We start from the raw sequence: 143578 nt of genomic DNA on the forward strand, positions 1-143578 counted from the left end.
ATTACCTCAAAGAGCTGACTTTAAGTTTTCCATATTGCATTCAGGAACACTAGGTCATTTTTTAAAATCATCATTTAAATTAAGGTCATGAAAAAGATGCATAGTAAAAAAATTCTAAAAAATGTTTGAGGAAGTGTGAATACTTGGGAATTTTAACACTGTTCTTTTGTGTTCTAATTCAGCTACTATTTTGACACCTATTTGAACATTTGACTGGGGACTTTTTTCACTTCTGGACGAACTTAATCGATGAAACTATCAGAAATAGAACCAAGTTAACTTTTAATAAGCTTAACGTTATAAATCCATGTATGTACTTAAGGTTTAGTTTTGGGATTCTTATTTCTCTTTATAGTCCTCTGTCAGTCACATTTCTTTCAAGCCAGGCTTTTTCTAATGATACACATATTGTTAAATTTTGGTTATTAATATATTTGCAAGAAGCTACTTCCTATTGACTTAATTTTAGCTTTTGTTGGCTATCTTCCTCATGTTTTATGATCTGTTCGATTTAACAATTTGTCATCCTACTTAACAATCATGTACATCTAGATTCACATGCACCAAATATCATCTAGTAAATTATTAATTTTTTTAACTGATAAAAGTCAATTATTTCAAAGAAAATCAGCCCTACTTTTGAGGTTGAAATAGCACAACTTGTTCATGTGTTTTTTCTAATCCTAAGCAGACCCATCCACACTATGAGACTGACACATGATGGGGCACATGGACTACGTTTTTTCTTTAATTATCCAAGACAGTACGCACTCACAGGAGGAAAAAACGGTGTCATTGTCTGTACCCAGTGGTAGGAATAACTTTAAAGGTTTAAGTATTTTTCATACATTTGAATTTTATTCTAACTCATGTATGCTTACAAGATTGTTTTTCCTTTTACAAACAAACTTTCCCTTGGACAATTCTGAAAGGCTTCACTAGGGCTATAGTCTATGGGGCTGCAAAGAGTCAGTCTCAGGCAACTTAGCACAGCACAGCACATCCTTATATAAATCTTCAATATCAAACCCTAATGCATTTGCAATCATGTCTACCCTGTCTCAGGCTTCCCAAATGTCATTCGTCAGACCCCTCTGATATGACTGAACCCTATAATGAGTGCACATCACCCATTCCTTCCCTATCGTCTGGACTTTTGTTGCCAGGCCTTGTTTAGTTGTCTCTCACACACACTTTGTTGTTGAGTTGCTAAGCTGTGGTCAACTCTTATGCAAGCCCGTGGACTGTAGCCCACCAGGCTCCTCTGTCCATGGTTTTTCCCAGGCAAGAATACTGGAGTGGGTTTGCCATTTTTGTCTCCAGGGAATCTTCCCAATTGAACTCACATCTCCTGCATTTGCAGGCAGGTTCTTTACTACTGACACTTACACCTTTAATCAAGCTACAGTATTTTCTATCTTAAACAAAAATGGTGAACACAATTTAACATTTTCTTGGGAACCCAGTCGTCAAATGACAGCTATTCAGTAGAGCATAATAGATCTGTGAAAGAAAGTGAAAGTCACCCAGTCATGTCCTACTCTTTGCGACCCCATGGACTATACAGTCCATGGGATTCTCCAGGTCAGAATACTGGAGTGGGTAGCCTTTCCCTTCTCCAGGGGATCTTCCCAACCAGGGATCAAACCCAGGTGTCCCACATCGCTGGCGGACTCTTTACCAGCTGTAGGAGTGTGTATTCTACCTCTGCCTCATTTCCCTGTGTGACCTCATGCACATGACTTACTTCTCTGTGCCTCTGTTACATCATTTATAAAATGGAGTAAGCAGCAGTATGTATTCCACAGATTTCAGAAAGATCAGATAGGAAAGTTCACAAAAAGCATATCCTGGTTCATGGAAACTTCTCAGGAAGTTAAGGCCATTACAGTGACTCCCATTTGCATCGTCACCACTATGATTTTATCACTACCACCCTTCCTACCGTCAGCAGCAGCAGCAGCATTATTCTGGTTGTGCAGTGCTAGCCTCACAGGTCACAGAGGTTTTTCAGCCTGAGGCCTCCTTCACCTGCAGGTCGTCAGCGTCCGTCCAGCTGACCTGCAGGTAGCGCTCTAACTGCACTTCCTCTTCTTCGAAAATGTCTTTGAAATAGTATGAGTGGGGTAATCAGAAAATAACTTATTGAATTGTTAATAATCCAATAATAGAAACTTGAACAATGAAAGCTATGAGAGAATCTAAGAAGCCTTCCCATGAATACACTTCATGAGCTTTAGTACATGAGCTTATATGTTGGCAACATACAAGTCTTATTTTTTCAACTCTTGGTTTAAACTGGGACCCACATAGAGGAAGTACAAAGATTCTTTACCTCCTTGATAAGTGAGGGAATAATTGCTTGTCTGCTTTGGTCCCCACTAGGCTCCAAATATTGTATATCAAACCTTTTCTGTAGTTGTAACTGAATTCCACCCATGCACAAAACAGCATTACTAAGTAGAAAAACTTCTTTAAAAAGTGAAATCTAGCTCTTTCCATATGAGGATTGTCTTAAGCAGAAAAGTTGCTCTAGTTAATTCATAATAATCCATTTGTATCAACAAAGAAGTATTTTGTCCTCCTGAACCAAGGAGATGGAGAAGGAAATGGCAACCCACTCCAATATTCTTGCCTGGAGAATCCCAGGGACAGAGGAGCCTGGTGGGCCGCTGTCCATAAGGTCACACAGAGTTGGACACGACTGAAGTAACTTAGCGTGCATGCATGCATTGGAGACGGAAATGGCAACCCATTCCAGTGTTCTTGCCTGGACAATCCCAGGTGCGGGGAGCCGGCGGGAGGCACTCCGCCCGTGGCAAAGGTCATGAGGAAGGAGGCTCAACATATGCAAAGGTGGGATCGAGCCTCAGGAGTCGAGCCCCTGGAAATCCTCGAGCATCTACCCCCATAACCAGAGCCTGCCTACTTTACTACTTTGTGCTCTCACCTACACCTCTGACTTTACGGGGGGCTGTCCCCCACCACCTCTTTCGGAGAAGGAGTTAACTTAGAGCTCCAGTGAATAATAATTCCTGGGCATGATAGGAGTGTTTCAACCTACAAACTCCTCTGAAGGTTCTCTAGCCTGCCTGACAGGCTTGTCCGGCCACATGTGATTGCTCACAGCCTCCCAACCGTGAGAGGCACGAGATGCTTTAAACCTTCTAAAAACAGGTTCTTTAGAGAAGTTAGAAAATTATTAGTATAAGTATAGTGGGCTGATTAGAAATTGTATTGGTGAAGGGTTTTTCATTTGTTGAGCCAATGTTTGTTGCTAAGTCTCCACATCCCCTGCCCTTACACACATTAATTAATATATAGAAGAAATAAGTATTAACCTTTGATATTAATCACGTTAGATAGACCTTAGGCTAAGTAAATTCTTTCCTTAATTAAAACCCACTACACCCTCACCCTATAGGAATGTAACTTTATTTGGGTGGCGTCTGTTTTAAGAATAATCACCCCTGGGGAAATAAGTGTCCTGGTTGACTGACCGCTGTCACAAGGAGAGGGTCATAAATTGTCAGCAGGCCCCCTGGCCAGAAGATGATGTAACACCACTAAGACCTCTGTATACATTTGTATGTAGCACCTGACTTTGATAAAAGTCAGGACTGCTGACCCTGCGTGACTTTTGCATAACATCTCAGTGTATAAAAGTAGACCATGGAAAATAAAGAATTGGGATCAGTTCCTCAAAAGACTGGTCTCCCCATGTCTCTCTCTCTCAAACTCTGGCTGAGTCTCCATCTGGAGCGTGGAACCCACCATGCTTACTAATTATGCCTGGGCTTCTAAGATCCGACCGGGGAGGCCTCAGTGTCTCCTCTCCTTTGGGAGAACGGAAGGATGCCTGTGGCCTACGTAAGTGGTGCAAGCTTCTTGTCTTGAAGTTTTATTGGTCTCCCGCGTAAACCAAGCTACTCAGCCTCTTTTTTCCACTGAATTTTCCTACTGAGCTATCCTCATTCTAGTACTCTTTATATCTTTAATTAATATCTAATTGAAGCTATTGTATCCTGATCTTCGCCGAAGCCGTCCCCGCTTCGAACTCCCTGGATCAGCCAGGGCTGGACCTGGGCACCCAGGGACAGGGGAACCTGGTGGGCTGCTGTCCATAGGGTCACACAGAGTTGGACACGACTGAAGTAACTTAGCGTGCATGCATGCATTGGAGAAGGAAATGGCAACCCACTCCAGTGTTCTTGCCTGGAGAATCCCAGGGACGGGGAAGCCTGGTGGGCTGCCATCTATGGGGTCGCACAGAGTCGGACACAACTGAAGTGACCTAGCAGCAGCAGCAGCAGCAGCAGCAGAACCAAGGAGATAGAGGATTAAGCCATGGAGAACCAAACTTAGAGAGTGATTGCTTTTCTGTGTAGATATACTGGCTCAAAATTCTAAAATGATGAAAAAAGTTCTTGAAAAATATCAGTCTCAGGAGTTTTCAGGATATTTCAACATCAATTCCTGAAAAATTTTTCCTTTTATGTCTTTGAACAAGCTCTAATCTTTCAAGTATCACTAATTCACATACACATCACATACAAAAACTTAGCTATTTAATAAGAGCAGGCATGATAGAGAAGCATCTTGCAAACAAGATAGAAAATACCTTCTTTCAACTGTTCTCAAGTTTCCCTCCAAGGTAACCAAATTAACAATAACTTTATGCAGCATTTATGAAATTTTACATGTATTTGGGGGTAACAAGAAGAATGCTTTTTATGAACAGTTTAATAAAGGTGTATGTATATTTCTTTTTTCTTTCCTTTTAAATACTCAGTGCAATTCTACTTAGTGTACGTCATAATTTAAAACATTGGCAGCTGTTCTAATGCCTGCAAAATCTTTTTAAAGCCACAAATTAAGAAAAAAAACATACTTATGTATTCAAATGGATGAAAAAGTTTTCAGTGAAATATAGGGATTAAATTCTTGTTGACAGCCATTAAGTAAAATCTCATTTCAAAAATAATATGTTATTACTGATTTCTGCATACTACGGTTGTTATGTTTAAGATCTAAACTATTTTTTTCCCCTTGAGTTGTTGGCAATTATCATTTTTGCAACTTGTTTCTTTATGCTAGAAGAATTATACTAGAATTCTTAGCTTTGTCTGAGCTATCTTGAAACCAACTCACCTTTTCTTTTAATGCTACTCCAAAAATAGAGTAGATCAAGACATATAAAATATATATATATATCCAGGGTAAAAATGTAACATTAGGTGAATATTAAACAACCAGAGTTATATAGAGGGGCAGCTGCATTTGTAAATGTTCTGAGATTTTTTTTCCCCTTATTGTCCAGTGTGAGAATGTTTATATTAATATTCTAGGAATAATAAATCGAAAAAAGGAAAAAATGAGAGAAAATACCTAAATTTATACCATAATATCTGAGTAACATGGAGGAATGATAACAAGCATGTGTGATAGGTAAAATAAACTAAATCCTTACCTTAACTCATGAAAAGTCAATAAATAATGTCTTAAAATGAAGCACAATATACAGACGTTCTTTAAAGCTAATGGAGGCAGACACCAAAGGAATCAGTTTGAGTCATTTCAAACTGAATAAGATGAACTATGTGAGAATGTGAATTAATGATCAGCGTTGGCTAGACAGAGAAAAATCTAGTTAGATGATCTGTTTTTTTCTTATAAAAAACAAACAGAAGATGCTTTACAATAGGTTAGCAATCCAAATCACTAATAACAAATAAGTATTTTGCAGGCAAAATAAACGTTTCTGTTGGGTTCATAAAACCCAGAGTTAGAAGTTCCTTGCAAATGAAATAGCAGCACTTCTTGCTTAGCTCAGCTATATACAAGGCATTTTTTGTCAAAGTAGTGATTCAAACCACTCAGTAGTTCTGTTGCATTTCCCACCACAGGTGCAATTCCACAAAGGGCTAAGCTCTCATTTATCACTTAGACAGGTATTGGACAGGGGAGCCAGTCGTCATGAATGGATCATAAATGTACAGTCATATGAGTCATGTGAAAAATAATGTAGCTATGGATCATGTGATATTCACCCTGGGCATTCAAGTAGGTAGAAGACCAGTAAGTACTGACTGAACACTCTTACCCTCATTTATTGAATGCTTCACCAACCTCCTCAGAACATATTTTCTTCCTGGGTTCACAAAACTATTTCTCATCTTCTGTTAAGTCCTATTCCCCACTCTTACCCCCTAGCCTTCTGATCCTATTTAAGTGTTAACTTCCACTACCTCCAACACTTCATGATTATTCATAATCTAGAATCACATCTTTCATGAGATTTCTTGATACATCTATAACCAGCCTGTTTTTACTTCTCTGAAACCCTTTAGCCTTTTCACTTTTTAAGTCCCTTTTCTAAAAGTCAAGCACCTGCTTTGAGCTCCACAGCCTCCTAGAGGTTAGAGTCTACAAATAATTGAGGCTTTAGAGCAAGGAAGTGCTAATTAATAGACTTTATTCTAGATGAACTCTTTAGGAGGCTGGGGGGAAGAGGGGAAGGTAAGATAAAGGTCTAAGTTGTAGCTGAGGTAACAGAGAAAGAAAAGGTGGAATATTTACTAGTGCTCTCTATATATTGGTTTCAGAAAAAGACTTTTCTATTCATGTAAAAATGGCTATATTTTCCTCCCATTTTTTACTTTCATTAAGAATGTTAAATGTGGGACCTACATATGACTTGGTAGTCACATGATTTCTATTTGTGAGGAAAGTTTTGACCTTGCAAGAATTAGAACTTTATAACCTGAATTTATTTTGTCCTCTAGCAGGAAAAAAGAACACATTACCACAACAGACCTCTTGAGTATCATTTTCAAACTAATGCATTCAACTTCCAACAAAGAGCAAAGGATAAACAATTAAACATAACATGTAACAGAACTCTTATCCACCTGCCAACAATTAAACCCAGTAATTAAAAATTGTAGGAGAATACACATAAGCATATCCTCAGCATATCTTCTGACCACGGTCAAAGGGGGGAAAAATCTTTCCTTGTACATTCCCTTTCCTATTTCCCAGGCAGCTTTTCTTGATATTAAACAGACATGAGACTCTGTCAACTGTGTTTCACCTTTTAAAAATTTAAAAAAAAAGGGAAATCCCATCTTTTTCCCTCGGGAGGACTATTATATACAGATGAATGTATTTTGTTATTTAGTTTAATAAATGCAGCGTTCAGAACAGATGTTAAAGCTTGAAATTGTCCAGAGAAAAGAACAGCTCAGGTGGCAATAATGCAGCCTTCTCACCTGCTGTGCTTTCTTCTTTGTCTTTGGAAGAGCTACTTTCACAGGTGAAAAAGTATTACAGTATTTATAGCCACTCAAGTCCTCACCACTGGACTGACGCTGCCAAACAGGGTGCTAATTAGTACCAGGAGTGGAGGTGGTGATGCTGGTTTTATGACACAGTCATCTGGCCAGTAAATTGGACAAAGAGAAACAGCACATTTACAGGAGCACTGCAAATTCAGCCATGCAATGGTAAGGGGTGACTGTGAGGATCTGTTTTCTAAAAAAAAAAAAGATGGATTTTTCTCAAAACCAGCCTATTTGGCCTTTCCATGGCTGTGCTTTTCTGTGAATTTTCTAATGCACTACTTAAATCACCATAATCTGAAAGGATTTCTTTAGAGTACATCTGTGAATAATGGTATGCATGGGATACTTGAATATTTGTCCCCTGAGTATTATAGTTTATAAAACAATAAATCTCACTGTAAACAACAAACTGTTTTTGCAAACTATAGAGCAGTAAAACTGTAAAATCAAATCAAATAATAATTATTTTGGCATCATTAATAAAATTCATTATACATATTGTATAAATTTTAAGCAGCTTTATTTAGTTTAAAACAAATCTGCAGTTTATAAATGTGGCCAGTACATCTACATTGTCTTCATTGATTTGGGATCTATAGTAGCTGTGATAAAAGGAAAGTATTATATTAAATACAATGGAGGAAATTAACTCATTACTAGGAAAGTTTCATTCACACTTCAAAGCATGTTATTGTGGTTAAGAACAAGAACTTTCAGCTCCAATGATTTGAGGCTAATTTCACACACTTACTATGCCATTTGGGCTACCCTGGTGGCTCAGTTGGTAAAGAATCTGCCTGCAATGCAGGAGACCTGGGTTCAATCCCTGGGTCAAGAAGATCCGCTGGAGAAGGGAATGGCAACCCAGTCTAGTTTTCTTTCCTGGAGAATTCCATGGACAGAGGAGCCTGGTGGGCCACTGTCCATGGGATAACAAAGAATCGGACACAACTGAGTGATATGGTTTTTAATCAATTACTAAGGTAATTGCTCTAAGCCTCACTTTCCCCATTCATAATACCTACTTTTGGGGGTTTGTGAAAGTAAATGAGAAAATATATAAAGCAATCAGTAGAGCTCCTGATGCACTATAATTTTTATTAAATAATAGATATTATTAAAACTATGAACAGCTATAATGAAGTCACAATGCTTTCTCCATTGTTTCATCTTTTGAATGTAAGGTTTCAAGTTTATCCCTGGTTATTTTAAGATTAAATGATATTAAACATATTAAACATTAAAGATATTAAACATGACAATATATGCAAAATCATTAAAAAATTATAAAAAAACCTACATATATTCTACCATTAAGGAATATAAAGTGTCTCATTTTCTATTCAAAAACTAGTTTTTAAAGACAAGTGTTCCAAAAGTAATTTTTATTGTCACTTTCCTTCACCTTGCACACATTTAATTCTCCCAAACCATCTTTCACAAAAGGCAAAAATGTGTTTCCAGAGAAACATAAATGCATTCTGGCACCAGAAAAGGTAAGGGCAAAATGACTCATTGTATTTTAAGGAGCAGGATGGTGATGATTTCAAGGAATTTGTGCAGTTCATAAATATACACCAATTAACATATCAAGTTCAATGCTTAAAACTACATCTCTGAGAGGTGTTGTCATGTGAAACAGCAAAGGGAACAGGGTGAGGGACTCAATTCTCAGTGGGTATGTTTCTTCATGCTCCCAAAAGTACTATATAGTCATAGCAGGTATGACAAGAAAAAAAAAAACACCTACTATAATAAAGCATGTCATGCATTTCTATCAGGCCAGAAGAACTAGGAACTAAAGAGCATCTTAATGAGGGTGAAAGAGGAGAGTGAAAAAGCTGTCTTAAAACTCAACATTCAAAATACGAAGAGCATGGCATCCAGTCCCATCAATTCATGGCAGATAGATGAGGAAAATGTGGAAACAGCAACAGATTTTATTTCTTGGCCTCCGAAATCACTGCATATGGGTACTGCAGCAATGAAATTAAAAGATGCTTGCTAACTGAAAGGAATACCATTACAAACCTAGACTGCTTATTAAAAAGACATCACTTTTCTGACAAAAGTCCATTTAGTCAAAGCTATGGCTTTTCCAGTGGTCATGTATGGATGTGAGAGTTGGACCATAAAGAAAGCTGAGCACTGAAGAACAGACGCTTTCAAACTGTGGCACTGGAAAAGACTCTTGAGAGACCCTTGGACTGCAAGATCAAATCAGTCAATCAGAATATTCAGGAAATCAACCCTGAATATTCATTGGAAGGACTGATGCTGAAGCTGAAGCTCCAATACTTTGGCCGCCTGCTACAAAGAGCCTACTCACTGGAAAAGACCCTGCTGCTGGGAAAGATTGAAGGCGGGAGGAGAAGGGGCCGACAGAGGATGGGATCATTAGACAGCATCATCACCAACTCATTAAGCATGAGTTTCAGCAAACTCCCAGAAACCGTGAGGAAAAGGGAAGCGTACCGTGCAGTCCATGGGGTCACAAAGAGTCGGACACGACTGCGTGACTAGACAGCGACAAAGAAGAAGCAGAGTAACCGTAAAAGCTGAGTAGATTTGGAAGATTTAATCACTTGACAGATATTAACGTCCAAACATGTGCCAGACACTGTGCAGGAGGTAGAGACAAAAGAGCGAGCTAAAGAAACACAACTAGATTCAGAGCTGTGAGCAAAGCATCGTAACTACCCTCAAGAATTACAATTGAAAGTAAGACGACTGGAACAGACAATTCATTCTGAGACTTTAAATCTTGAGATTACCAAATAACCCATGCAAGATTATAAAATCCAGTAGATTCTAAACAGAATAAATATCACACAAATGCAATCATTTACAACCTTATTTTGAATCAAACATGATTTGTCTATAAAACCAAACATGAGGACAAAACAATTGGAATGTTAATCAATTTGTCAAAATTAAAAGTGAAATACAGCTCAGAATTGATTTACTAGATTTCCTGTAAGAGCTGAGCTTTTCCAAGGAATTACTCTAACCCAAGCTATGGGAATAGAGAGGTTCCTTATTTCTCTCAACTTGGCTTTGAATCTCTGCAAAAATTCCCACCCATGTCAGAGTTTGTTGCTGGACACTACATTAATTCCTACTCTTTGCTTTCGGTAAAAGAAAATTGCAAAGTGACTGCTGGTATTTTTTTCCCAATAAAACTTCAGCATATGTGATTACTGTTCAATTTAAAAGTACATAAAAATGAACCACGGAGATTTTTAAATGTATATATCCCTGTTCCCTACCTTTAGGTTTCCTATCAATAACTTACTAAGTCTAAGATAGAGTCTTGGCATCTGGATTTTTTGAAGCCCAGTAGGTGATTCTGACTCACATTCAGAATTAAGAATCTCTATACGACAGCCCAAGGAAAAAGTTTTCAAAAGTGTTCTTCCCTCCCAGGACTTATCCTGGAAAAAAACTGGTATGGAAAAAGCGGCACAGCCCATCATGGACAGCAATACTCATTTATATACTAAAGAGGTATGTAGTTTTATGCACTGGACTGGGCTGGTAGAGGTCAACTGAAGCCAAATTACCTGACAGAATCTTATGTGCACTGTTACATCCATCATACCCTGCCTTCAAAGACAGCTGGTTGATTTATTACATCCCATACAACAGAATATTCCAATGCCATCATCAGACAGTGATGTTCGTCATAAGAAAGACTAGCTCACACATGTGAATTCAGATAATTAAATTATTTACTTCTCCTGAGAGTCAATTCATGAATCATCATCTTAAAAAGTCTGAGAACTAACCACTTTGAAAAATTCCTGAGTTTATAAGAGAGACTCAGTTCCGTGTGTTGGTACATTCCATTTCTCAGCATAGAAACTTGCATATTGCTCTGCTTATCATGTACAATGAAAACAACTACAGAACAGCATCTTGAAGGAAAATATATGATTTTCTGAGCATATTATTTGGCACAGAGAACAGCTGCAGCCAGTGATTGATAACACAGTCATCTGAGACCCACTTAATGGAGAAGAGGCTGAGAAGACAGAACAAGAGGCCAACTCTCCATAAAGCTGGGGTGACCCGGGAAGTCTGCCCTGTGACTCTGCCACAGTTGAAAGTGTTTTATTGTCATTAACCAAGTGACGTTAAAGGGGCATGGTGAAGTCAATTAAATCATTTGGCCTGATCGTATAAGAATATGGATAAATTATCTGAAAATCAGGTGCTTGAAAGTCAGGTGTCTGATAACGGATTGATCTAAAGCTTCATTTGTAAAAAGGGGGCACTTTTTAATTATTGTAACCCCCATAATAAAAAGGTTGGTTATATCATATTATCTGTCATTTAAATATTTTTTTAAAAGGCAGTATCAGTGTATCTTTTGGCAGACACTATGCCAGTTGTGTTATGAAATGATTAGAAAAACAACAATGGGGTGGGGAGGGGATAAATTAAGAGTTTGGGATTAACAGATATATACTACTATATGTAAAATAGACAAAAACAACAAGGACCTGCTGTATCACACAGGAAACTATATTCGATATCTTGTAATAACCAATAATGTAAAAGAATCTGAAAAGCAACACACACTCACACGTGCAATGGAATCACTGTCTGCTGTACACCTGAAACTAGCAGAGTTGTAAATCAACGAGGCTTCAATTAAAAAGTACAATAAACTACACAGATCAATTATTTATCAAGTCGCTCTGTCATGTCCGACTCTTTGTGACCCCATGAACTGCAGCACGCCAGGCCTCCCAGTCCATCACCAACTCCTGGAGTTCACCCAAACTCTTGTCCATTGAGTTGGTGATGCCATCCAACCACATCACCCTCTGTCATCCCCTTCTCCTCCCACCGTCAATCTTTCCCAGCATCTGGGTCTTTTCCAATGAGTCAGCTCTTTGCATCAGGTGGCCAAAGTATTGGAGTTTCACCTTCAACATCAGTCCTTCCAATGAATATTCAGGATGATTTCCTTTAGGACGGACTGGCTGGATCTCCTTGCAGTCCAAGAGACTCTCAAGAGTATTTTCCAACACCACTGTTCAAAAGCATCAATTTTTTGGTGCTCAGTTTTCTTTATAAGCAATACAATAAATAATTTACATGAAATTATAGCACATAATCATCACAACCATATTACATGTGTTCTATCTAGTATTAGCTCCATTTTACAGAGGAAGAAATTGAGACTTAGACTATCAGTATGTCCAAGATCACAAGACTAATAACTGGTGAGGCTGGGATTTGAATCCAGGGAATGCGTCACTGAGACTAGCTTCAATAAAATGAGGGAAAAATTGAAAACATATCATGAAGAGACACAAACAAAAGCACAATTCATAGAAATGTGTCATTTTTATAAATTAAAAATTATTTTCCCAAGTACAGTGAGGTAAATATCAAATCTATGATTGTTTTATACACATAATTCTGGCACAAGGTGTAGGCAGATTCAATTCTGCCTTGGATGTGTTTCTTTATGAAGAGACTATTTTATCACATGTAAGTGTAAAGAGCAATTTAAAAGTCAAACTGGACTAAATTATAACATTCATGAATGTGGAATACCCTTGTGATTTTAAAACATGCCTCCACATCAACATGCCTCCTTTTAAAAGGTGAAGATTTATATTCAGTATTTTGTAATAACCTATAATAGAAAATAACCTGAAAATATAATATATATCTCCAAATCACTTTGCTGGACATCTGCAATTGACACAATATTGTAAATCAATCATACTTCAGTTAAAAAAAAAAAAAGAATCGGTAGAGACTAATTGGAGAAGGCAATGGCACCCCACTCCAGTACTCTTGCCTGGAGAATCCTATGGATGGAGGAGCCTGGTGGGCTGCAGTCCATGGGGTCGCTAAGAGTCAGACACAACTGAGAGACTTCACTTTCACTTTTCACTTTCACGCATTGGAGAAGGAAATGGCAACCCACTCCAGTGTTCTTGCCTGGAGAATCCCAGGGACAGTGGAGCCTGGTGGGCTGCTGTCTATGGGGTCGCTAAGAGTCTGACATGACTGAAGTGACTTAGCAGCAGCAGCAGAAGCAGAGACTAATTGCTTTGCTCTAGAATATGAGCTGGACTTAGTGACTGCCTTCAAACAAGAGAAATGAAACTAAGATATTAATAGATAAACATGGCAGCAGAAGTAACAGAGTAAGACTTTCAAGCCTAGGGCATATAAGGTCTCTCTCTTTCTCCTGCTCCCTCTCCCTTTCCAATCACTCTCTCCGGAAGCCAACGAACATGCAAGGAGGAAACAACTCAGGCAGCTCTGGGGAAAAGTCCAGAAGGCAAAGGACTGAGGTCCCCTGCCAGGAGCCTGAACAACCCGGCCAGCCACATGAGTAACCCACCCGGGACATAAATTCACCAGTCCCAGTCGAGCCATCAGGTGATTGCAGACCAAGCCTACTCCATAACTGCAATTCACTGAAAAACCTTGAGTCAGAATCCCTAGCTAAGATGCTCCCAAATCTCTGACCAATAGAAACTCTGTAGGATGTTTTCCTGAGTTTAGCTGCTAAGCTTGTTATGAAATAACGTATGACTAGAACAATAATATTGTCTACACAATCAGCTTAGTATCATATCACAGGAGGAAGTTGCTGTCCCTCTTTGTACCTCAGTATTCCTCACTGAGCCTCATTTATAGATGAAGTCCCTTACCTATAAAATGAAGAATATATACATACCTCTTAGAGCTGCTGTGAGTATTCAGTGGACAGTTCACAAATACTTGTTAGAGGAGTTCCCAACAGAAGTGAAGTGAAGTGAAGTCACTCAGTCGTGCCCGACTCCTTGCGACCCCATGGACAGTAGCCTGCACCAAACTCCTCCATCCATGGGATTTTCTAGGCAAGAGTACTGGAGTAGGTTGCCGTTTCCTTCTCCAGGGAATCTTCCCGACCCAGGGATAGAACCCAGGTCTCCCGCATTGTAGACAGATGCTTTACCGTCTGAGCCACCAGGGAAGTCCCAACAGAGGAAGCCTTAAATAAAACTTAGCCATTATTACTAATGTTGATAAAACATTTCTCACTTATCCTTGGAGTCTGAATGGGACAATGTCACCATGGAAGAAAGGAAAGTTGAACTCTCTACCTACCAGTCTTGGCTCTGCTTCTTGACTTCACCCCCTTCTTTCATCTGCACAGCTTTTATTTCTCATCTTACATGAGACGTGGTAAAAGAATACTAATTGTGATATTTCTTCTACTTTATGTTACTTCTTAAAACTTTTCCCATTTGGGCAGCTAAACATTTGGCATACATGCAAAATTTGGGAGAGCAGAACATAGAATAAACTTTGAAGTGTCAAAAATCTAAGGTGCAGGCGGCTTCAAGGATATAAAGAATATAGAAGATAAAAGTAAAGCTTTCTATCTCCATGAAGAAGAGAAGCAAAGATAGCTGAGACATTGATGTGTCCCTAAGAAAGTTACCTGTACGCTAACCACGCCCTTTAATTTGGACCAGATATACAGAAGGGGAAAAACCAATTCCAAAGAACTGTGAGGAAATCTAGATTATAGAGAACTACCTCGCTTCCCAGGAAAGCGCAGAGAGGTGGAAAGACCTCAGAATTTCCCTGCTTACGAGACATGGCACAAGAGCAGAGGCTGCCTGAACCCACCAGCTTCAACCTCAGATCATCTTATAGTTTCTGCTATCCACCAGAATGATTCAGGAAGCGAAAAAATGGAGACTCAAATGGGGACTCAGCTGACCACGAAGAGACCTCTTAGCCAAAAGCAAGATGGCACAGGCATAGTAATGATCTTGGGGGAAAATGCAAAGATCAATGACCCAATGAGATGAGGTACAGATCAGCAGATATTGAGCACCAAAAGGCTCCAGTCTTAACACATCGCCTGGACTCTTCAAAGTCCCCTAGCACTCAGACTCACACCAGGGAGAGATGAAAACTTCATTGACTTAGATTTTCTATTATCCAGTGAAAAAGGGAGGCTTGGAGTAGGTTAAAATAAGTAATAAAATGCAGTTACATTTCCAGCACACCTGATTTTGTAAACTGAGACTTACACCTCTACCAAGTAGATGGCAAAAAATTATTTCGAACCTCCATTTAAACACTTCTAGCCTCTTATACGTCTCGGAATATAAGTGAGATTGGCCGCTCTTTAGTTAGTCTTTAACTACTCAAAGTTCAAATTTTCTCAAATTCCCTGAAATTACACAGTATTCTCAGTCTCCTCTCCACTTAAACCTTTCTCTCAACAAGACTTTTTTAATACACGGATTTAAATAGCCTTTTTGCTACTACTGTTCTAACGTTATACTCACGTTTCTTTTTCATGTTTCTTTTTCATGAAAAGTCTGACATGTCATCAGCAGGAACGCTGTCTGGAGGGAGCGTAGGGGATTAATGCAGAAAACAGAGCCTAGGTTTTATATTTTCATTTGCCCTCAAGGGACCAAGCACGGTGCCAGTCTCTGCCACTTACTAACTGTGTAATTTAAGACAAATTAGTAACTGCTCTGAGCTTCAGTGATCTCCTCTGTAAAATGAGGGCAATGAACTGACCCTTGAACAGTCCAAGGAGATAATGGATGTATATAAAACTACTATGTGCTGTCTAATTTAGCTATTTAACAAATGAAAACTATTTTTGAACTGACCCAAAAGTCTAGATTGTCAAATCACCCTTGAACGAATTCGAGATCTCACCCAGAATCAGGAGGCAAGGTGAAGCAGGGAGAACTGTGGGATACCCCAGGCAGCTCTACCAGCCCTTTCTTTCTAAATCCCAGGAACTTTCTGACTCAGGGTAAGTTGAGAACCCAGAGAGGATGCCCTGTAAAGCCACAGACTCTGCATTTGTGTGCCTTCAGTAATACGAAAACAAGGACCTCAAGCTTCCTAGCATTCCATAGATAAGGACGCTCCTGCTAGTAATGGCAGCAGGAGGGTCGTCGGCATGTCTATAATAATACTGAAGTTGGTCCCTGGCTTCCTCTCCCTTCGAGAGAATCAGCTGGACTGGTACTCTGGTAGTTATTTGTCAGAAGAGAAATGGGTTGCAGCCCACTTGTTTTAATTCTTCCATTTGTACTATCTTGTTCAATCATTACTGAATCAATATTGAATTAATGTTCAAACTTAATGGAATCATAAAGTAATCTGTGACTAGAGTCCCTGACTATTTACTGCAAGTGAACACTTCTTTATACCTGGAGTCCTTCTCTCTTTTTCTTTTATGCAAATTATTACACACATTCGGGATTGTTTTCTCTGTAAATCAGTTCAGTTCAGTTCAGTTCAGTCACTCAGTCGTGTCCAACTCTTTGTGACTCCATGTACCCTGCAGCACGCCAGGCCTCCCTGTCCATTACCAACTCCTGGAGTCCACCCAAACCCATGTCCATTCAGTCGGTGATGCCATCCAACCATCTCATCTTCTGTCATCCCCTTCTCCTCCTGCCCTCAATCTTTCCCAGCATCAGGGTCTTTTCAAATGAATCAGCTCTTCGCATGAGGTGGCCAAAGTATTGGAGTTTCAGCTTCAACATCAGTCCTTCCAATGAACACCCAGGACTGATCTCCTTTAGGATGGCCTGGTTGGATTTCCTTGCAGTCCAAGGGACTCTCAAGAGTCTTCTCCAACACCACAGTTCACAAGCATCAATTTGTCGGTGCTCAGCTTTCTTCACAGTCCAACTCTCACATCCATACACGACCACTGGAAAAACCACAGCCTTGACTAGACAGACCTTGTTTGGCAAAGTAATGTCTCTGCTTTTGAATATGCTATCTAGGTTGGTCATAACTTTCCTTCCAAGGAGTAAGTGTCTTTTAATTTCATGGCTGCAGTCACCATCTGTAGTGATTTTGGAGCCCAGAAAAATAAAGTCTGACACTGTTTCCACTGTTTCCCCATCTGTTTGCCATGAAGTGATGGGACCGGATGCCATGATCTTCGTTTTCTGAATGTTGAGCTTTAAGCCAGCTTTTTCACTCTCTTCTTTCACTTTCATCAAGTGGCTCTTTACTTCTTCTTCACTTTCTGCCATAAGGGTGGTGTAAATACGTTTTCTCTGTAAATACGTTTAGGAAAATACAGCAGTCACGGGCGAGCACACACACGTGTGCACACACACACACACACACACACACCCCCACAGTGATTCTCCATCTGAGCAGCTAATGTATATTAATCAATATTCATTCCTTTACTGTGTCATATCTAAATCTGGGTTTGCAGAATAAATACAGAAAAATACTAATTTATGCAAATATACAGTTACTACTTACAGTGAAAAAATCAAAGTGCAGTGTGGTGGGAAACTATGTAAAGAAACTCACGGGAGACACAAACTTTGAAATTTTGTTTTATGCCAATAAAGCATAAAAATATCTGATTTTAAACAAAATTTTCCCTAGAGTAGAGATACGTGTTCACTTGTTTCAGCTCAAGTCTGTTCCCCTCAGGGTGGCTCTGATGGTGCTTTAGTGTTGATATAATGATGCCAGAGGAGCCTATGTCTGAAAATGAGCACATTTCCACCCAAGGACGTTTGAAGTACCTTTTACAAAAAATACTTTTTAAAGTACTTTCTAAAAGGTTTCAGCGAATTTTCATTACAGGTTTGTTTGCCCGTGGAATAGTCTTTTCTTTTACAAAGTGTGCTAATTTCTCTTCCCTAAATGATGTCACCCAATGATGTAGATAGCATTTGCCCTCCACCCAAGAAAAATCATAGGTACATAAAATTATTATAAATCATTTTAGCTTCTCTTCTATCCTCAACCTCAAAACCGCAAATGGGGGACTAGTCACTAATTCACAGATGTTGTCTGCAACATATTGCCAGACAATATGCTTTTGTTGCTGTTTTTAAAGATCTGGTTCTGGATTATGAGAGATAGTTAGCTGGAACACGTTCTCCACATCTGTGCAAAACTTCCGCGTTCCAGCACAGTGTGTGTCTCTCTTGTCTTTAGCAAGGTGTGTATTTTCCCTAACTTTTTAGGTTCTGACATCAGTTAGAGAGATGTAGAGACAGGATATCCGAACAATTAAAGGTAAATGATTCCCAAGCATTCTTTATCCATCTTAACTCTATGTCATCTGCTAAAAGAATTAAAAGTAATATTCACTAAAGCTTTGCTGTTTATGCAGATTATCTTTGACTATAAAACCTCACATAAATTACAATTTTAAAGATATTTGTTTGAAACTCCATGCTGGTGCAATTTGAGGGTACAGAAGTGCAAGGAATGGAATCTAGCTACAGTATGAGAATAAGGAATGGGAAAACAAGAATTTTGCAGAAAAATCGAGAGGATAAATAGTAGAAGTACATAAAGCATAGGAAAAATACTTTTCCAGGGTATTTAAACAAATTTAAAATATTGTATATATTATCTTTGTACAAAACTTTAAAAAACAACTGACTATTGACAAGATATCTTCTTTGGTCCAACAGTTTTATTAGACTTTCTTATTCTCCCTAGTATAATAGTAGTGCCTCATGGTAATCATATTAGTAGGAAAAAATACAGCTTCAATAGTGATGGGCTAATTTTTAATTTTTAGTAAAGTTATCTCTTTACTTTTTCATATACTGCTTCATTTCAGGTCAGAAGAACTTCGTCCTAAATCTAGATTTCTGGGCTGTTTTAGTCACTAAAAGTTTATGAAATAAATGAATGCATTAAATGTATAGTTCTCATTTAATGGATGACAAATTAGAGATAAGGCATTATTTTTATTACTTACTTGTGCATTTTTTTTCTTCTTTTGATGTTTAACTGTTAACGTTCATGAAATGCACCTATTATGGTAATGTACTGAAAACATTTCCCAAAAGTTGAGTTTTGACAAGAGATTTGGAAAAGAACAGGTGGCCTTCTTGCCAGATTGCAGGTGCAAGGAAGAAGGGACAAAGTTAAGTTAGAGTCAAGGGAACCAGGGGGCAGGTGTGAAAAAGAGAGAGAAAAGCAGCAAAAAGTTCACTGGAAGGAAACTGACAGATACAGAATGAAGAAAGGAAGCAAGCGATCAGAGCAAGCAGTCAGTAAAAGGAGTCCCTGCTGGGAGACATCTGCAAAAAACATCTGTAGACACGTCTCCATGACCGCCAGGAAGGGGGATCCCTGCCACAGAGACACAAAAACAGGCTTAACTACCTGTGGTATCTGGTTGAACGGTGTACACAACGCTCAGGGCACCAGGCTCTAATTATTCTATGACAACCCCAGTTCCACCCTCCCAGTGGAAAACAGATGTCAGAGCACTTAGGATTGATTGAAACAGAAGGAAATTCTTTGATTCAACTCTTTCCCCACAACAAACCTGCATTATTTCACCCTCATTTGTCTGAGAAAAAGAGGGGGAAAAAAAAACATTCCTTCCAAAGGGAGACAGGAAATGGTTCTGATCCTTTTATCACACACTGTTCTGCTTTGCCTTCGTACCCAAGGTTAGAAAAATTTTGCCAACACAGCCCTGTCAGGCTGGCACTGAATGCAACCGTAGGTACGACAGAGGTACTAGCAGCTGGGATGGTCCTGTCTCAAGTGCTAGAATTGATCACCGCACCAGCCGTCTGGCAGACTGAACAAGCCATTAGACGATCAGCGGTGAAAAGGACACCCCTTCTCTGCCTGCTGCCCCTTAAATGTCCTGCCCTTCCCAAGTTCTACATTATCCCATTTACAGTTCATTCAGGGCTAATGTAGCAGAGAGGAAATGTGTAGACGTCAGACACAGGGAAAGGAGGCTTGCAAATGAAAAAAAAAAAAAAAAAATATATATATATATATATATATATATATATATATATATATATTCTTTATCCTGACAAGTAGAGTTCACAGTTTCCAAAAAGAAAAAGAGGGCGTAGATTTGTGTGTACACGTTAGTTACCCCTGGCCCATCAAGTCATTCAATCAGATAAAAACTGCCCCTCGCAGAGTGAATGCATTTTGTGGGTCAATCACAGGCATGTCTGTGCAGATGGGCTGCTGTGGAGAGCCGGGGTCTCCAGGTCAACGATGAGCCCGATGCCGCCAACGGGGCCACTAGTGGCTTGCTGCTTCTGAGAGCTGGTGCTTTTGAAGTGAGGCCGGCTGAAAGAAACAAGCAACCACAGAAAATAAAATGGACCCCATAAGAGGCCTCGGCAAAAAAAAAAAAAAATGCACATACACAATTGCCTGATTGTGAGGCTTTACACTCAGTTACGGAAGTCCGCGTTATCTTAGTGACTTGCTGGGCTGAGCTGGAAAGTCACTAAACCTTCCATGCTAGTCAGTTTTCAATCTATAAAATAAGCTAATAAAAGCAATTTGATATAGAATAGTGTTCCATATAAGCAGGTGTCCTTGAAACCACTCACTTTATTTAAGAGATCAAATAGATTAGCTTCCTATTGACAGCCTCGCATGCTATCACAGAAAGTATCCATGAAGGACAACAGGCAAATGCCTAGGGCATTCACAAAACCAAAATTTACAATTAGCTGGAATTTGAGGAAGCTGCTTCTTTTCCCTTGCTCAGGCCCTCCAATGAGAAAAAGTCAAGGGTTCTAAACCCTTCGATTAGCAAAAGCATCAAATTCTTCTTTCCACACACATGTGCAAAGGTGGATGGATACACTGGGACAAAGAATTGAGACCAGTGGAAAACACTAAAATACTGCCCCATAAGCAATTCAACCATATACTTCTTCCACTCAAACCACTTGGGGCTCAGTGCGTAAGTATCTGGGAAATATTAAAAAGAGAAAAAGAAGATTAAAAAGGAAAGGAGAAACAAACACAAGAAGAAACGGTAGAAAAATGAATGAAGAATAAATAGTTTACGGAACACAAATATTCACTGTCCTTTCTTTCCCCTCACCCCTAGTAATATCTATTACCTCAAACTACTATCATTTCAGTTCAGTTCAGTTGCTCAGTCGTGTCCGACTCATTGTGACCCCATGGGCCACAGCACGCCAGGCCTCCCTGTCCATCACCAACTCCCGGGGTTTACTCAAACCCATGTCCATTGAAGCAGTGATGCCATCCAACCATCTCATCCTTTGTCGTCCCCTTCTCTTCCTGCCTTCAATCTTTCCCAGCATCAGGGTCTTTTCCAATGAGTCAGCTCTTCTCATCAGGTGACCAAAGTATTGGAGCTTCAGCTTCAGCATCAGTCCTTCCAATGAATACTCAACGACTGATTTCCTTTAGGATTTTACCTTCAATTCCCAATACATGCTGATTGATAAAGAGGTACATTTTTCAGAGCCAATCTGTTAAAATCTTACCATTGCTGATTTTACAGTCCTGTTTTTAGTCTTTTGTTTATTTGCTTTTGTTAATATGAACCATCTGTGTCTCTCACCGTGTGTTTTTAAATAAGCTGCCTAATTGTAGGATTTTAAATTTTTATATTTTGCCCTCAAGCCTGCTGCTGATCACTTTTGTCGAAATTGAATGTCTGCCCTTTAAAAGGTCATTTCTGAGATTTAAACCTGTTGGTCTATGTTATTACAGCAAATCTCACCCCAGATTGTTTGGTACTGTACAATAACAACCCACCCACTGCTGTGTGAAATGAATAACTAAGTCAAAAGCCACTATTTCCTCTTAGTTGTAAAGATCAACTTATAAACACAGCACATTTGCTGATTTTCCTTTTCCCATTTTTCAAGCATTTAACAAGTAATAGTCTGAAGAAAATTTACCAAGACAATTCCTTTCAGGTAACTCTTTGAAAGGTAGTATTTCTACATGGTTCAGTTCAGTTCAGTTCAGTCGCTCAGTCGTGTCCAACTCTTTGGGACCCCGTGAACCGCAGCACGCCAGGCCTCCCTGTCCATCACCAACTCCCAGAGTTCACTCAACTCATGTCCATGGAGTCGGTGATGCCATCCAGCCATCTCATCCTTTGTCGTCCCCTTCTCCTCCTGCCCCCAATCCCTCCCAGCATTAGAGTCTTTTCCAATGAGTCAACTCTTCGCATGAGGTGGCCAAAGTACTGGAGTTTCAGCTTTAGCATCATTCTTTTCAAAGAACACCCAGGGCTGATCTCCTTTAGAATGGACTGGTTGGATCTAACGATGATAAATCTCACCAATACACTCAACAAATTTTTTCTCCAATTATAATTTTCTTTGGCCTCAGAGATTCAACAACTAAATTATCCTTTATTTTTATTTAATGCAAGATAGTTCAATATTATTCAGTGGAAAGAGAATATATATGCTTTCTAAAGAGAACTGGAGAGAGTTTAAATTACAAGCTTACCAAAAAATCTATAGGCAAGTACAAAACAATAAAAATTTCAGAAATTTTTTTAAAAATTTAAGATATAAAAGCACTCCCCCCCCACCCCCACCCACCAAGAATATGGATTAGTTGTTAGAAATGTGTACTAAATTTACACTCTAGAAAGCCAGTGGTAAAGGACTATCAGGGGGAGCTATAGTGTTTTCTAATTCTTAATCATTTATTAGACACAGACCATCATCTTTTTCTTGATAGCTGCACAGTTATATTGAATACTGGAATTGTTTGATGTTCATAACCATGGCCTAAGGGGATCAAATGCTTTAACATTCAAGAAATGAAGTAAGGAGTCCAACAGTCCTATTTACTGGTCCAAAAAGTCTCTAATTTTAGAAACTAGTGGAAATAATAATATCAGTAATGTTAGAAATAACAAGTACCTAGTGCATTGGTCTGCATATTTTAAGAACATTAAATACACAGTTAAGGATTCTGAAAGACAACCACCTCAAGATGACAGGCAGATACTTCATTGCCATAACTTTTCTTATAGTATATACACTAAAGAGTGCAACTAAAAAATAACTATTTGTATCATTTTTGATACTCTAGAAATTACAAATATCTAAGTGCTGTTGTTCTCTTTAATTATTTTACCCAGTTCGATAATGTGGACAGGGATCCAAATATTAATAGAGTATTAATAGGAATTACCTTTACAACTATTTTACAAGAACACAGGTCTTATATTTTACTGGTATTCCATGGCCATGTTTCTCATGTTTGTTAAAGAGATGTAACGGCAATAGTATGAATTTGGAAGGCAGACAAATTTGGCTTTTGAAATACCTAAGTTCAGTACACCCTGTCTGATGCAGGTTACATTACCTAACCACTTGGCTTCTCTGTTTCACAGTAGGCACAGCAAAGGTAAAAACACAGACCTTGAAGGCTTTTGTGAGGGTAAAATTCATGTATAAAGCAGTATTCACAGTCTCTTAAACACAGTTGCTGCTTAAGAAATATTTGTCCATAAACAACCTCTCCACAATTACATAAAACGCAACAGCTGAATCATTTCTGAGTTTAATTCTGGAGATTATTTAACTAATATCGCTAGTGATAAGGGCAATACTAGTGGCAAGAGGAAGCCTTATTTTTTTATTACCACTATCAATGAAATTCTGTTTTATGTTCTAATTTCCTTGGCTCCTCTCTGCTTCAATTTTAGCTTCCTCCAATTACACGTAATCTCTATCCTTTCGCCATAACACAGTTATTAATAAGGGAGAGGTGGAAACAAAGGTAAACTAATGTCTTTTAGTATCAACAAAAGCATGCACTCCTAAAAGAATATCCAGCTATAAGTTAAACCAAATACTTTCAGCAAATCAGTATATTTTGAAGCTGTGGCATTTAATGACATCTCAAAAATTAACCTTTAAACTTTCTAATCGTATTACTAAATGACACCCAACACACACTATCATCATAACCACCAGCTTCTAAAACATGGCGATAGTAAAAAATGAAATGGATGTAAGAAATATATTTGTGTTCAGTTTTAAAGAGCACTTTTCTTTTACACATCAAAAAAGCCTCATCAATTTATCCTGCTTTATTTAGCAAAAACATACAGCTCCCCTTCTAAAAGTGTCTGATTAAAAAAAAAAGTTTTGCTATTAGGATGTTAACAAATAAAAGACCACTCTGAACAACATGCTGCTGCTGCTGCTGCTAAGTCACTTCAGTCGTGTCCGACTCTGTGTGACCCCATAGACGGCAGCCCACAAGGCTCCACCTTCCCTGGGATTCTCCAGGCAAGAACACTGGAGTGGGTTGCCATTTCCTTCTCCAATGCATGAAAGTGAAAGTGAAAGTGAAGTTGCTCAGTCATGTCTGACTGTTAGCGACCCCATGGACTGCAGCCTACCAGGCTCCTCTGTCCATGAGATTTTCCAGGCAAGAGTATTGGAGTGGGTGCCATTGCCTTCTCCACTGAACAACATAAACAGAGTTGAAAGTGAAGTTAAGGTGTTAGCCACTTGGTCGTGTCCGACTCTTTACAACCCTATGGACTGTAGTCCACCAGGCTCCTCTGTCCATGGGATTCTCCAGGCAAGAATACTGGACTGGGTTGCTATTTCCTTCTTCAGGGGGATCTTCCCAATCCAGGGATCAAACCTTGGTCTCCTGAATTGCAGGCGGATGCTTTACCCTCTGAGCCACCTACTGGCTCACATAAAACAGGGTTAACAACATGTAATAATGGTGTCAGTCAATGGTTCTCGTGGACAAACTTTTTATTTTAGAGGAACAGAAACCATCATACATTACCAGTAATAATTTCAATTATGTTTCTGGTAGGTTAAATATTTAAACATAAATCCAAATATAAACTCCTTACCTGAATATAAAAACACATGAATCAAATATGATCAAAGCTATACAAGCAAAAAATTAAACTCAATATTAACTTAATGTGATGTCTGACGATGCTTTGCTTTAGTCAGATTACCAGATCCAACACTACTGGCTGCCAGTCTTGGTTTCTCTTTCATTCAGGGTAACTGCACAATTGATTTGTGTAAGGACTTCATTTTCCCACTACTTTCTGAGATGCCTACTAGCCACACAGAGGGCATGATCAGAAGACAACTGGCCAGAGGAGTACAGGGGTCAAGGAAGTGGTTTAGGCTGGATATGTCAAGTTTATCATTAAACACAGATGTTGTGAGATCATGGGAAGAATGAAAGCACTTTGAGAAGAAGAGGTCTCACGGCCAAATAATCATGATACAAATCATAATGAAATAATGATTCAGACTCAAGAGAAATAAATGCCTTTGTGTGTCTAAGTCCCCCTGTTCCTTTCACCACCTGTTTATGGGTTTGCTTGTATCTTTATTTCAGATCAGCAAAGATTAAACTATAGGAAGAGGAGACTAGACTCTAAAGAACTGTCTCAGCTGATGACGATGGGGAGTTGGGAAAACCAAGGGAAGAGTGACAGACACTTTAGTCCCCTACCGTTGCCGCAAGTGTACAGGATTTCATTTGCTTCAAAATATTAGGGAGCTAAAAACTAGTTCACTCAAGGAATTGGTTCTGCTGTTAGAAAAAAATTAGTTATCATTGTATGTCAAGGAGAGGGTGGGATGTATGGAGAAAGTAACAGGGAAACAGTATACATATGGCTGATTCATGTTTACGTTTGGTAGAAACCAACACAATATTGTAAAGCAATTATTCTTCAATTAAAAGCAAATAAATTTAATCATTAAAAAAAAAAGAAATAGAGACAAACTTTATAGCAGGAAGTGTGCTGTGGGGATACATGACCATGGCTACTGAAACCCAGGACAGTCTGGAGCCCAGACAATAAAAACCCTGTAATGTGGTAGAATCTTCACACCAGTGTTCTGGATTTAGCTCAGCTAGGCTACCTATCTCCATTCATACAACTAGAGACGAAGCTTTCTCTTCTTCGTAACTTCTGTTTGCTCATAATTCTGCCTCCTCAGACCTCTGGCTTGTGATCATTACTCATCCCATGACATCTTTCAATTTTTGCTCCCCTTATTAATCATTAATTATTCCTGTATTTCCCAATCAGCCAAATCAAGAGGGCAGGAATCCATTATCTGCACAAGTCAGATTCTTTAGCAATGGCTGTGGACAGGAAAGACTGACCCAGGAGAGATTCCTAGTTTGTTACACACCATAGATCGACATCAGTAACTAACAATAAGCACAATTCACTCAACATATGCCTTCAATAAGAATGAAGACGAAAGTTTGCATTTTAAATAATTTACCAAAGGACAGTTACTTGAGGCACAGTATAAGAAAATAGCTGTGACAATAACTACTACCAAAATGAATTAATTTCATCCAAATATAATCCGATCTCAGTGATGTTTGCATGTATCACGCTGTCCATAATTTGAGAAGCAATTTAAACAAATCAATATAGCACACAGGTGACTTCTTAATAAGGCCTGATACATTTCCTACCTCAACTTCAGAAGATTTAAGGACCTTTTCAGATCACAGTCACTGGGATCACTAAGTCATATTCGAACAACCAGAGAAATCACAGCTGCCAAAAAAATAAAGTGAATGTACTATATGAATTTCTCAAAAACACTTCAAATTCATTTCTTTTCATAAGAATGGCTGAATACAAAGAAAAATAAATCAACACTTTGGCCACGGTAGAAATCAATTTTTAACAAACATAAATGCTCTAGTTTAGAAATGCCAGCTGAGGAATTAAGTGTGGGAGCTTCAAACTTAGATTTAATAAACACAAAACTTCCATCCCCACTGCTTCTAGGAACTCTAAAAATCTCCTAATCCTTTATATAGAAAAAGTAACTCCAGAAAAGGATAAATGTTTTTTTAAATATTTCAATCTCACAATGAACCGATTTGGGCAGGGTTTCTTTAAAAATTCTACTTTACAAGCGTGGTCATTAAACATGTAGAATGTGCAGTGGAGGACATCAAAGTTTGCAGGTAACAAAAAATCTTCTCAAGCAGGTGAGAATTCTATGTCTGATGAAAACCAGATTATATTTCAATTCATTATGAACACTGAAGCTCGGTGTTGGAAGCATTTCCATTTCATTCTCCTTTCCTAAAAAGTTAGGTCATATTTGTCAGTCATTGAATTTTGTACATTCAATAAGAAACTTCTGCTTAACATATATTTGTTCTGTTCACATAGAAGATTGGTATATAACATTTGGCATAATTAGCTAAGAGGCTGAAAAGAGAAACAAGTAAATCAAAAAGAAAAATCAGAATGTGTTTGGAGTCTGCTTGGGGAACCTATTACCTTGAGAAAGCATAAGTCATCTTTTGATACATACCATCATGCTGATGTAATGTTGTTACTGCTATTTTTTCCATCACTTCAGTGTATAACAGCAATATCACTACCTCCATTTCATTATACCTTTACAGCTATAATGAGGTTTTTTAATTATGCAAAGAAATTATGGATGGATATCATAGTCTCACCCATGAGGACAAGTTATGTAAATATTTTTATGTTTGTTGTTCCTTTTAAAAATCCATATTTGCAAAAAAATAAAAGAAGTACTTCATTGCCTGTTGATTATATAACACATGGAACTCATTATCCTCGAAATGTTATTCAAATTGGAACTCTGAAAAAGTCTGAGTTTAGGTGGATTCACACAGATTGACCCCATTACAAGCTATTTAAAAGATAATATTCTTGAGCTGGAGAATAATATAAAGACAGTACAGTGTCATCAGCTCTCCCAAATGTAGTTTGTGTGCTATTGCTATAAACCAAGAATCATTATATCATGAAAAGAATGTTACTGATTTCCATTCTTAATTCTCATATTTCACTGATTGAGGAAAAAAAGAGCTTTTAAACGCTTAAATAATCTTCCCAGTGTCTGATAAATGGTGGTAGAGTCTGCCTAGAAATTCGTGAGTATCCCTCTGATTAGAATTTAAAATCTAGAGGGACTGTGTTGCTAATTCAGTAAGCATGTTTCAAAACAAAATGAAAATAAGAAATCCTAGAAAATTTTGATAGAGGAAATGGTATCTTGAGTAGATATCATTTTAAGTGATGGTAAAAAAAAAAAAAACACACAAGTTCTACACTCCTCTGTCTTATAAACTTTATACCATAACTGTTTCATAATGCTTTAAAGCAAATGGGAAGATAAGCATTCTGTACTCGGGTAATGTGGTATTATTACCACTATCCAGAAACAGCCTTAAGAGATCACTGATCTTGCTACCTATGTAGTACAAGGGAAAAGAGGTAATCAATACTTAAAATAACATAAAATGAAACAAGAAATTATATCTGCATAAATTCACCATATTTCATGTCCGAAATTACAAACTACAGCTTCACAAGTGGACTCTCAGGCCTTCAACCTTGATTGTCTGACCCACTAGTGTTTTCTTTCCTATTAACTGAATTAATTACAAACATTTAAAAAACGGGAGATTTCAAAGAAAAATACAGATTTTTCAAATTCAAAAAAACTGACCGTACTTGGGTTGCATTTTCAAATGGTAACAATTCATAGAAGCTGAGTATCCACCCCATAAAGCAGATTCTACCCTCTTCAAGTATCCTAGTGCTGGGAGCCAGCAGGAGGAACTCCGCCGGTGGCAAAGGTCATGAGGAAGGAGGCTCGGCATACGCAAAGGCAGGATGGAGCCTCAGGAGTCCCCCTAGAAATTCTCGAGCATCTACCCCCAAAACCAGAGTCTGCCTACTTTCTGCTTTGTGCTCTCACCTACACCTCTGACTTTACGGGGGGCTGTCCCCCACCACCTCTCTCCGAAAAAAGAGTTAACTTACAGCTCTAGTTAATAAAGTTCCTGGGCGTGACAAGACTGTTTCAACCTACAAACTCCTTTGGAAGTCCTCTAGCCTGCCTGAATAGGTTCTTACAGCCACACATGATTGTTCAGAGCCTCCCAACTGTGAGAGGCATGAGATGTTCTAAACTGTCTAAATACAGATTCCTTTGAGCAGTTAGAGATTGATTAGAAATTGTATTGGTGAAGGGTTTTTCACTTGTTGGGCCAATGTTTGCTGCTAAGTTTCCATATCCCTTACCTGCTGTGTCCCTGGCAGTGTATTGATTAATATAATTGGTGTATAGGAATGTAAATAGTAGCTTTAATGTTTGTAACCTTGGGCCCTTGAGTTAATTCTTTTCTTGTTATAGCCCACCACACCTTCGCCCTATAGGAATGCAACTTTATCTAATGCTTTTGGAGGGTGGCGCCTGACTTTAGAATAATCACCTTTAGAGAAAAAGAAGTTTTCTGAAGAAAGGATCTTAAAATGTTAACAGGCCTCCTGGCCAGAAGATGATGTAATCACCTAAACTTTTGCATATAAGTTTGAAAGCCTGGCTTCAATTAGAATCAAGGACTGCTGTCCTTGCATGACTCTACCCCTTCCCCCATTATCCTCTATGCACAACTTAAGGTATAAAAACTACTTTGGAAAACAAAGTGTGGGCTTTGTTCACCGAAACTTGGTCTCCCCATGTTGTTCTTTCTCTCACCTTCTGGCTGAATTCCCATCTGGGGTGGGGAGGCTCGTCAAGGCTACTAATTTTGCCTGGGCTTCTAAGATCTGACCGGGGAGGCCTTAGTGTCTCCTCTCCTTCGGGAGAACGGGAGGACGCCTGCAGCCTATGGAGGTGATGCAAATTCCTTATTTTGGAATTTTATTAGCTTTCCACGTAAACAAAGTTATTCAGCCTCTTTTCTCCACTAAATTTTCTCACTGAGCTATCCTTATTTAACCACTCTTTATATCCTTAATTAATGTTTAATTAAGCAATTGTTTCCTGATCCTCGCCGACTCTGTCCCACTTCGAATTCCCTGGATCCATGGGGGCTGGACCCCGGCACCCTAGAGTCCCCATTACTCCTTATTCTTCATTCCAATATATTAACTGTGTGGACCTTGTATTCTTAAGACGTTGTAACCTGATTTGCAATCAATATCTAATAATTACACGTCAGGTCCCTTTGTTCAAATCCCTAGAGACGTATGCTATGGTTAACAGCATCCATTAATACCCAATTAGGATTAAGCATTATAGATATTTATTAACAGCATCTTGGATGTAAAGAAGTTTTAAACTGAGGGTTCTTACATTGGCCAATTCGGCAGCTAAGCAGTATCTCAAGCACCTAGAAGGTCTTGGCTTCCTGCTCTGCAGTCCTGAGTACACAGCCTTGGTTTCTGTGGCTTTTCCTCTCCCCTTCCAAGCTCACCAGCACTGATCCTGGTGTCACACAGGCCGGTGAAGTCCAGGGTGAAAAAAGAACGAACTTACTTTCTTATATCACCTTTTACCACTGAGGAAATATTTCTCAAAATGTTCTCAGTAGAATGCCTCTAACCTCTCATTTTCATCTCTTGACTAAAAGGAAGACCAACCTCCCCTGAAGCCCTTGGGTTCTCCAAAGAAACAGTACCATTAAAATGGAGATTTATTTCAAGGAATTGGATCACATGATTATGGAGGCTGGCAATTCCAAAATCTGCAGAGTAGGATGGCAATCCAGAGACACAGGAAGAGCTGATGCTAAAGTTCAGGTCAAAGGTGGTCTGCTGGCAGAATTTTCTCTTGATGGAGTGAGGTAAATATTTTTTTGTTCTTCTCAGGAACAGTGTTAATCTCATGTTAAAAAACTGTTACAGAAATATCCAGAATAATGTTTGATCACGTATCTGGGCACCACAGCCCAGCCAAGATGACACATGAAATTAATCATCACATTATATAAAACGTCAACAAATGAAAAAGGAATGCACAGATGGACGAACGGCTAAAGGAGGCCAAAGGTGATTCATCCTGAAAGACAGGTATACCAGTTGGCTGCATTGCTTAAATTAGTGGTTTTGTGGAGAATAATCAAACTGGAAAAAGATGCAAATGCTACCTTTTAAATAAAATTCAGATTAATCAAGACTGGAGCTTAAATGGGACTTCCGATAAGGATATGATACGAGCTACTTGCCCAGCTGGAAAGGTGAGGATGGCTTCAAAAACAGTTCTGTGAATCCTCTTTTACAATATGGAGGCTGATACATGTCCACTTCATAAATGCATTAACACAATGAACATTAAATAAGCAGTGTATTTCATCCACTGCAAGAACCACCGGGAAATAGACTTTATACACAATTGCACCCACTCTAATAGCTGTCTTCTGCTACTAATAGCGTTTAAGAGGCAGGAAAGCACAGTAGTTAGTATGGATTCTGAAACCAGGATGCTTGGAATTGGATTCCAGTTTGCACTTAAATGTGTGACTTTGAGAAAGTTATTTAACCTCTCTGCTTCCATTTTCTTCATGAAAAAGTTTTTACTAATGTAAAAACTTAACATGTAAGCACTTGGAACAAAGCCTGACACATGAGTGTAATCTGAGTTTTCTATTTTAGCTCCCTTATAAAAATTTTTGTGATACTTATACTTTGTGAATTGTGCTATGTTTATTTTTTTAAAGAAGCATCAAAATCTTTTAGAAAGAGAAAAACATGTAGAAATACATGTAGAAAAATATGTAGTCTCTCCAGAGGTTAAATACTCACTTTTCCTGGGTGTAGAGAAGAGAACCATTTTAAGAGGGCAAAGGAAGAGGACACAGGGATATGAAATAACTGTCCTTTAGATCAAAGGAAGCATGTTTGCAGGTGGAGGAGGAGACACAGGCAATTTGATTTGGGAGAAAAAAAATTGGGGGTTCCCAAGATAAATGAGTAATAAAGAACAGTTTTAGGATCCAAACAGCAGAGAAACTGGAGATGATTTCTTCCTTTTACTCATTGGTTATCTATTGCTGCACAACAATATTACTACAAATGCAGTGCTTTTAACAAGACATATTTATTATCTCACAATTTCCATGGGTCAGAAGTCCAGGAACAAGTTGGGCAACTCTTCTGTCTCAGGGTCCCATAGCACTTCAATATGGTGTCAGCCATGGCTGTGGTCTTAACTGAGGCTCAAATGGAAAATGACCCACTCATGCCCTTGTTGGCAGCATTCAATTCCTTGCGAGGCTCGATTCAGGGGCTGAGTTTCTTGCGGGCAGTTTGCTGGGAGCTCTTTTCCTCCTCCAATGGCTTTCTCCTCATGGTGGCTCACAATATGGCATCTTGCTTCTTCAAAATCAGCAAACGAGAGAATTTGAGAGTCCTAGAAAGATGGGCTGTGAGGAAAGCCGAGTGCCGAAGAATTGATGCTTTTGAACTGTGGTGCTGGAGAAGACTCTTGAGAGTCCCTTGAACTGCAAGGAGATCCAACCAGTCCAGCCTAAAGGAGATCAGTCCCGGGTGTTCATTGGAAGGACTGATGTTGAAGCTGAAACTCTAATACTTTGGCCACTCATGCAAAGAGTTGACTCACTGGAAAAGACCTTGATGCTGGGAGGGATTGGGGGCAGGAGGAGAAGGGGACGACAGAGGATGAGATGGCTGGATGGCATCACCGACTCGATGGACATGAGTTTGGGTGAACTCTGGGAATTGGTGATGGACAGGGAGGCCTGGCGTGCTGTGATTCATGGGGTCGCAAAGAGTCGGACATGACTGAGCGACTGAACTGAGCTGAGCAAGATGGGTGGTATAACTTTCTATAAGGTAATCCTCACTCATAATCATACGTGTCCTGTCACCTTTGCCAGACTCTTCTTAGTCAGAAGTCACAGATCCTGATCATACTCAAGGGGAAGAGTCTGAGCTAGGACAGGAATACTAGGAGGCAGGAATCATGTGGGCCACCGTGGAATCTGTCTGCCTCAAATTACTAGTACAATTTCTTCTTTCCAACAATTCTAATCACATAAGAATCATATTGCTCTTTCTTTTTGGTCACTAGGAGACCCAAAGCCAAATTTTGACTCACCTTTAGTACCTTTGTAAGGCCAAACAGTCTATGTATCTGCAGTGTAATTATCGACCTGCCTAATACTGACCTTCCCTATAAAGAAATGTTTACTGTTGCCATTAATTTATACTCCCCTTATTTTTTAATATGTTCCTATAACTGCAGCAAATCCTCTGTAGAATGAGACACAGAATCAATAATTATACTGCAAGGACATTGTTCAAAAGAGTAGCTCAGCTTTGAAAAGTTAGAAGTCACAATGCTGCATCAGCTTCTCTCGTTTTCTCCATCATTACCGCACACATCCCACAGGCAAAACCATGTTCAACACCTCCCTTGGTGCCACGACTGATTTCCCGAATTATAGCACAAGTCATTCTATTCAGCCGCTATATTTAGTACAACACTCACTTCATTAACAGAAATGTCGTTTTCCATTTGACTTCTGTAAGCTGTCTCCTAAAAACCTACACAAAGAAAAATAATGCAAGAAACATAATCACATCAGGGATTAGAATTAGTAAGATAAGTGTTTCAGTTTATAATACGCATTCTATAAACATGTGTACAAATGATTGCAAAGAGGATGGGGGTAGACCGACACTGTTTTAGAGAAGCATTACTTTGAGTTCCATGAATGAAATATTTTAGAAGACTTTAGCTTAAATTTGATTAACACTAGTATACAACTTGTAAAAGCATTCTGTGTTAACTTTATCGAGCACATTTTTATCCCATGTTCTTCATGTTTTTATTTGAATGATAGGGCTAAAACACCATAAGAAGAATTAGTATCTTTGAAGTCACCTACATTTTCTGTCAGCTCCTTTCAGCAATTTTTGTTTCCTGATGAATAATAATGTCATGCAATAAGTAAATGAGAAAAATTTTAAAGCATGCTTTCATCTTGTATTTTTCTCACCTTTCTACAAAAAAAAGTGCTCTAATGCTTTTCTGCTTTATAACCAGAAGTTTATAACTTTACTCACTCAGAGAACTAAATGATACTCCTTGATGCTTGGTTCAAGCAATAGCTTTGTTTAATAATGGTGATTACAGTCTTCTCTGAGGAGATTATTCGGTTGTAGGAGCCGTCACCTCACTTTACACAGAAGCAGATTACAAAGGATTTGAACGTTCTCTTTTTTGGTAAACTACAGTTGCTTAGTCATCAGAGCCAAGCTCCTATCGCCATAGCTTCCAGCGTGAGGTAGCATCCCGAGTTACAATAGGGTAAGTCTGGTCCAGCACTCAGCAAAGTTCGCGGAATGTTCTTCGGAGTGCCCCTGTGATTTTTTTTTAAGAGGTAAGAGCTATGTGCATGCTACATCTCCATGTCTTTTAAAGAGGAAAAGGGATGCCACAGAGCTGCCTCAGATGGCTGGGGCAGAGTGGAGGGAAGGAAAGGTGGTTCACTATAAACACAGACATGCCTGCTTTGGAAAGTTAATCTTGCTGCCTGTACTTCACATGGGACTATTTGTCAGCAGATTGCTTTCTGTTCATTATAACTCTCATATTCAGGAAGAAGGAGAACTGGCCAAACCAGTAATATAAATGCATTGTATGCTCTACCCTCCCTCTTTGTGATTAATTCTACCACTGGTGCAAATTTGCATGAATGAATGTCAGTGTGTTTTCTGCCCTGAACATTTCCTGCTGGCTGCAGTTCAGCCCTGCTGACATTTATTACAAATAATAGCTAAATATTCCTGATTTAATAGCTGCAGTGGCCCCACATCTGAAGGTGATGTCTATAATAAAAGCAGACAAGACGAGCTTATAACAAATACTAATCAGATTGTGTTTGCACACATAATGGATAAGCCTCACAGTACACTCAAAAAAAACTGTAATGGTTGTTTTTTTCAAATGCAGCTGCTAGAAGTCACAGTTCAAGAACATATTGGTTGCTCTGTTCTTTTTCATTTCCCTTCTTCCTCCATCTCCTTAAAGTACCAAAGGCCTCGGCGCACAAGCAAGATTGAATATTATCCCCTTTTTTATCTGGAAAAATGGGACACTAAGCACAGAAGACTGGCTGTGTCCTTTTATTCATCTTTTGTTGCTCCTTCTAAACAAAGGGCATTGTCCCCTGATAAATTCCATTTTCTGCCTCTTATTCAAAGGTAGTTTACACACTAGCTACAGCGATTCTCACACAATGCAGTGACTGGCAAAGATACAAATAACTTTCAAAGTTCTTTCAACCTGTTGACCCAGGTGTCCCTTCTGAAAGATATAAACTAGCATTCCACACCTCTCACAATTGATAAAGGAGACTATAAAACCTGAGATTACAAAGAGAAGACACAGAGTGCCTACTAAAGGCAGGTTTTAAAAACCTTTGGGAATAAAAGGTACCTTTCTCTTTATCCTACCCAAACTTCATAAGGCTCCATATGAAAATTGAAGAAGGTCAGGTTAACATTGTCTTTTATTTGACATTTAAACACTTAGGAATTTTACTCATTTGGCATTACTGCAAATAATTTTCTGAAAATATAACCTTTTTTTCTATTTTTGTAGCATTCTTCCCAGAGTTGACGTTGCAGAAAATTGTAATGAGAGGTGATTACGGTCACAAGAATTTAAAAATACGTCCCACTGAGATATACGACTTGATTGGCAGACATTCCCTGTAGTGCATAAACTATGTGACACTTGGAAGCCAAAGTCTTAAACAATATTCAGAGTGATGAATGCCAAAAAGCTACACTTGCAGTTTAAGCATCGGAGACTCACAGACGTAGGCACAAGCCTGCGGCAGAACATCTCTGTTGAAGGACCAGCATCATGCCCTGTTCTACAAAGTCACCTTTGGATGTGCCCAGTCACAGCTGCTAACCCCCACCCTTCTCTGACTCCTCAGCAGTCCAGGGGTCAGAAAGGCAGAAAACTCTGCAACTCTACCACTATCGCTTGAGTGTCCAGCAATGGTTCCATTTGCATCAACTTGTGGAATGTCGATTCAACAAAATGTACTGCCTTGATACTCAGAAAGCAATGTAAGCTTCCCACCTCATCATATTGGTTGGCACAGTCTCCCAAACTGAAGTTTGTTTGTTCACTGTGACCTTCAAAGACCTAGAAAGCTTGGTGAAGTATATCCACATCAGCCAGGAATAGAGGCTGTCCTCGTTTTACAGCCAAGGACGCTGAAGCCCATGCAGAGACGCCGAGAGTCACCCAGTGAATTAGGACCGAACCTGAATAGCTGTCCCTGTCTGAATCCTGAGTCAGTGCTCCCTACATGAGACCAGTCTCCATGTTCCCCTACCTCACCTGCCCTCTCCCAGTTCACGAGAGCCAATCACTTTACTTGTTTCATCTGTCCTGAACTGAAAAGTGTGATCAATCATAGCTTGACTGATCAAAACCCCCAATCGTGGGTTTTCTGGATTCTCAATTTATTAGATCCATTTGGGCCAAACAAATGACCAATGTATTCTTTAGACTCTGAACTATATGGCTGCTGATCACTTGATGGGGCCACTGATTTCTGATACATATACCCTGTTTCCCTCGGGAGGAGAAACCTTGCTCAGACTGACAAAGACTTTACGTGCATTTCTTCATTGCTCAGTGTGACCTGTCCATGGCCAGCCTTCAGCGGTCAGGCATTCAGGCAGAGTTGCCTTTCTTCCTGTTGCACTTCTCCCTACAGCACTCCTTTTCTCCCATTTTTGTCACTAACAATTACGCTTCTTCCAGAAATCCAGTTCACATGCTTAGCACACTGTGATCAGATTCCTCTATCTCCCACCATTTGCCTTCACATATATTCAGCTTCACCTGAATGTCCATTATATTTCTGGGTACATCATAAATAAATCTGTTTTGGCATCTGTACCCTTGCTGTGTTCTGGGCTGAGAATATCATTTCCCTATCCCATTTAGGTCCTGTTCAGATACTACCTCTTCTTTGAGGCTTTTCCTGACCATTCAGCCAGATGTGACATCTATCACCTCTGAGCACCTAATGCCCTTCTTGTCACTTCTACTTCTGTAGCACTTCTACACTGGCCTATCTGAATTACAGTATGCGCATTAGGCGCTCTAAACCATGTATTTTATAGATCATCCTTACACGCATAGCACACAGCAGAGGTCCTTCCTTCCTCGTCACTGGGGGAAAAAAAATTACACACATATATATATACACACAAAATATTTGTTATCCAAAAGTGATAGCCATATATTTTAATCCCTTGTACAAAACAGTCTCTTCTAGCATACAAACAATGAAAGTAAAAGTCACTCAGTCAAGTCCGACTCTTTGCAACCCCGTGGACTATACAGTCCAGGGAATTCTCCAGGCCAGAATACTGGAGTGGGTAGCCTTTCCCTTTTCCAGGGGATCTTCCCAACTCAGGAATCAAACCCAGGGCTCCCGCATTGCAGGCAGATACTTTACCAGCCGAGCCACCAGGGAAGCCCAACAATACTGGAGTGGTTAGACTAACCCTTCTCCAGGGGATCTTCCCGACCCAGGAATCAAACTGGGGTCTCCTGCATTGCAGGCAGATTCTTTACCAACTGAGCTATCAGGGAAGCCCATGCAAACAATTCATCTTTGCAATTCTACATCAAAACTAAAATGAACATGTGCTACTTCAGTGTCCTCAAAGCTATATGAAAACTGAAGAGAAAGCAAAATAATTTTATAGTCTAGCATCCTGTATCTGGCAAAAGTTTAGGCAGGTAATCAAAGAACTGACCCACCTGAGGTGGGAGGGAGGCGGGCAGTTCTAAGAGTATAAAACCCAATCTGAATCCAAAAGGCCAGGAACCAGAAGCTGACTTCTCATGTCCAAGGACAGGAGAGGATGAATGTCTCAGCTGAAAGACAGGAAGGGAATTCACCCTTCCTCTGCTTTTCTGTTCTCTTGGGGCCCTCAACAGATTAGATGATGCCTGCCCACCTTGGGGAAGGCCATCTGCTTTACTCAATGCTCTGATTCAAATACTAGTCTCTTCCAGAAACACAGCCACACACATGCCCAGAAGTAATATTTGGAGTCTGGCACCTCTAGTATTTAATTCCCTTAGTTGCCACATTGTGAGCAGTCACGTGCTCTAAAACAACCCAGGCAGAGTTTATTATTATCCTCATATTTAGCCCAGGTAACACTATTAATTTGGGCCTAAAAAAATAAGCATGAATTTTTAAAGGGCAACACACTTTAGTGGGACAACCACCAAAAGCCCTGTTCTCAAACTTTGATATGCAAATAAATCACAAATAGGGAATGTCTTAAATTGCAGGTTGTGATTCTGTAAGTCAAGAATGGACCTGAAATTCTGCACCCATGCCATACACCGGTACCAAGTTAAAACTCTTGAGTAAGTAAAACCTAAACAAGAACTAAATCAGAGTCCAAAATACAGTGCAGGCATATTTTTAAATTGCAACTTAATGCTTAAATTAAGTAATATACATACATAATTTATAGACTGTATAATTTGTTATATTATCTGTAATAACATGTTATATTATTTCAGACCTCAGAATATATGTTGTTACATTCCCCTTGCCAACATGTAACAAAATTTCTGAAGCCCTTGTTTTCCATATTTATCTCTCGCCTCTGTCTGCTTATATTCTTTTTAATAGGTTCCAAATGAGAAATGTTCACTTCACAGATTTTAATTACCTGAAATCCTTTTTTCCTTATTGATCACCGAAAGCAAAGTAGCTTTTGCGTTAACCTTTCAAAATGTCCAATTTAATTTATGAATACAATATTTTTTCAGCTCAGTGTGTTTAGATGATGCATACTGTTTTATACTGCCGTTATAAAAAGAGCATTTTAATTACCCACAGAAATGTGCCCGGGATGGAGAATTGCGAGAATTCATGAAGAGAAGTACCCAACCATTTGTTGGAAGAGCACCCGGCATCAACAAAACAATTGTATCTGTGGTAGATAAAGCATTCTCTCAACTACTGGGGAAATTTGTTTTGACATCACATTAGGATTAAATCAGTTATGCAATATTCCATAATGGCTGCCTTTATTTTGTATTTTTGAAAACAAAAGCCTGATTTTCTGGATTCCTGCTAACGTCTAAACATTGGCATAGAGCCTGGAGACATGTCAGGAGGAAGAAGGGGGCTGTTGGTGATGAGGTCATCCTAGGCATCTGAATCCAGGGCTTCCATTATTCCCAATGTGGTAGCTATTCTGGGAAGCTTCAAGGTCACAAAACCAACACTGCTTGATTGCAGTCACTTCTCTGATGCCTTCAGCAAGTGTTTGCTCCTTTTTCTCATTGTCTGGGCTTTGAAATTCACATAGCAACTTTATCCCCCGAGCCCAATCAGAAGGCTTTCATGCAAGCTATTCTGCAAAACACAAAATCAGGGGGAAAGGAAGCTAAATCAAACTCAAATAAAAAGCAGTGATAGAAGGCTTCAACAAAGTCCACACAGGGAATCAAACCTGCTTTCAAACAAAAATATTGACATAGCAATTTAAAATAAATACCAGCTTCATATGCTGAACACTTTATTATTGGCTCACAGGACTGCAAATGTAAGAAACACATTCTTCTCTGAAACACTGCCAAAGGCAAACCTCTTAAAACCCAAACATTGTGACATGTTCTTAAGTAGCTTGCCATCATGTCGATTGTTGCATTTGGTATAACATAACGGCTGCATGTTCATTAAGCCCACATTTTGCAATTAAGGTACATATGTTTTGCTTCTCCAAATGTCTGAAAGCCAGGTGGAACAAGTCAATCGCTCTGGTGACATTGAGCATTTCTACAACAATGCGGAATTCTAGCTCAGTATTTTGCATAGTATTCCTATTATATAGAAAACGGAATTGCCAATATGCCCTTTTGTGTGAAGCTGTAAAAGCTAAGAAGATCTCAACAAATAATGGCTATGTCGCTGCTAAGGTAACGTGAAGCAGATGTCTACAATTATCCTGTTTAAAAGTTTCATTGTAAGAGACCCCTCAGATAAAGCACCGATGCCCGTAATTGTACATTATCTGGCTTCATGCCTCTGTGAAGGTCTACCACAGCATGGACGACCCTCTGATTTGCGGCCTTTCCAAAGCATGGTGTATGCTAGAAATATTAAGAGTTTCTTGTTCTTTCATTACCTTTTAATCTTTAAGAAATGTGCCTATAGAAATAAACCCAGTGATCCTATCCTGACATTCAGTATTTCTTCACATTTTTTAAAAAGCAAAATAAAAATGATTTCACTATGACTTGGGACCTGTAATATCTAAAGAAAAGAGGCAAAAACAGAGTAAAGAAGCTAACCTAAAGTTAAAATGGTAAGTTTCAGTTCATTGGAACCTTTAAATTGTGAGCACTCGGGCAACTGAAATGTGAGGTGTCAAGCAGCTAAACAAAATATGGTTTTTACAAATAAATCCCAGCAAGGCTAGAGTTGTGTGACCTCCCCCAATCCACCTTACTAGGTAGAGCACAGTAAAACTCTCATTGAGGTGTCAGGAAGAGCTAATTAGCTGAAAGCCTCATCCTGGGTGAAAGGGCAATGGGAAGAACACCAAGGATTGCTTCAAAATTGCTCTTACTCTGTGTCTACAGGAGAGGGGTTTGGGAAGATTGCATAAAGTGCAAAAGCTCTTTCTGATATTTCTGACAGTTAAAGTACCCTAAATTGGAATGCATTCCTATATAACAGAAAAAGGAAGAAAACAATTTCGAGGGCGTGTTGATGGTCATGAGATGGTTAGTCTTTGCTATAAAAGCCCATGCAATTTGGAGAAGTTTAAAAAAATAAAAATTAAAAAAAAAAAAAAGCCTCTGCAAATAATAGATAAGCATGATGCATGAAATTTTCCATGTTTAATTACTCACCACTCACCTTTACCCAGTCTCTCACCCCTATCTCAGCACATCTTTCACTGTTTCTCTTTTCATGATTTCAGGAAAAGGTTTAGAGGTACCTGGTCACTTTTGATTTACTCTAGACCAAAGAAAGCAAGGACTGAGGTGGAGAGGTGTGGACATCTAAGCAACTTATGATTTACCTTCCAGGACAGTGGACATCTGAGCAATCTATGATTTACGTTCCAGGACAGTGGATATCTGAGCAATCTATGATTTACCTTCCAGGACAGTTAGGTTGAAAGAGCACTGCAATAGGTGTCTGAGGATCCTTCAGTTACCAACATGCATGCTTCTTGGACAACTCAGTCTTTCTTTAATTTCATTTCCTCATATGTAAAATGAAGAGACATGTCTATATCCAGTTTTGAATCACTATGGTGTTACAAGATTCCCACTTCTACATTTCCTTCAATGTTCTTAAATACGAAAATTCTCTTCTTTCCTCTTTCATGGTTCATCAAAATGACAAGAAGAAATTTAACAAGACATTTAACCTACATCTCCCTTTGTACCCTTTATTCAGAAATTTTCATCTAAAAGCTTATAAGTGATATTCAATGAAAAAATAACTTTGGAGTTTCAATAAATCTAGAAAAATGGAAAGGAAAGGAATAGGATATCTGAAATTGCCAAAAATATCTCCGATCCCGGAAGGAGATCTCATAACGAGGTGTTCAAAAATGGTTTAGGGAGACTTTGAAAGAGCTGAGAACATACAAAGTTACTAAACTAAGATTCCAGAGGAATTCATATCAGAATCACATAGGTGAAGTCCTAATTCATGGTATAACCTCTTAACCTATATCTTAAATAAAAGAATACATAGAGATTTAAAAAACAAATATTGAGAGCCTACTAGGTAGAAAGCACTGTCCAACTGCTCCAAGAAAAACAAACACAACGTGGACCCTGCCAGCAGGAGATGACTACTTTGTAAAAACAGCAAAAAATAAAAAATAAAAATGCACAACCTCCAGCCCATGAATTATTTGCACAACGCAGACACCCTGAGGCAACTAGTTAGAGTTTACAGTGAAGGAGGCAAAATAGACTCAGTTAACGAAATCAGCTTTCCAAAAGGGCAAAATCATAGTATGAGTAAAAAACCATCAACCCAGTCCAGACGAAACTCAGACAACATGGTCAGGATGTGAAGGCAAACCGCTGTTTGCTTAGGTTAACAGACACTTCACTGAACCAGGTGTCTGACCGACACTAAGATTCATCTAGAAAGTGGTACCTAACTTATTTCACTGTATTTGTTCTAAAGCAATACGACCAAGACCAAACAAGTGGGAAAACAAAAATAAAACCAAATGACCAGAATGAACACAGAAATCACATAAAATATAAGGCAAAAGAAATGTGAGGAAAGGAAAGTGAGAGAGCTGAGTTAGATATCTAAATGTCTTTTTCAGTTCTTAAAAAAAAAATCCCTTTGATTATTTCAAATATCAGAAATTAGAAAAAATTGGTTCAGATGATTCTAATACCACAAATAACTCCAGGATTATATATATATATGAAATAATGTATTTGAAAGTACATTTATCCAAAGTCCTATTTTAATTATTTCTATTCAAAAATTCTAAGAACTTAAGTGCCAAATTCACTGCCAAGTTTGAAGATGAGTAAGACACATTTAACAGTTACATGACGAACACATGCTTACTTCCATAAATTGACATTTCTTTTTCATGATCACTTGGGTTTTTGCACTAAAAATATTCCAAACATAATGGTGCTTTTCATCCAGTTACATAATTGTATCATAATTTGATACTTTTCTTGAGAAACAGATGAAATTAGATCCGTATACTGGACTGCACGTTTCCAACTTATTTTATATGGCATGTTGCAGGTGGTGGGCAAGGAAGAACTGCTCTAAGAAATATAAACTGAAGCAGATCAGGTTCGTATTATAATTACGGTTCCATGTTTAAAGCTGAACTACCTCTAAATATCTCTAGATATGCTTGCTCCCTTACATCTCACCCTTATATTTATCTTAACTAAGACTGCATAACTGAATTCTAGAAGTTCTGTAGTAATTTAAAAAGGTTGCAATTGAAATGCTTTGTTTACTGGACACTAAAATAGTACCTCCTATGGGCTTATCAAGAAACCACACTAGTGGGTAAAACTGCAAGGTTATTTTAAATTAAACTAAAACCTGATATAGATGAATTATGTTAACTGATGCTAACTTGAGTTTTCTATGGCAAAATTTAGCTACTACTTTTATATGCTGCTTGCACACAATGTAAAAATATTTTGAGTAATATATAAAACCCAGAACCTTTAGAAGAAATTGTTATGAAAGAGAATAAGATTTTCCAAAAGCATTCATTAAAACGTATTTTTACTACCTTACATATAAAATCTTATCATTGCCTTTACTGCAAAGACACCATATAATATACTAGGCATTCCCAATCATTGAATTTTAGAACTCAAAAATATCTTAGAGACTATAAAGTCCAAGATAGCAAAGACACCACACGCGCAAGCTGCCATTCATCTTTCCTAAACCCAAGGCAGACAGCACCAATCAATCTCAGGTTTCGTTTCTGCTGCACCTAGGCGTGGCCGCCAATGCTTATCCACACAGCACTCGAGGCTGCCCTTACCAATCGATCACAGCTGGCACAGAAGATGGACTCTGTTTGCTAACTCAACTCCAGTGCAGAATCCTCAACAGAAAGGAAACTGAAGAAATTTTGCCCCATTTTGATGTTCCATTAGTTCTGCAACAGAGCTAAGATTAAAACAGATTTCAAGCTTTTATAGTGATAGCTCGTTGCCTTGGAGAACTTTTTAATAGTAAGAGACAGGAGGTTTGAAAGTAGAATATTTTTAATTTAAAAATCTCATTGGCTTATTTTCACAGCACTGCAGCTGCTGATTTTCATATACATAATATGTTATTTTTTATGCTGCCTCTCTTTGTAAACCAAAAACACTTCTTAAGAAAAGGCTATTAGTCTCCATCTTAAAATATATATATATTGAAGAAGTTACAGTTTGTGACAGATTTTGTTCAAGAATTCATGAGGCCAGTCAGAGCTGGGAACAGTTCCTCCTAGCTAGTGTATCTCAGGTTTGCTTTACGACTGAGCAAAAAATTCTGGGGTTGTCCAGCTTCACATGAGGATATCTTACCTGGCTACTCTGAGGCCTAACAAAGCTCATCATCCACCTTTACGCTACATGCACCACTCCATCCTCACTCAAACAGGGAGACTTCCCTTCCAAGGATTGCCAAACAGGTGATACCTGGGTTCTGGCCCCATTCTCCTTCCACACATACATCCTTTTCTCCCTCCCCATGATGCCACCCAAACAGAACCCAAATTCAGTCCTTAGAACTTTAAAAACAAATAAGAAACACTCATCTCCCTTACCATCCAGCTATCTACCCATTCAGTAAATATTTACTCAGTACCTATCATGAGACAGATGCTGTTCTAAGTACTAGGACTCAGCAGTCAACAAAGTAAGAATCCTGACTCAGTGAATATACAGCGAGTCAGGCGTTGATGAGGGCTGAGGGGAAAAAAAAAGTGGCGGGGAGCCCAGGGGTATCCAGAGTGATGGAGGAGGCTCCTATATACAGGCTGGCCGGGGAAGACTTTATGGAAAACCCATTCAGCCACATACAAGTCAGATATCCTTCGTGAGAGCTGTTTCAAGGTCATCAGGTGAGCTCAAAGACAAATGGGAACAAAGGACACACAGAGTGTAGAGAGCAGCTCTTTCTAGGGGTTTTGCTCTAAAGAAGAGCAAAAAATGGAGGGAAGGGATGTTTTGGAGTTTTATTATTGTAGTTATCTGTTTCTAAGAAAGCAAAAAATAACTTATGTGTTTGCTCATTGGAATTATTTGATGAAAAGCAAAAAAAAAAAAAAAAACATAAAGAAAGAGAGAAAAAGATTTGCTAGAGCAATGTCCTTGATTAGACCAGAGGACAGGGTCTTAAGAGCAAAAGGCAGGAGTGTGGTAGGGGAGGAGAAAGGGACAGCTGCCACAGAAAGAAATGCACCGCATCCACGGTGAAGGATGAAATGGAGGATTTAGTGTATAGACAGACAGAAGGGTTGAATAATGTGAAGAGAGGAAGATAGAGAAATTCTCTCCAGATTACTTCTGTGAAATAACACTTCTTTTCTGCTGTGAGATAAGAAACAAAGTTATTGCTTAAAATGAGAAGAAAGAAGTGTTGAAGGTTTGAGGAGAAAGACTTCCTTTCTCCTCTATCTGCTGAACAATCTGAACCAACCACTCCCCTGCCCATGTTAATAGAAAAGCATAGGGAACTACTGACTCTTTGCTAATTATCCACACCACTGCCCCCTGACATAATCAAGGGCTGACAGTATGTTCCAGAGACACTGGCAAATGGTCGGCTTATTACTTTCACCTTGAAGACAGTTTTCAAAAGTCACTTAGCTCACAAATATGTTATATAGGCTTTCCCCCCATCCCCAACCATTTCCTAATCATAATCTCATCATTTCAGTGTTTTCTCTGACTTCACTCAGGATATAAGCAGCTTTCTAAAACAAAGATCTTCACAAATGCATTCACTGGGGAATCAAAAGAGTGGAAAATTACTCACTGTCCTTTAGTCCTTCCAGCCAATTTTCTTTAAACCTCATCTTTATCTCTTTAGTCCCTTAATCCTTACTTATTTTAAGTTGCAGTCTGATAACTATGCCACAGAACTTTAAAGACTGGAAATACCTCAGAAAATGTAAATTATACTATAACATAAAATCTGCTATACTGAAATGAGTTAAGTATCATATTGAGACATAAATATAAGGCAGTTCACATCTGTGATTTCTTTTCTAACACACAAAGTAAGCATGTTTCTGTTTATCTGGGGAAGAGGAGTGAGAGAGAGCTAGCAGGATTGAGAGAGCTGTCCAGGGATGCTTCTGGAATCTTTAGACTCACCTTCTCCAACATGCAAAATATATGGCCTAAGTATTCTGACCAGTGTATCCCTGGGGCAGAAATCTGTTGTAGTAGCAAGTCACACTTTGTTTAGGGCAGGAGAGTCCCCTTACAGGGAAGAATATAAAAATAATTCTGCTGACTTCATCTGTACACTGAGAGCTAGAGCTGGAAGATCTTAAGACAATCAGAGGGTTCTCCTTCCCTAGCCTTTCTTAGGAAGAGCCTAAAATACCTCTGATTTATTTGGCACTCATTACTGTGAATGACTCAACCCAATTTCCTAAAATCTAACTGACTACTACACAAAGGGGAGAAGAGAACATTCAGGGGATGGCAGAGTGGAAAGCAAAGGATGCCCCAGGGCAGAGTTGGCAGGCTTTGTGACGTCAGGCAGCAGAATGTGAGGGAAATATAGAGATCCAGACTGAAAAAGTCAAAAGCAAGCAGAAGGAAACAGAAAGAAAAGGGAAGCTACAAGAAGAGAAAATGAGAAAAGGGAAAAAGAGGAAATTGGAATTTAAATAACAAGGGAAAAAAAAAAAAAGTAGCTTAGATCTCATGCCCTCACATTAAAAGGTAAAATGTCTAACTGATTCGATAATTAAATGCTAAAAAGCTTAGAAAAAATAATATATATTTTTAAATATCCCAATGGGGCATCACATCTTAAATGTAAAAGGATAAGAAATCACTCCAAAAGACGGACCATTTTACTTAAAGAAAATCTAAATTTTGTAACATCAGGACACCGCTGCTAAGTCACTTCAGTCGTGTCCGACTCTGTGCAACCCCATAGACGGCAGCCCACCAGGCTCCGCCATCCCTGGGATTCTCCAGGCAAGAACACTGGAGTGGGTTGCCATTTCCTTCTCCAATGCACTAAAGTGAAAGTGAAGTCGCTCAGTCATGTCCGACTCTTTGAGACCCCATGGACTGTATGTAGCCCACCAGGCTCCTCTGTCCATGGGATTTTCCAGGCAAGAATACTGGAGTGGGTTCCCATGTCCTTTTCCAGGGAATCGTCCCGACCCAGAGATTGAACCCAGGTCTCCCGCGTTGTAGGCAGATGCTTTACTGTCTGAGCCACCAGGGAAGTCTAAGCTATGGAGAGATGGATCAAGTAAGTCAATATGTGGAGGATAAAAGGAGCCAGGTTTGTCACTCTGGAGAAAGTGTGAAGGGATAAAGGGCAAAGCTCGAGTGGAATGAAACTCAATACGGCACTGGACTTAAACGCCTCAGTGTGAACTTACTGATCTCATAATACACAGAAGCTTGAAGAAATAAATGTAGCTATAACGGCAGGTATGCATCATTCACCTCTCTGTCTGCTGAGAATGCACCACCAACACCCGTTAAGTACAGCACACCGAGCGCCCTGGTCTTGTTTTCTGGAGTGACTAAAAGATGCAAACTGAACCAAAAACATCTGCAGTGACTGTTGTTAAATGATGGACATTTTTCCGTTCTTTGCTTTTGTTCTTTGCTCTCTTTAGCAAGTCTCTAATACTTGCATCGTGACAAATAAAGAAAACATGTAACAGAAAAAGGAGGGAGATGAGGGTTCTGTGGCCTTCATGGACCATGTCTCTTTCACAGGCCTCCTTGCTCTTGCCTTCCCTACAGTCGCAGCTAGAAAACAAACAAACAAAGTCCTCTTTTCCAGCTTTCTCTGGAGCCAGCTGTGGACATATATCAGGGTTCAGGCCATAACAAAGAGGAGGAAGTCTCTAGAGAATGTGCCCGTGAATCAAACCTATCAGGAACTAGCCTGCTAGCTCTTTTGCTCTCTTGCTTCTTCCCACCTGGAAGACTCGTGTTCTTCCAGCGGTTCAGCAGGAATCTTGAGACCCCGAGTCAAGGCGCATGGGGACAAAGGGACACCAAAGAGAACGGAGCAGGAAGAAGGAGAGCCCACCTCCCTGAGCTTCTGTGAGAGCTCTGGATTCCTCACCCATCCATTTCTCATTTCATAAAACTGGAAACACTCATGAGTGTCAACTGCTATCTGCAGCAGAACGCATCCCTAATGATACATATATTTAAATAGAGAGGGAAGGAGAATAACAGAGAAAAGCACTTACGCTGGGTACAAATAGAAGGCCTGGGCCAAGGCATCACATGACCTTCATCAGTGGGCTCGGAATAGCAATTTTGATGTTGTCATTCCAGGATTGCAAACATACCATGTGCCTACCACCAAACACAGGACAGTTTTCTAAAACCTCTTCTTCCTTGGATTGAGAACTACTTGTCTCCTAAAACCTGGCATTTAATTCAATTACACATGTCACTCATCTCTTACAAACACTAATTTTCTGATATCTCTTAAATGTAACTTTGTATCCTAAATTCTATAATATTCCTGAGACTATGAAGTACATTAGCAGACGTCAAGGATCTTGCCTTTTTCATTGTTTCTTGAACTTTCCTGGTTTTAACTTCAATGACAGGGCACTTGAGACCAGGACAGGGCTGGGGAATATGGTACCTACAACCTTTAGTAATAGTGGAGCAAATACACAAGTAAACTTTCATCCTCTGGGGCACAACCCAAAGCGACCTCTTGCAAGCCAGACTGCAACCAAGTCTTATGCTTATGCATTAGCTAACAGTGTGTATTCAGCACAAGGTATAAGAGAAGATATTTGCAATATAGATACTTGGTAAAGGGCTAGTACCCAGAATATACAATGAACTTCTACAAATCAATAAGAAAAACACAAAAACAGAAAACTCAGGAAAAAGGTGGACAAAAAAATGAACATTTAACCAAAGAGAGTATCTAAAGGAAAAGAAAATATTTAAAATTATGAAAATATCATATTTAAGAGATACAATTAAAAGTATAATCAAATATCACTGCATACTCATTAGAATGACTAAAATTAAAAAGATAGAAAAAGTATGTCAAGAATCTGAAGCAACCAAAACTCTAATATACTGCTAGTGTGAATATAATTTGCAACACCACTTTGAAAAATTATATCTTTTAAAGCAAAACATATATAAAACTATGACCTGGCAACCTGGCTCTTAGTAAATGCATACATATGTTCATGAAAAAAGTTTTATATCATATCAAAGCTCTTCGTAATAGTAAAAATCTGTAAATTGCCCAAATGCCCATAAAGAGGAGAAAGTATAAACAAAATGTAGTATATTCACATAAAGAACACAATACAAGAAGAATGAACAGTCTACGAGTACTCACAGAGAACAGTGTTGACTCTTCCAAACTCAACGCTGAGTGAAAAAAGCAAGACTTTTGTGCTACCCTATGGTTCCATGTCGATGAAGTTCAGAAACAGGTGGAACTAATCTGTGCTGTTGGACGTCAGGAGGGCTTACTCTTGGTGGAAGGAGGTAGACACTGGAAAACTGCACAGTGCGGTTTGAGGACTGATACTCTATTTCTTGGTATGCTATTAGTTGTTATCAGTGAAAACTTATCATCTCCATACTTATGTTCACTTTTTTCTATGTATATTTCAATAAACAATTACCAAATTTTAAAAATGGAAATATACTTTCCATGCTTTTTTGTGAATTATCTATATTTAGTATTTTTTAATTTAGGATTTTTTTTCTTCTGGGTGGGCTTCCCTGGTGGCTCAGATGGTAAAACAAAATCTGCCTGCAATGCAGGAAACTTGGGTCGAATCCCTGGATGAGAAAGATCCCTGGAGAAGGGAATGGCAACCCACTCTGGTATTCTGGCCTAGAGAATTCCGTGGACAGAGGAACCTGGAGGGCTACAGTCCAAGGCGTAGAAAGGAATCGGATACGACTGAATGACTAACACTTTCACTTTCTTTTGGCTAGTCAGAAAACGGTGATATTATAGAGAGGACAGGTTTATATACTGGCCTCTGTACCACTTAGAAACAACCACATATTCCAAGATATCTGTTCTCCATTTTGAAGAACATGGAAAGAAGTTCCCATTCTTTGCCATAAGATCAAAAGCGCACATTCAACTCTCTTCAGCTTTATTTTCAGATACAGTTACAGGTAGTAGTCTATCCATATCAAATATTTGCTATTTACCATTGTCTCATTCCCCCAAATATCTACTTATTTCTATTATCTAGAAGCTAAGACCTAATGAATACTCAATATTTAACAAAATAATAAAAAGTTGCCATTCAAGTTGATGTTCAGCATTGATGGCTACTCTGTATAATGATCCCTTATTCATCACGGAAGTTTCTGGTGGCCACTCTCCTTGGGGATCTGGCAAACCACAAACTCCAGACAATTTTCTGCAACAAACAGAAAGTATAAACCATGCCCTATGGGGCATTACATGCTCAGATGTCAGCAGTTAGGATGACGGTTTAAAAAACTAAGATGAACACAGCTTGGTATGTTACTCTCTAGTCATTATCCACACATTCTGCACACCCCCAAACCTTCACCTCACCACCACCACCACCACCACACACACACACCAAATATATTGGTTTTATGTTAAAAAAAAATGTGATTCAACAGATAAAAGATGGAATAGCCTACTTACAAAGTGTGCACTTTTGGGTCAGACAAATCTGAGATCACCTACTGGTTCTACATTTCTCAGAATATAAGTTCTTTGAATTCAGCAATTTTTGTCTTCTAATTCACTGCTCTATTGTCAGCATCTAGGCTAGACTGTGGCATGTGCCTGGCACTTAAAGATTACTGGCTGAGTGAATATGTTAGATTGGTGGCATCCAAAACTGGGCACAGAGCGTTTGACATCCCCAAACTAGTGATGTTGAAGTTGCTATGCAATTCAGACTCCTTATGAAGAGAGAACATGTGAGAAAATACAGCTCTGTGTCACCAACAAAACAGAATCCAAAGATTGACCACAAACTTCTATACACTGTACAACTATTTGATTAAAAAATGAAGAAATATGCAATAAATTATGTGATCTGGTTTTCAGAATAACCATTCCAAATTTACTAAAACCGGAAACAAACAAAAAAAAATTACATTTTTTTTTTAACCAGAAACCTTCTCAATTGGAGCAAAAAAAGTGAAACTAATTAAAATATTTATCAAGTAATGAATATGTAGAGAGGTGACAAGAGTATTGGGCTTGGAGTCAGATAGACCTAAATTTTAATCCTACACAACCTAGACAGCATATTAAAAAGAAGAGACATTACTTTGCTGTCAAAGATCCGTCTAGTCAAAGCCATAGTTTTTCCAGTAGTCATGTATGGATGTGAGAGTTGGACTATAAAGAAAGCTGAGTGCCAAAGAATTGATGCTTTCGAACTGTGGTGTTGGAGAAGACTTTTGAGAGTCCCTTGGACTGCAAGGAGATCCAACCAGTCCATTCTGAAGGAGATCAGTCCTGGTTGTTCATTGGAAGGACTGATGTTGAAGCTGAAACTCCAATACTTTGGCCACCTCATGCGAAGAATTGACTCATTTTGATATTTGGCAAAACTAATACAGTTATGTAAAGTTTAAAAATAAAATTAAATTAAAAAAAAAAAAAAAAAAAGACCCCAATGCTGGGAAAGCCTGAAGGCGGGAGAAGTGGATGACAGCAGGTGAGACGGTTAGAAGGCATCACCAATTAAATGGACATGAGTTTGAGTAAACTCCAGGAGTTGGTCATGGACAGGGAGGCCTGGCATGCTGCAGTCCATGGGGTCACAAAGAGTCGGACATGACTGAGCGACTGAACTGAACTGAAATTTTAATCCAGCTCTGGCATTTATTAATAGTATTAGTGACTGTGGAAAAGTTTTACCTGCAAAAAGAAGATAATTATATACCTCATGTGGTTTTTATGAGGAATAAAAGAGATAATGCATTAAAGTTTTAGTATATAGGCTGGCAAAAGATAGATAAATTCTCAATAAATGTTAGATCTTATTATTAGAGTGATAGATAAATTCTCAATAAATGTTAGATCTTGTTATTAGAGTGCCTTCTTGACAAATATTATGATAAATATTTCACATTTTAATTTTTTAAAATATTTTTAGAGAAGATTCAGCAGCACCCATACTTCTAGGAGTTTCTGAACCTGCTGGTAGAAACAATATCAGAAACTTATGTCACTCATGGGGTCAAACTTGCATATGAGATCATCACCCAATCTTCCTCTATTATGCTGAACAAAATTATTTTCCCAAAGTGATCCACCTTTAATCCAGCCATAAAGAGTTGCAGTTCCCAATTTTAATTGACAAATCTAATTACTGTGATGAGTTTATTTATAGTCACTATTCAATATCTATTGATAGTTTCTTGACCTTGAAGAATATCATCTAATTAACATGGCAATATGTGTTAATGGATTTTTAAATTACTACACACTGGATAAAAGGTAAAATGAAAAAGGGAAATTCATTTTCAGAAAGAAGAATCACAATTGATGAAAACAAGCCTTACACATGGCATTAAATATGGAACATGAAGGATTTCCATGGTATGCATTTGATATTATGGTGTATGGGGGCAAGTTATTTTACAGAAGGGGTGGTACGTGTTTGGGAAGTTCCGTCAGAAACATTGTTAATCAATTCTGCCTCAATATAAAAGACACTTTTTTTTTTTAAATTTAGCTCAGAAAAAAAAAGACTAAATGAAGTGGTAAGTTTGGGGACCTAATTAATTATGAATGATGTCTCTGAAGAAAGAGGAAGACCCCAGGGATGAATGTCCACGGAGGGAGACCAAGTGAAGATACACTAAAAAGACAACCAGGGAGAAAGACTTCATTAGAAACCAAACCAGCCAACACCGTGAACCCCAGAACTAGGAGAAAATAAATTTCTGCCTGTAAAAAACCCATTCTGTGGTATTTGTTATGACAACCCTAGCAGGCTAACACAGGGAGTTGTGTACCAGCAACTGGTACAGTAGCTGGCACGGAGTGAGTGCTCAACTTAGAAAGAAAGAAGGGATAGATGAAGTAAAGGAGCAGGATAAAAGGAAGGGGTTTCTTACAGATGGAAATCTGCGTCCACAGGACCCAAATTCAGGACGGAGAAGCCTGGTAGGCTGCAGTCCATGGGGTCGCTAAGAGTCGGAGACGACGGAGCGACTTCACTTTCACTTGTCACGTTCATGCATTGGAGAAGGAAATGGCAACCCACTCCAGTGTTCTTGCCTGGGGAATCCCGGGGACGGGGGAGCCTGGCGGGCTGCCGTCTATGGGGTCGCACAGAGTCGGACACGACTGCAGCGACTTAGTAGTAGTAGTGGTGGGCCTTTTCCACTGCAGCAAACGCTGTGACAGCTTTCAGAACCTGGAGGCACTTGGTTCGCATGTGCCTTGCTTCAACTTTCAACCTTTTATGTTTATTTACCATCTGGCCCCTGCAGGGCACTAATGTCACCCTTCATGGGGCCCAAATCGACAAGACTGAAATCAGTAGTTACTTTTAAAGAGAGAAAAGTAAACTAACACCTTTGAAATTCCTTTTTGTTTCTAGCAGTTTATTAAGAAATATTTTCTGTATTGAAAAGAAGTGGGTTAGCCAGGCTACACCTTAAGAATTTGCACAGCTACCACAGACTATTCTGTTCTGATACCTAATCTTTTTAAAACAAGGGGCTTTCCTGGTGCCTCGGGGGTAAAGAATCAGCCTGCCAATGCAGGAGTCATGGGTTCGACCCCTGATCCAGAAAGATCCCACATGACTGCAGAGCAACTAAGCTCAGGTGCCACAACCACTGAGCCTGCGCTCTAGAGCCCAGGAGTCGCAAACACCGAAGCGTGCACGCCCTAGAGCCCGTGATCCAAAACAAGAGAAGCCACCACCGTGAGAAGCCCACACACGGCAACGAAGAGCAGCCCCGCTTACCGCAACCAGAGGAAGCCTGTGCGCAGCATGAAGACCCAGCACAGCCAAAAATGAAACTACAAAGAAAAACAGAGATGAGAAGGTGTGAGGGGGAGATTTTTCAAGATTCTCTTTTTATTTGGAAATGACATTTTCTTTCACGACAGAAAATATAAGAAAGGAAATTGTACCTCCGGAATTTAGGAAATACTTGTTTTCTCGGCATAAGACAAATGGGAATGAACTACTGCAGTGAGAACTATCGCTAGTACAATGAAGTGTAGCGAAGTTGTTGCAGGAAGGGGGACCCCGTCCAGGGCCCCAAACTGGGCTCTTGTCTAACACTCGGAAATGAATTGTCCAAGAAGACGTGTGCACTGACAAAGCAAGAGATTTTATTGGGAAAGGACGCCCGGGTGGAGAGCAGGAGCGCGAGGGAACCCAGGAGAACCACATGTTCTGCCACATGGCTCACAGGCTCAGGTTTTATGGTGACGGGATTAGTTTCCGGGTTGTCTTTAGCCAATCATTCTGACTCAGGGTCCTTCCTGGTGGTGCCTGCCTTGTTCAGCCAAGATGGACGCCAGAGAGAAGGATTCTGGGAGGTGGTCGGACACGTGGTGTCTCCTTTTGACCTTTCCTGAACGCTTCTGGTCAGTGGTGGCCTATTAGTTCTGTGTTCCTTACCAGGACCTCCTGTCCTAAAACAGCTCATGCAAATGGTTACTATGGTGCCTGGCCAGGGTGGGTGGTTCCAGGCCGTGTGACACCCCTAACAAAGTGATGTTCAGTGAGGCTCATTGTATACGAAGATGTTTCAGTCAAATGCACTCAAGCACAGTTTTAGAATGGTTCTTTATTATTTGAAAAGAAGCTAGCTAAATACCTATTTAAAATCATATCTTCTAATACTTTACTTTTTTCCATCAGCAACAAGGGTTGAAGGAGGCAGTACAACTAGAGGAGATAACAGAAGACCTTCCCAGGAAATTTGGAAAGCCAGACCTTGACTAGTTGACAATCACATGGACATAGTCATCTCTCAGGTCTATCTGTAAGGTAGTCACAGTTCATGGCTTAGTCCCTATTGATTCTGTGACCCTGTGGATTCCAGAAGTGCCTGCTTGAAGGAAAATATCTCTCCTTTTCTGTGACCTGAATCTTTTGATACAATTATGGCCTACTAATTGATTTATTTTGGCAGTTTTATCAATATCATGTCTGATCCCATCATTTAAAGCCATTGAACAATATGAAGGGAAAAATAGTAAATATACATATGTATGTATGTGTATGTATGTATGTATGCATATTTGTATTGTGTGGGTATATCTGAGTATATATGTGTGCATGTGACTGTGTGTCTTAGAGACACGGGGAAAAGAGTAAAAGAAGACTAGTACTTCCATTAAAACATTCTCATATTTGTTTATGCAACTCATTCATTCCAACCTCAGAAGCCACCAAACCCATCACAAATTACTCTAGTCAAAAAGTGAGTAATGCTTGTTTGGCTAATGAATCTATTGTTATACAAATTAACTTTTTTCTACTTAACCTCCCTACTTCCCTAACATACTTTGATCTACCTATAAAAACCCTAAATATTAAGACCCAAGTAAAACCCTTTTTTTAATTTTTATCAGACTGAGCCCTGTGTTATAGCCTACATAATGTATAATCTCAAGTATACAAACTTGGCAGGTAATGTGAGTGAATAGTGTCCATACTTGGTATCTGTGTATATTTCTCATCTTCCTCACACCTAATACAGTCATGAATATGAGAAATAATCTTCCTCCTCTTTCACAAGGGAAAAAACCTCTAGAAGCAGGAGGATATACGGCAGCTGGCACACAACATTCAAGTGGGAGATAAAAGGTAGTGGTGGGGACTATGGCAAATTGAAGAATGATGCACTTCCAAAGTGAACTGGAGCTACTCAGCTGCAGACACTGCTCCCTCATAAAATCGTGGGTAGAGGATCTACAACTCTTCCAGATTCTCAAGAGAAGACAAACTCTGAATATTTATGTAAAATATCTGTTTTTAAATACTGGCAATTAATTAAAATTTCTTTTAAATACACCAAAACTTTTCTAAACAACATGCAGGCAGAAGAGTATGGTCCAAACATCTAAGGGCCAAGTTTAGCCCAAGCCATCATTTGCCACCTCTGAAATAGACATTCCTAATACATACAGCTTTAGGGCATCTCTTCAGTTCAGTTCAGTTCAGTCGCTCAGTCGTGTCCGACTCTTTGAGACCCCATGAATTGCAGCACGCCAGGCCTCCCTGTCCATCACCAACTCCTGGAGTTCACTCAAACTCACGTCCATCGAGTCGGTGATGCCATCCAGCTATCTCATCCTCTGTCATCCCCTTCTCCTCCTGCCCCCAATCCCTCCCAGCATCAGAGTCTTTTCCTTATTACTATCTAAAACGGTCGGACTGTGTAGCATACATACTCCAACGCATAGCTGTCTGGGTTTAAATTCTGTTCCTCCAGTAACTTGTGGGATAATTTGGTCAAATGACTTAACCTCTCTGTGCCTCAGTTGCCTTCTTTGTAAAATGCAGATAATAACAGCATTTTTATAAAGATTAAATGAAGTCCTATCAGTACAGAAATTCAGTTCAGTTCAGTCGCTCAGTCATGTCTGACTCTTTGCAACCCCGTGGACTACAGATTTTCATAAGCAAAAGCAAAACTGTAGTGCCTTATATACAAATTTAAAATATTTCAGGTTTCATTATGTATCACTTTGTTTAAGACTGCCTGCTTTTGAACCTAAAGATCAATTACTACTTTGTGGTTTAAAATTCAAACAACACTATAATGGACAGCAGGGAGATGAATCCAATCAATCCTAAAGGAAATCAACCCCCTATGTTCATTGGAAGGACTGATGATGAAGCTGAAGCTCTAATACTTTGGCCACCTGATGCGAAGAGCCAACTCTTTGGAAAAGACCCTGATGCTGGGAAAGACTGAGGACAGGAAGAGAAGGGGGAGACAGAGGATGCACAGAAATTAGAATAGCTTAAATCACAGGGTAATTATTCACTATAAGATGGCTGTTATTAAATTTCATATTGAATTATAACATGGTATTTCTTTGATAACTTCTCCCTCACTAAACTGTAAATGTCTTGAAAGTATCATTTTATATAATGTGACACTTAACATAGCTTCTTTTTCTAGAAAGACCTTAGTATTCTTTAAGCCCCAAATGTAGTAGAAATCTTAAAAAGACATTTTAAGAGACTGACTGGAAATAAGGTCATGATACTACCTGTCCTTGCCTTTGTCCTATATATTTAAATCTACTGTAAGGCTAGCACATTGCACTGGTCCATGTCAATTTGTTCTATGATCAGTTATAATGAATGTTTTCCAAGCCACAGACATATAATTTCCTCTTTGATATATTCTATCCAGTCTGCAGTACAACAGACAGGAGCTATTTCATGTCCTTTTCTTTTCTCCTTTTGAAAAGACTAGGAGAGAGTTAGGGTTAGATAGAACAGTAGGTACATGTAGGGCAGACTTGTGTGACTGGAGCCCCTGGGTCTTTCTCACCTGCCTTTACTTAAATTGACAGAGGTTACATCACAAAACCCTGACAGGGGGCTTGTAAAAATGGAGCCATTATTATCCTCATTCTTTTCTTCCACTATAATCCTTGTTCTCTTTGAAAATAAAGAGTAGGTTCTAGAAAGGGAGTGTTACAAAACGGAACCCCCATATTTCGCAGCATGAAATTCAGAATTCTGAGACCGGTGACACACATAGAGCTTTACACTACAGACCTACGATAATGACTGTACCTCAGAACTTTGGGAGACGGGCGCTAACATACAAAGTTAAAGCCATGTCCCGGTCCAATCTAAACTTCTCTCCTCCCCAGATGATATTTTAAAATGTTGAATACAACCATCACAAATCATGTGTCACTAAGCAATCAAAAACCTTCTCCTAAGACTTAGTGGACTGAAAGTAATACAATGGAATGGGGCCAGAGAAAGCGAAAATACGAGAGGGCTTAAAATATAGTGACATCAATACTAAGGTTTTTTCAGAGGAAACTTTTATTGTTAAAACAATAGTCATGAGCCTTGGGCCACTTTGCTGTATTAGTGCTCATAGGCTACATGTGGATTTACATGGAAGGGGAGGGTAGAGAGAGAATCTGGAAAAGATAGGGTTTTAGAAGAAGCCAAATGAATCAGGAAAGCTTAATGAAGAATTACATAAACTATGTAGATAAACGTCTCTTGAAAATTTGGCTCAAACAAAGGTGAAATCTGAAGGAAATTAACCATATCAGAATTTACAGTACCTAATAGTTTCTTCAAATAAATATTCACTGACTGTTCAGTCTGTTCCAGGCACTGGACTTGATTTTGGAGACAACAATGCAAATGAGACATGGTATCTGCCCTTGAAGAGCCACTGATTCCAATGTTTGTTTGTACCTGTGTGTTGGGAGTAAGCTTACCCCAAAACGGAGGCAGGGTGGGAGGGAGGGAGACAAGCAGGGAGGGAGGGATGAAGAAAGGGTGACAAAGAGAGAGCACGTAATAAAGAAGAATGTAAAGGTCAAGTCAAAGGAGACATCGCTCAGTTAGGAAACAGAGAAGCAGAGAGCAGAAAGGCTTTATGTGACTTAACTTCGCTCTAACTGACCGGGTGTTGCTAGACAGGCGGTAACTGAAGGGTATCACTTCACAAATTAATCTCTTGAAATGCTTATTTTGCTTCTTTTCATAAGCTCCAAGCCCATGCCTGTTAACTTACGGGAAAACAACTCACTTAACGCTCTTGCATACTGCCAGGTACGTAACAGCAACCATATCCTTAATATCTTAAAAAATCACCCTTAGTTTGTAAGGAAACGGTAGACAGTACTTTGAAAAATATATCCCAAAGTCATACTATCCAGCTCTCTGATAAACTCTATAGACCCCAAACACAGAAAACAGAAGTCACAGAAGAAAATAGGCTGTAGACTGGAGCCTACAAGAAAAGAACCTAACCCTAGATGATTTAAATTGAAAGAGATTTATTGAAAGGATATATGATTGATATCAGACTCATTGGAAAAGTCGGGGGGGGGGGGAAGCAGAGGTGTGGATACACAGCCAAGAATAATCCCTAAAATTAGCCTAATGACTTGATGAACTGGAACACCATGGCTGCCATCGCACGGCGCCGAACTCTGCAGCTCGCTCTATCGGCACTGCTGCTCTGTAACACGGGACACAGGCATGGGCAGAACTGTTCTGTTGACCAGTGAGATTCAACCCAGCAATGCAACTTCCACTGCCAACGAGAGAGAGCTCCCCAAAGTGCCCACTATTCTGGGCTGGGCACATCTCACTTCATGGCACCTAGATCACATATCCTCGTCCTAGCTGCAAGAGGGGAGGGGCTCAGGAAGTAATATTTTCACTAATGGGAGGAGGATACGCCCCTGCAGAGACTCATAATGAAAAAGCAACTCCCATATTTGGGAATAAGGTTCAAACGCTGGCCAACCAAGAGGAATAGGAAGCTAAAAGGTACTTTTCTGTAGCAGAAAGAGCAAAGATTCAATATTAGCCAAACTTGAATAACCCCTCTGCCTTTTATTAGGTATGTGACAACTTCTCTGAGACTCATTTCCTCATTAGTAAAACCAGGAAAACACTGTCTACATTTCTTATTTGTGGAAAGGAAAACACACACACACACACACACACACACACACACACATACTTTGGAATGGATGGTTGTTCACTCAGCCATGTCTGACCCTTTGTGACCCCATGAACGGCAGAACGCCAGGATTTCCTGTCCTTCACTATCTCCCAGAGATTGCTGAAATTCATGTCCATTGACCTGGTGATGCCATCCCACCATCTCATCTTCTGTCATCCCCTGCATTTCCCACCCTCAATCTTTCCCAGCATCAGGGTCGTTTCTAATGAGTCAGCTCTTCACATCAGGTGGACAAAGTATTGGAGTTTCAGCTTCAGCATCAGTCCTTCCAATGACTATTCAGGACTGAGTTCCTTTAGGATTGACTGGTTGGATCTCCTTGCAGTCCAAGGCACTCTCAAGACTCTTCTCAGTATCATAGTTTGAAAACATCAATTCTTCAGTGCTCAGCCTTCTTTATGGTACAACTCACACATCCGTACATGACTCCTGGAAAAACAGTAGCCTTGACTAGATGGACCTTTGTCAGCAGTGATGCCTGCTTTTTAGTACACTGTCTAGGTCAGTCATAGCTTTTCTTCCAAGGAGCAAGTGTCTTTTAATTTCATGGCTGCAGTCACCATCTGCAGTGATTTTGGAGCCTGAGAAAATAAAGCCAGCTTTTTTACCCTCCTCTTTGACCTTCATCAAGAGGCTCTTGAGTTCCTCTTTGCTTTCTGCCATTAGGATGATATCATGTGCGTATGTGAGGTTGTTGATATTTCTCCCAGCAATCTTGCTTAGCCAGGGCTTTTTCTCTCTTGGCGTGCTGCGATTCATGGGGTCACAAAGAGTCGGACACAACTGAGCGACTGAACTGATCTTTTAAATTAGGAGAGACATTTAATTTACCATGAAATATTTACATATTATTTGGCCTAAAAAGAGTAAACAAAAAACTTATAAAATTCATTCCTAAAAGATTCAGATCCACTCAAGAACTGTGTGAAGATGTGAAGTAGAGGAGTCTCTATGCTGATTACCCAACATTAGGAGTTTTCAATGAAAACAAAACCTTGCCCAAAATAAACAAAGAAGGGAAAAAAAGCCTAGATGGGGAAGAAAAGAGCGTTCCTGGAGAAGAAAGCAGAAGGGGAGCTTTTGCAGCACGGCACTTTCTCCTCTTCCTTCTCGCCTCTGTGTGAGTAAGCAGATACCTCAAAGACGCTCACAATTCAGCCGACTGTGTTTGCTGACCACCAGGACCTGCAAACATTTGGGAATAAGGCAAAGACTGCCCTTTTCAGTCTTCCCCTGATCCAAGGCTCCTTGGCAGGGCCTCTGAGGCTTTGTCAGGGCTTAGAGGAGCCTGCAGAAATAATCTCAGGCAAGGCGAGGGGGTCACTGAGGGGACCCACCCAGGGACATCCACTAGGGGTTTTGAGGAAAAAGAGGTGTCACTGTTTTCCACGACATCTCTGAAGTTAGGGGTCTGCACAGAGAATGTCCCCTAGGTACCAAAGGCCATCTCAAGTGTCACATCAGAGCGCCAACATCAGAGACCCGCTGCACCAAATGTCACCAGGCATCCTTGTTAGATGGACAGGAGGCGATGGCCGGTCACAGAGGCGCCCCGAATCCTCACAGGAGGGGCAGCCCTCCTAAACCCCAGGCTCCAGCAAGCATGGGTGAGCGAGGGTGCGGGACACTACCCTTCCACTGAAAGACACTGACCTCAATAAACACTGAGTGTGTCCTGAAAACACTATCTGCACAAATTGGGATATTTCTACTGTAAAGATCAAGCTTCACTCCTCAGCCTTAGCAGTGGCTGGTGGAACAGAAAATAATGTTAACAAGATATTAGGGGAAAAAACTGAATACTGCATGTTTGTATGTTGCTGACTTGAGAGTATTCAAGGTATGGCTTCTATAACTATCTGACTGTTGTATGTGAAGGAGTCTAGGAGAGAGGGTATATGAAGGGAACAGAATAGAAAACTGAAGCCGGTCAGCCATCGCTGAATTGAGGAAATTTCATCTAACAGAACTGATTCTATCTGGTACTAGGACACCTTCCAATTTCAACAACAAACACAAAGAAAATGTTTCTATGGATCCTAAATAAATATATTGTTCAGTTGCTTTTCCAAGAAAAGAAATTATTATACCTGAACCTTGTTATCCATTCCAGTAGAACTCTTATATGATTTAAGCTGAACTTTGTTGATTTTTAGCTAAAAAATACTCACGTCGTGACTGACAGTGCTGTTTACTCTGAGTGAGTGAGTGAGTGAAGTTGCTCAGTCGTGTCCAACTCTTTGAGACCCGGTGGACTGTAGCCCACCAGGCTCCTCCGTCCATGGGATTCTCCAGGCAAGAGTACTGGAGTGGGGTGCCATTTCCTTCTCCAATGCATGAAAGTGAAAAGTGAAAGTGAAGTTGCTCAGTCGTGTCCATCTCCTAGCTAGCCCATGGACTGCAGCCCACCAGGCTCCTCTGGCCATGGGATTCTCCAGGCAAGAGTACTGGAGTGAGGTGCCATTTCCTTCTCCAGGGGATCTTCCCAACCCAGGGATCGAACCCATGTCTCCTGAATTGCAGGCAGACGCTTTAACCTCTGAGCCACCAGGGAAGCCCCACTGTTCACTCTAACGTACCACTAACAACAATTACTTAAATAATAGCAATAATTTACAGTACACAATGTATCTTTGCTCTGAGAAACTCTTAAACAGCCTTAAAATATAGTAAAACAAATTTACTATATTCCTTGTTCACAGGCATCCCTGTGAGGACTGGAAACGAACACAGAGTGTATCGATTGTGCTGTACAGAAAAAGACCCACTGAGGTTAAGTACTAGACCAGGTCTGTGGCAGACCCATGATAGACATCTCTAAAGGTAATTACATAAGCCAGCATTGGGCTAAACCCAGTTATAACAGATTTGATTAAGGCCCATATCTCCACAACACAGGAACTGGACCTCCTCAGCAGAGTCATGAAATCTTAGCTCTGGATGGACCTCAATCTCTCTCTAAAGAACCTTAAATCAGCCCATCAGCCTCTGTCATTTTACTTTCTTCAGGTTGTGAGGGTTGGGGTACCTTTCTGGTCTGCATCAGGCTAGATGTCTTGGCCAAGACAATGGGCCCCAGGAGCGTGACTACAAGGGCTTGCCTGATAACAAAGTAATTCTTCAGCTGAAGGAAACTCTTTCTTTATCACAATATTTGAAGATCACAAAGTTCCCTTAATGTGTGATCACTGTAAAATTACTGTTAAAGACTACTTTAATAAAAAAGATACTATCAAGTTGATATCTGATTTTGTCTTTTTTATTTGATCCTACCTGCCCTCATATCTGTATGCATACTTCCCACTTCTGATATTTGTCTTAGGCTAATGATTTTGGTGACTTGGTACTATTGCCAAGATCTCCTTCAACACACTTTTGATTCTGGTTTTTGTCCATTATTTATAAAAATCTATACTTTTCAACTCATCTTGTCACCTATTTCTTTAATTAAATATGGAAAAATCTTGGCTAAGAGCTCAATTTTCTAAGACAACAGATTATTTGAATACAAATTTTAGCAAGAATTTGAGTATGCTGACAAGCTGATGGAATGGATTTTTCTCCTAATTACAATGGGTTTTTGAAATTACTTTAGCTCTATTTGCTAAAAGAACAAATACTTTTAAATCCTCGTTAAGACAGTCAGTGGGCCTCATCTGTTGACAAATGGAGTCATTTCCCAGGTGTTCCTGAGAGTCTATAAAATCCCTCTCTCTAACACCTGCCCTCCCCCACCCCCCAGTGCCACCAGTATAGACTAAGGTGAGGCCTGAAGTCCAAGAAGCTGCCTTCTCACGCAGACACACAAGTAGGGGCCAGCAAATGAGCCATGCGCTATACTCACGAGTTGCAAATAGTCAGGAATTTCATTGTCTGCGGTGCAGTTATCAACCAAGTCACGTTTGGCAATGTTAAGCGATCAGGAGACAGTGTCACATTCTAGCTTCCCTATAGGAAGCTGCTTTTATCTCCTTATATTATCATTCCTTAGGAAATTTCTTCAACGTATTCTTCTAAATTATACATAGGGAAGCAGCATATAGGGAAGATTATAGAGATCCATGTATTAATTCTGGTTCAACCATCATTCACTGAGAATCGGTTTCCTTAGCCACACAACGGAGGCAATGATATTCACCTTCTCTCTCTAGAAAAGCTTTAAGAATAAAGCAATGCAAAAGTGCTTGGTATGCGAAAAAGAACCACTGAAACAACTGTACATGTAACACTGATTTTTTTTTTCAAGAAACCAGGAGTAGATGTACTCTCTTTTCTCAAGGAGTGAACAGCACTTTTCAAACCCTAATAAATGTCAAGGTTACAAAGGTACAAATATCACTTGTAAAGTTCAGCATAAAGGTAAATAGGGTGGCTTATTAGCATCCACAAGAACTGCATGTAATTTGAATCTAATAAATATCCTGAAAATATACATAAGAAAATAGCTCATCATGTGAAAAAAAAAAAAAAGTCCCTTTTAATGTCATACTCCACTGGTTTATTGGGCATGCCTAGTTTACCCTTTTCGCTGTTTTTATGATGCCACTATCTTCAGCAATAGAGTCTATCTAGTACACAGGTGAGCTGTGAAGTCAGACAGCCTAGATTCAAAGCCCTTCTCCCTACATATTTCTTCTGTGACTCTGGGCAAAGTACATAACCTCTCCATGCCTCAATTTCTTTAACTGTAACATAGAAAAGGTCAATGCCTGCTGCATAATAAATGCAGATTAAATGAAAGAGTGGACATGAAACACTTAGCAGAGTATCTGATATACAGTAACATGACACAGTGCTAGTTATCAATACTGTTAGTAGCGATTATTATGCTGCTGCTGCTCAGCCATGTCCAACTCTTTGCAACCCCATGGACCGGGGTCCTCCAGGCTCCTCTGTCCATGGGATTTTTCAGGCAAGAATACTGGAGTGGGCTGCATTTTCTCTTCCAGGGTATCTTCCCAACCCAGGGTTTGAACCCACGTCTCCAGCATTGCAGGAGAATTCTTTACCACTGAGCCATCAGGGAAGCCCAATGGTCATTATAATGGCTAATATTTATGATGTGTTATTAGAACATATCTGTACACTAGGAATCTTCATAATCACTTTAATACTGAATGACCTAGTATATAAGCATGAGCAGTTCTGGAAGGGAGCAAGAGGTTTCAGTGCAGGGAAATGTAAACAGGACAATTTCTCACCACTAGTTTGCTTTGAATAGGCATAAGCTAGTTACAATCATTTCCTGGGTGTCTTTTTTCCCTCTCTCTCAGTTGTTAATTAAATCATCCAGTGTGGCAGAATTCTGAGAAACTTCCACGCTCTAAGTAGGATTTTGAGGTGCTCAACCACAATAAAAAAAAAAGATATAAGAAGATATCTAACATAGGTAAATAAAGGTATAAGTATATAAAATAAAGGTATAAGATATATAAAATAAAGTTTAAGTTAGTTAGATGTTGGAAATACATTAACAATTATCCATGACAAGTCACACAGGGCTTTTGGCATAAAGCCTACATTCTACGTTATAAGTGAGGACAGTCATAATGCAGGCAAAAGATGGCATCCACTTTTCATGATTCATAGATTTATGTGGAAACCCGGTATCTCCTTCTAGGGCCACCACTCCCACACACATTAGCACACGTGGGGTGGGGACCATGAACAACTAGTATTTATGGAGATCAGAGTCCTGACCCTTCTTCCAAAAATTGAAAGGAACACTGTTTCATAAACGTTCAAGCCCAGAGAAAGTACGTATTTGAGAAAAAATAACCGTGTATGTTTATCACTAAAATAGTCATAGAAAAGTTTGTAGGAGGCATATTGCAATAATTCAGAACTGCTCTCAGTCCCTGAAAAATTATTTACTCTTTTAAATTTGGAACCCTTCCACTTGCTGCTCCCTCTACCTGCAATATTTGTCCATCCTCAACCAAGTCCTATTTTTACTGGGTTAACTTCTCTTCATTCTTGACTTCTCAGATGAAATGTCTCTTCTACTGGCAAAACTTCTCAGACAGCACATGTGAAGATGAACTGCCCTTGCTAAGTACTCACATGGCCTGTATTTCACCTCAGATGTGCATTTTCATAGCATATCTTACCCCTTATTTATCTATGTCCCCAACTGGACAGTAAGCTCGAGGAAGGCAGGAGCTGTGTGCACACTATTATCACAGCATCCTAAGCAATTAACATGTGTCTGATACTCTGTAGGTTCCTGTTTAATATCTGCTGAAAAATTTTAAATCCTCTCAAATTTTAACATCACTTCCAAACTGCATCTAAGCAAATACAGTTATTATGTGCTTTGTAAATAACTTCATTGTTTGCTTTTTCAAATAAATATATAATATGCCATGTTGTGTGGTATAGTCTCCATTATGGTATGGTTTTATATTTTTCAATGCCAACAACTAAGAATCTTTTAGTAAATACTTAAAAATAAGCACTCAGACTTAGCTTCATTTTTCTTTGCTAGGAAATAAGCTCAAAGGACTTTCAAGGGCACTTCAGCCATTTTTGCCTTCTCAGATACCAAGGGAGACATTTACTCCAGGTTTTAGTCAGAAAATGCATGATGTAAAGGAAGGATGAATGGACCAGGAGGCAAACAAAAGGCCTGACCTGTCCTTCTCATCTTAGCAAACTATGTAAACAGAAAGTCACTTAGTTTCTCCAACTGTCTCACGTGTCGTAGAATGATAAGACTGACTCAGACAATATCTAACAGGGAAACATTTATATGACATTAAAACAGAAAGAATAGAGTCAACTACTCAAAAACTTGTCAATAAACTGGTTGCTGGAATCTGGATTAAAACCAAGGAAACTGAGGATGAAACAATACACGGAGGAGGAAGAGGTCTGAGCAGTGGGATCTCCAGCAGAACAGGAAGGGAAAGCTCACTTTGGTTCTCACCAGAGCAACGCACAGAGGGATGGGAGATCCAGTGACGAGGCCTGCCTACAGGGATACTGACACCCCTGGGTGGTCAATCTCATCCCCGATTTGTCTGATGCTGCCTAAGTTCTCATTCATCCACTCAGGTCTAGTGTTAAAAGATTATGTTTGACTTGTTAATTCTAATCAAGGCTTAATAGATAAAAATTGGGACTCTAGAAACACACATGCACACTAATTAATAAGGTAGTTCACGGTACTATCGGTTAACGGGCAGCAATAACTGCTTCAGGCCCCCAGAGTTCTGCTGGACAGATTACTACCTCTTTCAGTGTACAAAGTTGAATTCTGCATGAAACCAGATCTGCATGATCTTAGCTTATAATATTATTATGCCAAGATTCTTTCTTCATTTTTGCTTGTTTTTTTGATGCGTTATTATAATGCAAAACAGAAAGGAACATAAAGAACAGATTTTTTCTTGATGATTGCTTTGGACTAGTTTTCCCAGCAACTACTAACACGTATCTTTTCCTGTTCAGTGATATTCCATGATAAATGTGAAGATTCTCATGTATAGATGGGGGTAACGATGTGAGTTAGGAGACAAAAATGGACCATCTGGCCCTCTCCTCAGAGAACCATCAGCGATGTTGGAGTGCCCTTAGAGTCCAAAGAAAGTTACTTATTTGGAGGCAATTCTGGAAGGAACAAAACTATAGGGAATTAGGGGATGTGATATGGGGAACATCTGAATAATATCCCCTCATCAAAAATCTGAACTTCAAGCCTGCCACAGGGACTAAAATCTCACCATAGGGTCAGATCTTTGAGTTTCAAGGACTTCATTTCTAGTGAAATTTCAAAGTCTGATAACATTTACATAGTAGTGGAACATATTTTAGGTCATTTCCAGTCATTAATATAATAACAGAAATGAGTATATCAAATGAGTCATTCCTTTAGCAAGATTCTATTGATTAGGGCACCAAATAATAAAATTTAGAATGATAGGGAGATGGAAAGAAGAAGGGAAAATAGCTCCAGGATAGAGCTGCCTATTCCAAAGATAAAATCAAGGTAGGAATACCTGAAAGGTGAATAAGAGTTAATGCAGGTAATGAGCACTGAAAAGGGGAAATGTCTACTTCCTAATTTTGGTAATGTCTGAAGAAACAGCCTTGGCCTTGAAGCCACGTTCAATGCATTCATTCATTTAGCAATTTATTAGGTACTAACATGCTCCAGGCACTGTTCTAGGTACTTAGAATACTAGCATCACAAGAATGTCTTAATAAGGAGGCAGTCTACAACTGCAGGAACAGAAGCACATGCAAAATATCCAGAGGACATCATGGCCAAAGCTATAAGCTCGGGTGAGACAGCAGGAAAGTCTTTTTGAAAGGAGTGACATCTATCGAGATAATTAGAAATAAGACAAAACCACATCCACGTATAAGAACCCTCCAGAATTTTCTCTCAATGAAGACTGGATTGGAACTGATCCTCTACTGACCTCCACACATGTGTCTTTCAGCAGCCTACCATCTACAGCAATGAGAGTGATGGTGTCTGGACAGGAAAGACACTAGAATCTTGAGAGGATATCAGATCTCTGAGGGCTTTAAAAGAAAAAGAAAGTAAGTTAAAACAAAATCCAATGAAGTTTTATGATTCCAAAATTACCAGTATCCTAATGTTATCTTTGAGGATAATATTCTTCAGTTTTATAGGCTTTTGGGTTGTATAAAGTTGAGCAAAACTATATTCTGGAATGTCCAACTTAATAAGGATAGAGACATACATAATAGTATGATAATGAAGTAAGTCCTTCCTTGGAGTATTTGGTAGTACTCCCTAAAAAATGTACCTCTGAATCCAAAGTCTCCAAACGTTTACCTCTTTTTCATTTTTCAAGACACTTTCCTCTAAGTCAGATGATGACTGTGCACCCTCATTTATAAATAAGATAAAAGCAACATTTTAATAATACAGTAACCTGAATTTAGGCACAAATGCTTTTTTTACTATTTATTATAGAATGATTCGGCTAGTGATGTGATTTGAAATGATTAGTTTATTTTCCACATGAATCTCCTAGCCCTTAAATGCCAGGCCTCTCTCAAAAAGAAGCTTTAGGAAGGAATTATCTCTGTTTTGGAGGGGAAGTAGTCCAGAGAAAGCTACAGAAGCACAGACAAAGGATATAAGATCGCCTAGGGACCTTCTGATAACCAAAGCAACAGTTCAACAAAGAAAACAGGGGAAATATCAATAGTAAACTCTTCAAAAAAATTGAAGTACCTGGGGAGGAAACTGGAAGGTGAAACATGGGTTCAGCTATTAAAAGGAAGGTGAACCTATACACCTTCCTTGGAGAAGGAAATGGCAACCCACTCCAGTGTTCTTGCCTGGAGAATCCCAGGGACGGGGGAGCCTGGTGGGCTGCCATCTATGGGGTCGCACAGAGTCGGACACAACTGAAGCGACTTAGCAGCAGCAGAACTATACAACTGCACAATTTAGGACTGACGTGAGTTGAATGTGTGGGGTGGACAAATGCGTGTGTGCCAATTACCAACCTATCACCTCTCGGCTAGAAACCCAGCTTCCTCCTTAAGGTATTGAATCCACACTTTACAATGGTTTGCTTTTGCCAGCTGGTCAAAACAGGGCACTGAGAGACGTGCAACCCTGGAATAAGAAGCAGTGGTTGACATCCTTCCGCACATTTGTTTTCTGTTTCCATGGGGCAGAGAGAAGACTGAGATCATGTTGGGGCACAGTGTCCCCCACAGCATTCTCTGAAGCACTGACCACCCCCAGGCCAGCCTCGGGTTTCTGTGAGGAGACCCCCAAGTCCTTCACCCCAGTAGAATACAGTGTATTGTGGGCAATCATGCTCTTCCATCTGAGGTCACATCTCAGCCTTATGGGGATCTTCCCCTAAATTCTTTCCTGATTCACTAACTCTACAATCACAGAGATGGTAGCTATCTTCTGCAATTGCTAACTCTGTTATTCCTTCAAATTTCCTTTATCTTTTTTATCAATTTAATAATCATTATCTTTTCCTTGCTCAAAATATTACTGTTGATTTTGTCTTCTGACTGGACCTGACTGATACAAGGTCACACTTAATAGTCAAGAGTCCCAATTTCCTAGTAGCTTTTCTCCACCTATTAATTCAGAATGTCCAAATCCTACAATGTCCAATGCTAACACCAGCACAACTAGATATTTCTGAGATCCACAAAGTGTCTTATACAGACTCACCACAAAGTATACTCCCAGTAAGTATACTCAAAGAGTATACTCTCTGGCATTAACCAACGCAGGGAGTATCAAACAACAGGGAACCACACTTCCCTGGGGACTGCCACTGGACCTGCATATAATCAAAGTTCTGGAGAATTCTATGGCAAAGCACAGCAGGAGTTCTGTCTTGTTCTATTTAAGGAAAAGACTCACAAAGAAATGATGCTAGAGTCCTAATATTTTACACAGATTTTGGGAAAATTGCGTTTTATGATGGCTTCTTTTGTTTTCATCCCTCTCCTACTCAGTCTCCATGGGATTTAGACATGTGTGCAACAGGAAAACCGAATGAGTGATGGACAACACGTTGAACTTGAGGCTGGCTTTGTTCTTCTGTGGCCAAGGTTCACTTTTTACAATAGCTTCATCCTTATTTTCCCCTCAGAACAAGTTCTTCTAAAACTGCTCTCAATGCACAGAAAAAGTGCCCACCCCAATAGTTTTCCAGACCAATTACGTTATATTTGCATTTTACTTAGAACCTCTCCATACTTGTAAAAATGTACACGGATGTGGAATAGTATGGCTTAATAGTTCAATATAATTTGAATACAACATGAGAGAGGATAGAGAAGAGAGGAAGAGGAGGGAGATAAAGTCATTTAACTAAAAAGGACTTGTTTATGAGTTCTACAACTCACAGTTATTTATTATTTATAAATAATATAAATAGGAAGCCATTTGTATTATTTATAAATAGATTAATTCAGAGGATAGACTGGGATGAGGAATAAGGGCAGATAAATCTAAAAGCAGAGAATCCCTTATCTCTCACCTGTCTTTCTAAAGGACAGAGACTATCAACAGAATCTAGGCTAATATTGACAAAATACATTAAATTCCTTTTAGAAAAAATGTCCTCTAACACAAAACAAGATAGAGAAAGTCATCCTTTTCACTTAATCTGATTTTTAAAACATAACATTGAACATAATCTCTATTCTGGCAAAGAACAATGAGTTTGATTTTCAATGGATGCAATTCGTGACTTTCTCATCAATTTGTAAGAAAAATGACTACACCTTCTAAAGATGATATATGAGAATTCAATATACAAAAACATCAAAATAGGAAGCTGTTGTTAAATGTAAATGGATGAATTCTTTCTGGGATGAAACTGAAATAATCTTTCTATATATGTCAGTTCAGTGTATTTTCTGAGATGCATTTATGTAACTGATACCTTTTTTCTAACAGTCACATCACTTTAATTCCTAAGTGTAGATCACTGTCACTATTTAATGAAAAAACTCATTCATCTTATGTGTATTTAAACATTTGTACAACTAAAGAAGCAAAAACATACCCTAGTTGGTTTGTTTAAGTGAATATTTTAAAAATATACATTGTTAAGGAACAAAAGAGATCTTCATTTACTTGGTGCAGTGTAGTATTAATAGATTGCACCCAGGACAAAAAAGAAAATTCACAACCTCTTGTTGTAAAGATACACTTCTGAGCCTGTATGTAAGAAAACTATGAATTTGAGGTAATTATTCATAAGGCAGAAACATAGCTTACCTACTTGTGGGGCTGAAAAGTTTCAAAAGATTTGTAACTACCTCTTCCTAACTTCTCAGGTGACTGTGGTCCTGGAACTGAATTGTGATCCTTGCCTGTTTTCTATTCTACAACCAAAGGGTTAATAAACTCTATCCTTTAACCATCCCCCCAAACAGATAGAGAAAAAAATGGCTTTATCAGAAAGAATGTTACAGGAAGAGGAAGAAAACACGTGCCTGAATTGTCTATTTCATGAATATGGTTCACCCTCCAAATCCTTGGATTCCACATCCTTGGATTCAACCACCTGCAGATTCAACCAATTACAGATCAAAATGTTACAGAAAAAAAATTCAGAAAGTTCCAAACAGCAAGATGAATTTCCTACATTCCTCACAACTGCTTATCCATAAAAAAGTTTCTTTACATAGTATTTGCATTATATTAAGTTGTCCAGAGATAATTCTTTAAATCATCTCTAGATAACTCAAACTAAAAAGTATCACTATTTTATATGAAGACCTTGAGTATTTGCAGACTTTTGTATCCTAGAGGTCACAGAACCATTCTTGAATACCAAGAGACAGCTTCATAAATTTTTGATTTTGCCCTGTCTTTAAATTTTTTCTTCAGTTTCTCCCTCTCAATCCCTGTTTCCCCCTCTTTCACCCAATTTCTGGTCATTTGTTTTTGCTACAATAGAATGTGCGTTGCTGAAACATTAGAAAATGGTGGTGATAAAATGAGAGTGTATTAGTTTTCTGTTTGCTGCCATGACAAATGACCACAAACTGGATACCTTGAAAACACCAGAAATCTGTTCTCTGACAGCTCTGAGTATGAGAAGCGCAGAATCAAAAGTGCCCACGTGGCCACTCTCCTCCTCCAGGCGTGAGGACGGACCGCACGCATTGTCTCTTCCAACTCTGGGGGCTACGGGAGCTCCTTGACGTGAGTATCCATCACCCCTCCTCCGGCGTCTGCCCTCGACAGTCCACCTCCAGTGTCGCAGGGCCTCTTTCTTCTTCTGTCTGTCTTCTCTGTGTCATTGGATTTAGGGCCTACCCGGAAAACCGAGGATGATCTCCTTCCCTCAACATTCTCAATTTATTTATAGCTGTAAAAACTCATTTTCCAAATAAGATTTGGAAACTACAACAATTTCAGGATATGCGGACTTGCCTTTTTAGAGGTCATCATTCAATCCACTACCAATGTCAGAATAAGGAAGTGAAAATAATGGACAGAAATGATGTATTTGTGTGTGACAAAAATTATTAAAGTCATTGTTACTGATATAATCAATGGAAATTTGATGAGTCTAGAGGAAAATAAAATAAACATGTACTAAAGAGCTACTATGTACCAGATAAAGTGTGAATCCAGGTTTTCTATAGCCGGAGGATCTATTTTTTTAGAAAATAATATAAAATTATGAATATAAAGGTAGAAGTGAAAATAAGTACATATTTAGAATAAGAAAAGGGTTCATAACAAATTACAAAGTTTTTAAAAGCTGACAAATACCAAGACCATAAAATTCAGAAAACAACTTAGCACTTTTGCATTACTAATTACCTCTTCTATATACCTTTTCCCTATATTTTGGTGTTAATTCTCTCTAAGAGAGAGAACAGCATTTGTTCAGATTTTTTCCTTTGAAATCAAACACAGGATCCAGATGAACAATGATATCTACCAAAGTCAAGTGGGTAGACATGGAGTTGATGATGAGCCAGAACCTCCCACAGGTCCAGGACCACCACCTACAGCACCATCTGGGCTTCCTCCCCACATCCCTAAAGTAGATGCTGACATTGAAAGGAATTATGCAAGTGAGGGCCCTGAAACTTAAGCTTTGTGGGTTTCATCTTAAAATCACTTTTTAAATCAGGTACTACATATATTTTAAGAATTACTTTAAAGTTTAAATGGTTGCTTAAATTAGTTTGAGATATAGGATTACAAATAACACATGATAAATATTATTTCCAAGTTAGGGCTTTGTAAAATTTGAATCACATGCATTCAGTCTAAGAAGATATGATTAGATTTGGCATTAACCAGTGAAATCTACTACAGAAATAATTAAGATCACTTCCCTTACTAATAAATAACCAAGGGCAAATTTTATACCATGACACATAGGAATTTGCATATATGCTTTAAACACAGCACAAGTTTTATTTAACACTGAATAAACATCAATCAGAATGCCTGTGTACAAAACAAGGAAATGCCCATTTGCAAATAATCTTTTCCCTCTTTCAAAAAAAAATGACCTATGTACCATAAATGTGATCACACAGTAAGAAAATAAGGATTAAGAATAACAAAATAGCATTTAAAGTATTGTCTTACCGTAGTTCACTTAGGCATGTAAGGTGCACAATGCAGTTCCTAAGAATAAACTAGTAGAATAAAATCTGTTTTATGCTTTAAAAAAAAAAAGAAATGGCATTCCAAGATACAGCTGCATAGACTATATGATGAATATTCAACATATGAGAAACTGACATTTATCTTCACTCCATCATTAAGCATTTTTTTGACAAGCTGGGTATTCATCGCATTAGGGGTCTTTTTTGTGTGTATTCTTTCTGTTTAATGCTTGCTCATGCCCTTTCCTGACATCCTGCAAGACTAGTCTTGTCTTTTCTTTTCCAAATTTCTGATTGCTCATATTGTTAGAAACTCATACTCAGAGAACTCTTTTCAATGACAGGAAGACAGAACCTTGGTCAAAACTCTTTATTCCATCATCAAAAGCTTGATCTAATAGTTTTTCCCTTGGCCAACAACAAAAAAAAGGTATCAGAAATAAATGTAAGTTTTTCATTGGCAAATATATATTCTTAATCATATTTGCTCACTAGAATTTCACTTCCTTTATAACTTTCATATTACCCCTAATTCAAAGAAAGATAACTCCTTATTTTATATCAAAGCCTACCACTTCAAAGATACCCATTTCTCAAAGTAAATTATTCTTTTCATACATCTTTTACTGCTGTATACAAGGCATTTGATGGGGGCAGGGGGCATACGTCACCCAGTTTTAGATCACTCATTGAAATGACATTCCTCTACTAGTTCACTGAAAAAAAAAAAAAAAAAATCAATGTCCAAAATGAATTCCTAGTGTTAAGCTGGGAAACAACAGAGGTAATAGGACGAAACTTTGATCTCTCGAAACCCAGTACGCCACCTTCACTAAGAAGCTTGCAGTACGATTTTTCAGTAAACTCTTAAAGTTTGACAAAGCTGTGCACTAGAAAATTTCACAGTTCCTTTCCAAGATTTGACAAGAAAGAATACTATTCACGTAAAAATAAAATCCATATGAAAGAACACCATCAGTAGAACCTTAGAACTGTGGCTCCTTCATATATTATGTATTCAGGGCCTTTGAGTATTTCACTGTCTCTGAGTTCATAACCAAACATAAATACAGGTTAACACATTTTCAATATTCATAAGCTAAGGGCTTATGTTATCAATAACGGTCCAGCTACTCCCTTCATACTCCTAAGCATCTCAATTATACTGCATACCAAGAGGTATCCTTAAGAATTTGTGCAGGCTAACAGTTTTTAAAAGTCAATTTTAAGTCTCCTTTAGAGTTGGGAGAGCCAAAGGTCTCACTTTCTTGAAATATTTATTCTAGAAGAGATTTTGTTGGACACAATACAAAATATGTAAACAGGTGGCTGAGCTCAAAATTATATTTGCATAGTGTTCATACCAAAGTTAAATAGGAAACTGCATTGCCTACCAATATAAACAGCAGTGACCAGTAAATAAAATAGATAAATGTCAGAAATGCATGTTTGTCTAAACAAAGATGAGTGTGAAATGGCATGTATTTATCATAAATATCCAGCAACAAAACAGCCTGTTTCACTGAACACCAAACAGAATCTACTTACTTTGTTAAAACAAATGTGACAATCAATGCAAAGTGATTTTTCAAATGATACTGATTTCCCATTAATTATGCACATTCATAAAAAAGACTGATATAAAAGTCTTTCCATTTATATAAAAATGCATATCAAACACAATTTTGTAAGTATGTCTAATCAGACTTTGATTTTTAAGAATTTAAAGAAGCCACAATTGCCTACTGTCCTGAAAGGGGAAAGGTTTTTTACCTTAAAATTACTGTTATGATAAGAATTCAACTAACAATACTCTATCAGAAATGAAATGATAAATCCTGGCTATCTGAGAGTTTCCTAGAAAGCCATTTTTTTAATATTGACTTATTACTGAACAATATTTTTTAAACATTAGGCTATTTTATTATTATAGAGTAAAAATTATTGTACTGTTGAAATCTATCTGATTTATGTCCGTAATGTATTGATTTCTAATTAATTAAGGTTTTACTGACTGAAGTCTAAAGTGGGCACTTGAATCATAATATGCATTTATGCCCCAATTGGAAGGGTTACTCTAGTTTGAAAGTGTGGTTTTAATCATTCAATAATAAGATATTGCTATGATAACAGGTTATCATCAGCAAGATCTGAGAAATAATTTTTTCAGTGTTCTAGACATTTAACTGCACACTAGAATCAGAAGAGTCATAGCTCCAACGGAATGTTTTTATGCTTTATTTCCCTTTATATTCACCCACATACACAGATCCTAGTGCCTCTTCCAAACTAAATATATTCTCTAAATAGAAGAAAGGTAGGGGATGTGAACAAAACAAAGATGAAGGTGAGATGGCTGCTGGCTGACAACAGTGCTGAAAACTGTGATCCAGATTAGTGAAATGTGCTAGAAATGGGTACCACGCAAGTTTTAAGCCATCTGTTTGGGCCACTTCTTTCCTAAGAAGAGAGTTTCTCTCTCTCTCTCTCTCTCACACACACACACACATGCATACACAATGTGACCATCATGTATCAAATGCTTGAATATAGGATACATTCAATCCTCACAATATATTGATATTTGACCTCCTGTTAACACAAGCATTGCATCAATCAATCAATTCAGTCTCTCAGTCGTGTCCGACTCTTTGCGACCCCATGAATTGCAGCACGCCAGGCCTCCCTGTCCATCACCAACTCCCAGAGTTCACTCAGACTCACATCCATCAAGTTGGTGATGCCATCAAGCCATCTCATCCTGTCGTCCCCTTCTCCTCCTGCCCCCAATCCCTCCCAGCATCAGAGTCTTTCCCAATGAGTCAACTCTTTGCATGAGGTGGCCAAAGTACTGGAGTTTCAACCTCAGCATCAGTCCTTCCAAAGAACATCCAGGACTGATCTCCTTTAGGATGGACTAGTTGGATCTCCTTGCAGTCCAAGGGACTCTCAAGAGTCTTCTCCAACACCACAGTTCAAAAACATCAATTATTCAGCACTCAGCTTTCTTCACAGTCCAACTCTCACATCCATACATGACCACTGGAAAAACCATAGCCTTGACTAGATGGACCTTTTTTGGCAAAGTAATGTCTCTGTTTTTCAATATGCTATCTAGGTTGGTCATAACTTTTCTTCCAAGGAGTAAGCATCTTAATTTCATGGCTGCAGTCACCATCTGCAGTGATTTTGGAGCCCCCAAAAATAAAGTCTGACACTGTTTCCACTGTTTCCCCATCTATTTCCCATGAAGTGATGGGACCAGATGCCATGATCTTAGTTTTCTGAATGTTGAGCTTTAAGCCAACTTTTTCACTCTCCTCTTTCACTCTCCTCAAGAGGCTTTTTAGTTCCTCTTCCCTTTCTGTCATAAGGGTGGTGTCATCTGCATATCTGAGGTTATTGACCTTTCTCCCAGCAATCTTGATTCCAGCATTACATAGAAATAGTCAAATATTTCAACATCACACTTGGTCAACAACATTAAATCTCTGTAATCCTATTAAGAATCAGGAAATAAAGTATTTTATTAAAGAGCTCAAGGAAGCAAAAATAGAGGTCAAAAGCTATGTACAAACTCTATTTTTAAATATTATTCAGTGACTACTTATTCCAGCTTCAGGTAGAATTCTATGAAGGATAGATCCCATCTTTCTAGTTCACAGTAGATTAAAAGTAGAAAATTAGAGAAGAGGAAAAAAGTGTGTAAGACAAAGAAAAGTCAGCTGATTAAAGACAAATATATATATATATATATAATAGGGTATCAAAAATCACTGTATATATATAGTGAAACAACAAAGAATCTCAGTGGTCATTCAATTTGAGGAGATAATGACTCAGCGGCCCCCCAAACTAGTAACAGTATGTATTATATAGTATACATGGGTGATGTTTCATCACCTACAAGTGATTTAATTTGGTTCATTATACTTGCTGTAAGTACATAAATCAGTGATTTCTATGAAAACTTCATGTAGAAAATGGCTTAAAAAATATATTCTGACAATAAAGCCAAATTTTTGTTGTTATAAAATTTATGAAGAGTATTATATTCCTTGGTGATAAGTATTCATTAATTGCTATATTAACTTAATGTTTTTAATACTGCATACTTTACTACACAAGCATATACAATCTCATGTACCTACTTTGCATCATGGACTATACTATGAAAACTAAGAAAACAAAAGGATATATTAATACCTTTGAACCTGTCTAGAAAAATAAGAAATTAATTCGTGTCAAGAAAACAATCAGTCTAATTAATGAGCCCCAAACCAATGAAGTTGCATTGTTTCTGAAATAAAAAATAAGAGCATAAAGGAAAAACAAATAAAAAAAAAAAAGAAGGAAAAAAGAGTGGAATAATCTGCCTTCAGGTGTGGCAAAAAAAGAGTAATAACATATTGCATACAAAGAAGATCCACATTACATGAAATTCATATCACATAAAAGAGGATGACAGAAGGAAGAACAGGAAGAAGGGAGGAAGATCCAGTCTCTTAGGACAGAAGAAAACAATCCAGAATCATGACCTTCTTAAATGGAGCTAGGAAATCTGATCTATAGAGAAAAAGACTGTGATCGTGGTGACCTAAAGATCAGCCTTCAAATCTCTGAGAAAAAGAAAATAACTACCAATGGATACTCTGGTTAAAAAAAAAAAAAAAAAAAACTACATTTCTATTGCAAAGTACATAACCGTAAGTGTTACTACTTTGGCTTCAGGAACAATCAAAATTTTCAACTACTGTCAAATGATGGACTCATAAATAAATAACCTTGCATAAGTATTAGAAGTTGGCCAGTGAAACTGGAAGATGATTCAAGTGTTTTCTTTAATCTTTTCCCCATCTCTAATAATTTCTTTCCTTTCCTTTTGTCCTTTGTGTAGAGGACAAAGCCTGTCAAGATTCATGTCTGCAACACAAACATAACCATCTCCCCTCCAGGTCCCAACCCAACTGTAAATCCATCATTTCAAATGACAATTCCATAGGAAATCAATATCTTGGAAGGAAGATTGCTTCAACTACCGCAGCACGGACTGTTGGTACAGGCAGTGAATTCAAGAATTCAGACCCATTTGTATCTGCCGCTCAGTCTATCAAGACTGATTGCAGGTAACTTCCTCAAAGAGGAGCTGGAGGAGCTATTCATTTCTTGTTATTTTTTTCCAACTCACTCCTGTATTCTGGATCTAATAACAGTCTTAGGTTATAAACAGCAGCAGGAGACAAACAAGCACCCTGGCCCACTCACAATGCTAAATAATAACTCCACCTATTGTTTAAAGGTCGATGCCCTTTCCATTTAACATCCTATTTTTTCATATTGCACGTTACTGACAGTGGCTGTAAGTCATTGAGGTTACATCTTAGGATATGCCATCCAAGAAATTGTGTCAACATCCCAACTCATGAAGTTTCCTTAAAAGCTGTAACCAAATACAAATTAAAAGCCTTAAAAGCTTAAAACCTGAGATTTTTCCTGCTTCCAGTGTTTTTAAAAAATATTACATATTTTTAAAATACTTGACTTTTAATTTTTTTTAATTTTTTCTGAGTATGTACAATATATAGTAATTGAAAAAATTAAGACTCAGAAGGGAAGAAGAAAACTGGATCAGTGTAAACCATCTCCCAGAGATAATCATTATTATATTTTGATTTATTTCCTTCTAATCTTTTTCTATTCAATTTTTGTTAGTTAATCTCATATTGAGGATGCAATCTTAAATCTTTTTATAAAATCTTTCAAAACACAAACTTTCCCCATAACCACGGACACATCCTCAATATCATATTCCAAGACTGGATAACAATTTATTTTCTACAACATTTTGCATAATAATTTTTATTTTAAAATGGATTTATTATAATTTACTTAATCATCTTACTGATGATTGTTGTTCAGTTGCTAACTCATGTCTCACTCTTTAGGACCCCACGGACTGTAGCACACCAGGCTCCTCTGCCCTCCACTACTCCCAGGGTTTGCTCAAATTCAGGTCCACTGAGTCAGTGATGCTATCTAACCATCTCATCCTCTTTTGTAAACTTCTCATTTTGCCTTCAATCTTTCCAGCAACAGGATCTTTTCCAATGATTTAGCTCTTCCCACCAGGCAGCCAAAGTATTGGAGCTTCAGCTTCAGCATCAGACCTTCCAATGAATGTGTGTGTGTTAGTCACTCAGTCATGTCCAACTCTTTGCGACCCCACGGATTGTAGCCTACGTATTTTAGATACATATTTTTAAATACCGCTTTTTGCAGATCCCTGATGTACATCATCAGAACTGTCCAGATATCTTTAAGTCAGTGTATGAAATATGTTTCCCCTAAGATGAGTTGAAATGGAAGATGGTGCTATTAATATATTACTGGCTAAAGCCAAAGAGTAAAGTGACTATCAGTTTAATCCCCCCAAATCTATGTCTTACAGCACTTGGGTTTTAGGCTCCCTAATACCACAGTTTAAAAGTGACCCCACAAAAGTATAGGCAGTATTCTTTACTCTTCTCCCAAGAATGAAAGAAAAGAAAGAAAAGACAGAATGTAGAAAATCAGGAACTACCATCAGACAGAATGAATACTTCAACCTCAGGTTCATGAAGAAAGAGGGAAAAAGAGTTAACAATCATTAAGTACATGCTGAGAATGAGTTTCCATTCCATGTTAGTGCTTCATTATGTGCTTTCATTTGACCAATACTCTGACTTTAAGAAGAGAATGAATAGTGTTAAGTAGAAAAACTGGTGACATGACAGTCAAGAGCCAGGGGTTTGTGTTTTTGGCTCCAAGTTCTGTGGCCTTGGACAAGCCAGATGATTATGTCTCGTTGAACCGCTTGGCTGGGAAAATTAATGTCTCTGCTTTTCTGTGGTGTTCTTAAATTCTGTGGTTCTCTGTTCTGATTTATACATATCAGGATAAAATCTTTAGATTTTCTGCTCTCATTTTTCTTACTGTTTTCTGCCCGTATACTCAGAGGTATTCACAGCCAAAGGTGGAGAATAGGATACAGGCCAAAACAAATAATTCAAATGAATTTTCTAAGCACACGCATAGATACTGGTCTGAAGGTCAAAGCTCTTTTCATTTGCAAGATCCAACCACTTGAAAAGGGATGATGTCTACTAGAATTTAAAAATCTGGTGTGGCTTTGCTTAAAAGGAACAAAGAATGACTCAAAACAGAGGTTTAGAGCACTGCTTTTCAAACCGCTGATCAAGGCCCACAGGAAGTCATGAAATCATTCTCCGGAGTCTAAAGCATTAAGTTTTTGTTTTTGTCTTTTCCCCCTAATGAAATGGAATAGAGTACTCTGCAATTCGTAAGAATAAGGTAAACGTGTGGTATCTGGGGTTGATAAGGAAATGTGTTATTCACAAAGAGTTTCTATCAAAAAATTTTGAAAAATACCATTTTAAATTACAAACTACCTTGGGGTGGGAGGAGCAACATGCTTACGTATTGGGTGGAACCTTTGTATGTGCCTATTGGAAAAGACCCTGATGCCGGGAAAGATTGAGGGCAGGGGAGAGGTGGGACGACAGAGGATGAGATGGTTAGATGGCATCACCGATGCATTGGACATGAACTTGGGCAAATGCTGGGAGATAGTGGAGGGATAGGGAGACCTGGTGTACTACAGTCCATGGAGTTGTGAAGAGCTGGACATGACTTGGCAGCTGAACAACAAAAGCAACAGATGTGAATGGGATAGAGAGCTTGGAGAAGCTTGGGGGACAGCAGCAATGTGCAACTGTTAAACTGTTGCCCCTGGCGCCTCCTTTTCTCACTGAAGGCTTGAAACCCAGATAAACAGAGACTTCAGAGGCCACCAAACTTTCATGAGACTATGTGGCAGGAAAAGCTCCACCTCTCGGCAGGATGTTGGAGAGAGAAAGCCTAGCAGTGTGATGCTTAACATGGAGCTGCTGCTTTGGACAACAGGGCATGTCTAGACATAGAAATATCCTGAAATCCATGTCCACTCCATCACCCTTTCTTGAATTCTTTGGAATACAAAGAGAATCTAAGAACAGTCAGCTGCCCAACTACGGCACAGAGATAAGGTAAAAATTGAGATTATGGCAGCCCTAAAAGTTAAGATGATAAGGAATGTTTGGGGGGTGGTGAGGGAGACTTAGAGTACAGAGTAAGCTTTTCAGAATAATCACTGCACTTTGCTGACACTGAGAGAACAGAGGGAAAGTTATTAAACAGCAGTGAACACAAAAGATAGGCACCTCAGATCACATTGTCTTCCCCAGGTGTCAGGAAGATATGGAAGCACTCAAGAACCTAGAGGATCCTAGAAAGGGGAGTAGGAATGAAGCCTTGAAGTTGTCAGAATTGGTTCAGAAGATATGACTTAAACTGGACACCATCTTGATCTGGCAAGAATGTTTTCCAATATGATGGAAATGAGGGCTTGGAATGCATGTTAAGTTCATTTAAACAGAAATAACAAATCTGAGTTTGTAACATTTTATTCATTGCATATCCCTCTTATGTTAGATTTTAAATACTTTTTAAACCATAAAAGGGCTTCCCAGGAGGTGCTGGGAAGAGAATCTACCTGCCAATGCAGGAGATGCAAGAGACGTGGGTTCTTTCCCTGGGTCAGGAAGATTCACTGGAGTAGGAAATGGAACCCCACTCCAGTATTCTTGCCTGGAAAAGTTCATGGCCAGAGAAGCATGGTGGGCTACAGTCCATGGGGTTGCAAAAGAGTCAGATACGACTGAGCAACTGAGCACCTAAAGGCATAAAATATCTTGTTTTTTGTTTTTAAATCACTTTTATTTCTTAGGCCAGTATCTTCCACAGAATCGCTGTTCAGTGCTTTCATTCTTGTCTGGAGAATTCCATGAGCAGAGGAGACTGGCAGGCTGAAGTCCATAGGGTCGCAAAGAGTTGGACACGACTAAACAACTAACACTTTTAGTGGTTAGGCCAGTATCTTTCACATAACTTCTGCTCAAAAATGCTGGTTTCAGGGTTTCTGAGCCATTTTATTGGCATAGCATGTGTCAAAATTGATATGTATATTGTGTTGGGCTTCCCTGGTGGCTCAGTGTAAAGAAACCACCTGCCAATGCAGGAGATGTAGGTTCGATCCCTAGGTTAGGAAGATCCCCCTGGAGAAGGAAATGGCAACACACTCCAGTAGCCTGGGAAATCTGGACAGAGGAGCCTGATGGGCTACAGTCCATGGAGTCACAGAAGAATTGGACACACCTTGGTGACTAAACAACAACAAATTTATATTGTGTGCTCAGTAAAATGGAAGAGGCTGACCTGCCCAAAAGTCTGGGGTCACCACATGCCCCTCTGATGTATCTGAAGACTGAGGGACTCAATCAATGAGTGCACAGACAGTCATGTCAAAGCATGTGGTCTATTGCATTACTAAATACAATTTGCATAGTGGATTAAACTTGCCTGTGATATTTAACATGGCACCATAAATTTATATAATACCACATTTACTAAAGTGGTAACAGTGTTTACATACAAATACTGTTAATGAATGTCTGTGTGATCAAATCTTTCAACATCTTGTAAACATCTGGAAAACTTCTGCTCACAAGTGTCTATAGTGATCCGTGTATATCAGAACATCAGGGTGATAATGCTGTATAGCAGGCAAGTACTCAAGAGATTAATTCAGAATTTATGCCAACTATGAACCATTATTTCTTGCTTATTTCATAAATAATCAGCAACACTTCCCTGCTTAGCAATGGCTCCATGAACAAGCCCCTGAACAAGTACACAGAAATGTCAGAGGTCCTGTTGTAATCAATTACAAAGAGGTTATATTTTTTTATTGCTTCTAAATGCCATGATGATTTTTCCTGTTTCAAAGTGTGCTTTTATAATTCTGAAAAGCCATATGAGTTATTCTTAAATCTAAAACTATATTTTACTGAGTAACCACATTGATGCTTTTGATCTCTACTGAATAATGTTCATTTTTAATGATCTACTATTTCTCTAGGAGATAATGGAAATTTTAAAATAATTCTCTTGCTGGAAATCAGGTCAATCAACTACAAATAAGCATACAACATAGAATTTTTGGCTAAACATAATAATAATATTCCATAATGATTTAGATAATAGAATAATTTTCTTTTAGATGTTGCTTTTTTCCATATGCAATGGCAGGAGATAAGATCAAAGAGGGTGTGATTTTCCTGTTATAATACTTGGTCAAGAATCCGGCCATATGGATTTATTGATTTCAACTATGGATATTCAAAACACTGTGAAAAGGAAATTTAATTACTTTTTTGAAGGTGAACCATTTACCTGAGTCTTAAGTTTAGTACCTTTCAAGCATATTAATTTAATAAAGGTATTCCTATTAGTGTCAATGGTCTCTGGACAAAAATAACTTAAACAACTTACAAGGCCCCATCCCAGTACCACCTTGTCCACCAAGACTTCCCTGATCCTCCAACTCAGCAACTGACAGTAGCACCTGAACCACTAACAGAACCTATCTGTGTCCTTACAAAATGATTCAAGAAAAAAAGAGCATTAATCCCCAAGTAGAAGGATACCAATTATCTTATTCTGTAAAGGCCATGGCCCATATTTAGAGATCTTTTATATCATTTGTATTTTAAAAATCTCTTCCAAAGGAAACCAGAAAGCTGAATATTGTTAGAACTAATGGAAATAACAAAGTGCTTTAGCCATCATGGTTTCAAATCCCTCATTTTAAGGCTTTCAGTTCATGAATATTTTATTTATTAATATATACACCAAAGAAGTAATCTACATATGCATGTGTGAATTCATAACAAGGTGGCTTGTTCTTTTGTGCAAAGTAGACTTGTACTTTACTTGTCAACATTAAAATGCCCGTATTAAACAATAAAGTCATTTGTAATGAAAGGTATACTTCTCCAAAAGCAAAAGTGTATTGGCAATGCTTGACAGAATGTTTATAACACTTTAGTAAACACATTAGTTTCACATAAGGTTATTTATTTTCATTTGCTCTCTCTTTTTCAAAACAATGAGTTAAATTTTCATTGCAACCAATGTACAAGGCTGGATAACCCCAGTGAATTAATTACAAAATGCATGTTAAGAGTTCAGCACAGTAGCTAGCTCCCTCTAAGGGCTCAAAAAAATATTGCCCTAATACAAATCTTTCTTCGGTTGCACATGTCAGAAATCCACTTAGAACAGCCTAAAGGGATAAAAAATAGATTTTCCAAAGGACGTTAGTTTGTTTTATGAATTCAAAGAATAACTGGACAACCAAGTTATGGGAAAAACGAACAAGCATCTGGATCTTGGCGGGGGAATGAGATCAAGAACTTATCGTCGTTACAAGTACTTCCTCTCTTCTCACACTACTTTCATTCTTTCTGGTCATACATACCTTTCTCAACATACACTACCATATCAACCAGAAATTTCACTTCTGCATATTTATTCAAGTGACATAAAAACTTAGATCACACAAAAACCTCACCCACAAAATATTACAGCAGGTTTATACATAATTACTAAAAATCAGAAAAAACACAAAGGTCTCAATGGAAGAATGAAGATACAGACCATGCTACTGGTACATCCACATGCTGGAACATTACTCAGTGATTGGCAATTAAAGAATCAGTTCAGTTCAGTTCAGTTCAGTCACTCAGTCGTGTCCGACTCTTTGCAACTCCATGAATCGCAGCACGCCAGGCCTCCCTGTCCATCACCAAACCCGGAGTTCACTCAGACTCATATCCATTGAGTCAGTGATACCATCCAGCCATCTCATCCTCTGTCGTCCCCTTCTCCTCCTGCCCCCAATCCCTCCCAGCATCAGAGTCTTTCCCAATGAGTCAACTCTTCACATGAAGTGGCCAAAGTACTGGAGTTTCAGCTTTAGCATCATTCCTTCCAAAGAAATCCCAGGGCTGATCTCCTTCAGAATGGACTGGTTGGATCTCCTTGCAGTCCAAGGGACTCTCAAGAGTCTTCTCCAACACCACAGTTCAAAAGCATCAATTCTTCAGTGCTCAGCCTTCTTCACAGTCCAACTCTCACATCCATACATGACCACAGGAAAAACCATAGCCTTGACTAGACGAACCTTTGTTGGCAAAGTAATGTCTCTACTTTTGAATATGCTATCTAGGTTGTACATAACTTTACTTCCAAGGAGTAAGCATCTTTTAATTTCATGGTTGCAGTCACCATCTGCAGTGATTTTGGAGCCCCCAAAAATAAAGTCTGACACTGTTTCCACTGTTTCCCCATCTATTTCCCATGAAATGATGGGACCAGATGCCATGATCTTAGTTTTCTGAATGTTGAGCTTTAAGCCAGCTTTTTCACTCTCCTCTTTCACCTTCATCAAGAGGCTTTTGAGTTCCTCTTCACTTTCTGCCATAAGGGTGGTGTCATCTGCATATCTGAGGATATTGATATTTCTCCCAGCAATCTTGATTCCAGCTTGTGTTTCTTCCAGCCCAGCGTTTCTCATGATGTACTCTGCATATAAGTTAAATAAGTAGGGTGACAAAAGGAGCCTTGACGGACTCATTTTCGTATTTGGAACCAGTCTGTTGTTCCATGTCCAGTTCTAACTGTTGCTTCCTGACCTGCATACAGATTTCTCAAGAGGCAGGTCAGATGGACTGGTATTCCCATCTCTTTCAGAATTTTCCACAGTTTATTGTGATCCACACAGTCAAAGGCTTTGGCATAGTCAATAAAGCAGAAATAGATGTTTTTCTGGAATGCTCTTGCTTTTTCCATGATCCAGAGGATGTTGGCAATTTGATCTCTGGTTCCTCTGCCTTTTCTAAAACTAGCTTGAACATCAGGAAGTTCACGGTTCACATATTGCTGAAGCCTGGCTTGGAGAATTTTGAGCATTACTTTTACTAGCAGGTGAGATGAGTGCAATTGTGTTGGTAGTTTGAGCATTCTTTGGCATTGCCTTTCTTTGGGATTGGAATGAAGACTGACCTTTTCCAGTCCTGTGGCCACTGCTGAGTTTTCCAAATTTGCTGGCTTGTTGAGTGCAGCACTTTCACAGCATCATCTTTCAGGATTTGAAATAGCTCAACTAGAATGCCATCACCTCCACTAGCTTTGTTCGTAGTGATGCTTTCTAAGGCCCACTTGACTTCACATTCCAGGATTAAATTAAAGAATAAACTTTAATTAACTAAATTAAATTAAATTCCAGGATTAATTAAAGGATAAACTATGACAACTGCAACAACATGTGTGCATCTTAAATGTATTTCATTAATGAAAGAACTCAGACACAAAAGACATACTGTACGATTTCTTTTATATGATATTTTTGTAAATACAAACCTATAGAGACAGAAAATAAATCAGTGGTTGCCAGGGACTGGGGTGGGGTAAATTTTCAGTTACAAAGGAGGTAGAGGAATTTAAGGGATGAGAGTGCTAGAACTATTTCCATATCTTGACTGTGGTGACATTTACAAGATTTATGCATTTCTTAAAATCCAAAGGGCTTTACACTAAAAGGGTTAAATTTTTTCTATGTACATTATATCTAAGAAATTTTCGGAAAAAGAAAAGATAAAGATGGCTTAGAAAAAAAGGAAAGATAAACATTGAATAGATAAAATACTGAAGATGTTGTCCTAAAAAGCCAATCCAAGATATAGATCACACAAGTCCCTAAAATAAAAAAAACAAACCAAGAGACTGGAACAAATCTAAAAACTAATATTCAAGAAAACTTCCTTGAATTACAGATTTGAAACTGCATTTAAAACAGCACATATGTACTTGACAATTTAAACTAAGAACTACTATCTAAAGTATACTCTAGTAAAATTACCAAACTTTAAAGGAAAAAAACCCTTTGTGCAGTTTTTTTTTTAAAAAAGGAAAACATTCATTTTATATGAAAAATAAAATTAGATTATCATCAGGCTTTGATGGCAATGCTTTACGCCAGAAGAAAATGGAATAATATATTTGAGAATCTCAGTGACATACTATGTGAATCAAGGAATTCATATCCAGCAAAACTGACTTTCAAATATAAACAGTGTAAGATAAACTATTACCAACATTAAAGAATTCAGGAATGTTCTCAAGAGCACTTCTTTAAGAATCTACCAGGCAAAGAATACTGACAACCAAAATGAGAAATAGCAACATAAGCACTGACAGTGAGCATTAAGTTTATAATTACATTTAGAACCAAAAGAAATGGATTACTAAGTTAAAAGGAAAATATAGTATGTAATTGTTATATACTCAGACCTTGTAATTCAACTACCAGAAAATGAGCAAGGAATGAGGATGGCATATGCAAAAATCACACATAAATGTGACCCATAAGCATATTGATAGTCATTATATTAGTGTTGTCATTCTAAGACTACTATATGTATAATTTCTTAATAATGAAAACAAGAAATTATAGCATAAATCTAATTCTGCAAACCCCTATGCTCTTGAGGAAAGGTTAAGTAAAATCCTGTCATCCTTAAACTGATTTGAAAATATCAGTATAAATCCCTAAGATACATTATCTTTGGATAAGTATACATTTAAACATATATTTCTGTATGTTTCACTTCTGCCAACATAATTAATTTTATTAAAATGCGTAGGAACAATGACCAGTCCAAGATAAATAAACATCCCTACCATCCAGACTTTAATCCTGAAATTCAATTTTCCACTAAACCATTCAGCTTGATTTCTTAGAAAAAGTGTGATTCTAGGACTGAGACAGGAAATATGTAAGATAAATACAAAAAATCTTGTCAAATCAGAGAGTAAATACAAAGTAAGCAATCAAGAACTAGTAGGGTCCTGCCAAAACACTCAAAAGTCAAATGGAAGAGGTTTCCATTGGCCAAAAATGAGACAAGTGAGTTTCAATAAGACAATAATGCCAATAGATTGAAATATACCAAAATACATTTAAAGCTATGAGGCCCTGGATTGGGAAGATCCCCTGGAGAAGGAAATGGCAACCCACTCCAGTATTCTTGCCTGGAGAATCCCACGGACGGAGGAGCCTGGTAGGCTACAGTCCACAGGGCAGCAAAGAGTCGGACATGACTAAGTGACTTCACTTTCACTTTCACTTTATAAAGACAGCGGGAAGAAGCCAATGGGTCTCTAGAAGATGACTGAAAATCAACTCACTTTCCTGGAAACTGGTAAATTAAGAAAAACAAGCATCTATACTGCCTTCCTTATATGAATTCTACCATTGGGTAAATACCATAAAAGATGAGGAACAGCAACATTTCATAAAACTATTCCATCTGATAAATGAAAACAAAATACTAAACTTACATATATCACCAGTTCCCAATTAGCATGAATGGTTGCTAACATAATACAAGAGTTACAGAGAGGGAGAAATTCTGGCCGGGATGAGGGGACTGAGATAAAACCAGACAGTACGTGTCTCCTTGATGACAAACCAAGACAACCAATAGGTTTGCAGAGGGATCTAACCCATCAAGTCTGTGGAACCAGCTGCCAACATGCAAGAAGTCAGAGGGCAGAGGCATGTGAGCAATAGCATAGCACTAAGTATGAAATTACCAATCCAGAGTGGGAAATCCTGAAGGTTAAATGAACTAAGTTCTTCAACAAATGAATTCCAAAGAAGAAACAGATAGAGAGAGACATTTTATGCTAAAAGGTATAAAGGGCTTCCTTGGTGGCTCAGTGGTAAAGCATCAGCCTGCCAATACAGGAGACATGGGTTCAATTCCTGGCTTGGGAAGATCCCCTGGAGAAGGAAATGTAACCCACTCTGGTATTCTTGCCTAGAAAATCCCATAGACAGAGAGCCTGGTGGCTACAGTCCATGGGGGTCACAAAAGTCTCAGATATGATTTAGTAACTAAACAACAACAAAAGATATAAAAGGCACAGCAAATATGTAAACAAGCTGTTAGACTACAGGGATACTACAGGGATGCAAAACTGGTAAAGAAGCTCAAGGGAGTGATTAATATGAAAATCAAGGTAGTAAAAGTGAACCTATATTATTCCTCTTTTCCAAACTTATATTTACTAACTTTTTCAGGTTATATTTTGGATCTCTTTACATACTGCTGGTACAGTATGAATTAGATATTATTTTGTTTGTAACTGTACTTAATAAATTGTCATTAATTAGATGAATGACTAGGTTCAGTGAGGTGATTAGGATTAAAGGCAAATGGATGAATTCTAGGATGGTAGGCAAAATTCTGTTTCCTAACTCAGGTAGTAGCTAGAAAAGTACTCACATTATATTAATTCACAAAGGCACATATGTGATTTTCTTGTGGTTTTACATCTAGGTGTTTTATTTTAAAACAAAAAAAGCATAATTCATATAGAAGGCTGAGAAATATATTCAAAAGCTTTTTTTAGAGACAGTAAATATAGAAGAATAGCAAAGATAAATTTGGAAAAAAATAATAATACAAGATCACTTTCTACCAGTTATAAATATAAATGTTTGGTAGTTTATAGTCTGGTATTAGGAGAGAAATAAAGATATCAAAGGAAACAAATAGAAAATTCACACTTTTACACAAATAGTAGACACATACATGTCTAATATGAGAAAAGAACTGGCCATCTAATGTATATGATTATATGGTAACTAAACAAATTTCAAATTGATGTAAGATCTAAAACATAAAAATAAAACAATAAAGGAGTTATATAAAATATACCTTAGGTTGGGGGACTAGCCAAAAAAAAAAAAAAAAATTCTTCTTAAGATAATTATAAGATATAGAAAACAAAAAGAAAAAGAAAATATTGACCTTCTGAATAAATGGGAAAAAAATTTATCTTAAGGACAAAATATAACTAATTTTTAATAGCAGATCAAGATAATGTATTTACAGCTTAAATGACTGGCAAAGTATCATTAGCCCTTAAATACAAAGAATGTTTATATATCAACAACAAAGCAATCATTTAATAGAAAAAAGCCATATATCTTGAGTAGATAATAGGAAAATGATATATATATATATGCATTTATCTGTCTTATATAGGAAATGATGTTCAACCTCACTAGCCATATAGATGCAAATTAAATACCATTCACAGTCTTTAAACTATTGGATTTTCAAGAAAAACTAATGAATAACAACCTTGTCAATTTGTCCCACCCTCTCCATTGACTCATATACACTACCTTGTGTAAAACAGATAGCTAGTGGGGAGGAGCTGGGTAACACATGGAGCTCAGCTTAGCGCTCTGTGACCCCTAGAGGGGTGAGATGAGGGGCGTGAGAGGGAAGCCGAAGAGAGGAGGGATATATATATAATCATGGCTGGTTCACATTGTGGTATGGCAGAAACAACACTGTAATTATCCTCCGATTAAAAATAAATTAAAAAAAAAAAACATGATAAGCAACTTTGAATCCTTTCAATTTACTGGGTCTTTGCCAACCATGTAGCTATAAAAGAAGACAAGTTACAGTTAAATGTAGAGAAGCAGAGAACAAATAAATAAATTTAAAAATAATAATCCATGTTTGAGAGTATTCAGGTATATGGGCACTGTCAGAAATTTTTCTCCTCTTGGAAAACTTTCAAATGGATATGGCAATTTTTAAACCCACAAGAATCATTTATTTTGTACTTTTCATCTTTTTGTCTTTGTGCTGAATTCTAGATGAAATCTTTCATTCAGTCTTCTTAAGATCTAATTAAACTTCATCTATGTTTATCCCACTATTCAGCCCACTTATTGAGCTTCTTTTTATTTTGATGATCTCTAAATGATCAACTTTTTTCCCCTAACAGCCTGTTACTGCTACATGGTTGCATTAACTCATTTTATTTCTTTAAGGATATCGTACTTCCTTAAAGTCCTACTTGTTCTTTAATTCTGTTTTTTCTAGTACTCTGCATGGAACCTCATGGATTTGGTTATCGTACTCTTGCCTGGAAAATCCCATGGACGGAGGAGCCTGGTAGGCTGCAGTCCATGGGGTCGCTAAGAGTTGGACACGACTGAGCGATGTCACTTTCACTTTTCACTTTCATGCATTGGAGGAGGAAATGGCAACCCACTCCAGTGTTCTTGCCTGGAGAATCCCAGCGACGGCAGGGCCCGGTGGGCTGCCGTCTATGGGGTCGCACAGAGTCGGACACGACTGAAGCGACTTAGCAGCAGCAGCAGCAGCAGATGTTTGGCGATACTCAGTCGGTTGTTGATCTCCTGCTCCAGCTATGCTGCAGTGTGAGGCTTCTCCTGTCCAGTCACCTCCTTTGCTTCTCTTCTTTCGCAAGATCCAACAATGACAAAATAAACACCTTCAAACATCGTTATATTCTGATACTTTCCCTTTTGAAGGATGGATTCATAGAAGTGGGTGAAATATTTTCATTTGTAATTTAATAGAAAAGTCAGATTATGTTACTTGCAAGTTGGAATAAATCACATGCCTACTAAAAATCAGTTAGCTACCCTTATTTCCCCATATGACCACCACATTTGCTGACTTCTTCAAGCAAGATTTTGGATTTCTTTAAGTACTGCTGGTACAGTATAAATTAAATATTATCTTGTTATTCCACTTAAAAGATATTCATTAATTAGGTGAATGAATATGTTCAGCCTCTGGATCATAAAGATTTAAATGTCAATTTTCCTTGAAACCTAAGTCAAAGATAGACCCTCAGAAGAACAACTCAACTCTTCAGCAGTTATCCGAAGAGAAGCATAATGAATCCAAAGAAGTCACCAAAGGGTTACCTTAACTGTCTTTTGGGGAAATGATACGTCCATTAACTTTGTATGACCTTTTATTCAGTTGTACTAATACCTGGTTTAGTAACTTCACCTAATCTGTTCAGCTTTGGCTTCTGGTAAACAGATAAAAATGTTAAGTTCCACAAAATAAGCATGCATCTTACTTTCACTTATATAAATGAGACTGACAGATTAAATGATTATTTAATTACAGTAGTCTCAATAAGACCCTAATATTTTTCAACTTTTAATCAAGTACGATCTATCATAGATAGATTATGCAATACCTCCTAAATGGTCATATTCTACTTGTATTTTTAGAATGTTCTTCAATTAAGAACAAACAGAATAAAAGTCATAAAAATTTTTTAATGGAAAGAGTATAGAGACATCATATCCAAACACCCTCATATTTATAAATGAGGAAACAAACTTAGGAAATATTCTTCCTAAGGCTAAGGTTATATAAATACCAATAGAAGCAAGATGAAAATATAGATTCCTGGATTTCAGTCCAGTTTTCTTCCCACTACTACAATCTGTAAAAGTCATCTCTGAAATAAGAACTTGGATATCATCACCAAAATTAAAAATCTAAAATGTATTGACTTCCTTCCTGTATTTGGCTGTAGGGATTGTTCATAGCAACTCTAAAAGACAGGTACTATTAATACCCCAATTCAATACCCCAATTTAGGTGGAGAAACGAAGCGTTAAAAACACTGAGCAGCTTTTCCAAAGCCACTCCAATAGCAAGTGGTAAAAAGGATTCAAGCTAAGCAGCTTTCAAAACTTAAAATAATTTAGAAAGCATTAATTGAAAGACTACTACCAGTAAGACACCATCTTGGGAGTTGAGTAAGATATGTAAGATACAGAGCTTAAAAACCAAGGCATACATCAATAACTGTAATACATAGTAAAATAGGTAAAGGGTATTTTTGTGTGAGCTCAGTCATGTCTGGCTCTTTGCAACTTCATGGACTGTAGCTTCCCAGGCTCCTTTGTCCATGGAATTCTCCAGGTGAGAATATGGAGTGGGTTGCCATTTCCTACTCCAAGGGATCTTCCCAACCCAAGGATCAAACCCGCATCTCTTGCACCTCCTACACTGGCCAGAGGGAGATTCTTTACCACTGTGCCACCTGGGAAGCCAAAGGGTATTTAGGGAGGAAACAAAAAAGCAAGCTGATAGTTCAGTTCAGTTCAGTCACTCAGTCGTGTCTGCTTCTTTGTGACCCATGGACTGCAACACGCCAGGCCTCCCCGTCCATCACCAACTCCCGGAGTTTACTCAAACTCAAGTCCATTGAGTCGGTGATGTCATCCAACCATCTCATCCTCTTCATCCCCTTCTCCTCCTGCCCCCAATCTTTCCCAGCATGAGGGTCTTTTCCAATGAGTCAGTTCTTCGCATCAGGTGGCCAAAGTATTGGAGTTTCAGCTTCAGCATCAGTCCTTCCAATGAATATTCAGGACTGATTTGCTTTACAATGGACTGGTTGGATCACTGAGGGACTCTCAAGAGTCTTCTTCAACACCACAGTTCAAAAGCATCAATTCTTCAGCACTCAGCTTTCATAGAAGAGACAGCAATTTCAGGGCAGGGGGTGAACATGAAAATATAACCGTTGAGATCTACTTTGAGCCAATCTGCTCCCAGTAGAGCCCAATGGATATAAAAATATTTCCTTTTAATATTTTTATAAGCTTGTCATCCAATTCAACTTTTTTTCCAAACCATACTTAACACAGCCCTTCTAGATTTAGTTAAGCACTCAAGGCATTTATTTTAATGCCCATGTGCTGAGGGTAAAAAGCATACAGCAAATAAATCAGCTGTGCAAAAGCTCCCTTCATATATCAAGTCATCTTTACAGAAAGTTATTAGAGGCCTCAAAGTCTCCATAAAATAATCCATTTACATTCACTGTCCACTTAAGTGGCAATCTCTAAATTTATGAGTTAGCTACTTGCTGAAATATCATATAACTTGCTGAGTGTTAATTTCTTAGATGACCCTGGTCCTGTAAGAAAAGTGCAAGCAGGAGTCAGAGTAAAGAAATGAATACATCCTATTTCTGGACTCTTAGATATGAACCCAGACCACTCAAAAATCACTGTTCCTCAATGGAATTTTTTTGACAAAGGCTTATATTATGATATACTGAAGATTATAGAATATACTTACAATTTTTCTTTTAAAATACAGCTAAATTTTAGCTATATTTTCTTCAATTGTTACCAAATATGTTTTATTTTTAAATACCCAATGTATAAAATAAACTTCATATGTTTAAAAAAAGTCAATAGAAAAGCCTTTTTTTTTTTTTCATTTTCTGACTATAAACATGACTATTGCAAGCTAATTCATTCCAAGTGTGAGTGTACGGACATGAAAATAGTATTGCGTTTCCTTTTTATTTCAAGAGTGGTTTATCCAAGCTTCCATTTCAACTATTTGATTGTTTCCCCTAGTGTTGAACAAGCAGAGTTCTGCCTGCCTCCCAGTGTACGGAGTTCTGACCCTTAGAAGGTGGAAGCACAAAGGAAAGCTTTAGCACATGCTGTTTGGCAAAACATCTCCAAAATCTCTCATAAATAAGAGAGGGCTTGAAGCACCTCTCTACACCAGTGTTGGCTAAACTACCCTCTCTTGCATACTGCTGTCTTGACTTGTGTCTTATCTCGATAACACCTAGACTCATATACTTGTATTCTAATTTAAATAGTATCATTATTTTTACTTAAATAAATTCACTTAAAAAAAACTTTCTACCTTTATTTTACGTGAAAAGCCAATACCATGTGTCATTTAAAATGGACATAAACATCTTGCTAGATGCAGCTGTTTGCCCAGGTCAGCCTCCGGATTATGCAACAGGGAGACAGCAAGTGCCAGTGGCTAGTTAGGACACATTAGCACCACACTGAGGTTTGGTTTTGCTTTTTTCCTCTCTCCCTAATCTAATTAGGAAAAAAAAAAAAAAAAATATATATATATATATATATATATTTAAAGTGTTTCTCTTTCTAAAACGTGGCTTGGAGTTTTTACATGTTGTACCCATATACCTTCTAACATCATCTCCAGTTCCTCCAAGCAGCCCAGCGGCACTCTCAGAACACCGCTGTCAATTATTCGGAATTGCACGAGCCCAAGGCCCGCCCCTCTAGTCGGTTCTCAATGCAGTAGCACTGTTGCCATCTCCGGACTTATCTGGGCTCGCCTTGCCCCTCCCCACCCACTCAGACTCAACTGTGCTGTTCTCAGGGCAGGATCAGTCTGGTTGTGTGGAGAATTTCCACTGTCAGCAAGCAGGCACGATTACCTAGCAAACTGCTAGCTCAGTTCCAATTTCAAAAAAATAAAGGTGGGTCCCACATCTATCTGCTCATACTGTGTCTAGATTTACTTTTTCAGGCCAATGCTGTGCTTTCAAAGGTTTAGACATTTGTCATAAATAATGAGATGCCTAAAAAGTCTGTCTTCCTTAACACAAACCCTTTTTCTTTATTCTCCTTGTTAACTATATGTTCCCCTTGGAAACAAAAGTTCATATTCTCGGTTCTGGAATAACTGTCTTACTCATTCTAATTTTTATAAACTCTAACTTTGGACAGGAGATTTTTCTTACCCATAACATTCTTAAAATGTAAATTTCCCACATGATGTATCTTCTACTAGAAGACAGTCAAATAATGCTAACACAATACATACTTTCTTTTTGAAACTACCGGTAGAGCTGTGTGGCCCATAAAGAAATGTTAGCAGTCAAAGGAAGATGCTGTGCACCATCTCCACTGCAATAATCTTCTTCCCAATTATCCTAGCTTTAAAAAATCAAATTCAACAATGCTGAAAACTCAGCATTGATATAAAATATAAGTCAGTGGCCAGGATTAGTTAAAGTATATGCACTTGTTATGTTTCACACAACCAAACTTCTCCTAGGGTATTTCCTGAACATTACATGTGATCAAATGGCTTTTCACCCATTTTATGGGCTTTTAAAGGCTCACCATGATTTCACTTACAGCTATTATTTCTAATACAGTTGGGCATTGACCTGACGACCCATCAGATCATCCAGAATACAAAACAAAGGACACATACTGGTCAACTGCTAGCTGGCAAGTTCCTCAGTGACCAGGTCATGAGTGATCTAAAGGCATTCAGCAAGTATACAGGAAAAGATTAATGAAAGAGGAGGAAAATCTTCAGCTAACACCACAGTCAAACTAGCTGTTCTACAGAGACTTTAAACTCAAAATCCAGCTACTTTGGCACAGAATTCTATATCAGGGCATTAACCACTTTCAGACAACTTAAATATTCATTCTCTAATTAAAAAATGGTGCCTACAATTAAGAGCCAATGATGTGAGCTAAAAAACAATATACACATTATATTGGATGACCCAAATATCAATGATTCATTAAAATAATCTCAAAATGAGTCTTTTTTTAACATAAGAGAAAAACTGTAAGAAAGAGGCAATTAGATGATAGATATGGAATTTCTGTGGTGAGCTACTGCAGCAGCTCATCATATTCACCCAGGTATCTGTTTAGGGTCTTATTTGTGAAAGGTGGTGATAAAGTAGAATAGAACTCTAAATTCATTTGGCTTTTGAGATTATCACTCTATTTAACCTTGAAAGCTCTCTGCGTTTTCTCATGCCTTTGTTTGCCTTCAGGAATTTATCTTCATTTTAACTTTAATCCATCTTATATCTCCTGCCTCATCTTTGATCCACAAGGTTCAACCTTTAAAAAAAAAAAAATTCTTCAGTGTCTACAGTGTAGGTGGGGGGTGGGACGGCTTCTATCTGCTGTCTATAAAGATATATAATATGGTCATGTTAAAAAGGTTACACATACATACATACATGTGTGTGCACCTGTGAGATTAACCAAGGATCATTTTATGTGTTACACTGAAAAACTAGCCTCTGGGTAATACTTGTTCCATATCAAGTAGCAGTTTCACCTGGGATTTACGACACTGATTCTGTCAGTTACATGGTCCTCAAGGTAACAGCATTTTGTCTCAAGAAGCCCAAGCATTTCAACATTACTTCTTACAAAAGTGGGAGCAAACACTTACCAACGTTGCTATAAGAACCGTGAAACTAGCTTTGCAATGGCTATCTTAGACCTCCGTACAGAACCACAATAGTTTAGACCAGCTTTTCATAATTAGGGACATTTTTTGCATTAGCCATTGCAAACACAAAACCTAAGATCTGTTAGCTTTCCAAGTCTCCTCACCAAATTATATACCACTGTCTTCAAAAATTTTAAATATATATATATATATATATATTCAAAGAATGTCCACAAAAAATAATGTATCCTTCTAAAATAAAATTATATTAAATTTTACATTAAAATCAATTTAATGAAATGCATTATAGTAAGTGCATTAGGACTAGAATTTGATATAATAAGAAGTGGGGTCTACCAAAGTAAACATGCCTGGAACATACTGTGATCATGGTAGATCTTCATTCATGTGTCAGCAAGGCAGTAATTATAGACTGGAACACTGAGGATTTCATAAAGCAATGAAAAATCTGTATTAGAGTTGTCTAGAAATTACTTTCTCGTAGACGTTAAATCAGATTAATTGGGATTTCCCTAAAATCTTACCCAGTGAGGACCAAATCCCAGGAGCCTTGGGTCTTCTTATTATAATTGGTCTTATTCTTATCTCATTTCTGAAGACAGTATGAGGCGAAAGGCTATATTCTAAGATAATAAAATGCAGTTCACACTGTCCCAAAGTTATCAGGAGTATCAAGGTGTCTATGATATATATATATATATATGTGTGTGTGTGTATGTGTGTGTCTGTGTGTGTGTATATATATATATTTTTTTTTACCAACAATTTAATCATGCCAAAGATATACCACAGTAGAGATGCTAGGGAAATGTTCCCATCCAATAGTAATTGTTTCATATTTATTTTATTTAACAACTCAGAATATCTAACAATGACCCCCATGGGTTTCTTGCCAGAGAAAAATCAGAAAAAAAGAATTCTCAGGAGAATGCTATGGGCTTTTAAAGGTTAGACTTATAACCTACCTTATATCAAACCACCACATCCTATTACAGTTCCACACCTTGTTGAAGGCCCAATATAAACTTGGACTTGAAATCAAGCACCCCAGTGTTACAAGCTAGCCTGTTTTTTCACAGTAACAATTCCATGGAGAGAAACTGCTCTCACTTTCTAACAGTTTGAGACTCTGAAATGTGACTGCTTCTCTTCAGTAATTTTCCATCACATGTGCAAGCTGCATCTTGAAGGTGAAACAGTTTCTTATTTACCTCTTCAACAAGATTGAAAATATTCCTTCAACATAGGGGCATTCATTTTACTTAAATAAAACCAGGATTGATCTCAGTGGCTTCGTTTCTTTTTCCAAATCTTTCCTCATAAAAAAACATTGATTTCTTAGCTCATAGGACTTGATAGGGAAATTTTTTTAACATGCTACCTGTATCTGAAAGGGATATGCTGGCCTACCATTGTTACAACATGCTGTTTGAGTTCTATCAAGGCAGTCACATTTAGTGGCTAGCTTTCTGGGTAACCACACATCTAGTTGCTGAGAATGCAAGTTGCAATTGTGGACACAGCTTAAAGCCATGAACTGAAAATATAGATTAACAATGCCATGCATATGACGCATGCTGGGGACTGAAAAGTTTTTAATTAAAGTAAAACATTTCCAGCAGTAGAAACGGAAATGAATAATTTTGAAAGTTTAAATCATAGTGATGAATTATCACAAACTTTCAAAACTGTGGCTCCCAATATACCCACCAGAGGATTCACTCTGTTGCATTATGAATGGGAAGCCCGATCCACTTATAAATCAATCAAAAGCAGGGATGAAGTTCATACTGAACTTCAAGGCCTTTATAGGAATTTATCTCCATCAAACAACCAGTGGTTCTATTTTCCCCAGGTGCTAATACCTTGCTCCACTACAACAGTAGGTTTGATGATAAATAATAAGAAAGGTATTTAATCTTTAAGGCTTCCACCTAATAAACTTCAGTTAACTATAAATGACACTAATGGCCTGAAATCTTCCAAAATTTCCTGGGAAAAGATTAAAAGGGATATATAAAGTTTACATATGTAAAAGAAGAATCTAGATTTTATTATAAACAGGATAAATTTCACTTTAAAGCCAGGTAAAAAGAAGTGCCATCTGAAAGACTGAAAGACCATAATTATTCTGTCCATCTATAAAGAAATGCTAATGCTTTCAAACTACAAAGGTTGTAGAGACCACAGTAACATGACAGGTTGGCACTTAGGAACCATGTGACCCCAGCTCTCTCATTTACCTTGGTTACTTACATTCACAGTACCTCGGGTTCCCTGACTATAAACTGGGACAGATTAAAGGAGACCACAGTTACAAAGAATTTTGCACACTGCATTCTGAAACATTGTGAGTGCTCATAAACATTAACTTTACATCCCATAATAATTATACAAGAATAACAAAATATTTCCAAGAACTATTTGGCAATTCTGCCTCAATAACATAAAACATAATTTTATATAACAAATTTTTTGTTTTGTTTTGTGGGTATCAGTTCTATGTGACTAAACACTTTCAGAGGTCTAGAAAACTGCTTATTGTTTAAGAGGTTAAGTAAAATTTTCTCTCTGGTAATTTATTTATACTTTTCATTTAGTTAGCAGAACCACAAACAAAACAAATAAATGAAAGTCTTCAGGTTTATCAAAATCTGAAAATTCAGTGTGTCATAGCAAAAAAGGATGGACTTTGGAATTAGAAATAGCTGGGTTTAAATCCTAGTTTTACACTATAAACATGTTTAAGTCACTTAAGAGGTTCGAACTTCAGTTTTCTCATCCATCAAACTGGAGTAATACTGCTTTGCCAAATGGAAAGAACTAAATAAAAATCTTATCTGTGTGCCTATGTGTGTGCAATTATACACACCTAAATTTTTTAAAATATGTAAATCTCACAAGGTGTTTTACAGATAATTGCCTTAATTTTTAAATTAAGACTTTGTGATTAATGATGACTTGATTAATAGATATTTCTATATTCCACTTTAATTCCTGGTCCACACTCGTGCTTTAATTCATTTATATAAACCACAAAACCTAGATCTGGCCTTCTGTACCTAAAAGTATATGTTCAGAATCAGTGTGGGATAACATATGTTTGCTCCTCACCTAACTGCCAAATCTGACTAGTAGAAAGTACCAAATTAGCAGTGCTCTTATATTACTTCCTTGGGTTATTATGTAGACTAGAGCTTTAGAAGACTCTCTAAACAGTGCCCTTGCTTGACATTGAATTTTTTTCTTCTAGGAAATAAAAAGGGCATAAATGTAAGAACAATATTAATCATTTGTCTTCTTACAATTGAGAAATTGTCTTGGTTTTCAGAATTAAAGGTCAAATTTTAGAAAGATAGCTGTAGGACTGTCAAGTAAGGAGACGTGTTTAATGGCTCATGGATTAAAGACGGTTTACACAGACTTCTCTGCAGAGTCAATATGGGGAAATGGCCAGCAAGTTTCTTTCTGAGCATAGCCTTGTTCCCCTACCAGCTGCTGATCTGCTGTGCTGGCTCCCCGTGCTTGGAACATTCAGATCCCCACCAGATCTTCACATGTCACTGTCCTTGTCATTCCATTTTTAAATGTCCCCTCCTCAGAGAGGCTGTCCCTGACCAATCCACCTAAGTCTCCGCCTGATCCTGACCAACCACATCACTTTTCATGCCATCACTTGTCTTGTTTCCTTTTAGCAGTTATCTTATTCATGTACTGACTCCCTTGTTTAATAAACGTTCAGCTTGGCTTGGAAGCTTCTTTACCACCATACAGTTAATGTGGAAACTACACTACGACTCGGCCTATAACAAACACTCACTAATTAGGAACTGAAAGGATGCATCCTGGGGCCTGTTACACAGAATACAAAAGATAAGCATTTTCGAAAAGAAATTGCCTACCTAGACATTCTTTAGGAGAAGGCAATGGCACCCCACTCCAGTACTCTTGCCTGGAAAATCCCATGGATGGAGGAGCCTGGTAGGCTGTAGTCCATGGGGTCACTGAGTCAGACATGACTGAGCGACTTCACTTTCACTTTTCACACTCATGCATTGGAGGAGGAAATGGCGACCCACTCCAGTGTTCTTGCCTGGAGAATCCCAGGGACGGGGGAGCCTGGTGGGCTCCGTCTATGGGGTCGCACAGAGTCAGACACAACTGAAGCGACTTAGCAGCAGCAGCAGCAGACATTCTTTATCAAGGCATAATTCCACCTTCTTTACAAACTGCACTTGCCCCTAAATACACAAGTCTAATGTGGAACTAATTCACATTAGTTGGCCTAATCCACATCAGGGCATCATTGAGTAAAAGGAGTCACTTATCCAGAAAGATAATAACAAAAGCAGGTTCCTGTTAGGATCGAAAACGCATGGAGCCTCATAAAGTGAGAGCCTGAAAGAACAATGCCAGACAGTAAATCTAGGTTTTAGCAAAGTTGAGATTACTTCACTAGGGAAAAAAAAAAAAAACCATATGACAAGCTTCTGTTAGATGGCAAAATCAGACAACATCATTGTGTAGTTCTTAGTGACCCACCATGATGCACAGCTATATAGTATCTACCCCTCCTGAATTAATTACTAAAAAGAGAAAGAATTTTGACACTGAAGAATAGTTTGGACTTTAGGAATTGCTTTTTTTAATATCCATTTTATATAATATATCATCCCCCAATGGACGTGAGTCTGAGTGAACTCCGGGAGTTGGTGATGGACAGGGAGGCCTGACGTGCTGCGATTCATGGGGTCGCAAAGAATCAGACACAACTGAGCGACTGAACTGAACTGAACTGATCCCCCAATATTTTTTAGTTATTTCTGAGTTGTCCCTCGGTCACAGCCTCTTTATATGCACCTAGAATATTGCCTGTGAATATTTCCTGGAAGTACTAATCTGAGCAAAGCCATAAAATTCTGACACCCAGGATTAACCTCCAGTTTTCTCCTCTTTTCTACCATCTTATTTCTCCAGTTTTTTAACTCTACTTCAGGCCTTCCCTTCATTTGCAACGTGTACTTTCTTTGAAAACCATTTCAATTTCTCATTTTTAGTATGTCTGGTTCCCTCCCACAAAAACAGACTCTTCTGGTTTTTAACACACTGGCAGAGAAGGAGAGCTCACACTTCTTCCATAGGCATCCAAAGAATATTGTAAATCACACAGTGGTATTTGGGTATCAGGTATGTTATACTGCGTTCTTTATTCTTTGGTCATTGATAGCCTTTTTATGGCAATAATAATAATAATAAAGTATTACTGGGGCTTCCCAGGTGGCACTAGTGGCAAAGAGCCCACCTGCCAATGCAGGAGTCATAGGAGACATGGGTTTGATCCCTGGGTTGGGAATGATCCCCTGAAGGAGGGCATGGCAGTCCACTCTAGTATTCTTGCCTGGAGAATCCCATGGACAGAGGAGCCTGGCGGGCAACAGTCCATAGGGTCACAAAAGGTAGGACACAACTGAAGTGATTCAGCACACACAATAATTATTATTAATTTTTACCTAACTTCAAAATTTCCTTTTATGATGGCATTCTGCTTTGTTTTGTCCCACTTTCCACGTTACCAGCTCTCTGAGGACAAGGGCCATGTTTTACTCAGTGTGAAAGCCTTCACAACACGTAACACAAAGAACTTCTAGAGTGCTGTGTTAAAAATCGGTATTTGGCAAAACTAATACAGTTATGTAAAGTCTAAAAATAAAATAAAATTAAAAAATAAATAAATAAAAATAAAATAAATTAAAAAAAAAAAAAATTGGCTTCTCACCAGTCACCTGTTTCACACACGATGGTGTATATACTCACCCCACTCTCTCCTTCTCCACTGTGTCCACATGTCTGTCTACATCTGCGTCTCCCTTCCTTCCCTGCAAATAGGTTCATCAATACCATTTTTATAGCTTCCGTATATCTGTGCTGATATATATTTGTTTTTCTTTTTCTGATTTCCCCTCACTCTGTATAACAGGCTCTAGGTTCATCCATCTCACCAGAATTGACTTCCATTCATTCTTTTTATGGCTGAGTACTATTCCATTGTAGATATATACCACATGTTCTTTATCCATTTATCTGTAGATGACCTAGAGGGGTGGGAGGCTTAAGAGAGAGGGGATATATGTATAATTATGGCTTATTTGCATTGCTGTATGGCAGAAACCAACACAACATCATAAAGTAATTTTTCTCCAATTAAAAAATAAATCATACCTGTGGCAGATTCATTTTGATGTTTGGCAAAACTAATACAATTATGTAAAATTTAAAAATAAAATTAAATTAAATTTAAAAAAACAAATAAAATAAATAAATAAATAGAAAACACATAGTACTTTTAAAAAACTGTTAAATTAACTGCATTGAATTAAATCCTGAACAAATGGAACTTTTTTGTAAAACTTTAATGTCAAGTTTTAATTTCTAAGACTCCTATTTTATAGATTTTTTTTTTCGGTTAGCTTTATAATTCATTTAATAGTTGCTGCTTACCTGGGAAAACCAAACTTGAACACAAATGTATGCAAAACAGCATATAAAATGTTTCATACAAGTTGATCCTGGTGGTGCATGTTAGAATCAGGAAGATTAGAAAAGGAGAGAGGGCCTAACCCCAGACCTCCTTCCTGAATTAGAATCCCAACTGTCTGGGACACACATCACTATAAAGAATCACTGACAGAGGTGCAGGCAATTACAAAGGCCTTCAGGAAATGAAGACACTTTATAGAGACATTGTGAAAGTTAAACAAACTTTGTTACAGAAAAAGTATCACTGTAAACTGGTAAGTGGAACATGCTGTAAAATGTTAATGACCAGCATCAGCATCATGACTTCCAATAGAAAGTTTTTGGTAGCTACTTGGGGAGAAAGTTTCCGAACTCAGCTTTCAAAGATGCACTGTATATAAGACAGACCATATTAAAAAATATATATATTCCATGAGTCTATTTCCTTACTCTCATCTATTTTCAATTGTATACTGATTTTTTTCAACTCAACTTTTAAAAATCACCACTATTGAACTGATTTATAAATTTTTCATCTTTAAATCTTACTACAATTTTAGATACATCCAATTATTTCTAACTTGGTGAATTATCCTTGTTAATTCTTAAAAATTCATGAAAAAGGGACATATTTGTCTATTAGAATATCCAGTTTATACACTAATACGTGGTCTTTCTGTGATTCAAAGCCCTGTAGTACATTAAATAGTATCACTCACAACTTGATCTGAAAATATGAAAATGTTTATTATATTCAAAACAGTTTGGAAATTGGTTGTTTTGTTTCAATATGAAACTTCACCAGATTCTATTTGGACTTGTGCCATAATTCTTAATTAATACTCTGAGGTTCCACAACATGGTTCAAAAACAATGGTAAATCATTACCTTACAGACAGTGATTTCTGAATTAATTTCTAAGCACCAACAGCAATTCTACTATTACGAGCTGCATTTAGATCATAAATTATTCTGTGGGCCCTGATGCCCATGCCAAACAAACATGATATTACTAATGTGCGTGAAGACAGCAATTTGACAAAATAATATTTAGAGCACAAAGGGCAAAATTACTACTACTCTTGGTCAGGACCCTCTTGTAGCTATAAATGACAATGAAAAACTAGCCAAATAGTACGTGAAACATATATGTTGAAAATCAGCTTCATCTTCAGCAAACACCTGAGAAGAAACTAGTTAGCAGCTTGACAGATTCAAGACAGAGAGAAGCATCTTTCATTGGTGCTATTTTAAATTGCTACATGGAAGGGTGAGTCAGTGAAACTGGGGTCAGTGGGAAAAAAAATAGGTGCTTCTTAGAAAGGAAGAAGAGGGCAATGGAGAATGCTAAAGAAAATCACCAGAAAATACGTGTTAAAAATAAACCCATAGTAACTTCAAGTTCTTAAGGAAATAACGTCATTTAGAAAAAATCACATCTAAGCAATAAAGTATATGCCTAGAAATAAAAATAAAGCATGATTTTTAAAAGTGTTGTTAAACCTCAGGAGTACATTCGAGAGTTAGCTTAATGTACAACTCAAGATACTGCAAGAGTTTTAACAGGCTCACAGGAAACAGGAAGTATGTTCTGACTATCAGCTTGATGTAAACTAGTCATACCTGAAGAAGGTGTTGTGACATTGCGACAGCAACTCTGCGTACAGGGCTCAGCAAACACGTTTTATAAAGGGCCGGATTGCAAACGTTCTCCCTGAGGAAGGCAGCGCAATCCAGTCCAATATTCTCGCCTGGAGAATCCCCATGGACTGAGGAGCCTGGTGGGCTACAGTCCATAGGGTCACAAAGGGTTGGACATGACTGAAGCAACTTACCACGCACACAGCAAATACTTTAAGATTTGTAGGCCATAAAGTCCATCACAACTGCTTAATTCTGCCACTGGTGGTGAAAAGCAGCCATAGACAGTATGTAAACACCTGGGCATGGCTGCATTCCAATCAAATTCACTTTCAAAGACAAGCAAAGCCTAAGACAAAGACAGAGACAAGCCTATGGGAATGGCCTATATCCAGAACACTGACAACACCAAATGCTGGTGAGGATGTGAAACGAGAACTCTCAGTCATTGCTGGTGGGAATGTAAAGCAATACCATGGTACGGCCACTATGGAAGCCTGGCAGGTTCTTTAAAAACTCACCATATTCTGACCACACAATCCAGCAATCATGGTCCTTGGTATCTACCCAAAGGAGTTGAAAACTTACGTCTCCATACATACGCACACACAGACGTTTACAGGATTTATTCACAACGGTCAGAATTTTGAAGCAATAAGATGTTCCTTGGCAGTGAGTGGAAAAACGAACTGTGGTCCATCTAGACAATGGAGTAGTACTCAGTGCTAGAAAGAAATGAGCTGTCAAACCACGAAAAGACACAGAACACCTCAAATGTACATGACTAAGTGAAAGAAGCCAACTTCACAACTGAGCGATAACACTTTCTTTCCAGAGAGACAGAAAAAGATCCCCGGATGACGAGGGTTGTGGGGTAGAGGGATAAACAGGCAGAGCACAAAAGATTTCAGGCCATTGTATGAAGCTACAGTGGTGGACGTCTGTCATGATGCATTTGACAAACCTCACAGAATGTGCCACGCCAAGAAGGAACCGTAATGAAAACTGTGAATTCCGGTTGGTACGATATGTGGACGTAGGCTAACTGACTGTAGCAAATGCGTATCTCTGGCGGGGGATGTTGATGAGGGAAGAGACTGTGCATCTGTGGGGAAGGAGCTGTACAGAAAACCCTCAGATCTTGTATTTAATACTGTTATGGACCCAACACTGCTCTGAAAAATAAAGTGCTTTACAAAACAAAAAGAGGCAACCCACAGGTTCTGAGAGAATGAAAGGAGTTCCATCTATATCCATGGTATTGTTCCATCTATATCCTTCTATCCCGTTCAGGAAAGTCTCTCACACGCATGAGATACTTAATGATTTAAGCTATTATTTTTATATTTCTGCCATTCCATAAGCTTTCTCTGAGCAAAGGAAGCATCTACTCTTTTGATTGCACTCAAGAAAAAGGAAAAAATACAAGAAGAGAAATATGTTAAATGCCCAAAAGATTATCCTGCCACACAGAGTTGCCCCAACATGCCACTGACTGGGATAGCAACTAGAACGTGATCTCCTCAAGATACTCGCTTTCACTCTTAACATAAGATCAAAAACACACCATCTCCAAGCAGTTCATCACAACTCTCATGTGTGCCTATGGATTGAGAGAGGGCAATATGGAGAAAATATGGAGAAACTTGATAATAAAGAATAATACCAGCCACAACATCTTTAGGGAACAGGCTGAGAAGCAGTACAACTTTTCAGCTCACACCAGAATACAGGTGGATACAACAGAGAAAAGGCGAGTGGCTATAACTTGGAGCATCACCCACCCCAGCTAATAGTCAATACAGCTGGGCACTGAATCCCAAACAGGCTGTGGCTAATAACTCCTTCATGAAGCAAATGCCTATTCCAGTACAAAAGTAACACCATCTGAGCCACCAGGAAAGCTTGATATTTCCTACTCGATCAAATAGAAGCAAATCCTAATTTCCTAACATAGGAAACAAGTATATGGGGGTTCATATGAAAATCCTTATTCTCGGCATTTTGAAGAAACTTACCATGTGGACTTTGAAAACACTGACACTTGAGTCACTTAACGCACACTCGGTGCTGGCAGGTCTGGGCACAAGGCGATATTTATTATGTAACTTAAATTAACACTACCTTAATTTTTTTGTAGGGGGGCAGTGCCTACCCTTGTGGCTCAGCTGGTGAAGAATCCACCTGCAGTGCGGGAGACCTGGGTTTGATCCCTGGCTGGGAAGATCCCCTGGAGATGGGAAGGCTACCCACTCCAGTATCCTGGCCTGGAGAATTCCATGGACTGTATAGTCCATGGGGTTGCAAAGAGTCAGACACGACTGAGCAATTTTCACTTTCACTTTCTTATTTTTTAAAATTCAACTTACTATTAAGTACATTCTTTGAATTACAACTAAGATACAATAAAACAGTTACTTTGTATCCCAAGATGTTTTTAGGTGTACAATTCATATTCAAAAACTGGCCTACATAAACTTAAGAGCAAGTAACAACTATGAAAATAAAATTCATGATCAGCTTATTACCAAGATATAACCAAATATGTATTATATATATACCCTAAATAACACAAGATTGTTTTAATCATCTTTTAAATACCCAAATTAAAACTTTCTACCTATTCATTCCTTTATTTTATTAAAAAAACATTTTGAGGACATTTACTGGGTAACAATGGTGCAAGTATCTATTCTTTCCCTTGCCAGCATTGCTAATTTTTCAGTATTTGGAGTATTAAATTTTCAACTGTAAATTGTCTTACATCATACACATGAACAAATTTTGTACCATAAACTCACAGACCCTAAGTTTATCATCAAGTCAGCCTAGAGATGGCTGTACAGAGTAGCATCTAGACTCTTCTCTTCTTACCTGAATACCTACAGCAACTGGTATATTGAATCCCAAATATAATAACTGGTTCTTTACCTGTGCCTCAGATACCTAAAAGGTCTTCAGTCTCTCCTAGGAATCCTTTTCTCCTGTCACGTTGTCCTCCACTACCTCTCGGAGTTCGCTTAAATTCCTGTCCATTGAGTAGGTGATGCTCTCTAACCATCTCACCCTCTGCCACCCCCCTCTCCTTTTGCCTTCAATATTTCCAAGCATCAGGTTCTTTTCCAATGCATCTGCTCTTCACATCAGGTGGCCCAAGTATTGGAGCTTTGGCATCAGTCCTTCCAATGAATATTCAAGGTTGACTTCCTTTAGGATTGATTGGTTTGATCTCCTTGCTGTCCAAGGTACTCTCAAGAATCTTCTCCAGTACCACAATTATAAAGCATCAACTCTCTGGAACTCAGCTTTCTGTATGGTCCAATTCTCACATCCATACATTTTTACTGGAAAAACAATTAGCTTTGACTAGATGGACCTTTGTCTCTGCTTTTTAATACACTGAGTTTGTCATAGCTTTCCTTCTAAGGAGCAGGCATCTTTGAATTTCATACCTGCTGCCACCATCAGCAGTGATTTTGCAGGCCCCAAAATTAAAATCTGTCACTCTTTTCAATTTTTCCCCTATTTGCCACGAAGTGATGGGACCAGATGCCTTCGTTTCTTGAATGTTGAATTTCAAACCAGCTTTTTTCAGTCTTCTCTTTCACCCTCCTCACAAGGCTCTTTAGTTCTTCTTTGCTTTCTGCCAGGTGGTATCATCTACATATCAGAGGCTATTGATATTTCTCCTGGCCATCTTGATTCCAGCTTGTGATTCATCCAGCCTGGCATTTTGCATGATGTACTCTGCATAGAAATTAAATAAGCAGGGTGACAATATACAGCCTTCACGTTCTCCTTTCCCAATTTTGAACCATTCATTTGTTCCATGTCCAGTTTTAACCGCTTCTTGACCTACATACAGGTTTCTCAGGAGGCACGTAAGTTGGTCTGGTATTCCCATTTCTTCAAGAATTTTCCACAGTTTGTTGTGATCCACACAGTCAAAGGCTTTAGTGTAGTCAATGAGGCCGAATTAGATATTTTTCTGGAACTTCTTTGCTTTTTCCATGATCCAACCAATGCTGGCAATTTGATATCTGCTTCCTCTGCCTCTTGGAAATCCAACTACCATATCTGGAAGTTTCCAGTTCAGGTACTGTTGAAGTCTAGATTGAAGGATTCTGAACATTACCTTGCAAGCATGTGAAATGAGTGTAATTGTACAACAGTTTGAACATTTTTTCGCATTGCCCTTTTTTGATATTGGAATGAAAACTGACCTTTTCTAGTTCTGTGGCAACTGCTGAGTTTTCCAAATTTGCTGGCATATTGAGTGCAGCACTTTAACAGCATCATCTTTTAGGATGTGAAACAGCTCAGCTGGAATTCCATCACCTCCACTAGCTTTGTTTGTCGTGATGCTTCCTAAGGCCCACTTGACTTCACACTCCAGGATGTCTGGCTCTAGGTGAGTGATCACACCATTGTGGTTATCCAGGTCATGAAGACCTTTCTTGTGTAGTTAATCTGTGTATTCTTGTCATCTCTACTTAATCTCTTCTGCTGCTGTTAGGCTCTTACCATTTCTGTCTTTTATCATGTCCATCCTTACATGGAATATTCCCTTGATATCTCCAATTTTCTTGAAGAGAGCACTAGTCTTTCCCATTCTATTTTTTCTCCTATTTCTTTGCATTGTTCATTCAAGAATGAATATTCTTATCTCTCCTTGCTATTCTCTGGAACTCCACATTCAGCTAGGTATATCTTTTCCTTTCCTCCTTGTCTTTTGATTCTTGTCTTTCCTCAGCTCTCTGTAAAGCCTCATCAGGCAAACACTATGGCTTCTTGCATTTCTTTTTCTTGGTCATGGTTTTGATCACTGCCTCCTTACAACCTTTTGAACCTCCGTCCATAATTCTTCAGGCATTCTGTCTACCAGATTTAATCCCTTGAATCTATTCATCATCTCTACTGTATAATCATAAAGGGTTTGATTTAGGTCATACCGGAATGGCCTAGTGGTTTTCCCCTACTTTCTTCAATTTAAGCCTTAATTTTGCAATAACAAGCTCATGATCTGAGCCGCAGTTAGCTCCAGGTCTTGTTTTTTCTGACTGTATAGAGTTTCTCCTCCTTTGTCTACAAAGAACACAATCAGTCTGATTTCGGTATTGACCATCTGCTGATGTCTATGTGTAGAGTCATCACTTGGGTTATTGGAAGAGGAATTTCCTATATTTGACAAATTCTGCTCCCCTCTAAGCATAATTTCTATCAAGCTGCAAGATACAGGTCAGATGTTAGCATAAGTCACAGCTATGCAAATTTCCACTGCCAGGAAAACAAGGCTTGTATTAATTAGGGGTCTGCTTATACTGACATTTGTCGGGAATATGTGTTGAAGTAAAATACTTGCTTATAAATACCCATAATATTGAAAGAATAAAAATGTCTTCGAATTTTCTCAAATATTCAAGTTAATATATAAACTGTCACACAGACCAGCCCAAATTAGAGTCAGTTCTTAATGATCTTGAATGGATATGATCTTTATTCAATTCATCTAAGGAGACTGTCGAAACTGCTGCTGAGACCTGTAGAATCCATAGTATTTATTTGCTAACACTCCTTCCATTAACAGCCATCATTTATCCCACTTAGTTTCAAGTGAGATGCTGATCCCTTTAAGTTCAACTGATCCATTTAAGTTCCTATAATGATATTCAAAATGTTCTAAAATAACACATGCACTAAGAAATTAGAACAGAGGCTGTACATAACTTAGAGATAAAACAGAAATTGCCTTCCTTCTAGCTCATAATCCTGGTGTTCTATGAACATCCTTCTACATTGTGACTCAGGAAGCTCTTTCCTTTTAGTGCCTTCTCTTAATCATCTGTGACCATCTAGGAGACAAGAAAGCAATGCCTGCTCTTAACTGCCTTGCCCTAGAAGGGATACCCATTACTTCCACACACATTTCATTAGCAAGAATAAGTTATATATCCTACCACAATCCAAGAAGCCTAAGTGGTATAGCCTAGGAATATATTCACTAAGTACAAACACTGTCTCATCATATATAAAATATATTAGAAGATAAAAGAAAAAAGAATGGTTATTTGGAGTGCTGGGAGATAGGTCACCAATTTAAACAGCTTAACTCCAGAGAAGGAGTCACTGAACAGATTACAGCTGAGCAAAGGCTTGAAAGGAAATGTGTGTGTGTGTGTGTGTGTGTGTGAAAGTCACTCAGATGTAACTGACTCTTTGCAACTTCATGGACTGTAGCCCACAAGGCTCCTCTGTTCATGGGGATTCTCAGGCAGGAAATATGAGTAGATCCATATGCTACTGCTGCTGCTGCTAAGTCGCTTCAGTTGTGTCTGACTCTGTGAGACCCTATAGACGGCAGCCCACCAGGCCCTGCTGTCCCTGGGATTCTCCAGGCAAGAACACTGGAGTGGGTTGCCATTTCCTTCTCCAATGCAGGAAAGTGAAAAGTGAAAGTCGCTCAGTCGTGTCCAACTCTTAGCGACCCCATGGACTGCAGCCTACCAGGCTCCTCCCTCCATGGGATTTTCCAGGCAAGAGTACTGGAGTGGGGTGCCATTGCCTTCTCCGAGATCCATATATGTGTGTGTGTGTATATATATGGGAGAAGAGCATTTCAGTAAGAGTGGACAGTCAATTCAAAGGGCATGATATAGGATGGTGCTTGGAAGGCTCAAGAAAAAGACCATTGTCATGGTTTCAGCAGAGTACTGCAGGAGAGATCTGAGAACTAAAAGGAGCCAGTAGTTCTTACAAGCTATTATAGACTAAACGTTTGTGTTTGTTCAAAATGCATATATTGAAGCTATCTCCAATCAGATATTTGGAGTTGGGGCCTTTGGGAGGTAATTAGGTTTAGATGAAGTCATGAAGGTAGAGCACCCATGGCAGAACTTACGGGTGCTAAGTCAATTCAGTCATGTTCAACTCTTCGTGACCCTAAGGACTTCAACCCACCAGGCTCCTCTGTCCATGGGATTCTCCAGGCAAGAGCACTGGAGTGGGTTGCCATGCCCTCCTCCAGGGGATCCTCCCGACCCAGGGGTTGAACTCACATCTCTTATGTCTCCTGCATTGGCAGGTGGGTTCATTACCACAAGCATCACCTGGGAAGCCCAGCGCCCTTATGAGCAAAGGAGAAGACACCACAGCTGCTTGTCTCTGCCATGAGAAGATACAGCAAGAAGGTGGCTGTCTGTAAGCTAGGAAGAGGGCCTTCATCAATAATTGAGTCTGCCAGTACATTAATCTTAAGACTTCTCAGCTTTCAGAACTGTGATAAATAAATGTCTGTTGTTTAAACTACTCAGTCTATGGTATTTTGTTATAGTAGCCAAAGAAAGAAAGCTGAGCACTGAAGAATCGATGCTTTTGAACTATGGTGCTGAAGAAGACTCTTGAGAGTTCCTTGGACTGCAAGGAGGTCAAACCAGTCAATCCTAAAGGAAATCAGTCCTGAATATTTATTGGAAGGACTGATGCTAAAGCTGAAGCTCCAATACTTTGGCCACCTGATGCAAAGAACTGTCTCACTGAAAAAGATCCTGATGCTGGGAAAGACTGAAGGCAGGAGAAGAAGGGGACGAAAGAGGATGAGATGGTTGGATGGTATCACTGACTTGACAGACATGAGTTTGAGTAAACTCCAGGAGATAGTGAAAGACAGGGAAGCCTAGCGTGCTGCAGTCCATGGGGTCATAAAGAGTAGGACACGACTGAGCAATTAACTGAACTGAACTGAGCCAAACTAATACACGTTACATTGTAAGGCCTTTTGCTTTACTGAAAAGAACAGAAGACCCCCTTGGTAGATTTTGAGTTGAAGGGTGATAGGATCTGGGTTACATTTTAACAAGACCATTCAGAACTGTATTTAAGAACACACACTGAAGTGGGGCAGACATAGGATAGTAGAGACCAGATAGGAAACTATCACATACAACAGTTCCAATGAGGGAAGCTGCTGGGTTGGACCCAGTTAGTAGCAAAGAAGATTGTGAGCAGTGGCAATATTCTGGATTTCAGGTAGAGTCAATACATGTGCTGACAGATTGACTATATCCCATGAATGAATAAAAGAGGCAAAGATGATTGAAAGTTTCAGAGGCTGAGCAATCAGAAAGTGGGAGTTGTCAGTGACTGATATGGGGGAGACAATGAATGAAGCAAATGTGGAGGAGGACAAAAGTAAGAATCTTTTTTTGGACATGCTAATTTTGAAACAGCTACTCGACATCTAAATGGAACTGTCAAGTGGTCCTCTGGATATACAGTTCTGGAATCGGGGAGCAGTCTGGGCCAAAGATATAAATTTGGCAACTGTCAACTCATGGATGAGATTTAAGCCATGAAGCAGATGAGATCACCAACTTAACAAGGAGAAAAAGAGAAGAGGCGCAAGGTCTGAGCCCTGAGCCAAAGCCACATCAAAAAGGTCAAGATAAATAAGACACAGCAAAAAGGAGCTAGAAAAGGCATAGTAGTACTGTAGAAAGTAATCCAGGAGAGTGTGGTATCCTGGGAGCTAAGTGAAGAAAGAGTTTTCAGGGGGAAAAAGAAGGAATTATCAACTCTGTAAATGCAGCTAATAGATGAGAACTGAGAACTGCATTTAGCAACCTGAGAGTCTTTACTGACCTTGGTGAGAGCAATTTCAGTGGGACATAGAGTGTCAAAAGCCTGAGGAAATGAGTGTAAGAGAGAAATGAAGAGAGGAATCGGGGACTGGAGGTGCGAGTAACTCTTTTAAGGACTCTTTCCGCAAAGAGAAACAAAAGAAAACAGGTTGGAGAGAAATTCTGTTAAGAGACATATTTCTATTTTAAAACGAGCTAATACCAAGCTGTTTCCAATACGTATCAGTGGTAAGATGCTTGAAATTTAAATATGATCACAGACATGCTCTAATTTCCACATCTTCAGATGCTACTGATAGTGTCACAATTTTCAGTTCTAATTTGTTCAAAAACATTATTTTGGTTTTCTGTCTATGATTAACATAGAAATATGCTATTTGGCTCCACTAAAAATTTAGTACTTTTTAAACATATTCTATCAACTAATACCATCTCACAATTCAACTTAAAGTTAGCATAACTACCATGTTGGGAAAAATGTGGATGGTGTGTACTTATCCATCTTTCCTTTCCTGCTAAAATATGATACACACTAGTGTTTTGCTCTTTAATCCGAAACATCAAATTGTTTCTCGCCTCCAGTTCTTTTGCTTAGAAGCAAGATAAGATATATCCTCCATAATCAGAAGAAATACGCACAATGCATATGTATAGGAGATAAGTCTAAATCTATAATCTCAGATCCCCCTTCAAACAAGATATCACCCTCACCATCCGTGTCTCTATCTGCAGACTTAAGGCAAGAGAGGACCATTGCTTTTTTAGAAGCAAGATGTTCCTCAACAAAGTCTGGCTATTCCACAGTCTTCCACCCCTAAGGAAAGTTCATGTGGCAATACTGCAGTGAACCATTGATAAGTTTCCACTGAACAGCATATGGCTGAAGCATTTAAGAACTGGTATTAGCAGGACTTCAAAAAAAGACTACTAGTCTATCAATAGTTACCATTTTCCCCACAGTAGCAAAGCTTAACTTTCTGAGTCATCTTTTAGATCTAATTGAGCAAAAATATGTAGAGACCAGAAGTATATAATGCAAAATTTTAAATATCTCTTTAAATAAACATTAAACATGGAAAATAACTGTTCTAGTAAGAAAAAGCAGTGAAGTGCTACTCAATACTATTTTTTATTATTTCAGTAAGTGGTTACAAGTAAAATTAATTGAAACTGAACAAGAAGAAATTCAGTGCTTTCACTTGATCAAACATTTAATTAGAAGCTATAATGTGCCAGGTTCTGTGCTAGGAATACAAGGATGAAAAAAGACACTTTTCTTGCCTTTGAAGAGCTCACATTCTATCAGGAAAGACAAAACTTGAAACAATGAAAATATAATGTGGAAAGTGCTCTAATAAAATATTAGAGATAGGTACAAAAAGAAATAGAAGCATGGAGTGATTAATTCCATTATTTTCAGTGGGGAAAATGAGAGAGGAGTTAGTATTTGAAGGGTGAAACTGTCATTCTAGATTTGCAGAGGGTTGGGGGAAGCCAGAAAGACAGGTGGAATAATTTAAAGCAGTATCTGGACATGGCAACTCACTGCAGTATTCTTGCCTGGAGAATCCTGTGGACAGAGGAGCCTGGCGGGTCACAGTCCATAGGCTCACAAAGAGTCAGACACGACTGAGCAACAAAAGACACAATGGTATACCCATGACTGCAGAGGCTCAGCAGCATATATTACTTCTCACTATCGTGGAGGCTAAGAAGTCCAAGATCAAGATGCTACAGATTTTGTGTCTGGTGAGAACAAGCTCCCTGGTTCATAGATGACCATCTAAATTGCTGCATCCTCAATTGGCAGAAGGGTCCAGGATCTCTCTTTCATAAGGGCACTAATATCATTCATGGGGGAAGATCCCCTGGAAGAAGCCATGGCAACCCACTCCAGTACTCTTGCCTGGAGAACCCCACAGACAGAGGAGCCTGGCAGGCCACGGTTCACGGGGTGGCAAAGAGTCCGACATGACTGAGGGACTTATCACAGCACAATCCCATGCGTGAGGGTGCAGCCTTCATAACCTAACCACTTCTCAAAGTGGTTTACCATCTCATAACCTAACCACATCTCAAAGTGGTATTACCAAATACCATCTCAGGGACTTTCCTGGGGGTCCAGCGGTTGAGAATCTGCCTTCCAATGCAGGGGCCATGGGTTGGATCCCTGGTCTGGGAAGATGCCACATGCTATGGAGTATTAAGATGCTGCCCCACAGCTACTGAAGCCCACATGCCTGAGAGCCTGTGCTCTGCGACAAGAGAAGCCACAATAATGAGAATCCCACAAGCCGCCACTAGAGAGGAGCCCCCACTGGCCACAACTAGAAAAAGCCTGCTCTCATCAAGGAAGTCCAAACGCAGCCAATAAAAAACAATTAAAAAAAAAATACCATTACAATGGTAGTTAGGCTTCCACATACAAAGTTTGGGTGAACATACTCAATATTCAGTCTATGGGCTGTGCAGCTGGCACTAGTCGAGTGGTAAAGAACCCACCTGCCAACGCAGGAGACATACAAGAGGCGAGTTCTACCCCTGGGTCAGGAAATACCTGCTGGACAAAGCCGTGGCAACCTGCTCCAGTATTCTTGCCTGGAGAATCCCATGGACAGAGCGGCCAAGTGGACACTAGTCCATAGGACAGCAAAGAGTTGGACACGACTGAAGTGACTTGGCACACAGGCAGCACGCATTCAGTCTATAAGAAGGGGTAATGGCAAAAGCAAAGGCAGGTAAATATAACATTGTTTCCAAAATGGAAACATAAATGATCCTTATCAAAATTGTAATAGATGTGCGGCTCATAAACAAGACAGTCAGAGAAAAAGATGGATTTTTTTTCTAGAGAATGTCTCTGCAAAAAAAGACCTGGAAGGGGGTCCATAACTAAACATGACAGGGGGCAGACATGGAGGAAGCAAAGGAAGACTTGTTGTCGCTCAGTCGCTCAGTTGTATCCAACTGTTTGCAACCCCGTGGACTGCAGGCTTCCCTGTCCTTCACCATCTCCCAGAGCTTGCTCAGACTGATGTCCATCAAGTTGGTGATGCCATCCAACCATCTCATCCTCTGTCGTCCCCTTCTCCTCCTGCCTCCAATCTTTCCCAGCATCAGGGTCTTTTCAAATGAGTCAGTTCTTCACATCAGGTGGCCAAAGTATTGGAGCTTCAGCTTCAGCATCAGTCCTTCCAATGACTATTCAAGGTTGATTTCTTTTAGGATTGACTGTTTTGATCTTCTTTGACTGTCAAGAGTCCTCTCCAGAGCCACAGTTCAAAAGCATCAATTTTTCAACGCTCAGCCTTCTTTATGGTCCAACTCTCACATCCATACATGACTACTGGAAAAACCATAGCTTTGACTAGACAGACCTTTGTTGGTAAAGTAATGTCTCTGCTTTTTAATACTCTGTCTAGGTTTGTCATAGCTTTTCTTTCAAGGAGCAAACATCTTTCCATTTCATGGCTGCAGTCACCATCTGCAGTGACTTTGGAGCCCAAGAAAATAAAGTCTGTGTTTCCCCATCTATTTTCCATGAAGAGATGGGATCAGATCCCATGATCTTCATTTTTTGAATGCTGAGTTTTAAGCCAGCTTTTTTATATTCTCTTATTTCACTTTCATCAAAAGAATCTTTAGTTCCTCTTAACTTTCTGGCATAAGGACAGTCTCATCTGCATATCTGAGGTTATTGACACTTCTCCCAGCAATCTTGATTCCAGCTTGTGCTTCATCCAACCCAGCATATCGCATGATGTACTCTGCATAGAAGATAAGCAAACAGGATGACAGTATACAGCCTTGATGTACTCCTTTTCCAATTTTGAAGCAGTCTGTTGTTCCATGACCAGTTCTAACTGTTGCTTCTTGACCTACATACAGGTTTCTTAGGAGGCAGGTAAAATAGTCTGGTATCCCATCTCTCTAAGAATTTTCCACAGTTTGTTGTGATCCACACGTCAAAGGCTTAGCACAGTCAATGAAGCAGAAGTGGATGTTTTTTCTGGAATTCTCTTGCTTTGTCTATGATCCAACACATGTTGGCAATTTGATTGCTCTGCCTTTTCTAAATCCAGCTTGAACATCTGGAAGATCTCTTTCAGAAATCTATTATAAAATCTATATTCTTCAAAGTTTTAAGAGGCAAATAGAATTGTCTTGATATCTAATAACATGCAGACTTGGGCTTCAAGGCAAGTGAAAATAAGCCTCACTTTATGTACCAGTATAAGCCTATGTGAAGACATACTGTCCCCAAATATTTACTTCCTGGGCAATGAAACCATTTATATACTCCTCTGTCTTTATGAGGTAGTATTAGTTTACATGTAACAGTCAAAGGCAGTAAGAGCTACGTGGAAACTACAAGTCATGGAGGGTTGTGATAAGGACCTTCTAGAAAAACTAGATAATAAGAGAAATTAAATTTTACTGTGAAAAAATTATGATAAATAATAGAACTGGAAATTTGGAGGTTTCAGAGCTAAAACTGGCTCTACAAAGCGTCCAGCATATTCCACGGGAAAGAGAACTTCATTTAAGAGACATGGACAGTTACCAGAGGGATGTCCTCCCCTGTACGAGATATTCCTATGGCTTTCTCATGGGCTGAATAAAGTCTCTCCCTTCCCCTTGTTTTCATTCCATATTTCCCACACAACCTTCTAAGTACAATCCAGTTTTCCTGGTACCTTGGTGTAGGAAAATAACTGAGCCAGAACAAGCATTCTAGTCACCAGAAAGGGTGGGATTGTCTGAAGTCCTTGCTGAGATTGAATTACAGTCCAGCTTCTCCCCGTGTCCAGTTGGCGTCCTTCACTGCTCTCCCCAGGTGTTGATCCAAATGCACTTTCTTATAGCCTAATCTCGAGCTCACAGTTCAACATCCCTGAAAACCCAACCTCCAACCTCTATCTTTAAGCACAGTAGGAACCAGGTGTTTTCAATTGATGTTGTCAGCAATCTATCTTTCAGATCCGCATTAAATTCATTTTTAACAAATTACTCCTCTGTGATAGAAAGAGGTTTTTATGTCACTTCACCAAAGTTATTTTTTTTCTCAAAATCAGCTCTGTAATAATAAATTTATCTAATGAAAATTGTATAAACAAGCGCAAGAAGTAAAGTAAGCGATTTGTTATCCAAGGAGTTGTTACAAGAAAGCTGAAAATGTCTAAAATTAGAGAGAATGTCAGATTCTTTACCATCTGAGCCACCAGGGAAGACCTAGAGAAAATGTGACATTAAAAAAAAATCACCCAATAGAAATGAAAAGTTATTTCTGTTTTTCACAGTAAACTATTAGATATATGAACCTAGAAATAAGATGCTAAGGGATTTGACTTAGAACAATAAAATTATTCAAAGCAATGTCAGCAAAAGTAGGATGACTAGAAGCAATTCATATTATTACTATAATACACTAAATGATTACTATGTCATTTATTGAAAATGAGACAAAAGTAGAAAAATTTGAAGGGTCAACACAGAAATTGGATATAAAAAAGCAAATAACCCAATCAAAAAAATGGGCAGGAAGTCTGAATAGACATTTCTCAACAGAGGACATAGAGATGGCCAAAAGGCACATGAAAGGATGCTCAACATTGCCAATTATTAGAGAAATGCAAATCAAAACTACAGTGAGGGATCACCTCAGACTGGTCAGAATGGCCATCATCAAAAAGCCCACAAATAATAAACAAAGAAGGTGTAGGGAAAAGGAACTCTCCTACACTTTTGGTGGGAGCATAAACTGGTATGACAGCTATAGAGAACAGTTTGGAGGTTCCTTAAAAAACCAAACATATGATCCAGCAATCCTACTCCTTGGCATATACCTGGAGAAAGCCCAACTTCTAAAACATATATGCACCCCAATGTTCATAGCAGCACGACTTACGACAGCCAAGAAATGGAAGCAACTTCAATGTCCAGATGAATGGGTAAAGAAGATATATATATACACAATGAAATATTAATCAGCCACAGAAAAGAAGGAAATAATGTTATTTGCAGCAACATGGATAGACCTAGAGATTGCCATATTAAGTAAAACAAGTCAGTCAGAGACAAACATTGTATTGCTTATACACATGAAATAAAAAAAAATGATACTAATGAGCTTATTTACAAAAGAGAAATAGATTCATAGACATAGAAAACAAACTTCTGGTCACCAAAGGGGATGGAGGAGGGGAGAAATAAACTAGAAGTTAGGGATTAAAACACACACATTCCTAAAGTATATAGATAAGAGACAAGCAACAAGCACCTACTTTATAGCACAGGGAACTACACTCAGTATCCTGCAATAATCTGTAAAGGAAGAGAATATAAAAAATAACATGTATATGTTTATATTTCTATATATGTATACTATATGTATAACTGAATCACTTTGCTATATTGCTGAAACACATTACAAAATCAGCTATATTTCAATAAAAATCTTTTAAAATAGAAATTGGCTAAAAATTCCAAAACTGATACAATTAAACATAAAATTAACTAGAAAGCAAGAGGAAAATCACACCAAATATTAAATTTTACCACCATTTTTTATAAATAATCTAAGGTTTAAATACCACATGGAAAACTGGCAGAAAAATCTTTGTGCTAAATGTTGTTGATACAAAAACTAGCATTAAAAAAAGGTGAAGTAAACAGAAATTGAAAAATTCATACAAAATGGTACTGGTTTTTGATGATAAAATATTGCTTTCCAAATATGAAATATAAGTACTGCAAAAATAAATCACCCTATGAGCCTCAGAATTCACCAACTATAACTTATTTAGAGTGTCCATATAAAGAAAAATTGCCGAGGTCCAGCCCCGGCTGATCCAGGGAAATTTGAAGGGGAGACGGCTTCGGCGAGTTCACTGGATACACTGGCTTTAATTAAATATTAATTAGAGATATAAAGAGTAATAGAATAAGGATAGCTCAGTAGGAAAATTCAGTGGAGAAAAGAGGCTGAGTAGCTTGGTTTACGCGGGAGACCAATAAAACTTCAAGACAAGAAGCTTGCACCACTTACGTAGGCCGCAGGCGTCCTTCCGTTCTCCCGAAGGAGAAGAGACACTGAGGCCTCCCCGGTTGGATCTTAGAAGCCCAGGCAAAGTTAGTAAGCTTGGAGGGCTCCGCACTCCAGATAGAGACTCAACCAGAGTTTGAGAGAGAGAGAGAGAGACATTGGGAGACCAGTATTTCGAGGAACTGATCCCAATTCTTTATTTTCCAGGGTCTGTTTTTATACATTGAGATGTTATACAAAAGTCACGTGGGGTCAGCAGTCCTGACTTTTATTCAAGTCAGGTGCTTCATACAGATGTATACAGAGGTCTTAGGGGTGTTACATCATCTTCTGGCCAGGGGGCCTGCTGACAATTTATGACCCTCTCCTTGTGACAGTGGTCAGTCAACACTTATTTCTCCAGGGGTGATTATTCTTAAAACAGACGCCACCCAAATAAAGTTACATTCCTATAGGGTGAGGGTGTAGTGGGTTTTAATTAAGGAAAGAATTTACTTAGCCTAAGGTCTAACGTGATTAATATCAAAGGTTAATACTTATTTCTTCTATATATTCATTATTGTGTGTAAGGGCAGGGGATGTGGAGACTTAGCAGTAAACATTGGCTCAACAAATGAAAAACCCTTCACCAATACAATTTCTAATCAGCCCACTATACTTATACTAACAGTTTTCTAACTTCTCTAAAGAACCTGTTTTTAGAAGGTTTAAAGCATCTCGTGCCTCTCACGGTTGGGAGGCTGTGAGCAATCACATGTGGCCGGACAAGCCTGTCAGGGAGGCTAGAGAACCTTCAGAGGAGTTTATAGGTTGAAACACTCCTATCATGCCCAGGAATTATTATTAACTGGAGCTCTAAGTTAACTCCTTCTCCAAAAGAGGTGGTGGGGGACAGCCCCCCGTAAAGTCAGAGGTGTAGGTGAGAGCACAAAGTAGTAAAGTAGGCAGACTCTGGTTTTGGGGGTAGATGCTTGAGAATTTCCAGGGTGACTCCTGAGGCTCGATCCCACCTTTGCATATGTCGAGCCTCCTTCCTCATGACCTTTGCCATGATGGAGGTCCTCACGCCGGCTCCCCGCAAAAAATAAAAACCAAGAATATTCTAAAGCTTTGAAAAGCATCCCCAAGTATAAATTGTGGTAATCTTTGTAAGTAGTTAAAGGACATAAGATTTTGATAAATTGGTAGATGCGTCATACAGTGAAGTTTAATCTGGGAAATTTAATTTCAGAAAATTAGTTTTTGTAGAATTGATTTTCATTGAGTTAATCTGCCTCTAGCAAGAAAGCCACTGGCAGTTATATATTCTACCAAGCCGACCAATGCCAGCTAAAATGTATACTTTGTTCCAAGACTTCCAACTGAAGTCCTAGCAGTAATATTGACCAAGACAGTTTGAGTCATGAGCTCATCCCTGTACCAGTGACCATGGCCAGGGGTATGGAATACAGTGATCACTCAAGCTTGATGCTTGTGACACCCTCTGAACTAGAACAATAATCAGGCCCATCTGAATCATGTGAACTGCAAGTAGGAGAGGAAAACTCTCAAAAGGAAAACTGGAATCTATCAGGTAAAAGGGATAGAGACATTTGTTACATATTTCATTCTGAGACTCCAAATAAACTTTTTTCTTGTTTAGCAGCTTTTCTCTAACCATTCTAATGGAGCCAAGTTTAACCATGGCTTTCAAAAGAGGGTATCTTATCACACATTCACTTGCTCAACCCACTTGAACTCAGAAAGCAAATGAAAATTTTTTCTTCAAAAACAAAAATGTGTTTGCTCTCCAATACCAAGCTGTAAAGAAGAAATCTTATCCTTTTATCCACCTTATGATTTCTTTAATCACTCTGCTTTTTTTGCTTGGATTCCAACTTTCAAACTACTATTATTACTACACTTCTAATGATAAGTAAGAATGTTTCCAAGTTCAAGTAAATATAACTTGATGTATGTTTGATATATGATAGATATTAGTTATTAGTTAATTTCACTAAAAATAGTCTTTCTGATATACAGAAGTTTTTTGCTATATACCAGAATTTTTAATTATGTTAATTTTTTAAAATTTGAACTATCATTACTTTCTATAATGTTTAATCTCTAAATCAATTAGCTCCACCATGGATGACAGAGAGCTGGCATTTTTGTAATAAAGCAAAATCAAAGTATCAAATACAATTGTCTAAACTGAATCTTCCTGGCGGCTCAGATGATAAAGAATCTGTCTGCAATGCAGGAGACCCAGGTTCAATCCCTAGGTTGGGAAGATACCCTGGAGAAGGAAATGGCAATTCACTCCAGTATTCTTGCCTGGAAAATCCCGTGGACAGAGGAGCCTGGTGGGCTAAAGTCCATGGGGTCACAAAGAGTCGGACACAACTGAGTGACTAATACTTTCTTTTTTCCAAACTGAATCTCCATGTGATACTGAAAATGGTCTTATATGCTTTCCTTCAATAATCATTCAGTGAATGATGAACCAAGTAACTGTGAGCCAAGCACTGTTCCCAACACTGAGAACACGGCTGAAACAAGTGGCTTACCCTCATTTAAAAGATGAAGTGGAGAGCAAATAAAGTAAGTACATTATATCAGGTATTGTTAACTATTAGGAAGAAAACAAAGCAGGGCAAAGAAACAAAGAGAATGCAAGGAGGCTACTTTTGATAGAATGCTCAGAGTTTGGGGACACTGAGTAAATAGTACACTCAAGTTCTATTTCACTTGAGAAAAAAAAAATAAGGAAGAGGCAAATAAGAAACAAAATGTCATCTGTTTTTGTTGATAGCACTGAATTTGGAAAACGCGTCTGACATCCATGGGAAACAGGACTACATAATATTAATATCTACAGTTCCACAGACCTGCCAACCCAGTTGTAGTCAGTGTTAGGAAACTGCAGGACCCCCCCTCCACACACCCCCACCAGTGTCAGACCCTTCTCCCAGCAGCACAACAGAGAGCAGAGGGAACTCATACCTCCTGCAGGCAGCCAGCTCCCAAGGAGGCCAAGGCAAATGCTCCTAATTTTCCATTTCAATCACCCAAGTAGAGTAAAGTCCCATCTCCTTCAGTGCAGAGTGAATGAGAGGGCAGACACAGGACAGGCATGCTACTGAAGCCCCTATAGTATCCGTGGAAGGAAACAGAATGGTAAGAATAAGAAAGATCTTCCTGAACATACATTTTTCTCTAACCACATCCTGCTGCTCAGGTGCAGGTGCAAAGTAGGTGGGAAGAGAGTTGGTTGGGCTTAACCGGGGACACATCCTGATGTTTACAGAAAGCAGGGGTGGGGAAGAGGGATGGGAGGAGGATGGCTGAGAGTGTCTGGAAGGGATTAATTGTAGAAGAAGATCACTGAATATAAATTGGATAAGGAGAAAAGTCAATCCATGAAGACAGGAGCAGACAGTGAATAAGTAGTACAGTAAATGGATTAGATCCAAATGCAATCAAACCATGTTTGAGGCAGGGAATCAGTAAGTGACTTGGAAACATAAGACAGTGGACTCAGTAGGGAACAATGGCCCATTAAAGATGTCCACACACTAATCCCCTGAACCTCTGGTTATGTTATCTCTCAAGGCAAAAGGGACTTTGTGGATGTGATTAAGTTAAAGATCTTAAAGTGGGGATCACAAGGGCCCTTTTATGGCGAACACAAGAATTTGAGACAGGGAAAAGAAATGTGATGATAGAAACAGAGAGTCAAAGTCAGAAAGAGGTTTGAAGATGCTGTGTTTCTGACTCTGAAGAGGAAGGTAGGAAAGTCAGTAGCCTCAAGAAGCGGAAAGAGCTGAGAAAAAGTATTCTCCTCTAAAGATTCACTTTAGACCTCTCACCTCCAGAATTACAGTATAAAACAAAAGTGTTGTTTAAACTACTGAGATCATTATGGCAGCAATTTAAAACTGATACAGTTGTTCAAAAAGTGGAAGACATGAAGTCATTGGTAATGACAGACTAGGGTCGGACAGATGGACAGTGTGCCGGTGAAAATGAGGTCAAGGGGCTCAGATGTGTTGAGTTTGAGCACCCACATTGATGCTGAAGTCAGGAAGAATGAAGAAAGTTATCTGGATGCTCATATCATCAATGAACCAGCGGGGAGGTTTGCACATTAAAAAAAGGAATGTATTTCATAGGGAGGAAGGAGATGGAGCGGTCTAGAAGGGACAATGAAGTAGAATAAGGACAACTATCTCCTCCTCAAGCTCCATTACATGTGAAATATGAGATAAAAAAAAAATAGTCACCAGTAAAGAGAGCTATTGATAGAAGAGAATCAATATCCTCAAAAATGACCAGGATGCAGTTAAAGAAAAACGTGAAGTGAAGGTAATGATGAGGAGAAAGCCGAAAATACCCAGGATTTTAGATTTTGATGACAAACTGTAAGGGCACAATGAAAAAGTGTAAAATACAGGATGGAAGCAAATTATCCGGTCAAATTAGAGAATTTTTCAGGTTTATGGAGCATCAGTCTAGTAATAACCTATGAACTGAGATTTGGGGCTTCTGAAGGTGACTTTGATAAACAGAAGTGTAAAGCATGATGGACTTTGTCCTGATGCTTTTCTCAGAAGGGTAAGCAGTTCAAAACACAGCATTTGGGGAAGATTATTGTCTTAGGTGTTTGAAGTGACGAGGTGAATCCAAGAGTAACTGTCTTACCAACAAGGAACCTGAGCTCTTTGGATTCCTCATAAGCCTATTTGGGGCGGGGTTGGGGGGGGGGTGGTTTGACTTATCAGCAACACAAAGAACCAAAAGGCTTTACTAAAATCATTTAAGTCCGTGGAGAGCCCTCAAGCCTCCTTTGCAAATTCCAGAAAGTGCACCATGGCTATGGGAGGGGCAGTGGACCTCTCACCAATCTGCTCTGGAGCTATGGTGAAGAGAAGGGCAAGCAAGGCAAAAAATTAGCATTATCTCAGAAGGGTTTTCCTTGGTCTACAGTCCTATTATTTCCATGAATTCAGGTATCTTAGGAATAAATATTACTCTTTTTAGAAACATAACCTCATATTTGGAAAAAACTAATGTATAAGAAAAGCTGAACAGAATTAGAACGGTGAGACCGAAGAAGACAAAACACACTGCGAATGAGAAGCAGCGCAGATTGAAATGTTTCACAAACACAGAACGAGAACTAGTTTTTCAACAACCTATGAGTGTTTGGGCAATCTTAAAATCTCAAGCACGATACTGGATGCTTGGGGCTAGTGCACTGGGACGACCCAGAGGGATGGTATGGGGAGGGAGGAGGGAGGAAGGTTCAGGATGGGGAACACATGTATACCTGTGGCGGATTCATTTTGATATTTGGCAAAACTAATACAATTTTGTAAAGTTTAAAAATAAAAATAAATTAAAAAAAAAAATCTCAAGCCTCTAGTAGAAAAATCCCAACATATTAGAGAAAATCTATGTTCATCAAACTGTTCTAAAAGTTAATTCTGTTTCTTTGCATCTATTTTCCCCAGACAGGAGGCTGGTGCAAATTTTTCATCTTTACACATTAATTTTAGCTAATATTGAAAGAAATGTAGTTAGTACTTTTTTCCATGTAATAGAAACAACTACACAGAAATTGTAGAAGAAATCTACACAGAAATCTCTCTTCAGGATAGCAGTCCTTTGCACAGCTTCAGAGTGCCCTAAAACCAGTGAAGTTTTATATATGTAATAGGGTGGATGTCAGTGCATATAAGGTGAGGGTCCTTAGTTTCCTTCAAATCCTCAAAATGGTTTCATCTTTTAAAAAAAAGAAGAAAAACAGCACATCTCTAGGAGTTTCTTATAAAAAACAAATTAATTCTGATATCAATAATATAAATTATAACACAGTAGGCCAAAATGTTAGACTTTCATTTTCCAATTAGCATGTAGAGAGGGATGTGAAATCAGTGGTTGCTAGACAGTAAGGGGAGAGAGGAATGCATCAGTACAGTAGATAAAAATTTTAGGACAATAAAACTGTTCTGTATGATACTCAAATGGTGAATATGTGTCTTTCTACATTAGTAAAAACCAATGAAAGTACAAAACAGTGAATGCTAATATGAAATATTCTTGTTTTTGTTCAGTTGCTAGGTCATGCTGGACTTTTTGTGACTCCAAAGACTACGGCACGTCAGGCTTCCCTGTCCTTCACTGTCTCCTGGATTTTGTTCAAATCATGTCCACTGAGTCGGTGATGCCATCCAACCATCTCATCCTCTGTTGTCCCCTTCTCCTCCTGCCTTCAATCTTTCCCAGCATCAGGGTCTTTCCCAGTGAATCAGCTCTTCACATCAGGTGGCTAAAGTATTGGAGTCTCAGCTTCAGCATCAGTCCTTCCAATGAATATTCAGGATTGATCTCCTTTAGGATGGACTAGTTAGATCTCTTTGCAGTCCAAGGGACTCTCAAGAGTCTTGTCCAACACCACAGTTCAAAAGTACCAATTCTTCAGTGCTCAACCTTCTTTATGGTCTCTCACATCCGTATATGACTACTGGAAAAACCACAGCTTTGACTAGATGGATCTTTACTGGCAAAGTAATGCCTCTGCTTTTGAATATGCTGTCTAGGTTGCTCGTAACTTTCCTTCCAAGGAACAAGCGTCTCTTAATTTCATGGCTGCAGTCACCATCTGCAGTGATTTTGGAGCCCAAGAAAATAAAGTTGTCACTGTTTCTATTGTTTCCCCATCTATTTGCCATGAAGTAATGCAACCGAATGCCATGATCTTAGTTTTCTGAATGTTGAGTTTTAAGCCAACTTTTTCACTCTCTCTTTCACTTTCATCAGGAGGCTTTTTAGTTCCTCTTCACTTTCTGCCATACAGGTGGTGTCATCTGCATACTGGAGATTGTTGATATTTCTTCCAGCAATCCTGATTCCAGCTTGTGATTCATCCAGCCCAGCATTTCTCATGATGTACTCTGCATAGAAGTTAAATAAACAGGGTGACAATATACAGTCTTGACGTTCTCCTTTCCCAATTTCAAACCAGTCTGTAGTTCCATGTCCAGTTCTATCTGTTGCTTTTTGACCTGCACACAGGTTTCTCAGTAGGCAAGTAAAGTGGCCCGGTATTCCCAGCTCTTTAAGAAGTTCTCACAGGTGTTGAACTATAGATTTCTGTTAACAATAATGTATCAACTATGGCTCATCAATTATAACAAATATAGCACAAAAAAGCAAGATGTCAATAACAGGGGAAACTGTTGGGGCCAGTGAAGTGTATGGAAACTCTACTTTCTACTCAATCTTTTTTATAAACCTAAAACTGCAAAAAATAAACCCATTAATTAAAAAAAAAAGATGATGCTGACCACTGTGAATAAAATGAATTGGAGTAAAGCTAGAGTGTAAGTAGGAATCCAATCAAGAGAATTCTACAATCATCAAGTCAGGAGATGATGGCAGACTAGACTAGGGTGGATATGAATTAAAAGTCCAGAATCAATATATATTTAAGGAGTGGTATGAGAATTGGTGATGATTTGAATATATGTAAAGAGGGTGGGAGATATATAGATATGCAACCTATAAATTTTGGGCTAATAGAAAATGTAAAATTCCAAAGTACAGATATTGAGGAACAGATACTTTTTGAAGCCAACAGAATGGGTCTATGGCAGGAAGAGATTTATTAAAGATAGCATAAAAGGTTCAACAATACACTGTACAAAGAAAGCAATATAGTAATATTTTATGTCTAGAATCATTTTGACATTTCCATCCTGTCTTAGTCAACTCAGGTTGCTCTAACCAAACACCATAAACTGGGCAGCTTAAATAGACATTTATTTCTTAAAGTTTTGGAGGCTGATAAATCAAAAATCAAGTTGCTGACAAATTTGATTCGTGGTGAGAACTCTCTTTCTGGCTTGTAGAAGGTTGCCTTTTCACTTAGTTCTCACAAGGCAAAGAGAAAGAGCTCTGGTCTCTTTAGGACACTAATGCCACTGTGAGGATCACACCCTCATGACCTCATCTAAATATAATTACTTCCCAAAGGCCCCACCTCCAAATACAATGGCATTAAGGGCTAAGGCATCAACACATGAGTTCTGAGGGGAGATAAACAGTTAGTCTGTAACATTCTTCTAGCCCTAAGCCAGAACTGCGTTATTTTATAACATAAATTTAACTCCATACAACTTAAGTGTGCATGTAACACTTGTATATTTGTAAGAATATACATGGAAAACAATATTTGGATTTAAAAGCAATTAGTTATTTTAGATAATTTAAAAACTCAAGACTTTGAAATAAAACTTCTTTTGTCAAAGGAATGTCAATGTCAAAAGATGTTTACAACATTTGTAAGTTCACCCTGTCCCTTCCTCCACCAAAAAAGGTAAGCTCCTGAGCAAGGATATGCATCCAAAACACATTTTATTCTCCAATTCTCATCAGTGTAGTCTGAAAACTTTCAGCAAGAATATACAGAAGTCTAAATTTTTAATGTATCACATTAGGGGAGAATAAAGTAACCAAGATCCAGATAATTTTGGACTTTATAGTCTACAGTCAACACCTTCAATTTCATCTGGAACCAGACCAGATTACAGAACACTGACACAATATCCAATGGAAACATTATCACAGCTTGATTATGGAATAATATGCTGCATTTCTCATGTTGCTTTCATTAAAATACCATCATATCCACAAAACTTTTGAACAGACCATCTCTGGGGAGAACAGTCCAAAATTATCATCTTATTAAAATATAACTTCTGCTTTGGTTGCTTTTTCTTGTTTTCTTTCAAGTTCCAAACTATGTCGAATGGCCAGGGGAATACAGATTATGCCTGATATAGAACAGGCCTGGCCCTTGCTGTTACACACAGGGCCAGGAGTGTATTTTCTACACTTCTTCAAAACAGAAACTCTTCGTCCAGTACCTGGTCCACCCTAACACCAGGGCATCAGCTTCCCAGTTAGGGTGGAGACAAACATTTCACATTTTAGGCCTACCCGCCTCATTCACTGTAAGTCTGCTTTTTTTTTAATCTTCTCTTTCTGTCACAGAGTCTCAGAGAGTTTGGCACCTGAATGTCATGATTTGTCATGACCTCAGCACTAAGATCATGGCATCTGGCCCCATCACTTCATGGCAAATAGATGGGGAAACAGTGTCAGACTTTATTTTTCTGGGCTCCAAAATCACTGCAGTTGGTGATTGCAGCCATGAAATTAAAAGACGCTTACTCCTTGGAAGGAAAGTTATGACCAACCTAGATTACTTTGCCTACAAAAGTCCATCTAGTCAAAGCTATGGTTTTTCCAGTGGTCATGTATGGATATGAGAGTTGCAATGTAAAGAAAGCTAAACACCGAAGAATTGATGCTTTTGGACTGTGGTGTTGGAGAAGACTCTTAAGAGTCCCTTGGACTGCAAGGAGATCCAACCAGTCCATTCTAAAGGAGATCAATCCTGGGTGTTCATTGGAAGGACTGATGCTAAAGCTGAAACTCCAATACTTTGGCCACCTCATGCAAAGAGTTGACTCACTGGAAAAGACCCTGATGCTGGGAGGGATTGGGGGCAGGAGGAGAAGGGGACGACAGAGGATGAGATGGCTGGATGGCATCACCGACTGGATGGACGTGAGTTTGAGTGAACTCTGGGAGATGGTGATGGACAGGGAGGCCTGGTGAGCTGCAATTCATGGGGTCACAAAGAGTCGGACACGACTGAGCAACTGAACTGGAACTGGAACAGCTTGTGTTTACTGACAGGAGCTTGTGAGAACATGAGCTGGGAGAAATAGATGTAACCAAAGGAAAGTGAAAAAGAAAACTATATATATATATGTGTGTGTGTGTGTGTGTGTGTGTGTGTATTTTTTTTTTTTTTAAGAAGAAGAGGATATTCAGGAGTTCCCTTCAACCTCTCCTTTTCCCATAATTGCACACACTGCCTGACAACTGTTCGCGAACTCCATTCTTTCAACATTCGCAGGATCAAGAGGATTTCAGAATACAGGGCAAAGTTAAGGCTGTAAGAGGTCACTCATCTCCAGAAGAGAAGAGAAGAGATGTGCCTCCCTCTCCTTGTCAGATAACCCACTGGAAATGAAGACTTTTACATCAAACTGGGATTTTCTCCATTTTTTCTTGTACAAATGTAGGAAGGCTTCTACACGCTAAGATGAGTCACCAAGGCGGCATATGAATTTTCCTTCCCTGGAGACCTTTACAGAAGATAAATATCAAACTGTCTTTGAAGGACGGCATGAAGCCCTGACCACACCTTGAGGAATGAGTTAAAAAACCTCTGCTGTCCCTAGTGCCCTATGAGGAATAAAGACCAAAATAAAAGTAGAAATACTCAGGATATAAAACAATCCCTTTTAAACGCTAACTCTTTATTTCCAATGCAGCCATTTCTCTTCTTGAAGTATAACCCTCTGTTACCCTGACATTAAAAGTCGAAGTAGCCCTAATTCTCTCCAGTTGGGATACAAAATTAATTGAGTAATATGAAGAATATCAATTTAGCATAATGAACCATAAAAGACTCACGTCAACAATAAATTAGAAGACATAGCTGCCTTTCATAACTGAGTTATACCCAACCTTGTGGGGTCCAGGAATTAATTCAGGGTAAATACAATGTTTATTAAAAGTACTAGGACATCTGATATATTCTGAGTTAGAAAGGATCTAAAGGAAAAATATGCTCTCTTTAGAATTCCAAGTACTAAGAATTGATTGGTCTTAAAATAGCAACAAGATGACCAATGTCTGGTACATAGTAACAGAATGTTGAATAAATGCACTAAGGGTAAAATCTTGTTTCTTCTGTATTTTCAGTCTTTTTGAAATGATTTGTTCCTTCCCCACACAGTATGCTCAGACCTCTCTCTCCTTCAGGTATGAAATGTGAATTAATATCTCTTTGTTTTCTTTTTTATTCAAAGTTTAATTACCTATGTCTGTAATCCTATTGGCTTAATTTATACATCTGAAGTTTTTTTTTTTTTTTATCTTTTGGTAATTCTTGAGATTGGTATAAATGTTAATAGACCTTCCCAATCACTGTTGAAATGCAGTTTTTAGAGTTCAGCAAGACCATTAATTTTCTTCTCTTATATTACCATCTTCCTCATCTCAACTAGAAACTGCAAGGCTACAGAACAAGCTGGATTAGCCCCAGAACTTCAATGACAATTTCTAAACATTCATACATAAGTCTATTCAATGCCCCAGAACCTCCATGACAATTTCTAAATATTCATGTATAATAAATCTATTCAATGACTGGTACTTTATCACTCCAAGAATTCTTGTAAAACTCTGCATGTAATAAAAGGTATAAACAGAGATATTCCTGCTATTAGATATGTAGGGCTATAATCTCGATATCTACCTCTTAAGCAAGTTCCAGGAACCTGATTCCTATGTGCACAGCAGTGTAAAGAACGGTGTTACTAGATATTCCCTTACTTCAGTTATTGAGGAAGATGGTCACTGAAAAGATGGAAAGAGGGCAAATTTTAGGGTCTTCCTTTGTCTCTGAGATTCTGATGGTGAAAAAATGAGGAATGCTGTGAAATTTGGGGCATCTATTAGTAAATGACAGCCTACAACAAAAAAATATTTCCAATGACTCAACATCTCTTGTGAGATTTCATTTTAAAAGCTGATTTTATTTGAAAAGCTAACATAAAATCACCAAAGACCATTACTTCTAGAGCAGTTTTTTTCAGATATGGCCTTAAAACTAAATACCCAACAAATCATTAATTTTTATTTCCTCTCACAACTAACAGAGAATACAGTTCTCACTTTCTTCTAAGATTGTCATGAAATAAACCAAAGATATTATTTTGAAAATATTTTTACCTCATCTAAATGTCCAACTAACAACGGGAAATGAAACTTTATGAAAACAACCGCTCTGTAACTGGCACCCTGCTTGTGGCTTCTGTCAACTATTAATACTTAAAGTTACTTTTAGGTAAGTTTTTTGTTTGTTTGTTGAGTTTCTTTCTTCCAATGTGCAAAGGACCAAATAATTCATTAGAATCTGCCTACAAATATGTTTCAGGAAATTACATCATTAAAATAGAAAATAATTCAAAGACCCAAAATAACAAATAGAAACCGTGTTTTGTATTTAGAAGACATTTTACGGCAGGGGTCCCCAACCTCTGGGATCTAACCTCTGATGATCTGAGGTGGAACTGATCCAATAATAATAGAAATAAAGTGCACAATAAATGTAATGCTTCTGAATCATCACGAAACCATCTCCAACCCTGGTTCATGGAAAACTTTCTTCCATGAGATCAGTCCTTGGTGTCGATAAGGTTGGGCACCACTGTTTTATGGCACGTTTTGTCTTTCTTTCTCAAATTTTTCCAAAGCTTCTTATTCTAACAATTTCCTCTCGCCAATCAAAAGTCCACTTTTACAGATAAAATATAAAACTTAGGATTTATATTTGTCTAAAATAGTAATTTATTACTTAAAAACCCTAGATTCAGTTTAAACAGCAGTAACTATAATTATATCTTGCTTTTAACACTGCTTTACTGATGTGATGCTATTCAAGCTTTTTAAGAACCAACATAGTAACAACTTGTTCATTCAAAAAAAATCAAGAAAAGTAAGATTATACTTGAATAAACATAAACTCATGTCATGTTCACTGACATACTCTCAAAGCCTTGGATGTTTTCTGAAATGCTAAATATTTTGTGGGCACAGAGATGCCCTTCTCTCAGCGGCTCCTCACTCTGGACCCTGGGTCTGTTCATCCTATGACGCCTCCGTGCCCTCTGAGGGTCAGCGGCTCCCCACTCTGGACCCTGGGTCTATTCATCCTGTGATGCCTCTGCACCGTCTGAGGGTCAGTCAGCGTCTCCTCACTCTGGACCCTAGGTCTGTTCATGCTGTGATGCCTCTGATCCCTCTGAGAGTCAGCAGCTCCTCAATCTGGACCCTGGCTCTGTTCATCCTATGACGCTTCTGCACCCTCTGAGGGTCAGCAGCTCCTCAATCTGGATCCTGGCTCTGTTCATCCTATGACACTTCTGCGCCCTCTGAGGGTCAGCGTCTCCTCACTCTGGACCCTGGGTCTGTTCATGCTGTGATGCCTCTGAGCCCTCTGAGGGTCACTTTAGGATCTGCTTTGTTGGGAGCAACTTATTCAAGGTGGTTCAATGGTTTCTTCATCTTGCAAATTTGATTTTTTATTAGAATAATGATATTTACACACTTTCCACCTTCAAATCTGTAATTTCATAATCCCAAATATTAACTGAAGCTCACACTTATTGACACTGTTGAGAAAACAGAAGTATATGGAGTCAAGGTTACTAGGATAAGAATTAGGAAATACTGCATATTTTCCAATCATGTCTGGCAGATTAACAAGCTAATAAAAATTTAAGATTCTGCCTCCTAGCACAAAGCAATTCAATAGTAATGCCATCATTAGATATCACAGTCTTTATTTTCTGATACTGACATGATGAAATCAACTTAGAATCTGTTTGGTCCAGTTTATATAAAGCATGGATATGGCTTCTAACTTGGTACAATATCCTAAAAAGAACAGTATAAATGTGGCTGTCCTTCATTAAGAAGTTGCAATAGGAAAATTCAGTATACACACACACTTTATAACTCAATTGCCTCATGTCATCTTGGAAACATTAAATTCCTCTTAAGTTCATTAAAAAAAAAAAAAAAAAAAAACCCCTAAGGATCAATTGTTACCTTTCTTTTTTTTCTTTTTTTTTTTTTTAAGAGTTGAACACAACTTAGCCACTAAATAACAACAACTATCCATCCATATTCCTACCTGTTAGAGGTTAATTCATGTTACTCTTTTTTTTATTTTATTGTATTTTTTTACTTTACAATATTGTATTGGTTTTGCCATACATCAACATGATTCCGCCATGGGTGTACACGTGTTCCCCATCCTGAACCCCCCTCCCACCTCCTGCCCCATACCATCCCTCTAGGTCATCCCAGTGCACCAACCCCAAGCATCCTATATCCTGCATCGAACCTGGACTGACGATTCATTTCTTATATGACATTATACATGTTTCAATGCCATTCTCCCAATCATCCCACCCTCTCCCTCTCCCAGAGTCCAAAAGACTGTTCTATACACCTGTGTCTCTTTTGCTGTCTCGCATACAGGGTTATCGTTACCACCTTTCTAAATTCCATATATATGCGTTAGTATGCTATATTGGTGTTTTTCTTTCTGGCTTACTTCACTCTGTATAATAGGCTCCAGTTTCATCCATCTCATTAGAACTGATTCAAATGTATTCTTTTTAATGGCTGAGTAATACTCCATTGTGTATAGGTACCACAGCTTTCTTATCCATTCGTCTGCTGATGGGCATCTAGGTTGCTTCCGTGTCCTGGCTATTATAAACAGTGCTGTGATGAACACTGGGGTACACATGTCTCTTTCAATTCTGGTTTCCTCGGTATATATGCCCAGCAGTGGGATTGCTGGGTCATAAGGCAGTTCTATTTCCAGTTTTTTAAGGAATCTCCACACTGTTCTCCATAGTGGCTGTACTAGTTTGCATTCCCAACAGTGTAAGAGGGTTCCCTTTTCTCCACACCCTCTCCAGCATTTATTGCTTATAGACTTTTAGATTGCAGTCATTCTGACTGGCATGAAATGGTACCTCATTGTGGTTTTGATTTGCATTTCTCTGATAATGAGTGATGTTGAGCATCTTTTCATGTGTTTGTTAGCCATCTGTATGTCTTCTTTGGAGAAATGTCTATTTAGTTCTTTGGCCCATTTTTTGATTGGGTCGTTTATTTTTCTGGAATTGAGCTTCAGGAGTTGCTTGTATATTTTGAGATTAGTTGTTTGTCAGTTGCTTCATTTGCTATTATTTTCTCCCATTCTGAAGGCTGTCTTTTCACCTTGCTTATAGTTTCCTTTGTTGTACAGAAGCTTTTAAGTTTAATTAGGTACCATTTGTTTATTTTTGCTTTTATTTCCAATATTCTGGGAGGTGGGTCATAGAGGATCCTGCTGTGATTTATGTTGGAGAGTGTTTTGCCTATGTTCTCCTCTAGGAGTTTTATAGTTTCTGGTCTTATGTTTAGATCTTTAATCCATTTTGAGTTTATTTTTGTGTTTGGTGTTAGAAAGTGTTCTAGTTTCATTCTTTTACAAGTGGTTGACCAGTTTTCCCAGCACCACTTGTTAAAGAGACTGTCTTTAATCCATTGTATATTCTTGCCTCCTTTGTCAAAGATAAGGTGTCCGCAGGTGCATGGATTTATCTCTGGGCTTTCTATTTTGTTCCATTGATCTATATTTCTGTCTTTGTGCCAGTACCATATTGTCTTGATGACTGTGGCTTTGTAGTAGAGACTGAAGTCAGACAGGTTGATTCCTCCAGTTCCATTCTTCTTTCTCAAGATTGCTTTGGCTATTCGAGGTTTTTTGTATTTCCACACAAACTGTAAAATTATTCGTTATAGCTCTCTGAAAAATACTGTTGGTAGCTTGATAGGGACTGCATTGAATCTATAGATTGCTTTGGCTAGTATACTCATTTTCACTATATTGATTCTTCTGATCCATGAATATGGTATATTTCTCCATCTATTAGTGTCCTCTTTGATTTCTTTCACCAGTGTTTTATAGTTTTCTACATATAGGTCTTTAGTTTCTTTAGGTAGGTATATTCCTAAGTATTTTATTCTTTTCATTGCAATGGTGAATGGAATTGCTTCCTTAATTTCTCTTTCTATTTTCTCATTATTAGTGTATAGGAATGCAAGGGATTACCTTTCTATTATATTTAATTTGATAACCATAATAAAAACAAAGACTGACTACTCCTTTCCTAACTTAAAATCTCCTCTTTCTACTAGTTATACTTTCCTGTTTAGAAAACATTTAGGGAAAATGTGTAAACCTTTAATGACAAATTTTATTTTTGAATTCATGCTGCTGACAATTCATTTCTGCCTTTTAAGCTCCGTTTAAGCCAGTGATATGGATATCTGCTTTGTGGTAAAAAGAAATAACTGCTCAAACTGTACATATGGCAGAGGAACTAGTCCTTATAAAGTGTTTCTAAGAAGAACTGTTGCACTGCCATACATTTTTTTCTTTTTCCTTTCCAGGGTAACAGCTACACATGTTAAGATGTTTTCAATTGAAGAGAAGAATAACTTGAGTAACTCTGGGTTTTAAATTCTAAACATATTACATTCACATTTTTATCAGAAAAGTACATCAGAACATATACATATATTTAAAAATCGATATCTTTGGTCTTAAACTACAACTCCTGCTATTAAAAGACACAAAAGAGTACTAACCCAAAGGGCAAGAAATCCTGTGACTGAGTAACAGTTAAGACAGAAGATACAATTTCACCATGCTAAAGTCAGATATCACACAGGCTGATGCTCCAAATACTTAAAGCTTCTATCAATTCCCAAATTACAAATGAAGTTTAAAATAAATTTTGGGTGGTCTATCCAAAAAATATAATTATCGCTCACAGTAGGTAACAGCCTTTACAAAGATTGCCAATGCCTGCAAGATATTCATCTGTAGGTTTCCTGTGTGTAATTCACTGTATCAGGTGTGCTGACAGCAAACACATACCTCAGAACATTAAACTTATTACCAGTTGGAAAAATACTTTTTATTTACAAATATACTTTCAAAGAATCTAAAAACCCATGTCATCACTCTTATAATGCAATCACATATGTAATCTGAAACACGCAGCTCATATTTCATAAATGTTGAAAAACACACTATGAAATTTCCAAGTGAATACTACTAACACCTCTTCTTGTATGCACTCTTGCACAACAACAATCATGGACAACTGGAATCTACTTTACAAGCATGTCTATCTTTTTAAAAACCGCACATGCTTTGTTAGTGGGCATTGCACTGCGTCCGACAAAAGTCTGATAATTTAATTGTATATTCAAAGATACAAAACAGTTAAATCTACTAGCATCAACAACCATCCAGGAAACCAATAATGAGGGTTGTTTGAAAGTAGAGTAACCCAGAGGTCCTAAAGTACTTAACATAAAATTCCAGGCCCTTCAATATCAGCCACAGGATACTACTCTTCATTTCTTCAGCATTATATGTTTTCACATTTCAGTGATTACATGCTTAGCTCCCTTTATCAGAAATAATTTCCTTTCCTAAAGCTCTAATTCTAAAGATACCTACACCTCAATGTTCATACCAGCACTATTTACAACGACCAAGACATGAAAGCAACCTAAATGTGCATCAACTGATGAATGGATAAAGAAGATGTGATACATATACACAATGGAGTATTACTCAGCCACAATAAAGAATAAAACAACGCCATTTACAGCAACCTGGGTGGACCTAGAGATTACCATACCAAATGAAGTAAATCAGAGAGAGAATGACAAATATCACTTATATATATAGAATCTAAAATATACTAATTATTTACAAAACAGAAATAGACCCACAGACATACAAAACAAACTTATGATTACCAAAGGGGAAAAGGAGAGGAGGGATAAATTAGGAGCTTGGAATTCACAGATTAAAAACTACTATATACAAAATAGATAAATAATAAGGTCCTATTGTATAGGACAGGGGTTCCCTGTTCATGATAACCTATAATGGAAAAATATGAAAGACAATATATATATGTAAGTGAATTGCTTTCCTGTACAACAGAAACTAATAACATAGTAAGTCAACAATACTTCAATTAAAAAAAATAAATAATTCCCTCTCTTACTGCAGAACATCATTATATACTGGGATTTATCATATGATAACATAAAATATTTGACTGTCTCCCAATTGACCACCATTTGAATTCCTTGAAGACAGGAAGTGACTTGATTCACTTTTTTCCTTTTTATGGCTGTGGCTCGTGGGATCCTAGTTCCCTGACCAGGGACTGAACTCAGGCCCTCAGCAGTTAAAAGCACAGAGTCCCAACCACCGGACCACCGGAAAATCCACCTGATTCATTTTTACATCCCCAGTCCCTAAAAACTAGGAGCGCTAAAGCAACATGACACTTTCAGAGTCGAAAACATAATTCTGGAAAACTATGTTTTAATCCTAGGCTCCACCAGCTAATTTTGCAGTTTCCTTACATGTAAATCAGGACTAAAACACCTGGCAGGGTTGTTGGGAAACTGAAAGGTACCTATAAAGTGACTAACCCAGGGCCTAGCACATCGATGACTGTAACGTGTACTCATCAAATGTTAGTTGAACTGATCTTCCCCTACAGCTCTCTCCACTTATATGCTTATTCAAAATATCCCCAGACTTCTCAAAATTTAAACCACCACTGTGTTCCTTTGTACCCTTTTTATACACCAGAATTAAAATAAAACTATAGCTATAAAAATAAAGGGTTTTACAGTGTATTCAGACAAATAGGCATTTGAGGGCACTAAGTTCAAGTTTTATCCAGAAATAAAATATCCTAAGAAATGGGAACTAAAGTACCAGGCATTCAGTTTTATTGTCTCTTCTACCTCCAACGAAAAGGGCAGGGAAAAAAAGCTTCAATATTTATAAGACTAAGAATAATGGATGTGCATAATTTTGCCTTAACATACATTTCTGCCTTTTTAGCTCAGTTTAAACTCAATGAAACACCTAGAACACAGACTAATTATGCATAAAAAAGATGCTTTAACTGCAGTGCACATTCAGTAGACAAAAATCCAAAGAACGCAGACCTGCCTGAAACATTTACAAATCAATTCATTAAACTGATTTGGAATGAATTGTGCTGTAATTTAAAACATAGATTACCACAGGCCAAACTTGATAAAGTTCCATTTTTAAGGCACTTTCACTTGACCTAAGAATTTTCAAGAAACAACAATCTGCCTAATCTTAAAAAAAGCTATTGTATGTAAATACTAGCTTTTAAAGGAGTAATGCTTAAGAACATAATCATAAAGAAATTTCAAGAGTACAAAAAATTATATGTTGGAATTAACTAATAACTTCAATAAATTACTGATATTTTATTGAGAACAGGCAATGTGTTTTCATTTCAAAATGAATTATCCCACATTTAATGTCTAGAATGTTTCCACCTCATTTCATAATTCTAATATAATGGTAGAAGAAAATTTTTAAGTTTGCTTCTCTTTTATTTTCATGAAAAAAAGCTGTTCCTTGAGAAACAAATGATTATGCCTGAGTCTTTCTGTCCTACTCAAGTCTCCTGAAGACTTATTCTTTATCTTAATGCAAATTAAATATTTTGCTTTTTTTCTCCTTATCTGTCTTACAATGTAATGATAATAATAGTTGTCACCACACAGGGTATAGCTCAAAAAACACCAAAACTAAGGTTCAGAAAGACTCATCTAATTTTAATTACACATCAGGCAAATGGGGGCATGAAGTCAACTATTCAGTTAATTAAGTGGCTAAAATAAGTGCTTCCTGGAGGGGATAGGCTATCTGTTAAAATCACAATAAAATGGAGAAGGAAATGACAACCCGCTCCAGTATTCTTGCCTGGAAAATTCCTTGGACAGAGGAACCTGGTGGGCTGCAGTCCATGGGGTTACATGACTGAGCATGCATGCATGAGGGTAGCGGGAGATGGGTTGGTAGCAATAAACTGGTAGAACTAAAAAAAAAACAAAAATCACAATAAAATATGGACCTAGTGAATCACAATAAAATATAAATCTAGTGAATCAATCTTTCTTTCTCTCTCTCTCTTACACCTCCAAAAAAAGAAATACACAGGAATCTGCAGAACATAAGTAATCAAAATAATACTGGGTTGACCAAAAAGTTCCTTCAGTTTTTAAGTACAAATAAAAGACCAATTTTTCATTTTCACCAAGGATTTTATAGAACAAAGTATTCACCATTTTATTCCACTACCTTCTGCCATTTTTCAGGCAACCTGTTAAATCCATCTGCCCAACACCTTTTATCTTGAGTAAAAAACTGTTCCAGGCACCTTTTACAGTCTTCCGAGGAACTGAAATGGTTTTCTTCCATTAAGAGAATTTTATAAAGACTGAAATAAATGGAAATCTAAAGGTGCAATGTCTGCTGAATATGGCACATAAATCAGAACTTCCTAGTCAAGTTGTAAGAGCTTTTGCCTGGTCACCAAAGAAAACATGCAGTCTTGCGCTATCCTTATGGAAGACGATGTGTTTGCTGTTGGCTACTTCCAGATGACTTTTTCAAGTAATGCCTCCAGTTGGTCTAAATGGGAGCAGTACTTGTTGGAATTAATTGTTTAGCTTTTCAGAAGGAGCTTATAATAGAGAACTCCCTTCCAATCCCACCATAGACTGGCCTTCAGTGTGGTTGGTGGTGGTCATTTCACTTGTCCCATGATATCTTCTGTTCCCCACTATTGTACAGGATCCACTTTTCATTACTCATCTCAATTTGTTTTAAAACAGGATTTTTTTTTTTAGAATGTCCTTTTTAATAACTTAATTAAATCTTTTAGCAATATAACATAACAACAAGGAACTATATCAGAAGTGAGTCTTAGTAAACACTATCCCTTAATTAACAAAACTAGAAACTTAGTTTAACAATTAACAAAGCTTAATATTCAGTGAAACATAATTTTTCATTATGAGAGCATTAACCCTGTGGCCAGGGAAGGCTTTAACCCAAAAAAAAAAAAAAAAAAAAAAAATGAGGTTTGTCAGGGAACTGGGAAAATCCAAGCGGCCATCTTTGGATTTCATAGCCCTGACTCTTTGATTATAGCTATTGTTCACCCATTTTTAATGCCCGACTTAGGAGTAGACTGTTGCCATGTTTTAAGGACATCAGGATAGGAAAAGTATAACCATGAGGGCTTATTTTTTTTGTAATTTCTAGGATATCTATATTAGTAACATCAGCCATACAATGTAACCTGAGAAGATTCATCACCCCTCCAACAATACTTCCCATGTAATTTAACATGTCAAATGAACTCAGGTAGTTTAATATCTCTCTTTGGGATGTTTCAGGGGCCCTCTGAAGCATCCCAAAGTTAGCTAGAAGGAAAATGATTTAGGAAGTGTTTTCAATAAATATCAAAAGGGTTTATAACACTCAGTCACATAGAATCATAGAGATCACTGTGAAACAATATATTCACTTAGCCAAAGTAACAAAGAGGATTTCAAAGGTAAACCTAGAACAGGTCACTTCAGAGGTAAAGAAACTTACAATCCATTATCAAAGGCAGCTCAACATCTCAAGAAAACTTGTATTTATGCACAAAATTCTTCCCTTGAGGTACACTTTCTGTCAAACCTTCTTATCACTTTCTGTACCCATTACTTTGTTCTCCCATCCTGCAACAGCCACCTGTAAGTCAGACCTTCTTCCTTTTCCCTTCATAAAATGTAATTTCATTCCTCATACCTTCTTTACTGAAAACACACATCATATTTTCCTTAAGCATCCAAGAACTGACCTTTATATTAGCATTCTATAGATTGGTGAACATATATACCAGTGATAAATTCTAAAAAAAAAAAAAAAAATTGCTTTCTTATAGAGAACATCTCAGGATGGCATCAAACATTATTCATGAATAGTCCAAATAGATGTCACACGAGTGTATGTTCCTCGGTTCTTTGTCTCGTCACAACAAAGAATTGGAACGATGGACATTAAAGCCCTCGGCGCATCACAGCTCTCAGGTCTTGGACAAACCGTGCTACAGCTCTTAGGCAAATCAGTGTTACAGCTCTATTTTATTTAGAAGATAGCAGGAAAATCCAAGACTTGAAGAGAAGAGAGTGGAGGAGTGCGTGGGGAGGGAGGGAGAGAGAGAGTGAGAGAGAGAGAGAGTGAGAGAGAGCAAGAGAGAGAGAGAGCGCGTGCACGTGGGAGAGAGAGTCCGAGAGAAAGCGCTTTGGCTCCTCCTTTTAACCTCCCTGGTGGAGAATTCGCCTGCCAATGGAGGAGACATGGATTCGATCCCTGGATCGGGAAGATCCTACATGCCGTGGAGCAGCTAAGCCCTTTCCCCACAACTACGGAGCCTGAGAGCCACAGCTACCAAGGAGCTGCAACTTCTGAAGCCGGATACCTAGAGACTGTGCCCTGCAGGAAGAGAAGCTGCCACAATGAGAAGCCTGAGCTCCGCAACGAAGAGGAGCCCTGACTCGGGGCAACTAGAGAAAGCCCGCACACAGCAACAAGACCTTGCGCAACCAAAAATTAATAAATTAATTTAAAAATAATAACAATTAAAAATGGAATGTTTTTGTTATGCTT

General features: G+C 38.4%; 3 long non-coding RNA genes across 4 annotated transcripts; 2 read left to right on the forward strand and 1 right to left on the reverse strand.

Moving 5' to 3' along the window:
* Positions 1-29703: 29703 nt before the first annotated feature.
* LOC123334966 lies at positions 29704-35699 on the forward strand. The gene is made up of 3 exons (XR_006553135.2): positions 29704-29827; positions 30567-30779; positions 35564-35699. It is a non-coding gene; the product is annotated as an uncharacterized LOC123334966 (long non-coding RNA).
* A 2515-nt stretch (positions 35700-38214) lies between these two features.
* LOC123334967 lies at positions 38215-39038 on the forward strand. Its single transcript, XR_006553138.1, has 2 exons — positions 38215-38380; positions 38862-39038. It is a non-coding gene; the product is annotated as an uncharacterized LOC123334967 (long non-coding RNA).
* Positions 38790-103501, reverse strand: LOC112586805. Of its 2 annotated transcripts, none has more exons than XR_006553137.1 (2): positions 103267-103501; positions 38790-39383 (listed from the first exon to the last, which is right to left on the reverse strand). It is a non-coding gene; the product is annotated as an uncharacterized LOC112586805 (long non-coding RNA). The 2 variants fall into 2 exon arrangements; XR_006553136.2 differs by lacking the exon at positions 103267-103501 and adding an exon at positions 47965-48610.
* Between the last annotated feature and the right edge of the window lie 40077 nt (positions 103502-143578).

The sequence above is a fragment of the Bubalus bubalis genome, chromosome 9 (genome assembly GCF_019923935.1).
Source record: "Bubalus bubalis isolate 160015118507 breed Murrah chromosome 9, NDDB_SH_1, whole genome shotgun sequence".
NCBI lineage: Eukaryota > Metazoa > Chordata > Mammalia > Artiodactyla > Bovidae > Bubalus > Bubalus bubalis.